Source organism: Protopterus annectens, chromosome 7.part1 (genome assembly GCF_019279795.1).
Source record: "Protopterus annectens isolate FY-2018-M chromosome 7.part1, PAN1.0, whole genome shotgun sequence".
Taxonomy (NCBI): domain Eukaryota; kingdom Metazoa; phylum Chordata; order Ceratodontiformes; family Protopteridae; genus Protopterus; species Protopterus annectens.
The window spans coordinates 319,617,902-319,762,080 of record NC_056740.1 but is presented as its reverse complement, the minus strand read 5'-3'; positions in this window follow the sequence as shown (position 1 = coordinate 319,762,080).

Genomic DNA, 144,179 nt, shown 5'->3' with positions numbered 1-144,179 from the left:
CATAAAGCTGCAAATAAACAGGCCTTTCTCATTCTCTGGCTATAAACCAGATTATCCACTTTTGCATTGCACATTGAGTTGGTAGGCTAGCTTATTGTGTCAAAGTGATCAGCTGAGGTTTCTATAACAGTGCCAAGGTATTTGTATTTGCTTTTGCAAGAGATTAATTGCTGATTGTATAAAGGTGGTGGCTTGGAGAGGAAATTTTATCTGAAGAAGTTGTGGGACGAAAATGTAAATTTGAGCCTGTCAGCGTTTATCTTGGGTGTTTGTTTGTGTATTTATTAAAGTCTGTTGAGTGCTACTACCGGATTGGAACCTCTGCGCTTGTTTCCTGTTGTTGGTTTACTGCAAGCACTTTCCACTTTTTGACTTTGGTTTTTATAAAGCAGATTAAGATGAATGTTCTAATTGTATTCCTGTTACCTAGAGTTATCTTTGTTTTTGGAAAGATCTGGACAAACAATACTGAAAAAATAAATTATGAAGTAGGTTCCAATTAAAATTAATGAGCTGGGCTTTAATGTTCTGATATCCTGAGTTACAGATTATTATTTTTCTGCTATTCATTGTGAACCTATTTCCTCCCCTTGCCAGATAATTTAACAGCTCTTCCATCCAACTCTTTTGTTTTATCTTACTTCAGAGGTCTCCTGATTACTAGCTCTTCATCCATTTTTCATTCTCTGTTGTAACTGCTAAGCTAAGATGTTATTCTAGGGTGTAACTTGCACTTGGTCTCCTTTCTCTGTAGCTGTATAATGCTTGATCCTGGCTTTATAGTCTTACCTCTCACTGGGATGGGCACAGCCATCACTGTGTTTCTCCATAGGATTTCAATACATTTATTTCCTATCTGTTTAATTACCAGTCTTAATTGTAAGCAAATGTGTTGCTTGAGTTCTTTCAGCAAGCAATTTGCCATTTGACTGATATGCAACAGAGAACCTGAGTTTTGCTCCTAAATCTAATAAAAATAAAATAAAATAAATAAAAATAAATAAAATCTGCTGCCAAAGTTTAATGCATGGAACATTATTCCTTTTAACTTCCCTTTACAATAACTTTTAATGACTTGCACAGTCAGTCTTATCATCTTCCTCTCATTACTGATTAGTTTCCATTTCATTTTCATTTCTCATTCCCTAATTCCTCTCAAGTATCTGGCAAAGCTTTCTTCTACTTTGACAGACAATCGATGATAGTACTTACCCCTTTCTGAATTAATGCCTTATCCTGTAGTTTCCCTTTCTGGATTAATGCCTTATCCTGTAGTTTTCCTTTCTGAATTAATGCTTATCCTATAGTTTCCCTTTCTGGATGAATGTCTTATTCTGTAGTTTCCCTTTCTGAATTAATGCTTATCCTATAGTTTCCTTTTCTGGATGAATGCCTTATCCTATTATTTCCCTTTCTGAATTAATGCTTATCCTGTAGTTTCCCTTTCTGGATGAATGCCTTATCCTGTAGTTTCCCTTTTTGGATTAATGCCTTATCCTATAGTTTCCTTTTCTGGATGAATGCCTTATCCTATTATTTCCATTTCTGAATTAATGCTTATCCTGTAGTTTCCCTTTTTGGATGAATGTCTTATCCTGTAGTTTTCCTTTCTGAATTAATGCCTTATCCTGTAGTTTCCCTTTCTGGATGAATGCCTTATCCTGTAGTTTTCCTTTCTGGATGAATGCCTTATCCTATTATTTCCCTTTCTGGACGAATGCCTTATCCTGTAGTTTCCCATTCTGGATTAATGCCTTATCCTGTAGTTTCTTGATACTTTTTCGATACCTGCTTCTAGTTCATGATATTTGATTAGTGTATTCCTGGATTCTTGATGTTTTATTCTACATGAATATATAGGGGTGTCCAGAATGTTTCGACAGTGGATTATTTTTTTGCACTGAAAAAACACTTTATTCTTTGTAAAGCACTTTACCATGGTGATCAGGTTCCCACAAGGAGTCACAGACTACTTTGTTTTCTGATCCAATATAATTATGATAAAGCATGTGAGAACCACTTCAGGCAGAATCAGAACTGAGGCATGTGCAGTTTGTACAACTACTAGATGGAGAGGCATCTGCTAACATCCTCAGGGATAAGAATTGGTGTATATGTCCTATACAACTATATACAAAATGTGTGTGTGTTTTGTTTGTGTGTGTGTGTGTGTGTGTGTGTGTGTGTGTGTGTGTGTGTGTGTGTGTGTGTGTGTGTGTGTGTGTGTGTGTGTGAGTATGTGTGTCTGGTGTGTGTGTGTGTGTGTGTGTGTGTGTGTGTGTGTGTGTGTGTGTGTGTGTGTGTGTGTGTGTGTGTGTGTGTGTGTGTGTGTGTGTGTGTGTGTGTGTGTGTGTGTGTGTGTGTGTGTGTGTGCACCCCTGCACATATGCATGGCTATCCTGCTGGTCAATGAAGTTTGATTTCTAGACTTTCACTGGCCTGAGGACTGGCGTGTCTCCAGAGCAAATGTTGTCAGCAAGATGTACTGGCAGTGTTGCCTTCTTATTATAAATTCCCCTTATTTAGTGTGCACTTGGAATTAGTACATATAAGTTTGGGGGGATATATTTGGCACCCCCACATCAGGGGATGCAGAGATGCTCACCTCCTGAAAAAGAAGCACTTAAATCGTGTTTTTCAGAGATTTTTCTCAAGGATCACAGTTCAGTGATTCAGATCGTTGGCGGCACGATTGCATTCAAATCCCATTTGCACTCACAGCTCTTACAATTGAATCATGACCAGCTGTATATTTACTACACCTCTCTGGAAAATAAAGGGATCAGAATTAATTCATACATTTATAGCAGTATACCAGGCCAACAACTACTACGGTCCTTATAAGCCTAGCCATGCAACCCAAATGTGACTCACAAATCTGATTTATACAGGGGGTGATTTACTGACTGCCTCTGTGCATCAGAGACATAGGGACTAGACCAGGGGTGAATTTCCAATTACACATCCATTGGTCCAATTTTCACTTAAACAGAGATAGGGAAGAACTCTGCTCCACATGGATGGGGAGTCTGTTCCCTAGAATGGGAATGCTCTGAGAAACACATCTGTCTCTCCAACATGTCATATTTATGTGCAAGCAAAATTTAGGTCTTTTAATCTTGTAGTTCTAATGATGTTTATATTGGGGATCTGCAAAAGGTTCATCAAAACAAGGTCGTCCAGGGATGCCTTGTATGCAGGCAAACATCACCTCTTAGAAACCTATATGATACCGAGTAAAGAGATAAGGCTTTGAGACGATCAGCATAGGACAATGTGTTTACTGCCTGCATGTTTCTAGTCACGTACATGTTAAAGGGGGGCATCACACTTTATGATGGATCTGATGAGGGCTAAGTACAGTCATATAATGACCTCTCCAAACCTAGATGCCATGCTCTTGCTTATAAGTTGAGCAACATAGAAGGATTTTCTTGCTACCTTGGATACATTTTGGCTAAAGGCTAGGTTACTATCTACAAGAGTCCCTAGATCCCTGACTAGTGAATCAATGGTTTGGGCTGTTTTATTTATGACATAGTTATTTGGGGTGGGTGAATTTCCAAAAGGCAGTATAATTCATTTCTTGGCATTAGGTTTAAGCTATGGCTTTGGTACCAAGTATTTGTCTGTGTTCCTGAAGGGTGTTTTCATCAATGACTATTCTTAGTTTGCAATCATCTGCAAACTTGGTTAGCCAGACATCATTGACACTGGCTTTGACATTTGAGCACTAAACCAGGCCATCTTTTGTTGGAGAGGGTTCCCCTGCACCCTAGTGGCAGGAGTGTACAGTTAGATCTCAACTGATTTAATGTTGCTAGAACAGGGCTCAGTTCTGAGCTTTTTTATTGGTTAATTTATTTAAATCAGTTTGCTCTCATTTGCTACATAATCACTGCATTTGCATGGGTCTGAGCTTGTTTGCACACTGCTCATTCTTGAGCAGCGGTAGGCACCATTGGCAGTTACAGATGCAAACACTTCTGCCTTCAAATTTTCCCTTAGTACTCTGCTGGTGCTCCATCAGTGAGATCTCATACTTGTCCCTCACTGACAAGTGATACATTCAATGAAGCTCCTGAGGTATGAACACAGATCCTACTCACTAGCTCTTCACACTTTTTGTCCACTTCTCCTGTCCTCTTCCTGTTTTCTGATGACATCAACTTACCTAGCATTATGTATGGACAATTTCCCACAGTTTCTCTAGCCAGCCTGGTCGACATGGGCAACCTGAGGCAATGTAGTAATTGCCTCATGTACTCTGACAACCCACTTCTTCTAGTCCACACAAATTCATTATGTGAGAGATGCATCGATATCAAGAACCTAGAATCCAGCCTTTCTCACTCACCAGTCAGTTCATGTGATACTAAACAGGTTGCCAGCATGCACACCTCACCTCCTGCACCTACCAGACCAACAACACATAAACTTACATATGCAGTGGTCCTTACCAGAAGTTTACCTAAACATCAGAGACCTCCCAAACACAAGCACAATTCACATAATATATCTACAAACATAGTACACGCAGTATATCACACACCAGTGTCTCACCAGTCAAGCCCCTAACGCATAACACACAAACAAACATCTTAGTCATAAGCAACTCAGTTGTGAGACACACTGATGTCCCTCTCACCAGGTTGAATAAGAAAAAAGTCATAGCCAGTTGTCTGGCAGGTGCAGGATCAGCCACATCACACACACACTCACTCAGGTCTTTCATCAACAGGCACAGTTATGACTCCATCATAGTCCATGTTGGTGTGAATGACTGGAGACATACCTCACTGGACTATATGAAGAGAGACATGACTTATTATGTACGTCAGGCAGGTCTGTCCCTAGCCTTAATCAGAATTTTACCTTTGCCTAGGATAATACCTCAGTACAAACAAAAAATAATTCACTTCAACAATTTGCTTAGTTTCTGGTGTCATTCAAAGTATCTGTCAGCCTGGGATGACATGGTTGATTGACCTTGATGCTTTGCCAGAGATGATCTTCATCTGTCACCCCTGGGATTTCAGTTACTGGCTAAGGCTCTTGCCACCCTCATAGTGCATTTTTTAGCCAATGTCACAAGAACAAAATTCCCAATGTAAAAATACCCTCTAAAAACAGTCTCAAGATTATGCTGCGAAATGCTAGGAGCCTAAGCCTGAAACTGCACTCACTGGAAGCAGTCCTCACCTTGGAAGATTCTGACATTTGTGCAGTCACTGAGACCTGGTTTAAGGCTGTAGAAAGCTCCTCTGCTATACTAGGTTACTTTTCCTCTCACACATTCATAACACAAACTGAAGAAGTGAGAACTAAAGGAGGTGGTGTATCAATACTCACTAAAGATAAATTCACCTCTAGATTGGTTAAACAGCACGATTGCTTGAATTACTTCAGGTGCAATTGACTGTAGGCAAGAACCCGATTCAGGTCATTGCCAGCTACAGGACCCCCTCCATGAATCAGGACATCCAGTCAGCCTACTTGGATCTACTTGAGTCAATTGAGATACAACCAAGCACCCTGGTTTTGGGTGACTTTAATTACCCAGCCATTGACTGGGTAAATATACATGTTCTAACTCACTTCCCCAAAGGTTCCTGGACTTCATTAGCTCCAATGCTCTGGCCCAGCTGGTTGACACACGTATAAGGAGCTCAAACATCCTGGATCTGGTGCTTACCTACATGGAGGACTGCTGCACCACCCCTAGTGTGAGGCCATCCCTGGTGAGATTTGACCACAAATCAGTCTCACGAGAAGTAACTATAACACAAGACCCCTGTTTAGTAACATCTAGACAAAAAACTTCTCCAAGGCCAATTACAACCTCTTACACGACAACATAAATAGCTTAATAGCCCCTCCCCCCACTGATGGAACAGACACCTATGCTGCGTTATACACAAATATTTTTTACGAACACCTGTACAATTGTATTGACTCCACCATACCTGATAGGACCAAAGCAAGATCTTCACGAAAAAACACACCTGCCTGGTGGACAACTGCCATTAATAAGCTATACAACAGGAGAAAGAAACAGCTGTTTAAGAGCAGGAAGGAACAGTCTCAAAACTGGAACACTCCTGCCTCAACTTAAACAAGTAAATAAGACTCATAGTGAAGTCCTCCAAAGCTAACTATGAATCCAAATTAGCTTCCCTAACTAAGGATAACTGCAAAGCATTCTTTAGTTACATATGTAATGGGCTGTGTTCTACACTGGTTAAAACAGGAATTAGCATCACCTTTGGGCACTCTTTTCAATCACAGCAAAAGCACTGGCTTCATCCTAGCGGAATAGAAAACAGCTACCATCATCCCTTTGCACAAAGGGGGTGCATTCATGAACCCTGGGTACTACCGACCCATTAGCCTGACCAGCCTTATCTGCAAGGCCATGGAATAAATCATCATGGACCTTATTAACAAAGTTAAAGGAAATCTCCAAATGCTCAACCCTACCCAGTTTGGCTTTGTCAAAGGGAGATCATGCCTGTTAAACTTGTTGGACTACTTCGAGACAGTCACCAAAGCCCTAGATGATGGCAAATCTATGCATACGGCCTAACTAGACTTAGCCAAGGGCTTGGACACAATCCCCCACTCAGGTATCATTGATAAACTCACCCAGCTGGGTATCAACTGATATATTTTCAGGTGGGTTGCAAACTAGCTCACTGATAGAACTCATACTGTCAAAATAGGGGACTCCACCTCCTCCAGCAGAACTGTAACCAGTGGTGTTCCACAGTGATCTGTTCTGGGACCCCTACTGTTAGGAATCTACTTCTCTGAAGTACAGGTTAAAACTAAAGGGCCATGGCTGACAAAGTTTGCTGATGACTGCAAACTGGGAGCGATCATTGAAACCCCTAGCAATGTCAACATCCTGCAAGAAGGTCTTACGCAGACTAATGATTGGTGCCAAAGTCATGGTCTTAAACTTAAATAAAAAAATGCATGCATTGCCATCTCCTTCTGCAAGGGTGATGTTCCTGCAGACTACCACATCAATAGCAATACCTTAAGCACACCGTCAGTGGTGAGAGATCTGGGCACACAGGTTGACAGCAACCTCAACTTTGATCACCATGTATCTCAGTGGTAAGAAAGGAATTTTATATTGCTCATCCCATAAGTAAGGGCATTGTCTCCAGAAAAAAAGAGGTTATAACCCCACATGTACTCTTCCCTCATCAGGTCAATAATAAAGTACAATGCTCCCTTTGGTATGTCCCTTTCCAAAACCTGCAGCAATTGAAGAAACTACAAAGGTTTCTTACATAGAAAATTCTGGGTCTTCAAGATCTGTCTTATGTGGACAGACTAAAATCAGAAAGTGAAGAAAGTTTTTATTCATGTGCATCGGGTAGTGAAGATAATAACTATTTTTTACCTCCATGTAAAAATTCTATATAGCACGCTTTGAATCTCTACTGAATACAATGTTAGAAAAGGAAATAGAGGGCTTATTAGAAAAAAGCATGAAAATAAAAGATATATATTGGGGTGAAAAATATTTTATTTTTATTGGGGGTGTAGAGAGTCTCTCAACTAATATTTCCCATATTTTTGGGCTTGGAAGCTATAAAATTCTTTTGAATGATAGTCCTAAAACATATTATGTGAACTGAACTGGTGGAATTTGAAAAATAATTTTTTTTTTTGAATAAGCACTGTTTTTATACACACAACTCAGGTAACTGCTATGGGGGCAGCGTTTGCAGCCGATAAGCTGGAAAATGTGGGAGATGTTGCCATCCCCCCCATTTGTGTCCATCCCCCCCCTATAATTTTTTTTTGAAAAAAAAATTTTAATTTTAATATTATAATGGCTTTTTTAGGAGGCCTATAAAGTGGCTAGATAAAAATAAAATAGATGGTATAAGATGAGAAAATAGCTATAGATTATATTATAATGATGTGGACAGACTAAAATCATTGTCACTTTACTCTGTGTCATACAGACTGCCTCAAAGGTGACCTGTGCCTTGCATATAGAGCAATCTCTGACCCATCTTTTTTGGAAATGCTGCACATTCGCAAGTCAAATGGCAAATGAGGTCATGCACTCAAAGGACCTTAACCTGGTATGTGACATCAAAAGAACTTGCTGGAGAGACAGATGTGTCTCACAGAGGTTGCTCCACCTTTGGAACAAGTTTCCTATTCATGTTAAACAAAGCCCTTTGCTGACCTATTTAAATGTAATTTAGATGATTGGATGGGTAACCAGAAATTCACTCCAGGGGTTCCATCTGTGTCCCTCTTGGACAGGGGCAATAGGTGCTGATTTTAGTGTCTGCTTGAACCAGACACCCTTGGGAACATGGGTGGAACTTGGCTAGGCTTGTAAGTGCCCTGGGACTGTTATCCTAGTAACCACCTATGATCCTATGATCCTAATGCCAAAGATGAGTGGTCCTAGCACACAGCCCAGGGGCACACCACTAGTGATCAGCCTATTTTTGGAGGTGACCTAATTAATTCTAGCCTCCTAGGTCCAATTAGTGAGCCATCTAGCTATGCAGCATGTTGTAAATGGGTTTATACCTAGTTTTGTAAGTTTATTGACAATGCCCAAGTATGGTATTGTATCAAATGCTTTAGCCAGATGTAGATAGGCAGTATGCACCATTTTCATCTCATCCATTGTCTTAGTGACCTTTTCAAAGAAGTCCACCAGATTTAGTAAGCATGACATTCCATTGACAAAGCCAAGCTGGGATGTATCCGGAGTCTGGAGATTTCCTATGTCTTTTCTGACAATGTCCATGGTATTTCTTTTCCATGTCTTTGCAAATAGGACTAGTCAGACTAACGGGTCTGTGGTTTCCAGGATCTGTTGAAGCCCATACCTTATGAAGGGGGATGAGCTTGTAGTCCTCCATTCATGTGAGCATAAATCCTGTTTAAGACTATAGATAAATAATGACTCCAGGGGTCCTGATGAGTCAAATTTTAGACTATTCAGGAGGCATCCTGAGATGTATTTGGGGCCCACTGAGGCCATGTTCCTGGCTTTAATGAGCACAGCCAGTACATGCTCCCTATTTATAGTACAAGGGGTTATGTTTGAGGGTATATTTTGAAGGATGGTTGTGAATGAGAGAGCTGGAAATGAATTTGTCTGCTAATAGGTTCACTATATCACCAGGCTCAGTGAATGTGGTTCCATTAACCTCCAGTTCAACGCATTGCTGTCTGCTGCCATTGATTTTTCTGACATAGCTGAAGAAGGCCCTAAGGTTATGTTTCACTTGGCAAGCTATCTTAACCTCAAAATTGGCTTTGCTTGACTTAATTAGCCCTCTTAGTTGCCTATTTGGCTTTATGAGAGAGTTTCTACCTTTATGGGATTTACCCTTCCTGATTTTTGCTGTTGTTTTCCTTTTATTATATATCCTGTTTCATTTGGGATGCCATCAGGGTGGTTTATTTCTGGGCTAGTCCTGGGTTTATTTCCGTTAGGTACAGCAGCCTCTATGTAACCATTCATATGATTGCAGAGAGTTTCTGACAGCAATTCAGCAAGGGCTGCTGTGTTCTTGGTGTTTGAAGGGGCACTGAATTTCAACAAATCCTCACTTAATAAAAAATAATTTCTCTTGGAATAGTTCCTGTTACTGGTTTTAATGGGATTAGGGAGTTGATCTTAATTTTGAAGGATACACTTTTATGATTAGGCCTTACCAGGGAGGATGAGACATTGGGGTGGTGCCGTGTTCTCCAATATTTGAGAGCCCTGTACTTGTGCAGTGTTCTCCAATATTTGAGAGCCCATGGTCCAGTACTTGGTCAAGGATGTTTGTATTTATGAAGTCCTGGAATCTCTGTGCCTGTAGATATGAGGCCATGTAGGATTCCCAGTGTATAAATGGATAATTATACTCTCCCATGAGTAGGGTGTTAGATTGGATGGTAAGTGTCTCCAGTAGGTCCAAGTATGCACTGTGGGCTTCTTGGAACATGGAGGGTGACATATAGCTGGCTATGATATGGTGTGGGATTTTGTCTATGGTGATCTGTACATGGTAGAACTCCAGCATATCACCCTGTTTCACCACCCTAAAGGTATGCTTGTTATTGATGTATATTGAGACACTTCCACCTTTAGCTCTTGTCTGTGCAGCTGCTGTTCTAAAAGTGTTGAAGGCACTGAGACCTTGCACTGCTGGGGTACTCTCTGCCTCTTTAAACCACGTCTGTTACTACTCCGATGTCTATATTCTTATGTGTGAAGAGGGCTTGGATGGTGCGTTCTTTTTAAATTTATTTATTTACATTGCTGGCATTGAGCAGTTACACCTTGAGGTTCAGGTGAGCTGATTTTGTTATGCTGGCAGGTTTGTCAGTTTGGTATTGCCTAAAAAGGCACTGTGGAGTTGATAAAGTGTTAGCCTGTATTTGAAAACGAAGAGGGGGAAAGGTTCAGGCCATCTTGGTCTGTTAACCATGTCCTCCCAAGCTATTTGAACTGCTTCTTACTGAAATTTTTACACCTTGTTTGCTGTAGCATAGACCAGATCCAGGCCTGCTGAATCTAGCTTTGTTTGTATAACTTGAGCACTAATCCAGGCATTCTTTAAAGTATTCAATTGTATTTATTACTGCTTGGTAGTAACTTGATTAAAGTGTAGCTATCATTCTAAGTCTTTTGGATTAAGCACTTGGGCTTCATACCAGTTGTTTTACATTAGGAAGGTTTGTGGCCTGCACTGTGGTGGCAGGACAGGTGGCTTACATCCTTCTAAGTTGGGAACTGCTGATTGAGGGCTCAGTGTCTGTTATTCTAAAAGTGTATTAGTTCTGGTTTAAGCACTTGGGCTTCAGGCTAGTTATTTTACATTAAGAAGGTTCGTGGTCTGCACTCTTGTGGGAGGAGAGGCTGGACTCTGCCCTTCTGAGCTGGGAATTTCTGGTTAAAGGCTTATAGTGCCTGCATATTTGAACTGTTTCTTACTGAAATTGGTACACCTTGTTTGCTGTAGCATAGACTAGATTCAGGCCTGCTGAATCTAGCTTTGTTTGTATGCTTGTTTGCTTGTTATTTCCCTGAAATGCTAATTCCACCTAAAACGCGGCTTTTCAGTGCTTCTGTGGATCCCTAGTGATATCTGCATTGCTTACTGTACTTATTTCCTTGTTTCACTTGAAAAAAGTTACTGTTTGTCATTTTGCATTTAAGTTACCTGCAACACATTGCATTTAAGTTACCTGGCACTTGCTCACTAAAGCAATTATATAAGTCAGCACTAAAAAATTAAAAGCACTACACCTTCACAAACTCCCCTTGAGTACCTTGTTCCCCATTGGCCTTTTTTTCAATTATAAAGGAATTCTCAATACTATTCTAGCATGTCCAAAGGTCAGTTGTCAATCTCCTCTATGGTCCAGCTGGTGAATCTGGGAATCTTGAGGCAATGTTACAACTGCCTCATGTACATAGACAACCCTCTTCTCCTCCCAACAAATTCCAACACATGTGAGAGATGCAACCATACAGCCAAACTGGAGGCTAAGCTCTCAGAAATCAGTACTGGCGTAACCAGTCAGGAGGAGAAGGAAACCACACTCACTACAATTCCAGTCTCACATAGACCTACCACGACAGCAAACCAAACACATAAACACACATAAACATACTCAGAGGCTCTAAATAAAAATCTGCCAAAGCAGCAGAGACCTCCAAAGCAGATACCCAAGCAACCGCTACCCCAAAACAAAACACGTGCAACACATAGCTCACAAAGCCAGTGTGTCAAACAGTCACAGCCCTTAAGGCTAAACAACACACCTGATGCACTTGTAATAGGTGACTCTATCGTCAGTCACACTGACGTCCCACTCACAAGGCTGAACAAGGAGAAGGTCACGGAGAGCTGCCTGTCGGGCGCTAGGATCCGCCACATAACACAAGCACTCAGGTCACTCCAAGGCAAGCACAAATATGACTCAGTCATTGTCCATGCTGGTGTGAATGACTTGAGACATACCTCCCTGGACTACATGAAAAGAGACATAGAGGAGCTCTCTGAACATGTAGTCCAGGCCGGTATGACCCTGACCTTGAGTAGCATCTTACCCTCGCCAAGAATGATGCCACAATATGAAGACAAGATGATTAATTTCAACAATTGGCTTAAGTATTGGTGTCATACAAAGGGGATCCAATGCCTGTCAGCCTGGGATGACATGCTCGACAAGCCATGATGCTTCACTAGGGACGGCTTGCTCCTGTCACCCCTGGGCTTTCGGATATTGGCAAAGGCTCTTGCTACCCCCATAGTGCCTTTTTTAGGCAAGGCTCAAAAGACAAACTCACCTCCATACGTATCACAAGGTATAAGAAACTAAGAGTAATGCTACTCAACACCAGAAGTCTAAACCTCAAGATGCATGCACTCGAAACTCTCCTTAGCATGGAGAACATCGATATCTGTGCAGTAACAGAAACTTGGTTCAAGGGTCCCGAGAGCACCCCAGCACTACCAGGTTATACCTCATACCATGCTTTTTGGCCCCAAAACTTGGACCGAACCAGAAAAGGAGGGGGAGTATCAATATTCGTCAAAGATACCCACACCTCCAGGTTGGTGGCACAGCATGAAGCATCAGAGACTATCCATGTACAACTAACAGTGGGTAAAACTGCCTTCCAGTTTATAGCCTGCTACAGACCACCCTACCAAACACAGGAACCCCACTCGGTCTTTCTGAGAACACTGGAAAATATGAAGGTCTCTCCAAACACCATTATAATGGGCAACTTCAACTACTCAAACATAGACTGGGAGCATTACTCTAGCTCCAACACCCTAGCTCAAAGGTTCCTAGAATTTATAAACTCAAATGCTATGGAACAACTTGTTACCACTCCCACAAGAGGGGAACACATACTGGACCTGATCATCACCAACATGGGGACTCTATGCTCCAGCCCAGAAGTGTATCCCTCACTGGTAACATCAGACCATAAACTAATCTCACTGGATATTCACATCCCGACCCCACACCCTGCCCAGAAATCCACAGTGAAAAACTTATCTAAAGCAAATTTCACACTCCTTAAAACCAAGGTGGAATCCTTCAAAGCCCCCGGGCCTGTGGAAAATATGGCCCAGACCGCAGAATCCTTTATAAATGCATTCTATGAACACCTTCAGGAATGCATGGATCATGCAATCCCAAATAAAACCACGACCCAATCCTCCAAAGGCAGACGTCCTGTCTGGTGGACCCCAGCCATAAACAAACTATACAATAGAAGGAGGAAGCTACTACATGATAGAGCAAAATCCCGAAAAGGGAAGGCATCTCTGATCAGTGTTAGCAAAAAACTACGGGCACTCATAAAATTGTCTAAGGCCAGCTTCGAGAGAAAAATTGCACAGGACACTAAGGATAATCACAAGGCTTTCTTTAGTTATGTTAGGAACCTGGGTGGGAATTCCCAGATATGCTCAGAATTAATCCAAAATGACAAAAAATACACCGAACCCACAGACATTGCCAAAATCCTAGCTGACAGGTTCAGCGCAAACTTCTCCCCCCCCCTCCCCACCAAAAGGGCAACTATCTATCCCAGCAGAGTGCTGCCCCCCTGACATCTCAGATGCTCAGGTAAGAGCCACCCTCTCCAAAGCAAAAAACACAGCATCAATTGGACTAGACGGTGTCCCAGGCTGTGTCCTACATGAACTCCAAGAAGAGCTAAACCCAAACATAAAACTACTGTTCAATCTCAGCCTTACCACAGGATATGTACCCAAAGAGTGGCGTACAGCAACAGTGGTCCCTCTCCACAAAGGTGGTGCCTCAACGGATCCTGGAAACTATCGCTTCATAAGCCTGACTAGCTTGGTCTGCAAAGCTATGGAAAGGATCATCATGGACCTCATAAATAAAGATATTGGGGACCTACAGATACTGGATCCTATCCAGTTCGGCTTTGTTAAGGGCAGATCCTGCCTCTTAAACCTGGTCGATTTCTTTGAAACAGTCACTAAGGCCATTGACAAGGGGGGAAGGTGTTCCACACAGCCTACCTGGACCTCGCAAAAGCCTTCGATACAATACCCCACTTGGGCATTATAGATAAGCTCACCAGCTTAAATATAAACCCCTATGTCACTAGATGGGTTGCAAACTGGCTCAAGGACAGAACCCACATGGTTAGAATTGCTTGAGGCATGTCAGACTCCAAACCATTTACAAGTGGCATCCCATAAGGCTCAGTCCTGGGACCTCTCTTGTTTGGTATATATTTCTCGGAGGTACAGGCCAACATGGAAGGACTGTGGCTGACCAAGTTTGCAGATGACTGAAACTGGGTGCCATAATCGACTCTCCAGTCAACACAAGCATCCTCCAAAAGGGCCTCATAGAAACAGACAACTGGTGCCAGAGCCATGGCCTCAAGCTAAACGCCAAAAAGTGTATAGTCATCCCCTTTGGCAAAACAAAGTGCTCACAAATTACCACATAGGTGATAATCCATTAAGTACGGAAGAAGTAATTAGGGACCTGGGGACCCAGGTTGATAGCAATCTCTCATTTGACAACCACGTGGCCAAAGTGGTTAGAAAAACATTTTATATAGCCCACCTAATCATGAAGGGATTCACATCTAGATCAGGGGAGGTCATCATGCCTCTTTACTCATCCCTCATCAGGCCCATAATTGAGTACAATGCCCCTTTTGGGATGTACCTTACCAGACACCTGCAGCAAATGGAAAGACCCCAAAAGTACCTCACCAAGAGGATCAAAGGGCTCAAACAGATGCCATATGCTGCCCAGTTAAAGAAACTCCAGCTCTACTCAGTGTAATACCACCTGCTCAGAGGCAATCTGTGCTTGACGTATAAAGCCATGTCCAACCCGGAATTAATGGACATGCTGCACCTCAGAAAATCCAAATCCCATCGAGCTACGTGCTCGAGAGACTTGAACCTCAGCACTGAAATAAATAGGACATGCTGAAGAGACAGATTCATAACCCAGAGGCTCCCTTCACTCTGGAATAAAATCTCAGTCCAGGTTAGGCAGAGTCCCTCATTGACTCTCTTCAAGAGGAATCTTGATGAGTGGATGGGGGATCATAGGTTTACCCCAGGTATCACTTCTGTGTCACTGTTAGACAGAGGCACAGTATACTAACCTCGAAAAAGGGCATAGCAAAATTTATTTAAAATGGGTGGCGAAAGCCAAACACACTCTGGCTAGGCTTATAAATGCCCTAGGGCAGATAGCCTAGTATGAACCTATGAACCTATGAACCTATGATAAAATATTGGATCCCTTTATAATGACATCAGAAAGACAACCAGTTGCTTATACTGTGGCATCATCCTCTGTGATGGGAATATACTGCTCAGTGTGCTTGGGTCATACTAGCTTGCTTCAAGATTGCGATAGGTAACCAACTAGTTTATCACATGCTTATCATTATTGATGGCAATCTGACTCCTTTCTTCTATACACTAAGACAATCTGGGTATATGTACGTAGTCTAACTGCAAATATAAACTGAATATTATGTTTAATATTAATCTAAGAGAGCAGTGCTTCATGTCAGCATTAAAACTGTCTCAGTTCCTAATGCCATGACCTCTCACACTGTGTTCTCATTATACACTGCTGAAGAGCACGATGTCTGAAAATTTCGAATACTGAATCCCCCTACCACTGTGAACCCAGGAATGAGTGCTAGCACAGATCCTGCTGGGGGGTCAAGTCCAGGAGTTTGATATTGTCATCTTCTGCACTTTAGTCTTTTGATATTCTGATCTAGAAACTATCAGTTTAAGGACAGTGAGTTTCAAAACTGAAGCCAAGATTTTTTTTTTTTTTGGCTTCGAGACTGTGGTAGTTACCAAGTTAGCTTATATCAATGTGCTTATCAGCGTTGTTGCCTGTTACTTAGTGCTTGTTTCTCTTGACCATTTTGAACCATTATTATGCCTGGCCTTACCTGACCTTTATTCAGGGCCAAAGTTCCTTTGCTTTTCTTCCTTTTGCAAATCTTGCCAAGACTAACAAGTAATGGTGAGTAATATGCCAATATCAGTCTGTTAAGTGCTTATGTTTCCTTTTATTGCTCTCAGAATACTGACTGCTTGAGGGGGATTGCGCTGTATTACTGGCATGTGTCCACAGACAATTTGGTCTCAGACTAGCATTACTCTGTTAATGGCATTCTGAGTGTCACTGGTAATGCAACCTATTCAGGTAATTTACACTTTCAGCACTCAGTAGCACTTTGTTCTCATTAATACAGATGGGAGAAACCTCACATGCTTATAGCAGGGATATTACGTATTTTACTTATTTTTTAGATTTTCTCCCTTGTCTTGACTGAAATATATTGAGCCCAGAGAGACCTTCCTCTTTAAAATATGTAGCACATAAATGAAATAAATGCATACATTTTATTCTGAGCAGCAACATTAAACTATGTATTCTTTGTGCCTATACATGCCAGAAAGACAGAAAGTCTACATTTCTGTAACTGGTGTGGCGTGTTTTGCCATAGGTTAATTTCTGGATATGGCACTTTGCTAAATTAAGCCCATGACTTTTTCTTCTGTTACAGTGAAACCTGGCTGTCTGCCTGTGTTGGTGTTTATAAATAGCTGTCGAGAGAGAACAAGCTGGTTTACCCAAATGTCTTTTAAAGTACATGTAGTAAACACACTTAATAAGATTCCAAGGGAGTTGCTGTCTATTTTTAATAATGCAGTCCTTTCTGTTTCTAAAGCGGACCAGCATTTATTTCTGTGTTAAAAAAAGCAATTAGTGATATCAGAAATCTGAAAACAAAAAGAACCAAGTAGCACAAAAGCTAACACATTGAGTAGCACATATTTTTATGTATGACTTCAGCTCTGTTTTTGGAGCATATCATTTAAAAAAATGTATGGCATTGTACCCAGTCTGACTGCTTCTTTTGCATTCATTCCCCATTATAACAACTTGAGTAAATATCTAAAAACTATATACCTCTCATCGACCTCATTAATTATTTTCAGGGGGACAGCTCCACTCCTTCGAGTTCTTTGGCATCTGTTTATCTCATACTGAAACTACTTCACCATATCTTTAGCCCAGTCACTGGTACCCAAGTAGGAATGAAAGACTGTTGTCCCCCCAGCACACACAAGCATGCACATACACACATGCTCGCGCGCGCACACACACACACACACACACACACACACACACACACACACACACACACACACACACACACACACACACACACACACACACACACACACACACACACACACACACACACACACACACACAAAATACAGTTGGCTCATTGTCTGCAGCCTCCGGAAAAAGTTCTCCAAGAGTAATGTGAGAAGCCAGGGTCTAAGGTGAAGCAAATGATAAAGCGTACTATGTGGGAGCTAATACCATTGACAGAGAGGTGATGTGCCATCGGACAGGCTACTGCCAAGGCTGCAGCTAGAGTACTATGTGTACAAGGTTGGAGGCTACAGAAACACACATTAAGCAGCTGGATTGGGTGCAGCTGATAGCAGCTTACTAGGATATGCTATGAGAATTATGCATTCTTCATATGAGTTTTGTAATTCAAATCTGCTTTTAAGATGTTTTTTTATCGGTTTCATTCAAAATGTATGATTTGCTTTCTCTCCTTTCCGTAGCTGTGTTTTATGTTCTAAAATTTGCTTTCTCTCCATTCCATAGCCATGTTTTATGTGCATTTTAGTTGAATGGTAGTTTTAGTCTATTTGGGGATTAATTTTGTGTAGGATGGTCTTATACTCCAGTTACTTAAATTAGTACTTTATTCTTGACAGTTTGGTTGAATATGTCATGGTTATGTTTTTTCTAACCTTTTGTGGGGATAGTAGGATATTTTTTCATGAAATTTCACCTTTGCACATTTTAAATATTCCTTTAAATTGTGATAGTTCATTGTTTTTTTTCTGCTTTAACCAACAGCAAGCTGACTAATTGTGCAAGACTGATGTGCTGTTTGTGTCAGTATTTCTCTTTTCCTTCACAGTTGTCCAACCATGACATTACACCATTTAAGTAATGGAGGTTAATGGGAGATCGCTCCCATGCAAATCACTCTTATTAACGTTCTGTGATTGTCTTAGAGACAAAGTTTTTTAAATGTGTGGTTGCAATAAAGCTTACCTTGTAGATTAGTGATTCAATTAAATATGGGGAAGCATTTGAGGTTAGGAGGTTTGAGAAGAGATTGAAAACTGTCATTATTATTATTGGTAGCTAGAGAAGGAAGATAAATATAATATAAAACAGTCAGAATGGGGTTGTGTGGGAATTCATTTGCAAAGAAAAGATGCTGAGAAGGAGAGGGTATAGTCTTTGAAGTGAAATATTAATTGTTAGCTAGTTATTTGGAAATGCAAAGGGTAGCAAGTAAAGGGATGGAGCTCTTAACTGGATGCTAGAACATAAAACCATTCTGCCATTTATTTAAGCATACGGTAGGTGGTTTGTGGGTGTGAGGGTGAAGAGGGCTTGTGTGGAGAAATTTTACAAAGCTTGACTATGCCCTGGCAGACCCTGTATACTGAAGGAGCTTTCCAGAGAAGGATAAGACCGAGGAGCTGATGCCTCTGGAGAGTGAGTTGGTCTTGCCCTGCTATAGGACCACCCACTTAAGGAAGTACCAGATGCATAAGCCCATTCTGAACTGTTTGCACTCTAAATATTGCAGATATGCAAAAGAATATACCAGTCATGAGCTCTGCATAGACTACATTGTATTATAATTGCAAGAAAGCAGTGAAGGGATTGTTGTAACAGTGCAACAAATCTCATAGTCTACAACAAAAAAACAGGCTTAAATAGTGGGAAGTATACTTGCTATGTTGAGTTCAAGTCAGTCACGTAAAGTAACCAATGTTCCACACAGAGAAACGGAGCTGTAACCTATAAACTGCTTTACTTTGCGAATTCTTAATCCAATATAAAAAAGAGTCAAAATCACCATAGAGTGTTCATTCGAACCTACTCATCCACTGGGCAATAGCTTGTAGAAAAAACACGCAACCAGCATGTAAAGATAAATCCAAGCGTCCAGTAGAAACCACGTTTATTAAAATAATTAAAACACAGGGCTAGCGCTTTCAACGAATCTTCACCAGGCCACTAACAAACTAACATACTAGCATCCCTTTTATAGCAAAATGCTAAAGTCAACTTCTGATGTCACATCCTGTTTGGACATACTGAGGTCAACTCTGATGTCACATCCTGTTATACATAAAATATTCAAACTGACATCACTTTTGTAGTAAAACGCTACAAACAACTCTGATGCCACATCCTACTAAATATAAAATATTTTAAAATGTTTTAAAATATTTAAAATATTTAAAATATGTATGCAGACATTTTGTAAACAATGTACAGTAGAAATGTTCTGAAATAACATTTTACCCTACTTTAACTGCTGCTGCATATAACATTCAAAATGTTTTAAACTATTTTAAATATCTATGTAAACATCCATAGACAGTATGCAGCAAATAAAGTGTTTCAAAATAACATACTATCTTCCTATAAATACTGCTACTTATATGCATACTAGCAACAAAAATGGCACGCATATTTAGTATTCAATAATGTGCGATATAATCCCATTTGAAACACTTGTATGTATGAATACATACTTAAAATAGGGATCAGATTAATAAAAATATTTATATCTACACATGAGCTATTTAGCATAATTATAAATGCACAAAAATAATCATTCAAAAAACTGCATCTAAGACTTGTACAGCGTGTGCTTCTAAATATCATGATATCTGTAACTGCATAAATCATTCAGATCAGATATGTGCACACGCAAAGATGTTAATAACAGCTGGTATTATAAACATAAAAATATATGAGACTAAATGTACAAAATCAGGTGAAATATATGTGCTGAAAGGGAAAGAAACACATGGTATATCAACATCTGTCATAACAAATGGCCCCTAATAAGCCTACAGAGCAAAATGACAAAAACAACAATGGATACAGAGATGGAAATATATGATGTAATAAAAGGTTATAAATATGGAAGTAAAACCAGCCAGAAGTTAATAATCAAGGGTGGCAAAGGGGTGAAAAGATCAATGGAATTTCCTAGCTTTAAGTATAGGTTTGATGGAGACTCTGTCATTAAGACCTGGGTACAAATCAGCCCTAAGCCTGATGATCCATTTGGCCTCTATCTGTTCCGTGGTGTTAAAAATGTCTCCTCTTCTGCGAGATGGAACATTGTTTTGAATTACTTGAAACAAAAAGCTATGTTGGGTAGATGTACTAAGTAGATGCTTAGACAGAGCATTGGAAGAACATGTGACTTTGATTTTATATAGGTGTTTCCTAATTCTGTCTTTTAACTTTCTGTCCATCTTCCCTACATAAAACGCAGGGCAGTGTACACAGGTTGCCAGGTACACCACATGGCAGGTCTCACACGTGGCAGAAACTGTGAAATGTAATTTTTGTCCTGTAGTAGGATGATTAAATTTATCAGTTTCTTTTATGAATTTGCAATAATTACATTTTTGACACTTTCTAGTCATTTTATGATTACTAGTTGTATTTATGTCAAACCTATTCGGACCACATAACATTCTGTGTAAATTCAACTTATTTTTATATGTGAATTTTGGTTCTTCGTCCAATATCTCAGAAATAACTGGATCTGTTAACAAGATGTCCCAATATTTTCGATATATGCTTTCAATACTATTTACATCTTGTGCAAAATGTATCGGTATTCTGATAACTCCACTGCTAGTTTTGGTGATGCTACTATCATCTCGTTTACTAGAGAAGTAGGGAAAAGCCCTACCTTCTCTCAATTCACCTATGATGCCTAAGGTAGCATCAACTTCTGTTACCGTGTATGACCTGTCTATAAATTTATTCCTCAAGTCTTCTATGCCTGTTTTAAAGCATGAGTCTTCAGAAAACAGCCTAGATACCCTCATGGCTTGACTTTTGACGATGTTACCAAAGACGTGCTTAGGATGCATACTACTTCGATGGAGAAAGTTATTTCTATAGCAATCCTTTCGAAAAACTCCAGTGTTAAGTATACCATTTGGTAGTTGTTCAACATATACGTCTAAATAAGGTATGACATCTTTGGAACTAACCATAGAAAATCTTAAAAAAACTAGTGTCTTGATTTATTTTATCATAGAAAGACCTCAATTGTTCTTCATCACCTTTCCAAATAAGGAAGAGGTCATCTATAAACCTAGTGTAGAATAAAACATTCTGACAAAATTCCTCCATCTGAAATAGAGAAGAAATTTCCCAGTAAGCCATGACCAGGTTGGCGTAGCTATTGGCACAAGAAGTGCCCATAGCTACGCCATCCCTCTGAAGATATACTTGACCATTAAACAAGAAAATATTATTTGTTAATACAATTTCCATCAATTCCGTGATGACTTCTATCCTTCCTTCGGAGAATGTGCCATCTCTAGTAAGAATCCTACTTATGCTATTAAGTCCCTCATGATTAGGAATAGCAGTAAAAAGAGAGTTGACATCAAGTGTCACAAACAATTTATGCTGGAAACCATCACTCACCGAGGTGTTCTCATAAAGTTTAATTAGGAACTGTTTGTATCTTTCAGTATGTGTATGTACTTGTCCACTATAGGTCTTAATAAGGACTCTAAGTAGATGGAAATCGGCTCGGTGATCCAGCCCTTCCCTGCAACAATTGGCCTCATAGGTGGATCCAAACCATTTTTGTGAATTTTGGGTATTCCCTGTATAATGGGTATCGTTGGATGTTCCACTACAAGGTATGTGAATAATTCTTGATTAATCTTACCCTCATTCAACATAACATTTAACCTACTAAAAACATCTAATATAATCCTATTCACTCTACTATCAATGATCTTCAAATAAAAAACAGACTCATCCAGCATATTGCACATTTTATCAATATAGAACTCCATATCCATGATAACTACAGGACCACCTTTATCGGCTGGTCTTATCATAATGGTCCTATCATCTTTCAAGCCATTAAGTGCTTTCCTTTGTACTGGTGTCAAGTTGCCAAACCATCTTTTCTTTCTATTATTTGCATCATTTTCATATAATCCTTGCTCAACCAGTTTGGAATAAGCCTCGATAAGTGGGTGGTTACATGGAATGTAAGTGCTTGGTTTTCTAAACGGATGGGGTAAACTAGTGCTATTGCGAAAATCAACCTTCATTTGGAGGTTTTGTATGAACATTTTCAAATCAATAATGCTATTTGTGATATCACTTCTACTAGAGGGAATAAACGTTAGACCCTTCTCCAAGACATACTTTTCTTCTTCCGTTAAAAGCTTATTTGATATGTTCCACACTATTGATTCTTGGTCCCTTGCCAAATCTTTTTTAGTGTAGGACCAGCCTGTACTGGTCCTGCTGGTCTCTTTTTCTGCCTTCCCCTGCTCATAGACCGTTCCCTTGCCCCCCCCACCCCCTCTCCATTGATTGGCGATGGGGAAAGGGACTGATTCAGTACTCATACTATTGAATCTAGTCTTGGCGTCCATGCCTAGGCTAATCTTATCTACTGTCTTCAGACTTTTATTCATATTCTTATTAACATTATCGTCCTCATTTTCTATATGCTCACATATATCTATCCTTGTATTAGCATCTTCAAATACGGATATATTGTGAACATTACCAGCGGGGGAAGAACATGTATCATTAGTACCATCCTGGTGTATTATTGCTGTGGTAACAATGGTATTTTTCTTACCCCCTGTCTGTTTATCTATGACAATAACATTAGAACCATCAGCATTGTTATCTGGCCCATCTCTGGCCAGACCAATATTGGTATTGTCTTTCATTTCATTGGGAAGGCGTGAGTTCTTCCATCCCTTGGCTCCATTTTCCACTCTGGGCCAAGTAAAGACATGGCCTTTTTTAAAAATAATTCACAATATATCCGTATTTGAAGATGCTAATACAAGGATAGATATATGTGAGCATATAGAAAATGAGGATGATAATGTTAATAAGAATATGAATAAAAGTCTGAAGACAGTAGATAAGATTAGCCTAGGCATGGACGCCAAGACTAGATTCAATGGTATGAGTACTGAATCAGTCCCTTTCCCCATCGCCAATCAGTGGAGAGGGGGTGGGGGGGCAAGGGAACGGTCTATGAGCAGGGGAAGGCAGAAAAAGAGACCAGCAGGACCAGCACAGGCTGGTCCTACACTAAAAAAGATTTGGCAAGGGACCAAGAATCAATAGTGTGGAACATATCAAATAAGCTTTTAACGGAAGAAGAAAAGTATGTCTTGGAGAAGGGTCTAACGTTTATTCCCTCTAGTAGAAGTGATATCACAAATAACATTATTGATTTGAAAATGTTCATACGAAACCTCCAAATGAAGGTTGATTTTCGCAATAGCACTAGTTTACCCCATCCGTTTAGAAAACCAAGCACTTACATTCCATGTAACCACCCACTTATCGAGGCTTATTCCAAACTGGTTGAGCAAGGATTATATGAAAATGATGCAAATAATAGAAAGAAAAGATGGTTTGGCAACTTGACACCAGTACAAAGGAAAGCACTTAATGGCTTGAAAGGTGATAGGACCATTATGATAAGACCAGCCGATAAAGGTGGTCCTGTAGTTATCATGGATATGGAGTTCTATATTGATAAAATGTGCAATATGCTGGATGAGTCTGTTTTTTATTTGAAGATCAATGATAGTAGAGTGAATAGGATTATATTAAATGTTTTTAGTAGGTTAAATGTTATGTTGAATGAGGGTAAGATTAATCAAGAATTATTCACATACCTTGTAGTGGAACATCCAACGATACCCATTATACAGGAATACCCAAAATTCACAAAAATGGTTTGGATCCACCTATGAGGCCAATTGTTGCAGGGAAGGGCTGGATCACCGAGCCGATTTCCATCTACTTAGAGTCCTTATTAAGACCTATAGTGGACAAGTACATACACATACTGAAAGATACTAAACAGTTCCTAATTAAACTTTATGAGAACACCTCGGTGAGTGATGGTTTCCAGCATAAATTGTTTGTGACACTTGATGTCAACTCTTTACTGTTATTCTAATCATGAGGGACTTAATAGCATAAGTAGGATTCTTACTAGAGATGGCACATTCTCGAAGGAAGGATAGAAGTCATCACGAATTGATGGAAATTGTATTAACAAATAATATTTTCTTGTTTAATGGTCAAGTATATCTTCAGAGGATGCGTGAGCTATGGGCACTTCTTGTGCCAATAGCTACGCCAACCTGGTCATGGCTTACTGGGAAATTTCTTCTCTATTTCAGATGGAGGAATTTCGTCAGAATGTTTCATTCTACACTAGGTTTGTAGATGACCTCTTCCTTATTTGGAAAGGTGATGAAGAACAATTGAGGTCTTTCTATGATAAAATAAATCAAGACACTAGTTTTTTAAGATTTTCTATGGTTAGTTCCAAAGATGTCATACCTTATTTAGACGTATATGTTGAACAACTACCAAATGGTATACTCCGTGAGAGTTAAGGATTTCCCAATATTATTCTAGCATGTCCAAAGGTCAGTTGTCAATCTCCTCTCCGGTCCAGCTGGTGAATCTGGGAATCTTGAGGCAATGTTATAACTGCCTCATGTACACAGACAACCCTCTCCTCCTCCCACATAACACAAATACTTGCGAGAGATGCAGCTATTTAGCCAAACTGGAGGCTGAGCTCTCTCAACTCAGGACTGGCAAGACCAGACAGGAGGAGAAGGCAACTACACACACCACAAAACCAGCCTCACATAATGCTACCACTCCACTGAATCAAACACATAAACACACAAAGACATACTCGGAGGCTCTGAGTAAAATTTACCTAAACAGCAGAGGCCTCCAAAGCAGACACCCAAACAACTGCTACCTCAAGACACCCCAAAAGCAACACATAAACCACAAAAGCAGTGTGCAAAGCAGTCACAGCCCTTAAGGCCAAATACAACACCAAACATACTTGTCATAGGTGACTCCATAGTCAGACACACTGGCGTCCCACTCACCAGGCTGAACAAGGAGAGGGTGACAGTAAGCTGCCTATCGGGCGCTAGAATCCGCCACATAACACAAGCACTAGTGTCACTCCACAGCAAGTACAAATATGACACAGTCATTGTCCATGCTGGTGTGAACGACCTGAGACGTACCTCCCTGGACTGCATGAAAAGAGACATAGAGGAGCTCTCTGATTATGTAGCCCAGGCAGGTATGACCCTAACCCTGAGCAGTATCCTTCCTTCACCAAGAATGATGCCACAATATAGAGATAAGATGATCAGCTTTAACAATTGGCTTAATGTCTGGTGTCATTCAAAGGGGATCCAGTGTCTGTCTGCCTGGGATGACATGCTTGACAAGCCACGCTGCTTCGCAAGGGACGGCTTGCACCTGTCACCCCTGGGATTCCGGATATTGGCTAAGGCTCTTGCCACCCCCATAGTGCCTTTTTTAGGCAAGGCTCAAATTCTAAACCTACCACCCTAGAAAACAAAATGGGAAGAAATTGAGGGTAATGCTGCTCAATGCCAGAAGTCTAAATCTCAAAATGCACACACTGGAGGCCCTTCTCAGTATGCAGAACATCGATGTCTGTGCTGTAACTGAAACCTGGTTCAAGGCTCCTGAGAGCACCCCGGCACTATTAGGTTTTACCTCATATCATGCGTCCGGCCCCAAAACCCGGACCACTCCACAAAAGGAGGGTGTATCCATATTCATAAAGGATACTCACACCTCCAGGTTGGTGGCAACGCATGAAGCTTGAGAAACCATCCAGGTGCAACTAACAATAGGCAAAACTGCTCTACAAATTGTAGCATGCTACAGGCCACCCTCTCAAACTCAGGAACCCCACACAGCCTTCCTGAAGACACTGGAGGGTATAAATGTATCTCCAAACACCATCATATTGGGTGACTTCAACTACCGAATATAGACTGGGAACATTACTCAAGCCCTAACTTTCTAGCCCAACGGTTCCTGGAGTTCATAAATTCAAATGCCATGGAACAGCTAGTCACTGTTCCCACGAGAGGAGAAAATATACTAGATCTCATTGTCACAAACATGGGGACAAAATGCTCCACACGGAAGTATATCCCTCATTGGTGAGATCTGATCATAAACTAATCTCACTGGAAATCCACATCCGCCCCCACCCCAAACAAAAAGACCATAGTGAAGAACTTCTCTAAAGCAAACTTCACACTACTCAAGACTGGTGTGGTATCCTTCAAGGCCCCTGAGTCAGAGGAAACCACAACCCAAGCTGGGAAGCCCTTACAAATGCCTTCTATGAACACCTCCAGGACTGCATGGATCAGGCAATCCCAAATAAAACCAAGACTCTTTCCACAAAGGGCAAACGTCCAGTCTGGTGGACCCCAGCCATTAACAAACTTTACAATAAGAGGAGAAAGCTATTACATGATAGAACAAAATCCATAAAAGGGAAGTCACCCTGATCATTATTAGTAAAAATTACGAGCACTCATAAAATCAACTAAGGCCAATTTTGAGAGAAAAATTGCCATGGATTCAAAGGACAATCATAAGGCCTTTTTCAGCTATGTTAGGAACCTGGGTGGAAACTCACAGATATGCTCAGAATTAGTCCAAAATGATACAAAAATCACTGAACCCACAGACATTGCCAACATACTGGCAGACAGGTTCAGTGCAAACTTCACCCCTCTCCCCTAAAGGAGAGATAACTATCCCAGCCGAGTGTAGCCTCCCGGACATCTCAAATGCGGGTGAAAGCTGCTCTCTCTAAAGCTAAAAACACAGCATCAATGGGACCGGATGGTGTCCCCGGCTGTGTGCTACACGAGCTAAATGAGGAATTAAACCCGCACATAAGGCAGCTGTTTAATCTCAGCCTTACCACAGGATACGTGCCCAAGGAGTGGCGTACGGCAACTGTGGTCCCACTCCACAAAGGTGGCGCCTCAACGGACCCTGGTAATTACCGCCCCATAAGCTTAACAAGTCTAGTCTGCAAAGCTATGGAGAGGATCATAATGGAGCTCATAAACAAAGATATAGGGACTTGCAGACATTGGACCCGACCCAGTTTGGCTTTGTCAAGGGAAGATCATGCCTTTTGAACTTGGTCGACTTCTTGAAATAGTCACCAAGGCCATTGATGAGGAAAGGCAGTCCATACAGCCTACCTTGACCTTGCAAAGGCTTTCGACACAATACCCCACTGGTATTGTAGAAAAACTTACCAGCTTAAATGTAAACCCATATGTCACAAGATGGGTTGCAAACTGGCTTAAGGACAGAACCCACAGGGTTAGAGTTGCTGGCTGTGTCAGACTCCAAGCCGGTCACAAGTGGTGTCCCACAGGCCTCGGTCCTTGGCCCCTATTGTTTGGCATCTACTTCTCAAGTACAGGCCAACATGGGAGGACTTTGGCTGACAAAGTTTGCAGATGACTGCAAACTGGGCGCCATAGTCGAAAGTGCATCGGACACTGATATCCTTCAGAAGGGACTCACGGAAACAGATAGCTGGTGCCAGAGCCATGGCCTGAAGTTAAGCCAAAAATGTATAGTCATACCCGGGAAAACAAGGTAACCCCAAGCTACCATATAGGTGGCAATCCACTAAGCACAGAAGAGGTTATCAGGGACCTGGGGACCCAGGTTGACAGTGGCCTTTCTTTTGACACTCACATTGCTAAAGTGGTTAGAAAGACCTTCTACATTGCCCACCTGATCATGAAGGGATTCACATCCAGATCTAGTGAGGTCATTGTTCCCCTGTACTCTTCACTTATCAGACCAATGATCGAGTACAATGCCCCATTCGGGATGTATCTCACCCGACATCTGCAGCATTGGAGAGACCCCAAAAGTTCCTCACCAAAGGATAAAGGGACTCCAAAATCTGTCATATGCTGCCAGATTGAAGAAACTCCAGCTCTATTCAGTCGCATACCGTCTGCTCAGAGGTGACATGTGCCTGACATACAAGGCCATGTCCAACCCGGAATTAATGGACATGCTCCACCTCAAAAATCCAAATCCACCAAAACCACTAGAGCAAGCGACTTAAACCTTAGCACGGATATAAATAGGACGTGCTGGAGGGATAGATTTATCACTCAGAGACTCCCTATGCTGTGGAATAAAATCCCGGTCCATGTGAGGCAGAGCACCTCGCTGACTCTGTTCAAGAGAAATCTAGACCTGTGGATGGGAGATCGTAGGTTTACCCCGGGAATCATCTCTGGGTCACTGCTGGACAGAGGCACAACAAACTAATGGGCACAGTATTTTTTCATATAAGGGGTGGCGTAAGCCACAATAATTTGGCTAGGCTTATAAATGCCTTAGGGCAGATAGCCTAGTATAAACCTATGAACCTATGAACCTATGAACACTGGAGTTTTTCGAAAGGATTGCTATAGAAATAACTTTCTCCATCGAAGTAGTATGCATCCTAAGCACGTCTTTGGTAACATCGTCAAAAGTCAAGCCATGAGGGTATCTAGGCTGTTTTCTGAAGACTCATGCTTTAAAACAGGCATAGAAGACTTGAGGAATAAATTTATAGACAGGTCAGGTCATACGGTAACAGAAGTTGATGCTACCTTAGGCATCATAGGTGAATTGAGAGAAGGTGGGCTTTTCCTACTTCTCTAGTAAAGCAGATGATAGTAGCATCACCAAAACTAGCAGTGGAGTTATCAGAATACCACATTTATTTTACACAAGATGTAAATAGTATTGAAAGCATATATCGAAAATATTGGGACATCTTGTTAACAGATCCAGTTATTTCTGAGATTGGACGAAGAACCAAAATTCACATATAAAAATAAGTTGAATTTACACAGAATGTTATGTGGTCGTGGTCCTAATAGGTTTGACATAAATACAACTAGTAATCATAAAATGACTAGAAAATGTCAAAAATGTAATTATTGCAAATTCATAAAAGAAACTGATAAATTTAATCATCCTACTACAGGACAAGAATTTCATTTCACAGTTTCTGCCACGTGTGAGACCTGCCATGTGGTGTACCTGGCAACCTGTGTACACTGCCCTGCGTTTTATGTAGGGAAGACGGACAGAAAGTTAAAAGACAGAATTAGGGAACACCTATATAAAATCAAAGTCACATGTTCTTCCAATGCTCTGTCTAAGCATGTACTTAGTACATCTACCCAACATAGCTTTTTGTTTCAAGTAATTCAAAACAATGTTCCATCTCGCAGAAGAGGAGACATTTTTAACACCACGGAACAGATAGAGGCCAAATGGATCATCAGGCTTAGGGCTGATTTGTACCCAGGTCTTAATGACAGAGTCTCCATCAAACCTATACTTAAAGCTAGGAAATTCCATTGATCTTTTCACCCCTTTGCCACCCTTGATTATTGATTATTAACTTCTGGCTGGTTTTACTTCCATATTTATAACATTTTATTACATCATATATTTCCATCTCTGTATCCATTGTTGTTTTTGTCATTTTGCTCTGTAGGCTTATTAGGGGCCATTTGTTATGACAGATGTTGATATACCATGTGTTTCTTTCCCTTTCAGCACATATATTTCACCTGATTTTGTACATTTAGTCTCATATATTTTTATGTTTATAATACCAGCTGTTATTAACATCTTTGCGTGTGCACATATCTGATCTGAATGATTTATGCAGTTACAGATATCATGATATTTAGAAGCACACGCTGTACAAGTCTTAGATGCAGTTTTTTGAATGATTATTTTTGTGCATTTATAATTATGCTAAATAGCTCATGTGTAGATATAAATATTTTTATTAATCTGATCCCTATTTTAAGTATGTATTCATACATACAAGTGTTTCAAATGGGATTATATCGCTCATTATTGAATACTAAATATGCGTGCCATTTTTGTTGCTAGTATGCATATAAGTAGCAGTATTTATAGGAAGATAGTATGTTATTTTGAAACACTTTATTTGCTGCATACTGTCTATGGATGTTTACATAGATATTTAAAATATTTTAAAACATTTTGAATGTTATATGCAGCAGCAGTTAAAGTAGGGTAAAATGTTATTTCAGAACATTTCTACTGTACATTGTTTACAAAATGTCTGCATACATATTTTAAATATTTTAAATATTTTAAAACATTTTAAAATATTTTATATTTAGTAGGATGTGGCATCAGAGTTGTTTGTAGCGTTTTACTACAAAAGTGATGCCAGTTTGAATATTTTATGTATAACAGGATGTGACATCAGAGTTGACCTCAGTATGTCCAAACAGGATGTGACATCAGAAGTTGACTTTAGCATTTTGCTATAAAAGGGATGCTAGTATGTTTGTTTGTTAGTGGCCTGGTGAAGATTCGTTGAAAGCGCTAGCCCTGTGTTTTAATTATTTTAATAAACGTGGTTTCTACTGGACGCTTGGATTTATCTTTACATGCTGGTTGCGTGTTATTTCTACAAGCTATTGCCCAGTGGATGAGTAGGTTCGAATGAACACTCTATGGTGATTTTGACTCTTTTTTATATTGGATTAAGAATTCGCAAAGTAAAGCGGTTTATAGGTTACAGCTCCGTTTCTCTGTGTGGAACATTGGTTACTTTACGTGACTGACTTGAACTCAACATAGCAAGTATACTTCCCACTATTTAAGCCTGGTTTTTTGTTGTACTTTATAAGTTTTGTTTATTATCAGGCGAACAGAGTGTTGTGAGCATTATTCTTTGTTTTTAAATCTCATAGTCTGTCTGCAGGATACACACTGATTGCCATTAACCCTTGCTCTGATCTCATGTGTTAGTGTACTCTGATGCTTGGGGAAAGGGAGAAATAAATGGGCCTATCGGGATGAGGCTTGATGGTTGCAGTGGATGGGTGACGTACCTCTCAACCTGGAAACATCACAAATCTGGACAGAGGCCCATGAAAAGTAAGTACAATTAGCCAAAAATCAGGACACTGATTAACATAGAATTTGCATACATAACCAGAAGGGCATCCGGCGTAAAATTTTGACAAATCATACATGCAGACAAAAGTACACATATACATACCGGATCGGTCAAGGGCCGGGTTAACAATGACCGCCACCAGTACTGCTGGCCAATGGGGTGCTGGCGGAAATTGGGCTACTGTTGGCCGAAGGAGGAGAAGAGGCGGAAGGCATGGCCAAAGGCATGTAAAGGCTAGGACTGTGATAGTGAGAGTCGGAACTTTGAATGTTGGCAGTATGAATGGTATAGGGAGAGAGCTAGCTGATATGATGGACCGAAGGAAGGTTGGTATATTGTGTGTGCAAGAGACCAGATGGAAGGGGAGCAAGGCTAGGTGTATCGGGGGCGTGTTCAAATTGTTTTATCATAGTGTGGATGGGAGGAGAAATGGCGTAGGCATTATCCTGAAGGAACAGTATGCTAAGAGTGTTTTGGAGGTGAAAAGAGTGCCAGATAGAGTGATGTTTATGAAGCTGGAAATTGATGGTGTAATGATGGATGTTGTTAGTGCATATGCTCCACAAGTTGGGTGTGCGACAGGGGCGGCTCGTGGCATCGGTCTGCCGGACTGCAGCCCCCTCAGCTAGACAACAGCTGTGTTTTGTGTTTTTTCTGTGTGCTAAATTCTTGCTGGGTTGCTGCAATGTTTTACATTTGCAGCCGGCTTAAGGAGGCATCATGATGCCCAGAGAACTTCTCAAAATCTATGGTTTTTACTCACAAACGCGCCTTAGATATGAAGAGCTCGGACTCTGCGGCGTCCGCGGAGCCGCGTCTGCGATGCCCAAAATGTTACAAATGCTACTGGTGGTTGTCCGGGCTTTATGGGAAAGGATGGAAAAAATCAGAATCAATCAGTCGATTTCGGCAGCATTGGGTTTTTTGTATCTTTTATTAAGGTCTGGTCACTGGTCTGGTGGTGGATTTATTGCTGCAGCAGCTGCTTGAAGATTGAATCAGATTGGAATCAAGCGACAACAGGTGAGTTAGCGATTAAATGTATATAAAACTATCTTCTGTTGAGAGTTCCATATTTCACAATAGGAAAGCTTGCAAAATGTATTAGCATTGCAGTTAAGCTGGTAGGTCCGTAGACAGTCAGTGTAGTAAGAAGGCACAAGGGCTTATTTTTGCTTTATGTGTGTAGCAAAAAAGAACAGAAGGGGAAAAGAAGATTGTCTAAAAAAAAGGTAGGTATGTCTATTTAATCTTATCTGTAAAGTCTTGGCCTCAAGCCATTTCTAACAAGTAAAGCGTATAAAGCAAAGTTTGAAACACATTTTACCACTTCAAAGTGAAACCATAGTTACAGTACAGTCCAGAAAAGGTAGTTACAGTATATTCTTGGATTGTCTAAAAATATTAATGATGATTTATGATACTGAAATCCATTTACAATCTATTAATGTATGCATCTGTGATTGTGGGTATGTGATTTAATGTGGAAGGTCTTTATGACATCTTCAGAGTTTCTGCAGCTATATTCTTCAAAGTGTCTTTGTATATAAGGCTATATATTAAATGTTACTAGGGTCATGTTGGTAAGATAGTAGTCTCAACTGTCCCCAAATTTTGGCTCAAAATGTTGCTCTTCCCCTAATAATCCTCCATAAAATAGCAATTTTGGAAGAAAACATGGAGGTTTACATTTTAGAAATAACTGTAATAATCAGAGATTTCAAATTGTGACATGCTTGTTGCACCCCACCCCATGTAGTGACTCTGGATGTGTCCAAGCAAGGCTTTGCAGAATGGTCTGGTTTCTGTCATATTTTTGTACTGTTGATTTATGCTTATTACTCAGATTTATGCTTATTACTCAAAGTGCCTGTTGCTCTGTGTTTAATTGCCAACATTGAAAGCCTTTCTGTTGTTGCCATGCAGAGAATACTTGACTAGATAATGTATAAGCCTTGGGTATTAAAGGACAGGATTCCATTATTTTAACTAAACAGAATGCCAATCATGTGTGGTCCATAACCTGTACAGTAATCCTTTAAGCAATGTATCTTGAGCTTGTTTCTTGTTTGCTTTTCATTTTTACTTTTATCATGTTTTCCCCATGAAACAAGTTGTCAGGCAGCAGGTCTTTTTGGATAAGAAACATTTTTACAAGTGGGGCATCACATAGATTTCTACTTTCAGCATGTTGCTTGGTACTTTAATAAAGCTGAATATATTATAATTAGAACTGCAGTGCAAGGAGAAGTGGTTTGAGTTGAGTGCTTCTGGTTTTCTTATACTTGATTTTGACTGGCATTCCAGTAATGTATTTAAAAAGTAATTTATTTTTCATGCCTCACAACCTTTTGTTTCCATCTAGATATTAAGTAAGCTGTCATGCAGCCAATGCATTGAAATATTTTTATTCTTCTACACTTATTTTTGTCTTGATTGGACTTTCATAATGATGGTTTGCCACCCAGGATTTAATTAAAGTTAGTTTTTTGTGGTTTTGTGCATAGCTCCTCCCCTTTATGGTTGACCACACCCCTTCCCTTTGACCCCACCCATTCAGCGTCTCCTGCAGCCCCCCTGTGATTTGAAGTCACCAGCCGCCACTGGTGTGCGATGGATGAGAAAGAAAAATTTTGGAGTGAGTTGGATGAAGTGGTGATGACTGTACCCAAGGGTGAGAGGCTGGTGATTAGAGCAGATTTCAATGGGCATGTTGGTGAAGGGAACAGAGGGGATGAGGAAGTGATGGGTAGGTATGGTGTTGAGCAAAGGAATGCAGAAGGTCATATGGTAGTTGATTTTGCAAAAAGGATGGACATGGCTGTGTTGAATATGTATTTTAACAAGAGGGAAGAGCACAGGGTGACATACAAGAGTGGAGGAAGATGCACACTGGTGGATTATATCTTATGTAGAAGGGCCAGTCTGAAGGAGATTGGAGACTGTAAAGTGGTGGCAGGGGAAAGTGTAGTTATGCAGCATAGGATGGTGGTTTGTAGGATGACATTGGTGATCAAGAAGAGGAGGATGAGTGTGAGTGGAGTACCAAGGATCAAATGGTGGAAATTGAAAAATGGTAATTGTGAGGTGATGTTCAGGGAAGAGTTAAGACAGGCACTGGGTGGCAGTCAAGCGTTACCAAATAGCTGGCTAACTACAGCAGAGCTAGTAAGAGAGAAGGCTAGAAAGGTGCTTGGTGTGACATCTGGAAAGAGGAAGGAGGACAAGGAGACCTGGTGGTGGAATGAAGAAGTACAGGAGAGTATACAGAGAAAGAGGTTGGCGAGGAAGAAGTGGGATTGTCAGAGAGATGAAGAAAGTAGACAAGAGTATAAGGAGTTGAGGTGCATGGCAAAGAGAGAGGTGGTGAAGGCTAAGGATAAGGCATATGAAGAGTTGTATAAAAGGTTGGACACTAAGGAGGGAGGAAAGGACCTGTACCGATTGGCTAGACAGAGGGACCGAGCTAGTAAAGATGTGCAGCAGGTAAGGGTGATAAAGGATAACGAGGGAAATGTACTCACAAGCAAGGAGAGTGTGTTGAGCAGATGGAAAGAGTACTTTGAGGGGCTGATGAATGAAGAGAATGAGAGGGAGAGAAGGTTGGATGATGTGCGGATAGTGAATCATGAAGTGCAGTGGATTAGCAAGGAGGAAGTAAGAATAGCTATGAAGAGGATGAAGAATGGAAAGGCTGTTGGTCCAGATGACATACCTGTGGAAGCATGGATGTGTTTAGGTGAAATGGCAGTGGAGTTTTTAACTAGATTGTTTAATGAAATCTTGGAAAGTGAGAGGATGCCTGAGGAATGGAGAAAAAGTGTTTTGGTACCGATTTTTTAAGAATAAGGGTGATGTGCAGAGCTGTAGTAACTACAGAGGGATTAAATTGATCAGTCACAACATGAAGTTATGGGAAAGAGCAGTGGAAGCTAGGTTAAGATGGGAGGTGAGGATTACTGATCAGCAGTATGGTTTCATGCCAGGAAAGAGCACTACAGTTGCGATAGTTGCTTTGAGAGTGTTGATGGAGAAGTACAGAGAATGTCAGAAGGAGTTGCATTGTGTCTTTGTGGATTTAGAGAAATCATATGACAGGGTGCCTAGAGAGGAGTTGTGGTATTGTATGAGGAAGTCGGGATTGTCAGAGAAGTATGTAAGAGTGGTACAGGATATGTACAAGGGTAGTGTGACAGCGGTGAGGTCTGCGGTAGGAGTGATGGATGCATTTAAGGTGGAGGTGGGATTACATCAAGGTTCAGCTCTGAGCCTTTTCTTATTTGTAATGGTGATGGACAGGTTGACAGACGAGATCAGACAGGAGTCCCCATGGACTATGATGTTTGCAGATGACACTGTGATCTGTAGTGAGAGTAGGGAACAGGTGGAGGAGACCCAGGAGAGGTGGAGATATGCTCTAGAGAGAAGAGGAATGAAGGTCAGCAGGACTAAGACAGAATATATGTGTGTGAATGAGAGGGAGGACAGATGAATGGTGAGGATGCAGGGAGTAGAGGTGGCAAAGGTGGATGAGTTTAAATACTTGGGATCAACAGTTCAGAGTAATGGTGAGTGTGGAAGAGAGGTGAAGAAGAGAGTACAGGCAGGATGGAGTGGGTGGAGAAGAGTTTCAGGAGTGATTTGTGACAGACGAGTACCAGTAAGAGTGAAAGGGAAGGTCTACAAGAGGGTAGTTAGACCAGCTATGTTATATGGGTTGGAGACAGTGGCATTGACAAAAAGGCAGGAATCAGAGCTTGATGTGGCAGAGTTAAAGATGTTAAGATTTGCACTGGGTGTGACAAGGATGGACAGGATTAGGAATAAGTATATTAGAGGGTCAGCCCACATTGGAAGGTTTGGAGACAAAGCCAGAGAGGCAAGATTGCATTGGTTTGGACATGTGCTGAGGAGGGATGCAGAGTATATTGGGAAAAAGATGCTAAGGATGAAGCTGCCAGGTAACAGGAAAAGAGGAAGGCCTAAGATAAGGTTTATGGATGTGGTGAGAGAGGACATGCCGATGGTTGGTGTGACAGAGCAAGATGCTGAGGACAGGAAGAAATGGAAACATTTGATCTGCTGTGGTGACCCAGAAGAAGAACCATGTAACCCTGCCTGTTCCAATGGAATTGTGAGATACCAGCATGAATAATGAAGATACTAATTAATAATAATGGCAGACATTTGAATTTCAGACATCATATCCCTCAGAAAATATATAATAATGCAAAACCTGTTATTCTAGCAACTATCTGTATTTGCAGAAGCAATAATTAAAATCTGTTCCTATTTTTGGGCCTTTGCCCCACCAGCAAAGCTCATGACTCAGGAAACTTTGTCTCTTCTCTTTTGTTAGATCTATCCAAAACATTTGATACTGTCTCCCACCCAAAACTCTTATCCCAACTATCTCTTCTGGGCTTAACTAAAACATCCTTACAATGGTTCACTAGCTATCACTCTAAAATATATCAGTCTGTCAAATAGAACTCTAACTTCTCTCCTTACTTACCAGTCAGCATTGGGGTACCCCAAGGCTCAATACCAGGTCCACTCCTCTTCAGCATTTTTATTAACCATCTTAATACTGCCCCCAACAAACCATCCTAATTCAAAATGCAGATGACTCTACATTAATCTTCTCCACCAGGAATCTTTCTCATCCATACCTCTCAACCTGGTAGAGCAAGAAATCTGGACAAAGGCACAAATAATAGGGGGACAAAGGCCTAAAAATAGGGAAACTTTTTTAAATATTGCTATTACAAACTTAGAAAGTTGATAGAATAACAGGTTATGCATTGGCATGCATTTTCTGAAGGATATGCAGTCTGACACTCAAATGTGTGTCATTATTTTCTGACTTCAGTGCTCAATGATTTGCCAGAAAACCACAATTTTATGAGAAATAGACCAAAAATATGAGGCACAAATCTGAACATTCTGCAAAAATCTGTACACTTGAGAGGTATGTAGATCTCACCTACAGAGGTTAACTCTCAAGAAGCATTCAATTCTATTGAGTCTTGGCTCACCAACAACCATCTACTACTTACCCCCCAAAAACTAAACTTTTACTATTTTTGACAAAACAATTTTTGCCAGGTACTTCTAACTTTGCTATTACTTCTCTGAACAATACTTCAATGGATGTGTTTTTCACACAAAACTGTTAGATGTAGCTTTCAACAACAGTCTTAACTTTGACCTGAATAAAAGCAACAACATAAAAAAATAATCAAAAATTGGGCATGATGTATAAGGCTATGAAATTCATCTCCAACTCCAGAAGAGTAACTCATGCCACCACCTATCTCTAACCCTTCCTTCTATATGCTTCACCTATTTTAACCAATCTTCACTCTTTCCTCAAAGCAAAACTTAGTTAATGTTATAATTAAATAGCTAAATTTGCCACAATCCAAGCCTGCTACTCTCACCATTGCTCTGCTGTCAAGTCCCTAAATTGGCTCAGCATACCCCACCTTATCACCTTTAATCAACTAACACTAACACAAAAATACTGTGCAACTCCTCATTTCCAAAAAGTACATCACTACTATTTCAACACTATATTCCAACTCTTAACCTACACTCTTCTCACAAGTATCTACTATCTATTGACAAACCTCAAAGATCTAACGATGCTGCCAAATCATGGAATAGCGTTCTAAAATCAATCAGACTGCTATCCCACTACTATTCCTTCAAGTCTAGGCTGAAAGAATATCTAAGCAATAATTGCATCTGCCCATGCTCAATGCCATCTTAACACTCTTTTCCATTCCCTGCTCCCCAGTCTCAATAGACGTTTTCTTGATCTATCCTACTTCCCTTCCTGCATTACCTACTTTCTAGCCTAACCTTTCTATAATTCCTTAACTTTCTAATGTTCCTTCTCTGTTTTTACACTAACCTTCATCTATCCCAGAAATCATGACTGAAATGTACTATCTAAGTCTCTTGCCAGAAAGTGTTTATAGTTTTTATGACTTATTCCTTATTTTGTTATATCTTTTTAATGCACTATTAAATAACATACATATTAAGAAATATCTTCTATTTTCTATATAATGTATGTTTAACTTTATTGCTTGTTTTATATTTGCTTATTTTCTTCTTTTATCGTATCCACAAATTGTATTCCTGTGTGATTGTCTTAGTCTTTGTAACTAATCTCAATTTGTAATTCTGTTTAAATTGTACTGTGGAGCTTTTCTCCCTGGGCCTCCGCTGAAAATGGGCTTATACCCAAGTTGGACTTTCTTGTAAACAAATGTCAAAAAAAATAAAATAAAATTTTGGCTTTGCCCAGATTTCTTGATCTGAGAGATTGAAAGGTATGCGCCCATTATTTTTTGCTTTGTCTCGAGTTTGAGAGGTATGAATGCCCCACTTAGACATTTGAAAAGAAAAGTTGACAACCATAGTACCAATTATGTACATAACAACAGATTATCATTTCACATAGCCTGCCATTGACATAAGATGCCCATAATCATCGCATCACCCATACAATGTTTTATAAACTGTGTTTCTTAGCTATTGACCTCTGATCTTTAGAAATGGGGACAAAACCAAAACAACTAGGTACAAAGGCTGGAAATCAGGGATACTTTTAAACACTGGTACTCTATGTCACTTATAAGAGTAAGAATTGCATTAATACTTTTTTATCAGTACTACTAATATTGTGACAAAGACTCTTGTGAGTTTGCCATCCTTACCTTTCTTTCAGCTTTGCAATTTTGTGAAAGAAAGAGCAAAACCTTGAAGCAAAGGAGAAAATACAATTGATAAGCATTGTTACCTGATACATGTGATAGAAAGCATAGAAAGCAGGTGACCTTCCATTACAAACAAAGCTTACAAGCATTTGCAGCACACCAAACCTCTAGCTCTACTCATCTCTTCATTTTACATCATGCCCAGAGAGTTAAGACTGTACATGCAGCAGTTCCTCAAACCAAATACTAAACAACAGGTAGGAGGAGGACATCTCAACTTCTAGCCATTGTGCTGCCATACATAAGTTTGCACACTTTCTTAATTTTTTTGTAAAGGCACCAATATCTTGTTTTTACCACATAAATAACAACTAGTGACTCAAGCAGATGGCAACTTTTACTTTCAATATCTGTTGCCAATAAGCAGATTTCGCAGGGACAGGAAAGATCACGTGTGTGTGTGTGTGTGTGTGTGTGTGTGTGTGTGTGTGTGTGTGTGTGTGTGTGTGTGTGTGTGTGTGTGTGTATTATATATGTATATCATATATGTGTATATATATATATATATATATATATATATATATATATATGGATCACCTTTAAATCCTCGAAATCGCGTTTCGCCGACACACTAATAACCGACACCAAAAGACCGACAACAAAAAACGCCGACAACGCGAAACACCGAAAACCATTACAGCAACACACTACACGTAAACAACACAGTACACTACATAACATATGCACTATCCCTAACCCAAACCCTAACCCTAAGGTCCGACACTACTGCGCACTTAACCCTACCTGCACCCTAACCCTAACTCACTTACCCACCCGTAACCCCAAGATCCGACACTACCGCACACTCACCCTACCTGCACCCTAACCCTAACTCACTTAACCCACCCCTAAACCCACAGTCCCTCACTATCGCACACACACCCTACCTGCACCCTAACCCTAACTCACTTAACCCACCCCTAAACCTACAGTCCCTCACTATCGCACACACACACCCTACCTGCACCCTAACCCTAACTCACTTAACCCACCCCTAAACCCACAGTCCCTCACTATCGCACACTTACCTGTCCGCTCCCTAACACTAAACCCCTCACTCGATCGCACACTTACCGAGTCCGTCGGGTTCTCACCTTGTCGGTCATCTGCGTTGTCGGTGTTTTCGTCCCGTCGGATTCCGTGTCGGCAACGTTGTCGGGCATCTAAAGGTGACCCATAGATATATATATATATATATATATATATATATATATATATATATATATATATATATATATATATATATATATATATATATAAAGAAAAAAACAACTCAACACTTTGTATGTACTGTGCCACTTATCACCTTTTACCCCTTCAAAAACTGTCACTCTCTCAATTTGTCACTGAAGATTAACTTAGTGGGTATGGGACCCACTCCATTCCACCCCATTCACATCAAGTTATTTACTATTTCTGGGATGCTGCATCTCCCCCCACCCCCCAAGTTAGAGGTTCACCATTTTCCCAGCATTGGTTTTGTTGCTACCGAGCTGAATAAAAACTATCAAAAGCAGTTGTAATTCTTTCTTCAAAATGCACCTAGCACCATTCTGTTTGGTTCACTTGAAGCCTTTGTGGTTCTCAAACATCTACGTCACTTCAATGTCCCGCCCCCACCTGACCTCTAAATTTCAGCTTCTGTTATAAAGCAATATTGTAATGGCTTAGCAGTGCTCCTGCCTTTTGGTAGCAGTGACACTTTCTGTATTTTTTTTTCAATGTCCCCCTGCTTTACAAAAACATTCTGGCATCCATGACAACTTATGTACTCCTCACAAATCCCATCCATATTACTGAACTCATGATATATCAGCAAATGAAACACAGCCCCCAATTACTTCACAAGTAAGAGAAATGCATGGGAAATGGGTAATCAGATGCTTTGAGAATTACAAAACAAAATGGAAACCATTTTATTATACAGACTGAAGCACAGTGAATAAATGCCAAAGATCAGGAAAAGATTCAGACACACATATCTCTCAACTTCTAGGGTGAGAAATCTGGACAAAGTCATAAATATTGGGGAGACAAAGGCCAAAATTCAGGGACATATTTTAAATAGGCATTCTTATAAACTCAGAAAGCTGCTAGGAACGATTTTTTTTCATTATGATGCATTTTCTGACTGGATATGAAGTCTGAAACTTAAATATCTGTCCTTATTTAGTGACTTCAATTATTTGCCAGAAAATCATAAATTTTATGAGGAAAAGACCAAAAATATTAGGCAAATGTTTGGACATTCTGTGAAATTATGGACAGTTAAAAGGTATGGTGAGTTATCAGATTCCAGGATGCCATAGTTTAGATTTGCACATATTGTCGAAATGACTCCTCTAGCTGCAACCCAGTCTGTCTCTACCCACCCTAATTTTCAGGTAACTTCCTCACTCTAGCAACACACCATGTGCTTCCATCTCAGCAACAAACAGGTTCTAGCATCTCTTTCTCCTATGGTACAGCAAACTCAATGGCTAACCAAGTTAACATACCCATCTTCTTTCTCTTCAAAATATCCCCTTTGCTCCAGACTCCTGCAGCCGTGACAGTGTCTGTCTGAATAAAGTAAACATTGCAAGTCCGAACAACTTGACTAACCTTCTACTGTTCTCCATCTCCCAGTCCCACCCCAGTCTCTAAGTCCGAAAGTCAGTCACGCACTGCCTCACGAAGCTAATGTCATCACACACATCCCTGCACATTGATGATGCTGTGGGATATAGTGGTGATGCATGATGATGTCAGCCATAACTTAAAATTGTAAATAAAAATAAAAAAAAAATAAATAAAATCGGGAATTGAAGGGGACACTCAGAAATTCATGGCACCCCATTATTTTGCCCTCAGTACTGGTTAATACCAAGGAATTCAGTATGGTTGAGAGGTATAATGGGTGATAAAAAAAATAGGCAACCTGAACAAATATATATGTCTGTTGTCACCGCGTAGGTACAACCACAGATCTCCCATAAGCTGTTGGTTCTATTACTCTGTAGACCCTCAGATAAAAGTTGTGCTTAGAAGAATTAAGCTTCCTCTAAACAATTCATCCCAACTGCTGACTGACTCATCTAGTACTATTAGCATCTGCAAGCTTTACTCCCTGGCCAGTAAGGGCAAATTCAAAGAGAGGTTACAATGCCAGTTTTCCCCTATGACCAAAAAATCATCCTGACTCTGGCTTCAGTCCAAGCCTTGTCTTTTTCATCTTGTCTCGTTTAATAGTTAACACTTGAAGCCTTATATATTACCTAATACATGCTTCTATGGTCATTATCTCACAAGTGTGCAGAACTTTAGATACTTGCTTCTAAGAGGAGCCTTCATTTTCAGTGCCTGCCTCATCCACATATCATCTTTAAGCATTAACATTTGACTGGTAAACGCTTACTTAAAATTTTTTATTCCTTTCTCTCTCTCAAAGCACTTAAACTCATTTCTTATTGTATGTTCTTATATGATCATTTTTTTATAATCTGCAACATGTCTTCACCCAGCTAATCTGCTTTACAGGGTGATGCAGTATATATATATATATAGTGACAAATTAAGCATAAGAATTGCATGAAAGGAATATTTTTTAAAATACAAAGCACACAATCATAGGTTCATAGGTAGGTACTAGGCTATTGGCCCTAGGGGCTATATAAGCCTAGCCAAAAAGGTACCCTGGCTTTCGCCACCCAAGAAAATTCCATTGGATCCAGTATAAATAATACCGTCCCACAGTATTAAATGCATTTATCTATTTTTAGGGACATTTTGAATGTACCTGGTGTAGTTGCAGTTCCAGTAAGGTAGAGCATGTCATGTGTGCTTTTATTATGAGTCTACAACTTGCTTCTAGTCATAAGTCTTGTCTAATCTGATGCTGCATACAGTCTTTCTGCATGTAATGATGTATTGCAAAACAACACATAACATACTTCTGAGTGTCATTCACACAAATATTAAAATAGTGACTCATATGTCACTACATTGTATATTACAAACTTCTGGGATTCAGAAACAAACCTTTGAAAATGTAGCAGCTTATTTAATGTACTACAGGTATACATTTCAGAGTTCTTCTATTTGAGACACTATTAGTTCTGTTGCTGTGTAGGATACAGGGCATCTAATTAATCTATAATGAAGATTTTAGTAATGCAGCTGCAGATTCTGCTATGCAGCATTCGTTTAATTTGTGAATATTTGCAAGTAAAAAGGACTCAGAATAGTTGAGCTAACATGTTACTCAACATCACAATTGCATAAAGAAACCAGTGACTTTAGATATAAACTGTGGCACTTCCTAAATGGAATTAAACAAGCTGCAGGTAATAACACTAATGAGTAAGAATCTGTGTTCACGGGTTCATAGGTGTGTACTAGGTTAATGGCCCTGGAGCCTTTACAAGCCTAGCTCATAGAAGTGCCTTGGCATCGTGCTGCCTGATGTTACTTCTCAGTGCCTCTATCAAGTAGAGCCACTGGAGTGATCCCCAGGATGAACTTTCTCTTTCCCATCCAGTCATCAAGATATCTCTTGAAGAGGATCAGCGAGGTGCTCTGCTTGACATGTATGGGAAGTCTATTCCAGAGCATGGACAGTCTCTGGGTGAGGAACCTGTCCCTCCAGCATGTTCTGTTGATTGTGGTAATGAGGTTGAGGTCCCTGGAGTGTGTGGTGCAGAGGGATTGGGATTTCTTTAGCTGTAGCATTTCTAATAGAGCTGGGTTAGACATGGCTTTGTAAGTCAAGCAGAGATCATCTCTAAGTAGGTGATTTGAGACAAAAAATAGCTGAAGTCTTTTGAGTCTGTGTAGGACATGTGTTTAATGCCTAGGATCCTCTTCATGAGGTACTTCTGTGGCCTCTCCAGCTGTTGCATGTGTCTAGTGAGGTACATGCCAAATGGGGCATTATACTCGATGATGGCCTAATGAGGGAAGAGTAGAGAGAGAGAGATGATGACCTCTTTCTTCCTGGATGCAAAACCCTTGTTAATGAGATGTGCCACATAAAAGGACTTTATGACCACAGTGGCAATGTGGTGGTCGAAGGAGAGGTTGCTGTTAACCTGCGTTCCCAGATCTCTTATAACACCTTCAGTGTTTAGTGGGCTCCCATCAATGTGCTAATTAGTGGGAACTGAGTTTTTACCAAAGGGGATGATGACACATTTTTTGGCATTAAGCTTAAAGCCGTGTTTTTGACAACAGTCATTGGTCTCAGTGACAGTGAGGCTTTTCTGTAGGATGTCTGCATCACTTGGGGAGTTATTAATGGTACCCAGCTTGCAGTTGTTAGTGAACTTGGTCAGCCAGAGTCTCTTTGTGTTAGCCTGGACTTCTGAGAAGTAGATGCTGAACAGGACGGACCCAGGATTGATCCCTGTGGGACTCCACTCATGACTTTTTGGCAGTCTGACTTAGAACACACAGTGTGAAAGTAGCGGATTCCATCTGTGAGCCAATTTGCAACCCATCTAGTGATATAGGGATTAATGCCTAGTTTGGTGAGTTTATCAATAGTTCCTGAGTGAGGAATTGTATCAAAGGCCTTGGCCAGATCAAGGTAGGCTGTATACACTGTGTACTTTCATCTACTGTCTTGGTGTCAAAGAAGTCAACCAGGCTGAGCAGGCACGGTCTCCCTTTCACAAAGCCAAATTGCGTGGGGTCTAAAGTTTGGAGATTTCTTATATCTTTGTTACTCAGGTCCATGATAATGCAGTCCTTAGCTTTACATATCAGATTCATCAAGCTAATGGGGTGATAATTCCCATGGTCTGTAGTTGCTCCCCCTTTATGGAGAGGAGTGACTGTAGCAGTGTGCCATTCGGTAGGGACAAAGCCTGAGGTGAGGCTGTGGCTGAACAGGGCACACAGATGTGGTGCCAGTTTGCTTTGTAGTTCATGTAGAACACAGCCAAGGATATTATCAGGTCGCATGGAAGCTGTATTCATGGCCTTGGACAATGTAGCTTTAACCTGTGCTGCAGTAATGCTGGGTGTTGACCAGTATGTTGACAATATCTGTTGGCTGAGTATAGGAGGTACCATTGTGCAGTATCTCAGAGCAAATCTGGGTATTGCTGTGGAGGTTCTTGATATAGCTATTGAAGGCTTTGTGATTGCTTTTAGTGTCTGCCGTAATTCTGCCTTCATAGCTGGCTTTAAAGGATTTGATTAGGGATCTCAACTTTTTGTTATAGGTTCATAGGTTCATAGGTAGGTACTGCGCTATCTGCCTGAAGGCATATATTAGCCCAGCCATGTTGTGTGGTATTCACCGCCCCTTTGGTTAGTTCCCTAGGCCCTTGATCTAGAAGCTAGTACCCTTGGCCCCTATCTAGTAGAGCTGTTGGTATGATCCCTGGGGTGAACTTTTCTGTTACCCATCCACTCGTCAAGGTTCCTCTTGAAGTGTGATAGTGATGGGCTCTGTCTTATGTAGATCAGGACCTTGTTCCATAGCAAGGGAAGTCTTTGTGAAGGGAATCTATCCCTCCAGCATGTTATATTCATTGTTGTGCTTAGGTTTATATCCCTAGAGCGTGTAGCTTGAGTAGATCTGGTTTTGCTAAGATGGAGCATGTTCAACTGTTCTGGGTTGGACATGGCTCTGTATGTTAGACAGAGATCACCTCTGAGAAGGTGGTATGCAACAGAGAAAAATCTTAGTTTTTTTCAGTCATGCTGCATAGGGCAACTGTTTGAAGCCAGCAATCCTCTTAGTGAGGTACCTCTGTGGTCTCTCCAGCTGCTGGAGATGCCTAGCCAGATACATTCCAATTGGTGCATTGTACTCAATGATGGGTCTGATGAGGGAAGAGTAGAGGGGCACCACTATATCCTTAGATCTAGAAGGATTTTCTAACAACCTTGGCAACATGGTTATCAAAGGAAAGCTGACTATCTACTTGGGTCCCTAGATCCCGTATTACTTCTTCAGATTTCAGGGGGTTACCTCCTATGTGTTAGTTCGCAGGTGCTCTGTTTTTTCCAAAAGGGATCACTATGCATTTTTTAGCATTTAGCTTGAGACCATGGCTTTGACACAATGCATCAGTCTCATTAAGGCTAATAAGGGAGTTTTTCCAGTCTTGGATCTTCACCTTTTTCTGCAACAGTTTCTTCCTTCTATTGTAGAGTTTATTAATGGCAGGGGATGACCAGATTGGTTTCTTTTTTTAGAGGAGAGTGTCTTGGTTCTGTTGAGTATGGCTAGTTCCATGTATATGTGTACATGTTCGTACAGTGCATTGGTGTATGATTCAGCAGTCATGCAGATATTTTCCATTCGCATGGGTGCCATGAAGTTAGCCACCTCTGCTTTTAGGAGTCCATAGTCAGCTTTGGAGAAGCTTTTCAAGGTGGTTACCTTTGCAGGCGGTTTGGGTGAGATGTGGGTTTCCTTAGTGATTAGTCTATGGTCAGATCTGACCAGGGAGGGATTGACTATTGCTGTAGACAATGGTCACCCCTGTTAGTAATAACCAGGTCAAGGATGTTGCATTCTCTAGTGGGGGCCAGAATGATCTGGTCCAGGGAATTGGAATTGATGAATTCCAGGAAGCATTGGGCCAGTGTATTGGTGCTTGAGTAGTTTTACCATTTAATCTAGGGGTAGTTGAAGTCTCCTAGTAAGAGACTGTTGGGTTTGACCTTGATAGATTACAGGGTGCTTAGGAACATGGACTGAGAGTCTAGGGACATGGTTGGGGACCTATAGCAGGCTATGACCTGGATTGTCGTCTTACTCAATGTTAGTTGTACCTGAAGTATCTCAGATGCATTATGCTGGGCTACTGGTCTGAAGGTGTGCATATCCTTTATGAATATGGAGACAACACCACCTTTGGAGAGTTGGTCCATGTTTTGGGGCTGAAAGGTGTGGAATGATTTATACCCTGGTAGCGCAGGGGTGCTTTCTGCTGCTTTAAACCAGGTCTCTATTACAACACAAATGTCAGTGTTATCCATTTTGAGGAATGCTTCAAGTGAGTGCATTTTGAGATTTATACTTTTGGCACTGAGCAGCATGACCCTCAGATTGCATTTATTTATACCTGTTACGGTGGTAACTTGGTAAAATATTAGTAGTTAAACTAATTTGTAAAATGGGGGGGAAAATAAAAATGGATATGTATTGACATGGCCAAAGCTTTTGGCACAATTTCCCAATCAGATATAGTAAAAGAGTTATATAAACTGGGAATAAACACCAATGTTAATCATTGCATTACTAATTGCCTCACAGATAGGATGCAGATAATCAAAACAGGGGAAGTTACCAACACAAAGACCACTTACCCGTGGAGTTCTGCAGGGTTCTGTACTTGGACCTCTCCTGTTTGGCATCTGCTTTTCTGAAGTAAAAGCCAATACCAAAGGGCTAGGTTTGCAGATGTCTGCAACCTAGGAGCAGGCATTGAATCCCCAAATAACTTAGCTATCCTGCAGGAAGGTTTTTCTCAAATAAATAACAGGTGCCAAAATCATGGACTAAAATTAAATGCCAAAAAAATGCATTATTGTGTCTTTTAAGAAGTCATCTACCCCAAGGAATTACCACATTGACAATATGCCTCTAAAAGTTGACAGTTATTTGGGATCTGGGAACTTATGTGGACAGTGACCTAACATTTGATCAACATGTGTCTATTGTTATAAGACATTCCTTCTATATTGTACAGCTTATAAATAAAGGGATTGTATCTAGATCTAGGGATGTCATTGTCCCTCATTACTCAGCCCTCATTATAACAATAATTGAATATAATGCCCCCTTTGGTATGTATCTGTCCAGACACATGTAACAACTGGAATGCCTATAGTGATACCTTACTAAAAGGATGCAAGGCCTTAACAACATGTCCTCCATAGACCAAATGAAAGTCCTGTCACTATACTCGTTATCCTACAGAGTGCCAAGTGGTGACTTGTGTCTTTCATACAAGCCATTCTCTGATCCATTACTGATGGATTTACTGTACATCAACAAGTCAAAGGGATATAAACCTCTTCTGCATCATCAACAGAATGGTTTGGACAGCTAGCTATGTGAAGATATGTGAAGGCTGCCAGCCTAGCCAGATAGAATTTTGTAGATAATTCTGTCATTTGTAAATATTAATATAAGCCGCAGGATTGTTTTCTTAAATAGAGAAAATGGTGTTAAATGTTGAACGTCAAAAATGTAACAACAGTGCACTCTGTTGGAAGAAAGCTGATAAGTCAAGCCTTGTATGACTTTGATCTCCAACTCGGAGTCGTGATGTCTAAACCAGCAGATTGTTTGTATTGTTTTAAGACCCCAGAGTTAATTGCTAGAATTTGCATGTGTAATGTCTTTTATTGCTGTAGCTTCCTGACCAGCTATAATATCAAAAGGGCTGTTACACTTTGGGTTTTTGTTAGCCTGGGAACCAGAGGAAAAAATTATGTAATCTGAAATGAGTCAGTAGTACTCTGTTATCAATTTAAGGACAGAGAGAATCAGGGTATTTTGCATTTGTCTTCAGAACATCCAACATCACCAGCACTCCTTTGCTCTATATGTAAGTTTATTTCAGAACTGTGTTTGCTCTTAGATATAGCTAGGAAATAGGAAGATTAGACTATTTATTTTCTGTATTGATGCCAGAACTATTCTACTGTATTATTTTAAGCATTTCCCTGTGATATCTGAACTTATGACCAGCACTGGGTAGTAAGAAGTATTTTCTTGTGTTATTATTTATTATTAAATATTTTTAAACCTTTCAACTGTGGCTGTTTTATGTAGAGATAATTTAAGCTCTAGAGTACATTGCATGTATATAGTGATACTGTCCAAGCCATCCCAAATAAGCTTTGCTGTTCAGTCACACTTACCAGTTGGATAATAATATTGCACAGTAATAACTGGACACCCTTTGATAAGGACCTTATTAGTAGCTGATGTTAGTGTTTGGTGGTAGTGATTACTACCTCATAGCCTGGACAGAAGGGGCATAGCTGGAGAACCTGTGCCAGCCTTCCCCAGGAGTGTCTGTGTGTTTGTATATAACTCATATCCCAAAATGTGTGTATGTCAGCTACTTGGGCAGGGGCATGAAGCACTGGTTGGACAGAGAGGGTGCTGGAGGTTTTAGCTTGACCTCTAGGCTGAGATCTGCACCCTATAGCCGTGCTAGTGGGGAGTCTTATTGGGGATCTGGAGAAAGGGAGAAACCAGCCCCAGACTGACTGTGATCTTTGTGTGTTCTTAAGGGAAATTATACTTTACTGTGTGTGCATTTGTTATCCTTCCCAGTGTGGATGCCTCTCACTGGTATTAGTGGTGAGGATTGAGGCTCCATGATTGCTGGGCCAGTGCACAGGCATCACAATCTATATCATGCAGAGTGTACCATTGCTGTGGAACAGACTCCCCATCCACATAAAACAAAGTTCATCCCTCACCATTTTCAAGCATAACTAAGATCTATGGATGCGAAGCATAAAGTTTACCCCGGGACTGCCCCCTGTACCACATATGGACAGAAGCAGCTTGTAAATGCTTTATCCCATGCATGGGTCCTCTCAAATTATCTGTGGTATGATCCCAGTTACTCTCATTAGAAGTAATACATAATTATTGATCATGTGATGGGTAAGGCCAATCTATAGCCAAATGGGCAAGGTTATTTCAGGCACAAAAAGGGAAACTGACTAGGCTTAAAATGGCCCACAAGGGCCACTAGCTTAGTACGTATCTATGAACCTATGAACCTACATCACCGTAACAAGATATAGGTTTATAATTTGCTTATTTTCAGTAAAGGAATGTTTATTTTTTAAAGAAAAAAAAACATGCTCTCCACCTCCAAAGGATCACAACCTTGGAGTTAGTGTTATACCTCTCCACATCTAACAGCAAGAAAGCTGGACAGTGCCATAAATAATAGGGGAACAAAGGCCTAAAAATAGGGACAAATGCTTAAAATTTGCTCTGACAAACTTAGAAAGTTAATAGAATGACAGATTTTGCATTAGCATTGTTTTTTGAAGGTTGTGACGTCTGAAACTCAAATGTCTGTCATTATTTTCTGACCTGAATGTACAATGATTTGTCAGTGATTTGATAGAAAACCACAATTTTATGGAAAACATACCAAAAAATTAGGCAAAAATCTGTACAATCTGCAAAAATCTGCACAATTGAGAGGTAAGGTTAGTATATATGTATTTAGTATATCTAATTAGCCACAGTCTGGTGGCACAGTCCCCACATTGTATTAAAGTGGTACAAATTAATAAAGATATAACACTGAGATTCAATGAACTCCATGTAGGCTACAAGCAAAGCCTACATGGAATGTATGTTCTTGCGCAGTGAGCAGCAGTACTAACTACATAGTCATGCCTCGCACCATGATTAAATGCAAACAAGCACAGTTTCATGGCTGGCAACAGTGTTGCCAGACAGGAAACCATATAAATCAATACAGATAGCAGCAGACATGTAGACCTGTTTACCTATGGGCAAACCAGGTCTGTGGGATTGTGCGGAATGCCACAATGATTACCAGGGTTAATAATGTAACAATGTATATGGTCCAGACATATTACAGAACAGTCTATACAGGTTTTTTCACTTACCTGGTGATGCAGGGGGGCAAGCCCCACTGGGGCTCTTGCTTTTGGCTCCAAGCTCCTGGGCATCTCGGCCTGACCCGCTCCAGGTACAGTGTCAGGTGGGGAGTGCAGTACACCTGTCAATGAGTTACACAGGGGTCCTTAGGTGAGCTCAGGAAGGACAGAAACCTCCCGTGGAGCAAAAGGGCAAAAGTTGCTTGATTTTTAGTATGAATACAGGCCATGAATACAGGGCCTCACGATCCTTCTGGCTTTTTGTGTTTTAAGTAGGAGGTGTCAGAAAAGTTACCACAGGGATAACTGGCTTGTGGCAGCAAAGCATTCATAGAGACATCACTTTCTGAGGCTTCGATTTTGGCTCTTCCTATCATTGTGAAGCAGAATTCACCAAGCGTTGGATTGTTCACCCACTAATGGGGAACATGACCTGGGATTAGACCATCATGAGACAGGTTAGTTTTACCCTACTGACGATGTGTTGTTGCAACAGCAATCCTGCTCAGTACAAGAGGAACCGCAGGTTCAGACATTTGATGTATGTGCTTGGCCGAGGAGCCGATGGTACAAAGCTACCAACTGTGAGATTATGACTGAACACCTCTAAGTCAGAATCCCACCTAAATGTAATGATGCTACATTGATGCAGATCTCCAGTTGGTCAGGGATAGCCAGCCAAAAGGTTGGCGAGGAATACCGCTCGTCATTGGGTGGGAGCATGGATGGAAGGGGGCTGCCTCTCTCCAGTAATGCACTGCATGTTCATGGGGCATTGGGTGCATAATCATACATAGACAAAGTACAAAAAAAAAATTAGTAATGGAGAAGTTAAAGAAAAAGAAACTGAGGTTATGAAGTACCTGCAAAGTGAAGGATTCAGTGTAGAAAGTCTAATTCAGAAAGCACCACAGCACGATAGAGCAATGGATATCCAAATTAAGGGGAAACCAGTAGAATAGGAAGCAATTGGTCAGGTTCCGTATGAAGATATTTTGGAGCCTTCCACAGGAATCCAGTATAAATGTTCATTTGAAGCTAGACAGCAAGGAAAGGAACAGGAAACTGTGGAAACTCTGATGCAGTCAATGTTGAGGAGTGATAGGTCAGTGAGTTCCCATATGACAAAGCAACAGATGACACAGGATGAAATTGAAGAGAAGGTGCCACAGGAACATGATATAGAACTTTCTATAGAATGCTCGCAGGAAATGGAAAACAAGGGATGTGCCCTCAGTTTGGAAGAAAATGAGCTAAGAGAAGAGTTGCTTGATTTAATAGACATAGATAGATATATTAAGATCCTTGAAAGTAATAGACTGCAGAAGGTCAATAAAACCCCAAAAGTCAGAAGTTTGAAAAAACAAATGAACACAGTAATTAGGATGGTCCATGGAGATCCATGTGATATAACAGACATAAACAGGATATATTACTGTGCAGCTAAATTAATAACTGATGAAGTTCTACCACAAGAACACAGGGTAGTGAGGGAAAGGAAGGGCAGAAATTGAATACCATCATGGAAGTATTGAATAGAGAAAACTATAAAGCAATTAAGGCAAGAAGTGTCACTGTTAGAAGAATATAGAAGAGGGAATAGATCAACAAAAATACCAAGAAAAATAGATGTGATAAAAGCAATGTGAAGAATTAGAACAGACCAGGATCTATCATGCAGTATCACAATAACAAACTAAAAATTTCAGCTCAGATGGAAAAACTTAGAATATATAAAGATGAATATAAAGTAAAAGTACAAAATAAGCAATTTATTGATGACCCAAAAAAGTTTTATGGAGTACTGGGAAACAAGGTAAAAGGAATTGAAAGACTGCCAAAAAAAGAAGAAAAAGATACATTTTGAAGAAGTATCTCTGAAGATCCTGTGGAACATAACAAAGACGCTAAATGGATAGAAGAAGTAGAAGAAAGAATAAGAAGTTTAAAGATGCAGGATAGCAAATGGGATGAAGTTTAAAGCCTCTAACTGGAAAACTCATGGCCCAGATGCAGTACGTAATTTCTGGTTAAAAGTAGTAACATCTTTGCACAAAGATTTAGCCATGAGTAAGAACTATTTATATGTGCACCCCAAACAGATACCAACCTGGCTAACAACAGGAAAAACAATGCTCCTACTTAAGAATGAACCTGCAAGCTACCCTAAAAATTATAGACCAATTACTTGCCTTTCGATGACATATAAACTATACAAGGGAATTGATGCTGACAGAGTTTATAGTCATTTAGAAGAAAACTCAATTATGGCATTAGAACAAAAAGGCAATAAAAGAAGGTCATATGGAACAAAAGATCATTCATTGTTAAATAAAGTCATACTGGAGAACTGTAGAAAGAGAAAGAATCTAATTAAGGCATGGATTGACTACAAAGAAGCATTTGATAGTATCCCACATTCATGGATAAAAGAGCGCTTAAAATGTATAAGATACATCCTACACTGATCGACTACATTACAGTAACCATGAAACAGTGGCAGACCACTTTGCAAATAAGCCACGATAAAGGACAAATTATTATCTCAGGGATAAAAATTCAAATGGAGATATTCCATGGTGACTCTTTGTCACCTTTGCTATTGTGTCTTGTCCTTAACCCATTAAGCTGTTTACTAAACAGATTAGGTCATGGCTATAATCTGAGTATAAGGACTTCTCATCTTCTCTTTGTCAATGATTTAAAATTGTATATCTCATCAGATGAGGAACTGTAAGCACTTGTTAACACTTTTTCAGATGATATAAGAATGTCATCTCATCTTATAAATGTGCAAAAGCAACCTTTACAGCAGGAAAACTGCAGCACCAAGAATATATCAGTTTGAGACAAGAATGTGATATAAAGAACTTGAGCAAGAGAGAGTATATAAATATTTAGGAATTGATGAAGGATCAACATCAAAACATAAAAAATGCAAATAAAACTTATAAGGAATACTTTAGAAGACTTAAAGTAATCATGAAAACAACATTGACATCTAGGAATAGAATCCAAGCTATAAACCAATTTGCTCTTCCTGTCCTAAGTTACAGTTTTGGAGTGACTGACTGGCCCCAAAACATGTTGTACAGATTAAATAGGAAAACAAGAAGGATGCTTCATGCTCACCAAATGATTTATAAAAATCAGTGAATACCAAGATTATATATTCCCTGTTCCGAAGGAGAGATGGGGCTCCTTGAAACTGATTACATGTATAGGTCTGCAATCGTGGGAATCCACACATATCTGCTGACCTCACAAGACCCAAACATATTTAAAGTAAGATTTCTTCTCGGCTTAATCTAGCAGAAGCATATCGTCATTAAGCAGGAATGGAAATCAAACCAGAAGTAGATAAAAATCAGGCAGCAAGTGAATGTGCCAAAAAACAAAAGAAAGAATATAAGGTGAAGGACCATATGAGAAGGCAAGAAATGTGGAAAATGAATAAATATAGTAGCAAGTATAGAAAACTTCTGGAAGAACCTCATGTTGATCAGGAATAGTTAAGGAGAGGCAAATTCAAACCAAGAGATGAAAGATTAATATTGGCGGCTCATGATAGTTGGCTATGTACACTCTGCTTTACAAAGTCCATTGAGCATGTGGGAAAAACAGACAAATGTAGGTTTTGTAAAACCAAATTGGAAACAGTTGCACACCTTGTTGCTGTTTGTGATATATACTAATGGCAGAAGGAATGTATACTGAAAGGCATATTAATGTTGCAAGAGTGTTGCACTGGGGATTGTGCAAACATTATGGTACTTGAAGTGGCTGAAAAACACTGGAAACATGACCCACAAAGCATCATAGAAAATGATGAAGTTTATATCACATGGGATCACCCATTACCAACAGTTCAGAAGATAGATGCTAGAAAAACAGATATAGTGGTCCAAGAAAAGAAGACAAAAGTAGCATTGATCATTGAAATCGCCACACTCAGTGACTACAGTGTTTTGTGTGCAAACAGACACAAAGTCATAAAATATTAGGATCTGGAGGCAGAAATGAGAGCAATGCAGAAGAAAGATACCCAGACAGTTCCAATACTAGTAGGAGCAACGTGTCTTATAAAAAACATCTGCGATTGCATTTAGAAATGTTACCAGTCCATGTCACCCCATACGACTTGCAGAAGGAGTCATTACTGGGGACATTGTGTGTGCTGCGAACAGCACTTTTGGCTGACATCAAAGATTGAAACAATACTAATTTCATGAACTTTAATCGTTCTTTGACTTAGGAATGGGGTCCATTCCTGTCATGGTATTAGAAACCCAAAAGATTTGGAGAAATTAAAAAGGAAAAGTATTGTGGAATACCATTTCAGGCATTCAGAACAAAAGTTGTATAAATGATATGTTAACAGTACATGGACTGCCATTTAAAATAAACAATCAGGGAAGTGTGTGTATTGAATAGGGACACACAGATGAATTGTAGGAATACACACAGGGAAGGAGGACAGGTGAAACATCGTAATGTACAGCAGATGAGGACATGTAAATGGAAGACAGTTGTAGCAGGAATACTAATCACATATCGACATGGTACAGTACGGACTGCACAGTGAAAATTTATATTATGTGACTGTCACACAACGTAACATAACCACGGAGAAAATGTCTTTGTGATATAAGCATCCTGACATGAAGAACGGAAAGGACATCTATCAGGGATGTTATATTCAATTGGGGTTGTGTGCATATTGTGAAGCTGTGCAAGCCAATTTGTCTGAATATGACTGCAATGTCAGGAGAGATCTCCAGCAAGTGGAAACAGTTATAAGCTCATGGACAACAGCAAAAATGAAGCACACAGCTGGGATATTACCAGTGTCCATTTAGAAAAGGTCCATAATTAAATGCTAGTCTACCTCACAGTTGAAGAGAGTCAGGATGTGTCTATACATGCATGCATCAGGTGCTGTTCCCCCACACACACTAAGATGGATGCATGCTGATGTACATCCTTCTGTGGGAACATATTCCATCTGGGGTTGTGTTGAAGTGTGTATCCAACCATGTCAGGTAGGTGTAGGTTCTGAGTCACATTATAAGTGATGTGTGATGTTGTCACAGCCCATTGATTCTGTGTGATAAGCCTAAGTAAAGGTAAGACAGTGCATGTTGCCTATCTTGATCTGGCCTAGGGTTTGGACATAATCTCCAACTTAGGTATCATTGAAAAACTCTCCCAGGTGGGGTCCAAATGGAGATATGATAAAATCAGCAAGCAAAACAGAGTAGTATTGCTGAAACTAAATTCATCCTCAGGTCTTGGTAAGTACCATAATGAGGTGGACCCTGTTTTTTTACAAAATCTCACCAAGACGACACTGATATATATGCTTTAGTTTTGTAGAATATATCATGGACAGAAGTAGGTTAAAAAAATAAAAATGATAGCTGAGTGCACAAGACCCATGATAAAAAAAGTGTCCAATCCTGGTAGGTGCACAGGTGCAAGGATTGGAAAAAATGACAGTGTAGAATCCTCAGGACACGGAAACATTCCTACAATGGGGCTAGTCCAGGCCCAGGGGGGAGGATGCCCTCCTGTTGTAAAAGGAAGCAGCAGTCCACAAAAAAAAGCAAAAACTGATAGGCCAGAAAAAGAGCCATAAAGACAATAAAGTGGACTATCAAGGATAAGAAAGAAATTATGCATTGTTGCTATTATGCAAGAAGCGCAGATTTTCCAGAAATAAAATATACCAAAAGATTAAAAGAGAAATTTGATTAAAAGGGAAATTTGAAGAAAGAACAATACTTCCACAAGAAAAACTGCCAGAAGCCTTAAATAAAAATTTGTGTTCATTAACACAACATATTTATAAAAAGCATTATGTAGACCAAGAAACCTTGGCCCATTTGTAAAAAGAAGCAACTGAGGAGGTGCAAAAATATATAAAGAATAACATCTAGAGACGTTTGAAAGGTATAAAAAAGAAATATGGGCATGGGAAAGAAAGAGAGATTAGATATGGTGCAGTATCTATGCAAAACAGAAAGCCAAATTAATCAACACAAAAAAGGGAGCCCCAAAGATATTCAAAGAGAAATACAGGCAAACACATCCAGATATGGAAAATTTCACAATAAAAAAAAATAAGATCACAAAGCGGGAACGTAGAAAAGAAGATCAGTAAAGTAGAAGTTAAAAAAATAGAAGATGAAGTTATGGAACACTTGCAAAGTGAGGGATTTAGTGAAGAACTTCTAACACAGGTTATGTGACATTATGATGGGACAAGTCACCAAAATAAGGAGAAACAGGAGGATCACGAGACATCTGAAGAAGAAATATGGAGATGGGAAAGAAAAAGACAGTTAATATGCTGTAATATTTATGCAAAGGAGAAAGCAAAACGAATCATTCCTTAAGGAGCAGCAGCAAAGATATTTGAAGAGAAATATGAGCAGAGGAATCCTGACTTGGAAATGTTACAATACAAAAAATGAGAAACCAGAGAAGAAAAGTAGAAAAGATGATTAATAATGCAGAAGTTAATGAAAAAGAAACTGAGGTTATGGATTACTTGCGAAGTGAAGGATTTAGTGTAGAAAATTCAGAAAACTGCACAGCATGATAGAGCAATGGATCCCCAAATTAAGGCAAAACCAATGGAGTGGGAAACATCTGATCAGTTGTCAGATGAAGAAACTTTAGGGCCTTCCATAGGAAGCCAATACAAACTTTCAGTTGGAGTTACACAGCAAGGAGAGGAACAGGAAACTTTTGCAACAATGAAGCAGCCAGTGTTGTGGGATGATAGACCAGTGAGTTCCCATATGAAATTGCAATGGACGACACTGGATGAAACCGAAGAGAATGTGCTACAGAAAGATGCTTTGGAACTATCTATAGAATGCTCACAGGAAATAGGGAACAAAGAATATGCCCTCAGTGTAGAAGAACATTTTCTAAGAGAAGAGTTGCTTGATTTAGTTGAGATGGACAGATGTATTAAGATCAATGACAAAAATACACTACAGAAAGTCAATCCCCCGGATTTACTAATCTTCCGTGTAAGACTAGATTAGTCTTGCACAGAAGCACCAGTGTAAGATTATAATGGCAGCGCCATGCATATTAATGAGGGTGTGCTGCCTCAACTCTAAAGCTTACACGAATCGTGGATGAGTTTAGGGGGCATGTCGGACTGCCGAGCAGTCCAAATATCCACGCCCCTGCAATGAAGAAATGCCGCAACTTCACATTTAAATGAGTGAGTCCGCTCATATGTGTACAATGTAACACTACACTCCCCCATATGTTCAACAACTTGTTTGTGTCTTGTTTGTGTCTTTCGGCTTTTTCCCGGTTAGGGGTCGGCACAGTGGAACACCGGTCCGCTAATGATTGGCAGTTGATTTTTACGTACCAGCTTGCCAGGCCTGATGCACAACCTTCAACGAAGGTACGCCCATTCACGCATGTCTCCAAGCAGAAGATGCTCTAGCTGAGAATCGAACCAGACAGCATCTTACTGTGAGGCGACAACACTACCGCAGCACCACCACCTATGTTCAACAACTAACAGAATAAAAAAAATAAAAAGATTTTTTTTTATCTTCCAATATAGCTGCTCAAAGTTGCGCGAGTTTGCCCAGGTTTGCCCATTGCTTAGCTACAGTTACAGCAGTTTAGACACCAGAAGAGGATAACAAGAAACATATATGTAAATTAAGCAACATAGCGATAGCGTAGTGGTTAGAGCTTTCGCACAAAGAGGAAGCATTCCCTGTTTGAGTCCCACTACTGCACGTTCCATTTTCTGTGGGAAATCTGTATACAAAAACATTTCCTGACATTTTTTATGTATAAGTTTTGTAAAAAGCATTGAAATGTAAAATTTAGTAGTGCATGAATTATATATATGAAGGTGAAATGTTTATGCATTCTGAGGCATGAGTACCTTATTTTAAACAATATAAAGCACATGTTACCAGTACTGAGCATATTTAAATACATTTGTGCATAGCTATGCAATGCTAAGGAGGAGTAACACAGGTTCACTGCACGTTACTGCTGATCACCTTTGCGCAACTCCGCGCTAACCAGTGCAACATCGGGCAACATCAGGCAAAGTTGTGCAAAGTCGGGTAAACATGCTCACACCTGCTTTACTGTTCTTTAACCAGTCAGTTCTGCCCAGCAGGAAAAAAAAAGCAGTGACAGGGCTTGAACTCAGGATTCTGTGCACTATAGTCACAGTACTTAACCACTAAGCCATGATAGCATTTCACAAACATGCACTTTCAACAGAGACATATCTATCAAAGGGATTTTAAACATTGCCAACATCAGCTAAGCAGGCGTGCCCACAGCTGAGCTTTTTCAAAACTGGCTAATCACAAATAAGTGAGGGAAATGAGGCATACTTAATCTCCACCAGTGGGAATACTTGCTATAACTGGTTGTAGCTTCCTTTTGCAGTCAGCATGGCTGGTGTAGGTGAGGGCACTCGGTTTAGAGCACAACGCTGGGGCATCCAGGAGTTCAAGATTATGGTTTGGCTCCTCGTCCACAAACATGAGCAGACTCCTGCAGGGCCAGTACCAGGGTACCCAACATAAAACGGAGGCCTGGAACAGTCTTGCCTGTGATCTCGCCAGTGCCACTGGTGTTCCTCGGACTGGTGAGCAGGTCAGGCACCATTATTCTGACCTGAAGCGGTGTAGGGGGGATGAACAGGACCGGTGGATTCAGGAATCCCGTAGGATGCCTAATGCTCCAGTACTGAGTAAGTAGCCATTGTATTAAGTAGTTAAAAATTGCCATGCTTGTCTATACTATGGATAGGTATGTCTCAACATCACTACATTTACTTCACAGCTGCAGGTGACCGGGCTATGAATCTGCAAGCCCATGAAGATAGGATGCAAAGGTTGCATCATGAGGCAGGTTAGTAATTATTCTGCATGTACTGTTATATAAAATAAATGAGAGAGCCTTCAAAAAGTGTTTTAACCCAATAAATAAAGGTGTAATAATCCTTTAATAAATGTATAATTCCTGGAGTGTGTCTGTGTCATTTTCTTTGATATGTTGTTGTACTGTTGCATTCTACAAATAGTAGTGTTGTATTAAGCAGTGTCAACCCACACTTGGGTAGGCCCATATAACGTGGATGAAGGGAGTGCCAGTAGCTTTTATGCATATTTACAGCCCTCAACTGTTGCTTCATGCCCAGCATGTACAGGTTAATCTGGCACATGATTAGCTTGATATTGTGCTCCCCAGAAATGTCAGTGTGCTGCCAGACATGTAGGGAGCTGTTAACATATAGCTGATACTTTCACCTGAACATATCTAGATAATTATATAAAAGTAGAGCTGTCAGTGTACCATCTTAGCAGTAGTGTGTGTGAGCAATTCTCAAAATATGTTGCTGTAACATCTGCATCTTGGACAGTTTGTATGTAAGATACAGCTCATGTATCTAATGATCTAGCAAAATCCAATTGCACAATATAAGGACATTGGGTAGTGTAATAATACATGTAAGGGACATATAACTGCAGTTAATAGGAATTTAGTGAAAACTAGAAGGATATATAAGTTCTTAATTGAGCTATCTTTTTCACCCTACCGTATGTGCATAAAAATGCAATTCCACACTTCAATCGGTATGTCTAATCTCAAAACATTTGTTGGGACATATGTCCTATTGGTTTATAAATATTTGCATTTATTTCTATGCATGTGCCCTGTTAAAATACCAGAATATTGGTGGCCTGTTGCCATCAATTAAACCTGCATGCTGTTGTAATGTCTACTATTGTTCTATATATGCATGTGTTATGCTTGCTTTTCAACTGTTGAAAATCTGGTGTGTTGGGTTAATGGGAATACTTCTGCATGCTGTTATAACTAATTTGGAATGCTGTAGACTGTTACTAACCCATATCTTTATTAAACTCTCCAAAACATAGTTTGTATGGGAAGGGCGGTCCCAGCGGACCCACCTGTCCCACCTCAGCTGGCCATGGAACCTGGCACCAGCAGATCCGGTGCCCAGCCTGTAACCTCCTCCTCCATTGGCCCTCTACACCTTTAGGTGGAAGCGCTTCAGGGGATGGGGCTCGGCCCCCCCGTGCAAGCGTGGGCAGAGAGGCACCTATCACCTTTTGTACTGTCCGGGCTGTGGTGCATAGAGAGATTGAATGTTCTGTTGCAGAACCTCTACGCCAGCTTGAGGCCTGAGTGGCACAACTCATGGGTCAGCCTGCCCCTCCTACACAGCCTCCAGCACAGCCACCTTCTGGGCCATGAAGGTGCAGTGGTAACTGCCCATGGGTGGGGACCTCAGTCCCACTGTTTCCATCTGGGGGCTCATGGGCTTGCGATTTCCAAGCATCCCTCCCCGTCAAAGGTGTTCACCCACCACATGTGTCATATACTGCTCCTGCATGTGTCTTGTTTGTCTTGTCTGTTTACCTCCCCAACCTACCTCCCCAAATATACCTACTTCCCCTACCCCCCATTCCACTCTCACCTGAAAAAAAGGGCAATCTGTTCGCAAAAAAAAATTACGCCCCATACATAGCTGCCCATTTTGCACACATGTCCACTGAACACATGAAATGTTATTTAATTGGCATTACAACATACTTTGTTGTTTTTACCCCTCTCTCAGGGGTTGAAGGTTTCATATCTACCTCCAAATTTATTGCATATGCACAGCTATTACTGTTGAAAAAATGGGCAGCTATGGACCTTCCATACACCCTTCCTGTACATCCCAAGCTATTTTCCATACTGTCTTTCCATCTTTGTGCCCCTTTTCACCACTTTCCTATCTCCCCATTTTTCTTTTCTTTCAAAGAAATTAGCGCGGGGGTGAGCGGGAGTAAGCACTATTAAGCAGTAGTGAGCGGGTTTGCACGGGTTTGCACTTGTTTGCGCTTGGCTAAGCAATGAGAAGCATTGCACAAACCCATGCAAACCCACTCACAACTGCTTAAAAGTGCCTTAGTCACTCTGTATGTGAGGGCCCTTGTTCTGCTCAGGAACAAAATAAAACACCTCTGTAAGTCTCAAACCCCAGACCTTGCACACACTACACAACATGAAGTACCACTAAGCAACAGCAGATATACATTAAGTTGGTGCTTAAAAAATTACATCATGCATCAAAATGAGTGAATGTAAAGGAAAATTAGGAATGCCATACCACACAACTTGTTCTGTGGATATTGACCAACAGTTGTTGTGGTATTACATTACATGACTGTGATAAGAGAAGCAACCATTCTAGCAGGAAAAAGAAGTTATGTCCTACCATAACGTTCCATCTGTATTGCTGATCCTCGTTCAATCATTACGCATGGGTATCGGTTCCGACCTTTTGTTACCGAGCCGGCCATATTCCAAGCTTGTGTCAGCTTCAAACTCTCAAGCTAAACTCTTACCCACAATCCCCCTCTCCCTGTTACCTCAGATTGAGTTTGCAACTCAAAGAAGGTAGAGGCTACCTCTGGCCAAATAATCTAAGAGAGCCAGATGGTGAGATCCACTAGAAACCACAGGAGGGGGAAGGAGGGAGGGCCGTAATGACTGAACGAGTATCAACAATACAGATGCAATGTTATGGTAAGACATAACTTCTTTATCTGATATTGTTAATCCTTGTTCATTCCTTATGCATGGGACAGAGTCCCCCAGCTACCTCTATTCCTGGGAGGCTGTCATGGAAGGACATTCCTGAGCACCATAGAACCAAAAGATGCTCTTCCCCTGGAGGCCAAATCCAATTTGTAATGATTGGTGAAGGTATGAGGTGTAGCCCAAGTTGCAGCTGCACAGATGTCATGTAAAGAAGCTCTGGCATGGAAGCCAGCAGAAGTTGCCACCAACCTTGTTGAATGAGCTTTCATGGTAGTAGGCAACGAGATATTACATTGTGTATAAATGAAGGTCACACATTCCTTCAACCATCTAGCTAATGTGACCTTAGCAACAGCAGATCCTAATCTAGGTCCAGAAAAGGCCAAAAATAACTGGTCAGATTTTCGAAAGGACCTAGTCCTGTTTAAGTAAAAATGGATTTGCCTGTGGATATCTAGGGTATGTAGGCAATACTCTCCTCTGTTTGAATGATTGGGAAAGAAAACTGGCAAATCAATGGTTTGATTAATGGACATTTCAGAGATCACTTTTGGCAGAAATGATGGATTAGTTCTCAGAGACACTCTATCTCTATGAAAAATCAAATATGGACTCTTGATACATAAAGCTTGAAGCTCAGAAATATGTCTGGCAGACGTAATGGTGACCAAAAACAAGGTTTTCCATGACAAATGCTTGAGGTCGCAAGAAGAGGCTGGTTTGAAAGGTGGCTTTGTCAGAGCTTGTAGAACTAATGATTTATTTATTTTATTTTATTTTATTTTATTATTTATTTTATATTTGTTAACCGGGCTAGTCTAGCTGGATACATATCCTTTTTCAGTAGAGGCCCGAGGAGAAAAGCTCCAACATACATGGTAAATCACAAGTTGAAAAAAAACAAGTTATAAAAAATACAGGTTATAAAAAATACAAGATTATAAAAAAGTGTAATCAAGTTGACGTGTTACATTTACAAGATAAGTATAAAAGTATGATTTTATATAGAAGAATTATGGGACAAAGATAGATCGGTTGGTATACATAGCTGAGATATGTTAAATACTAATAGTATATATACAATTCAGGAGTCACCCGCTAATAATTTTGGGTAAAGAGGATTCCAAGATCAGTATTTGGGAGAAAGAAAGAAGGGATAGTGATCTGGATAGATTTGATAAGAAAGTTAGATGTGTTAGTTTAGTCAGGTTCAGGACATGGGCATAGCCATTGTGTCTTGAGATACTCTTTCAGGTTGCTTTTGAGCTGGTTATGAGAGGTCGTATTTCTAAGGTTGTTTGGGAGGGAGTTCCATGGTTTGCCAATGGAGTTGGCAAAGAGGGCATCACCTCCAGAATTATTTGCTTTAATGGTTCGGATCTGGGTGCTGTTGGATGATCTGAGACTATTTAGGTTAGTGTATGGGATCAATATGCTAGACAGAGATGGGGTTCTGTCTGGTTGATTAATTATTTTACATGCTTCAGTGAGTTGGTTGAGTTTGAGAAGGTTTGGCAGTTCCAACCAGCTGAGTTGCCTCAGGTTATGACAGTGATGGGTGCGATATGGAGAACCTGTTATGAATCTGGCAATGTGGTTATAGGCCAGAGAGAGCATGTTTAGTTCACGCTTATTGAGGAAAGAAAGGACTGGGGAGGCATATAGGAGGGTAGAGAGGAGGTGCGTGTGGGCAATGGTTAGTTTGGCAGTAGGAGTTAGAAAGTTTTTTATTCTGTACATGGATCCTAGTTTTTTGTTCACAGATTTTACGGTTTGAGTAATGTGGATGTCAAATTTGAGCTTATGATCAATAGTTACTCCTAGTAATTTGGTACTGGTGACAGGGGTTATGATAGTCCCATTATTAGATTTGACATGGAAGGTAGTATTATCAGTATTTGTGAGTTCTTTTCCTGGGGTAGAGAAGACGTTGGGGAAAAATAGTAGTAATTTGGTTTTGGTTGGGTTGAGTAGGAGTTTTCAGTCGGTGAACCACTTTTCTACTAGAGAAAAACAGAGTTGAGTGGAGGTTTGGAGGTTGAGGAGGGAGAGATCTGAGCAGATTAAGGTGGAGTCATCGGCGTATTGGATGCAGGTGGATTGAGGGATAACTGAGTGGAGGTCGTTAATGAAGATGGAAAATAGAAGTGGTCCCAATATTGAGCCCTGAGGGACACCAATGGTATTAGGAAGCAGGCCTGATAGTCTATTTTGCCACAGGACAGCCTGTTGCCTACCAGTTAGGTAAGCTTTGAACCAGGTTAGTGATGGGGTGTCCAGATGTAGGGTTTCAAGGGTAGACAGAAGGAGCTGGTGATTGACCATATCGAAAGCTTTTGACAGGTCAAGAAAGAGGGCGGAGGATATAAGTTTGCTATTGCAATTTTTATTAATGGAGTCGACAAAGGAAAGGAGGGCAGTGGTTGTGCTATGGTGGGGGCGGAAGCCGTGCTGGGTGTTGGATAGTAGATGATTGCAAGTTAGGTAGTGAAGAAGTTGTTTGTGGATACATCTTTCCATAATTTTCGCTATTGGGGACAGTATTGCTATTGGTCTATAGTTTGATATTTCCGTGGAGGTGCCTCCTTTGTGAAGCGGTATGATGTAGGAAGTCTTCCAAATAGTGGGGATATTAGCTTCAGTAATGGTTCTATTGATAAGGATGGATATAGGGTATGCAATAACATCAGACGCGATTTGTAAGAATTCTGCTGGGAGGTGATCAGCTGCTAGGGTGGTTGGTTTTAGCTTTTTTAGGAGAGTACTTATGTATGATGTGGAGACCGGCTTAAAAGTGAAGGGGGTAGGGGCCTCAACAAGGGGTTGTGTATCAGGTGGGGGTGAGGAGGTTAGTTGACTGGCGAGGGTTTGGATAGTCTCGGTGAAGAAAGAGTTAAAGGCATTGGCTATTTCTTCCTGTCCTTTCTCAATGAGTTTCTCAGGGTTGGGGTAGTAGTTTTACCTGGGTGCTGGAGGTTGTTAAAACATGCCCAAAATTTCTTTGGGTTGTTCTGATGTTTCTGCTGGAGGTGGCAGAAGTATTGCTTTTTGTCTAGGGTAACGGCTGTTTTAGTAGTATTTCTTAGATGTTGAAACTTAGTTCTATCTTGGGGGGGTTTTGTTGCTCTCCATTTGTCCCAGGCTTGGTCACGGAGTTTAATTTTAGTTTTTGTTTCTTTAGTAAGCCAGGGAGCTATACGACTTTTAGGTCTAATTTGTCTCTGTGGGGCATGGGAGTCAAGTATCTTAAGGAATGTGTTGTTGAAGTAGGTCACACTCTCCTGGAGGGGTAGAGTTCTTACTAAGGTCCAGTTACAACATTTTAGTTCAGCAAGAAATTGTTGTGGGATAAATTTCTTTTTGTTTCTAATTAGTCTATATACCGGGGGGATGGAAGTAGGGCATTTGTGTTTAATAATATAAGTTATAAGGTGGTCACTGAGGTCATTGGGAAGGGTGCCTGTAGTATAGTTGCTTGAATCTCTATTGGTAAGGATCCAGTCAATGGTACTTTCTTTTTGGAGAGAATTGCCTAATCTGGTAGGGGATAGAATATGTTGGGAAAATCCATATAAGTTAATGGGTTGTGGGGTTGTGTGGGTGGAGCAGAGAGACCAGTCAATATTAACGTCCCCAAGTACTATGGTTTCTTGTGGGTAGTTGGTGGTTAACCAGCACAAGGTTTGCTCTAAGGTTTCAGTGTTCTTCCCAGGTGGGATATAGGTAACTATGAGGTTGAGGCATTTTTGAGTGTTAAGGCAGATTTTTAGGGCAATTAGTTCTAAGTTAGAGATTGTAGGTGGTTGTACTGGATTCCTATGGATATTTAGGGTATTTTTAAACATGACAGCTATTCCTCCCCCTTTTTTCTTTGCACGATCAGCCCTGAAGATATTATATCCGGGTGGAAGGATCTCTTGATCTTTAGTGGAGGGTTTTAGCCAGGTTTCAGTTAGACACATAATGTCAGGGGAGTGAGTAGCTATCATTGCATGTAGGGTGTGAATTTTGTTATTAATGCTTCTAAGCTTAAGATGTAGTATTAGAAGGGAGTCGGTAGATTTACGAGTTAAGTTAGGGGGGTTAGAGTTTGGCACTGTAGGGGGGCCTGGGTTCGGATGGACGTCACCATAGATGATTATAGTAGTTTTCAGGTAAACAAAAAATCTTTGAAGTCTAGATATTAATTTGAGGTTGGTTTTGTTGGTTGGTGTTTTGGGGTGGTGGAGTGTGAGATGGACTCTTTTGATGAATAATGTTTTGCCTTGGTGGAGTGGAGGTGCAATAGGAATAACATAGTGATAGGATTGGGAGTTAGTGAGGCCATTGTGGAAGGGGATTCCTGCCAAAGATTGATTTTCATACTTAGTTAAGGAGTAGATGGTGATAAGTAGTATTGTAGTGAGAGGGGTGATGAAATGGATGAATTTGGCCATGATGGGGATAGGTAGAAGATATAGGAAGGGGAGGAGGTTTGGTGTTAGATTTGTTAAGGTGGGTGGGCCTTGGGGTGGGAGGAGTAATAGGGTGAGACACGGGAGGTTTGGATTTGCTAGAGAAAAAGTGGGAGGGTCTGGCTATACCTATAAATGTAAGGATAGTGGGGGCGGGTGGGATATGGGGGCAGGGAGCGGGGCATCCACCGCCAGGAGTAACTTAGGCAGCAGTTTGTGACTTAATCAACAGTTTGTGGCTATGCAGCTGAGAAGCAGACCTCAGGTATTTGTAGCTAGGGTAATACTTATATTTTATTGGCACTGCCAGGTACCAAGGACTAGCACTAAACTGATAGCTGAGAAGAATGCACAATTTTTTTACCCAGCTGAGAAGAATGCACAATTTGTTTACCCTGTAACAAAGAAGAGGTTGGGCTGGCTGTCTATTGTAGTCCTTATGCAGGTCCGGGTGTTCGCTGAGGTGAGCGGATTGGGTCTTGGGAGGCCGCGAGTGGTTAGGGCGAGGGACAACCTGTGAAAGTAATGGAAGGAGAGAAGGAAGTTAGAATAACTAGGCTGGTTAGTTAGTTAGGAAACACAAATTAATACAGTGAGGTGGTGGGATTTAGTTGTAGTCTGGTCAAAAGTAAATAAGAACAGTTTGAGGTACAAAATGTGTGTCATGAACAGTAACATATAGGTTAGCGTGCATACATACAGTTTGATTCCTAAACACTATTATCCAATTCGCTAATGCAACATATGCAGGATGCCCCAAGTTATAATCCAGATACTTGCTCTACAACAGTATAGTGTGCACAAATGGCGACGGTCCTAGCCGCTATACAGTTTTGAAAAAAAAAGACGCTAGAAGTGCGTCAGCAACACGTGTGGACCATAACAGTTATACACTTAGCAATAATAAATAGAACAATGCAAGGCAGAAAACAAACACAATATAATATTGAGCAACTAGCGATAGACCCAGTCACTAAACAGTTAGGTAATAAAGACACTTGTAGTGCGTCAGCAGCACGTGCAGACCTTAACTGCTAGACATGTAGCAATAGTAGATAGGACTAAGGAAGGCAGTAAGCAGACCTCTAGTTAAATTATGAACAAAAGCACCAACACACGGCAGTAAACAGACCTCTAGTTGAAATTGCTAACAAAAAAGCACCAACACATAATAAGCAGAAACGCTATCAGTGCAACAACAACACATAAAATCTGATTGTTAGCCTCGCAGCTGTTTGTCAGAACCATGCAATGAGTATAACGCTCAAAAGTGATTTTAAGTACAAAATTCACAAAATAACATGGCCGTAGGCACACAGTGTAGTGTACCAAGCTATCAGTGCATTACCTTAAGGCCGGCGATACGACCAAACAGGTGGACAGGCAGATAACAAATGCAAAAGAGTAGGGTTAAACAGTGAACTTTGAGGCTAATTTCTTAACTTTCTGACGTCAGTGTTCCCGCCAGGAGTCCTCTGGGTCTTAGTGTGCCTCCACCGCACCGCATCCACCGCCAGGAGTAACTTAGGCAGCAGTTTGTGACTTAATCAACAGTTTGTGGCTATGCAGCCGAGAAGCAGACCTCAGGTATTTGTAGCTAGGGTAATACTTATATTTTATCGGCACTGCCAGGTACCAAGGATTAGCACTAAACTGATAGCTGAGAAGAATACACAATTTTTTTACCCAGCTGAGAAGAATGCACAATTTTTTTACCCAGTAACAAAGAAGAGGTTGGGCTGGCTGTCTATTGTAGTCCTTATGCAGGTCCGGGTGTTCGCTGAGGTGAGCGGATTGGGTCTTGGGAGGCCGCGAATGGTTAGGGCGAGGGACAACCTGTGAAAGTAATGGAAGGAGAGAAGGAAGTTAGAATAACTAGGCTGGTTAGTTAGTTAGGAAACACAAATTAATACAGTGAGGTGGTGGGATTTAGTTGTAGTCTGGTCAAAAGTAAATAAGAACAGTTTGAGGTACAAAATGTGTGTCATGAACAGTAACATATAGGTTAGCGTGCATACATACAGTTTGATTCCTAAACACTATTATCCAATTCGCTAATGCAACATATGCAGGATGCCCCAAGTTATAATCCAGATACTTGCTCTACAACAGTATAGTGTGCACAAATGGCGACGGTCCTAGCCGCTATACAGTTTTGAAAAAAAAAGACGCTAGAAGTGCGTCAGCAACACGTGTGGACCATAACAGTTATACACTTAGCAATAATAAATAGAACAATGCAAGGCAGAAAACAAACACAATATAATATTGAGCAACTAGCGATAGACCCAGTCACTAAACAGTTAGGTAATAAAGACACTTGTAGTGCGTCAGCAGCACGTGCAGACCTTAACTGCTAGACATGTAGCAATAGTAGATAGGACTAAGGAAGGCAGTAAGCAGACCTCTAGTTAAATTATGAACAAAAGCACCAACACACGGCAGTAAACAGACCTCTAGTTGAAATTGCTAACAAAAAAGCACCAACACATAATAAGCAGAAACGCTATCAGTGCAACAACAACACATAAAATCTGATTGTTAGCCTCGCAGCTGTTTGTCAGAACCATGCAATGAGTATAACGCTCAAAAGCGATTTTAAGTACAAAATTCACAAAATAACATGGCCGTAGGCACACAGTGTAGTGTACCAAGCTATCAGTGCGTTACCTTAAGGCCGGCGATACGACCAAACAGGTGGACAGGCAGATAACAAATGCAAAAGAGTAGGGTTAAACAGTGAACTTTGAGGCTAATTTCTTAACTTTCTGACGTCAGTGTTCCCGCCAGGAGTCCTCTGGGTCTTAGTGTGCCTCCACCGCACCGCATCCACCGCCAGGAGTAACTTAGGCAGCAGTTTGTGACTTAATCAACAGTTTGTGGCTATGCAGCCGAGAAGCAGACCTCAGGTATTTGTAGCTAGGGTAATACTTATATTTTATCGGCACTGCCAGGTACCAAGGACTAGCACTAAACTGATAGCTGAGAAGAATGCACAATTTTTTTACCCAGCTGAGAAGAATGCACAATTTTTTTACCCAGTAACAAAGAAGAGGTTGGGCTGGCTGTCTATTGCAGTCCTTATGCAGGTCCGGGTGTTCGCTGAGGTGAGCGGATTGGGTCTTGGGAGGCCGCGAATGGTTAGGGCGAGGGACAACCTGTGAAAGTAATGGAAGGAGAGAAGGAAGTTAGAATAACTAGGCTGGTTAGTTAGTTAGGAAACACAAATTAATACAGTGAGGTGGTGGGATTTAGTTGTAGTCTGGTCAAAAGTAAATAAGAACAGTTTGAGGTACAAAATGTGTGTCATGAACAGTAACATATAGGTTAGCATGCATACATACAGTTTGATTCCTAAACACTATTATCCAATTCGCTAATGCAACATATGCAGGATGCCCCAAGTTATAATCCAGATACTTGCTCTACAACAGTATAGTGTGCACAAATGGCAACGGTCCTAGCCGCTATACAGTTTTGAAAAAAAAAGACGCTAGAAGTGCGTCAGCAACACGTGTGGACCATAACAGTTATACACTTAGCAATAATAAATAGAACAATGCAAGGCAGAAAACAAACACAATATAATATTGAGCAACTAGCGATTGACCCAGTCACTAAGCAGTTAGGTAATAAAGACACTTGTAGTGCGTCAGCAGCACGTGCAGACCTTAACTGCTAGACATGTAGCAATAGTAGATAGGACTAAGGAAGGCAGTAAGCAGACCTCTAGTTAAATTATGAACAAAAGCACCAACACACGGCAGTAAACAGACCTCTAGTTGAAATTGCTAACAAAAAAGCACCAACACATAATAAGCAGAAACGCTATCAGTGCAACAACAACACATAAAATCTGATTGTTAGCCTCGCAGCTGTTTGTCAGAACCATGCAATGAGTATAACGCTCAAAAGCGATTTTAAGTACAAAATTCACAAAATAACATGGCCGTAGGCACACAGTGTAGTGTACCAAGCTATCAGTGCGTTACCTTAAGGCCGGCGATATGACCAAACAGGTGGACAGGCAGATAACAAATGCAAAAGAGTAGGGTTAAACAGTGAACTTTGAGGCTAATTTCTTAACTTTTTGACGTCAGTGTTCCCGCCAGGAGTCCTCTGGGTCTTAGTGTGCCTCCACCGCACCGCATCCACCGCCAGGAGTAACTTAGGCAGCAGTTTGTGACTTAATCAACAGTTTGTGGCTATGCAGCCGAGAAGCAGACCTCAGGTATTTGTAGCTAGGGTAGGACTTATATTTTATCGGCACTGCCAGGTACCAAGGACTAGCACTAAACTGATAGCTGAGAAGAATGCACAATTTTTTTACCCAGCTGAGAAGAATGCACAATTTTTTTACCCAGTAACAAAGAAGAGGTTGGGCTGGCTGTCTATTGTAGTCCTTATGCAGGTCCGGGTGTTCGCTGAGGTGAGCGGATTGGGTCTTGGGAGGCCGCGAATGGTTAGGGCGAGGGACAACCCAGTAACAAAGAAGAGGTTGGGCTGGCTGTCTATTGTAGTCCTTATGCAGGTCCGGGTGTTCGCTGAGGTGAGCGGATTGGGTCTTGGGAGGCCGCGAATGGTTAGGGCGAGGGACAACCTTAAGGCCAGCGATACAACCAAACAGGTGGACAGGCAGATAACAAATGCAGATATGCAGAAATGATAAATCCCATGGTTGAATAGGTTCCCTAAAAGGTGGCTTCAGATGATTCACACCTTTTATGAAGGTCTTGCACACTTTGTGGGACATAAGAGAGGAATCTTGGACACCCTCATGAAAATTAGAGATTGCAGCCAAATTAACTCTAATGGTAGAGGCCGATAGACCCGATTGAAAAAGTTTGGCCGGATAATCAACACTGGTGCTGAGAAGGGATCTACTTGTTTATCTTTCAGCCAACAGGTAAATCTTTTCCACTTACTCAGATAAGTAATTCAAGTGGAAGACTTATGAGATGCAATGAAAATGTCACGTACTGGTAAAGAAAGATCATTCTGCCTGACAATCAAGGGAATTGGAGTAGCCAAGCCATGAGCTTCAGGCTGTTCAAGTTGGGATGGATCAGGTTCTGTGGATGTGACATCAACCCCAGGGTTGGATGGAGAATCCATGGTCGATCTAGTAGGTGAGGCCAAAGAAAGGGGAAGCAAATCTGTTGAGGCCAATATGGTGCTATGTGGATCACCTTGCTTTTTAACTGATGGGCTTTCTTCAGAAACTGGGAAATGAGTGGAAAGGGTGGGAATGCATAAAGAAGACCAGAGGGCCAATCGTGGACTAGAGCATCCCTGGGTGACTGTCCCAGAGGGGGAATCAGGGTGAAGTAGTTGCTGCATTTGTAGTTGGTAGGGGATGCAAAGAGGTCGCAGCAAGGATGGCCGCAGCAGTGGTTGACTAAGTTTGCTGGGAACTGTAAAGTGTGTGCCATAACAGATTCCCCGGATGACACAAATATTCTCCAGAAGGGACTCTATGAGACAGATGTGTGGTGTCAGAATCATGGCCTCAAGCTCAATGCGAAAGAATGCATAGTAATCCCCTTTGGGAAAAACAAAGTACCCACAAACTACCACATAGGTGTTACCCCCTAAAAACTGATGAGGTAATAAGGGATCTGGGGACAAAAGTAGATAGTCATCTTTCCTTTAACAACCATGTTGCCAAAGTGGTTTGGAAATCCTATGTGGCTCACATAATCAACAAAGGGTTTGCATCAAGATCAAAAGTGGTAGTGGTGGTCCTCTACTCTTAAGTCATCAGACCCGTCATTGAGTACAATGGACCATTTTTGATGTACTCGACTAGGCATATCCAGCAGCTGAAGAGACCACAGAGGTACCTCACCAAGAGGATTACTGGCCTCAAACAGTTGTGTTATGCAACACAACTGGAAAAACTGAATCTGTTCTCTGTTGTCGTACCGCCTACTCAGAGGCAAACTCTGCCTAACATACAGTGCCATGTCCAACACATAACTGTTGAACATGCTCCATCTAAGGAAAACAAAATTGAGTTGCACTACACACTCCAGGGATATGAACCTCATCGCAACAATGAATACAACATGCTGGTGGGATAGAGTACCATCCCAGAGACTTGCCTTACTGTGGAACAGAGTCCCAATGTACATAAGACAGACACCTCGCTGACACTTTTCAATAGGAACCTTGATGAGTGGATGGGAAACAGACAATTCATGCCGGGGATCACATTAGCAGCCCCACTAGATAGGGCCTTAGGGTACTAACTATTAGAACTAGGGCTTAGGAAACTAACCAATGGGGTGGTAAAAGTTGCACAACTTGCCTAGGCTAATATATGCCTTTGTGAAGATAGTCTACTACATAGCTATGAACCTATGTGCCAGGTACATGTCTACAGATAGTAGATGTGTACTTCATTGTACAGTCATGTTGTACAGCAGGCACGTGCACCACATACTCTGTAATGCTTACAGATACTTGTGGCTATTATGTACAGTGGGTGAGATGTGCACCTCATGTCTTTTGTGCCATTGGGATGTGTGCTGGGTGGGACAGTCCTGGATGGCTCCTTGTCATGGTCACACTCTTTCACACATCTCTGCCCATCCATCTTTGGCTTATTATACTGTGTTCCTCCTACATATATAAGTACATAGGCAGGTAATAGGCTATCTGCCTGAAGGCATATATTAGTATGGCCAGAGTGTGCAGCTATCACCACACCTAGGGTTAGTTCCCTATGCCTCTGTGTAGTAGAGCTGATGAAGTGATCCATGGTGTGAAAGTTCAGTTTCACATACACTCATCAAGGCTCCTCTGGAAGAGTGTCAGTGAGGGACTCAGCTTAATGTAGATTGGGAGCCTGTTCCAAAGCAAGGGAAGTCTGTGAGTTAGTAATGTATCCCTCCAACATGTTCTATTTATTGTTGTGATATCCCTAGAGCATGTGGCACAGTGAGCTTGGGTTTACTTCAGATAGAGCATGTACATCAGTTCTGAATTGGACATGGACCTGTATGTTGGGCAGAGATCGCCAGATTAGACGGTATGCAACAGAGTGCAGACTGAGTTACTTCAGTCTTGTTGCATGGGGCAACTGTTTGAGGCCAGTAATCTTCTTGTTGAGGTACTTCAGTGGTCTTTCCAGCTGCTGAAGGTGCCTAGTCAGATACAGCGTAAGTGTGTCGTGGTACTCTCTGATGGATCTGATGGCTGATGAGTAGAGGGAACCTCCTTTGACCTACATGCAAAGACTTTGACAATTAGTGGGGACACATAGCATGATTTTCTAACCACTTTTTGAATGTTTTTGTGAAAGCAGAGATGACTATCCACATGTGTCCATAGATCCCTTAGTATTACCTCCATATTTAGGGTGTTGGCACCTATGTGGTATTTGTATGACTGTAGTTCGAGGCCATAATTTTGACACCACATCTGTCTGACTGAGACCCTTTTTAAGGATGTCTCTGTTGTCCCAAGCATCGACTACGACAACCTTTTTGCAGTCATCCACAAACTTTGCTAACCATAGCCCTCGTGTGTTTGACTGTACTTCTGAAAAGTATACACTAGACAGGAGGGGTCCCAGGACTGAGCCATGGGGGACAGCAGTTGTTACCAGCTTACAGTCCAACAGGGAGACCACAATTCTTACCTTGTGGCATCTATCTGTGCCCCAGTTGGCAATCCATCAGATGACATACGTGTTTATGCACAGGTTGTTGATTTTGTCGATACAACATGTGTGTGGGATGTTGGAAAAGGGCTTTTCAAGGTCTATGTAAGCCGTGTGGAGCTCATTTCATTGATGTATGTCCTGGGTAACTGCCTTGAAAACAGTCTAGCAGGTTTAGGGACCATGATCTGCCCCTGACCAAACCAAAATGGGTAGGGTTCAGTGTTAGTAGGCTCCCAATAGTTCTGTTTATGAGTTCCATAATGATGGACTCCATGGCCTTGCAGATCAGGCTTATTAGGCTTATAAGACAATAGTTCCCATGGTCTGTTGTGCACCAACACTTGTGGAGTGTGCCAAACATTGCTGTAACCCATTTAACAGTTTCATATCCTGTACAGAGGGTGAGTCTCAACAGATTGTTCAGGTGCAGGTTCTGTTTGTTTTGGAGTTCACATATGACACAGTCAGGGACATCATGTCATCCCATAGACACTGTGTTTTTAGGTTTGGATAGAGCTGTTTAACCATTGTATATGTGATTTCTGGGTTTTCACAATCTCCAGATATGGTAATGGGCCCTTTTGTCAGTGGGGGGGGGGGGTTAAATATGTATGAACCTGTATGACAAGATGTTGGCAATATCAGTCATGTACATGTATTCATTTACACTTTGCACTAACTCAGAACATATATGAGTTTACATTGATATTTATGACATAGCTAAAGAAAGCTTCATGGTTCTCTATGGAATCTTTGACAATATTTTTGGCAGAACTTGGCTTGGATAATGTTAGGAGTGCTCATTGTTTCTTGATGATACTGATCGGAGATTTATTGATCTTCTTTGGATTTTAACTTTCTTTGAACAACTTAAGTACTTGTATTACATAGTTTGATTATGACAAGGGTCCAATATATTATATGGGTCTGTTTTCATATCACTGTGTGTGCAAAGCAAGACTGGTGAATAGTGACATGTGTCTGGAGTAAGAACTGCAAATGCCAGATATGTGTGGCCCACTGCTGTACTCAGACATGGCCTAAGTGTGTGAGCATGCCCAGTATGACCTTTCAGTATGTTGTTGACTGACATTTGCTTCGTTTAAAGTGTGTGAGCATGCCCAGTATGATCTTCCAGTATGTTGTTGACTGAAATTTGCTAAATGTGTTTGTGTGTGAGCATGCCCACTATGGGCATATATACTATATGTGTGTGAAAAATCAAGTTGATTCTTACTTCAGGACTTACCTTTGTGTTGTACATCGACAGGAAGCACGCTGTCCCTGCAGGGCTTCCATGAGTCAATTTGCATAAACTTATCAACATTTCTACATACAGGGGGGACAGCTATTATCTGTACATTTCTACCCGGGGGCACACCTGATAGTTACTGTGGGTGTACATAGGATGAGGGGTACACCTGACACATATACACATTTTCTAGGCCTGCACTGCTATGTCAGGTACTCCATTTCAGTCTGTACTGTTGCCTATCATACTGGCTTGAGGCATAGCACTGTACTACAGACCATAGCTTCCAATTACACGCATATTAGTTTGTGACTTCATAGCCTACTCAACCCACATCATACTGCCTGGCCTGCTGTTATCTGTCTGCATAGGCCTGGGGGAGGTTACCCATAGGCCTCTTCAGAGGGCATGATACAGCATTTGTTTGTGTTTGTGTTTATCTACAACTGTCCTGCTGGCTGTGACTGTTAGTTATGTGACCCCCCCCCAACTGGTATATGCGAGTGACTTAAGTTGTGTCTGTGCCAGTATTGAGGGTGGTGCTGCAGGGCTGCCTATGTCGGTTGTGCATAGTACACTCCCTATACATGTTTGAAAACAGGTAGTGTCAAGTTAGGCATCCCTTTTACTGTATGTGCAAGTTAGAGAGAGGTGTAATTTCCAGGGTTCCTACTGAGTCAGTGAATGTACTATGCGTTGCCTCTTTGCCAAAGCCAGGGTATACTGGGCACGCCTCCTTCTGCCTACCGGGGCAGGCTCAGGTTGTTCCTCCTTTGAGTCACGCTGTGCCTGAACAGGCCTTGGCAATGGTGGGGGGCTGTTTGGCCCTGCCCCATGGTGTTCCTGCTGCAGCTGTTTTCGCAGGATCATATTGTGTAGCATGGCACAAACCATAACAATTTGGGTACATGTAGTTGGTGAGTACTGCAAGGCTCCACCAGATATGTCCAGGCACCGAAACCATGACTCGAGCATCCCAAACACATGCTCTATTATGATTCTTGTTTGTGCGTGTGCCTCATTATGAAGTTCTTGTTCAGGTGTGTGTGCATTTCTGATGGGTGTCATCAGCCATGGCTCCAGTGCATATCCAGCATCCCCTACTAGGTGACCGTAGGGAATGTCCCCATTGGCAAATGACTGGTACAGCTGGGTCAGATGCCAAATGTGGGAATCGTGATAGCTTCCAGGGCATCCAGCACACACATTCATTATTATGCCCTGGGTATCGCGCATGAACTGGCAGTTGATGGAGGGAAAGCCCTTGCGGTTGATGTAAAGCCTACCCTGCTCATCAGGTGGTGCTTTGATGCATATGTGCGTGCAGTCTATTGCACCCACTACCTCAGGGTATTCTGCTATTTGGTGGAAAAGATGCATATTGCTGGCCAATCCCTCACAGGAAGTGGGGAAATATATGTGGTCACCGACATGTGCTGACATGGCATCCAGGAACTGGTGGAGTACCCTGGATGCTGATGCCTGTGAAATCCCCATCAAATCACCAGTTGGTCTTTGGAAGGTACCTGTAGCTAGTATTCTTAGGCCAACACATACCTTGGTATCCACTGTGATGGGTTTCCCTCTGTTGGTTCTGTGTGTGAGGCTTGGCTGGCACAGCTCAACAGTTTGCTGTAGGAGGTCCCTGTCCACCCTATAGTGCTCCACTATCTCCAGCTCATGTAGCTCCTGGTAGGTTACCCTGGGTCTGTACACTCTTTTCCGTCTCCTCACTGTGGGTTGCTCAGCAGCATTCACAACATCACCAGCCTCAGCACCTTGCACATGTTGGTTTATGATAGCAAGTGCAGCCCCTAACATTTTGTCTGACTTAAGCTTTTTAAGTTTTCCCTCTTTGTATACTGAAGTGTTGCAGAGTTCTTGAGAAAAAACAGGGGGAAATGGTGTTTGCAGAGTTTAAAGTGCTGGGCTGGGCTGGGCTGGGCTAGTCTGCTGCCTGTGTAATTGGCTGATTCTGATTGATTTCACTTGGCAGCTCTGCTAGTTCTCCTTGGTTAACTTCCTACTACTTCTTTTCCTTCCTTTTGCCTTTCTGTTTTGGCCCGGGGGAAGCACCACACAAATGAGCGCAAACGTGGCCAATGCACACACGCGCGCACACACTGTGTGCATGTTTGCAAGGAGTTTCCTATCTTATAACAGTGTGCACCTTGGGGTTGAGGTTTTCAAATAGGACGTCTCTTTGCAATCCTGAGCAACTCAGGGCAAGAAAATAAAGGGCCTACAAACCATGCCATAATGTATGTGGATAGACTGTCACTGTAATCTTTATCTTACAGGATGAGGTGACTTGTGCCTGACCTACAAGCCACTCTCTGACTCTTCCCTGATGGAAATACTGCACATGCACAAATCAGCTAAAGCTGATGACATCAGCAGTGTCTGGTGAGGAGAAGATGGTAATAGCAGGTGCCCTACATGCCGGTGTAAAAAACTCTAATGTCAAGCAAGTGCACAAAGACAGTATGTTACAGGCAATGCACAAGTGAAATTTAACAGACAAAATAACCATATGGTTAACTTTGAACAGTTTGTTACTAGTGAATTTGTATTTAATCAAGAAAGTGTTAAAGATGTTAAACAAGGACAAGTCTCTCATACATATGAGTCATTAAAAGATAGTATTTTATTATTCAGCAAACAGTTATTTAGGATTACATTTTTTGCAGTTAGACAATGCATATTTAAACAGATGTTTGGAACTAAAAATTGTTCCAAAGGGGTTACGTTTTTTTTTTAATTCCCATTGGGAATAGAAATGAATGACAATGTAATAAATGCATTTTCTGTTTTTTTTTTTTTTTTTTTTTTTTTTTTTTGATAACTTTGGTTTAGAAAACAATTTGATTTTGTTAATAATAATAACAATAATAATAATAATAATAATGTCACAAGATACAGATTAAGAAAAGTAATAACATTTTGAGAAATGTTAATCAGTATCAAAATAAGCAAATGTATCCTTGGGATAAGTATTGTGAAAATTCTGGGGGAGAATTATGGAATAATAATAAACTTCTGGAAAAAGAAGGGGGGCACAGTCAGTTTAATGTCTCACATCAGTATTCAAATTTTCATTATCAAAACAGGAAAAGGTTCAGTCAGGGGTACAGGTACACCAAGGACTCAGGACAAGAGTCTTACCACCACCAGTGCAAGAGTCATCAGTGGAATACAAGGGGGCCGTGGTGAAAAGTACTGTTTCTATAGTAGTAGACAATTTTGTGTATACTTATTAAGGGTTTAATATTTATAATTATGCTAATGTTAATATAACTAAGGAACATTTTTTACTATCTATGAAGGGTATGAAATATATACCTACTCAGACCTTTGATTTACTTGATACATTAATGGAAACCAAGTTATATTTTAGGAAATTAAATCTTGCTATTTATTTCAATAACAAGGAAGGGTATAATTATTCTGTTGATACGATTCATCAGATTAGAAGGCCAAGTACTTCCAACGCCCCATTACATCTGACACTGGCTATTGTGTAGGAAGCTGTCATTGATGATTTATTTGAATTACAGGCTACACTTAGTAACAATAGACACATTAGTCACAATTTGACTAAGGATGAGTATGTATTATTCCAACATTTGATCAATGATAGATCATTGAGAATTATGCAACCAGATAAAGGGGGGGATAGTACTGTATGATTCCCTTGACTATTATAACAAAATGATGAGCATTTTGTCTGATACAAATACATATACTTCTTTATCTGTTAATAAAATTAACATTGCTTATCAAAGAATAGATTCTTATATAGAAGAATATTTGTTAGAAGAACATATTAATTGATCAGTATATGATTTTTTTGAGAGTAAAAAGCCTATTATGGCAACAATATTTGGTATACCAAAAGTCCACAAGATTATAGAAAATCCACCATTCAGTCCAATAGTGTCTAGTAGTTTATCCAAATTATATCCATTTGGAGTAGTTATTGATAATTGGCTTAAATCTATCTACAGCAGAGTAGACCACTTACTTGTAGACTCCTGGGATTTTTTAAGTAGATTAAAGGCAGACATTTGGAGAAGAGACTTGAAATTTTTAACAATTGATGTAGTGGACTTGTGTATATGCATCCCTAGGACTTGAGACTAGAAATGTTTTTTGATAGTGTTAATAGACTTTTTGGGCTAGATAATGACAAAGCCAATTTGGTGTTGGAAATGATGATTTTAGTGTTAGAAAACAATTTCATATTTTTTGAAGGGGAGTACTATAAACAGGTACGAGTTGTAGCTATGGCAGCCTTATGTGCTTCCAGATTTGCTAATTTAGTTCTATTAGAGTGGAAAAACAAATATGTTGTGAACAGTATGTTTAAAGATTATATACAGATTTATCTAAGATTGTTGCATGACATATTTGTTTTGTGGAAGGGACACCGGGAAGAAATTAAACATTTTATAGACAATTTGAATGGAAGTACTTCCTTTTTGAAATATACTTAAATTAGTTCTGAGAGCATTAGTTATTTAGATACAATTATAACTCATAATGATGTTGGGTTTAAATCCAGTATTTTTAGGAAACCCTCCTTCTACAATTCTTATTTGGAGTATTCTAGCTGCCATTCCCCAAAACAGAAGAAGAATATTATTAAGGGACAGATGAGGGCAACCAGGATGACATCAGTATTTGAGGATGTTGTAAAAGAAATGGACAAGATTGGGGATATGTTTTCTGACAGAGGGTACCCCGAATTTTTTATTCAGGATACAAAAGCTTATATTATGTCTAGATGGGGCAACAATATAAACCATTATTTGGTAATGAAATAGTTAAACAGAACAATGGACGGGACAGAGGAGATTTTGAGAGAGCCTTAATTTTAAAATATGGTGAACATATTAATATTTTTAAGGACATATTTTATACAAACTGAAACATTTTAGAGCTAATTCTTACTTACATAATCTCTTGGGCCCCAAACCAAAGTTTTTACAAAAGGTTGGGTTTAATTTTAATAATAGATTTGAAGGACAAGGTGGGTATCAATTATATAACAGAGATGAGAAAAGTATGACAAGACAATGTGGGTCATATAATCAATGTTTGTTTATATTCGGGGTGGATCATTTAATACCGAGAATGTTATAAAGAGTAAGGTGTATTTTAGAAAAGTGAATTGTTTGACTAAGAGAGTTGTTTACTTGGCTAGATGACGTGAATGTCCAACATTTTATATTGGTATGACTGATAGGTCCTTAAAGTGTCACATTTATGAACATTTATATAATATTTCAAAAAAAAATGTGTCAAAAATCCTTTAAGTAAACATTTGTTACAAAGCCCCAAATATACTGGTTTCCTCATTGCTATAACTGGTCAAGTAAATATTCATCTTAAGGGAGAGGATGAGATATTATTATTAGAAGAAAAGGAAATGAAATGGCAGCTAAAATTAAATGCCACTAGAGTGCCTGGATTAAATGATTATATTTCTATACTGCTTATGCTTAAGGTTAAAGCTAAATACTATCATTGAAATGTTAATTGTTTTATATATATTGGTTTGTTTTGTTAAAATATTGAATATTGAATAATCTTTTAAAATAGTTTTTAGAGTAGTACAAAGCTATGTCAAACCCAGAGCTGTTGGACATGCTCCACTTAAAGAAATCCCAATCCCTCTGAACTACACGCTCTAGGTACCTAAACCTTGTCACCACAATAAACAGAACATGCTGGAGGGATAGATTCTTGTCCCAGAGACTCTGGAACAAACTACCAATCTATATCAAACAAAGCTCCTCATTAGCAGTCTTCAAGAAAAATCTTGATGATTGGATGGGAAATAGGAAATTCACCCTGGGGATCACCTCGGTGGCTCTGCTCGACAGGGGCACAAGAAAATAATTTTCTTGGGTGGCAAAATCCAGGGTACCTTTTTGGCTAGGCTTATATAGGCCCTAGGGCCAATAGCCTAGTATCTACCTATGAACCTTTGAACCTAATAGGCCCTAGAGCCAATAGCCTAGTATCTACCTATGAACCTTTGAACCTAAGGCATTTATTAAAAGTTCTTATGACGGTTTTTAGATACATTTTTTTTAATTGCATTGCATTTCATTTACATATTTAATTAATTAATTGATTGATTGATGGAATATGTCACATGAGCAGTATAAAGATGGTGTTGTTGAATTGTTTCTTGTTCTGATGAAGTCTACTTTGAGTAGATGAAAGCGATTAACCATTAAAATATTTTACACAGCAGTCCCGTATATTGTGGCTATTGGTGTATACTATCTGGTGTTTTAATACTGATTCTTCATTTCTGGTTGGAGCTGTTCTTCCTAAAATGCAGCATTTTTAGGAAGAAGTGATGTTATATTAGCAAACGTATGTGTACACATTTTATGTATTTTACATTTGTATATTTTATATCTTTTGCATATTATGTATGGTTTTATGTTCATTGCCTATATGTTATTACATTGCCACAACATGGATTTGTGTGAAGGCACCTTAAATTTAGTTAGGATTTAATTTGAGAGGGAGGAATAATTAAGGGAAGTGATGTAATGTTGTCTATATAAATGGATTCTTGCCTTGCACCGTTTAACATCTGAAGAAGCAGTTAGATTAACTGTGAAAGTGCTTACATTGTTTGTTTAATAAAAATAGTTTATATTTTATTGACTCTGGATCATCAGTTTGTTTGACGTTTTTGCTGCTTGTTGGGTTTCTGTTTTTACTAAGTGGAGCATTTATCCGGAGCCTGTGGATACTTTTTCATGGTATAATGTAAGTCCCTGCCTCCTGCCTAGCAGTTCTACCATATAGTTAACATCACTGACCTTCCTTATCACTTTGACGATCCATCCCAAGCTGCCTGCAGCTTGTTGTGCCTGACAGGAATGAGAGCCATAATCTGCTGCTCTGCAGCATACTGTCTAGCTCAGGCCTTCCTGCCATATCATACCTTTTTCTACTATTGGGCTTCTGCCAGGTTCTCCTGGGCCAAGCCCATGAGTTCCCTGAGTCTTGTCCTGAGGTTCTGGACATATGCTACAACAGACTTCTTGGAGGATTCAGACTCACCATCCCACTCATCACGGATCAAATCTAGAGGTCCCCTCACCCTATGTCCATACAGCAACTCAAAGTGTGAAAAACCTGTGGATTCCTGGGAAACCTCCCTGTAAGCAAACAGATGGGACAAACATTTTTCCCATTCCCTCTTAAACTGGTCTGCAAATGCCCATAGCATGGTATTGAGTGCTGAGTTTAACCTCTCAACAAGACCATTAGTCTGGGGATGGTAGGGGGTGGTCTTTGGCTGCTTCACCCCACAGTGCTTCCACTGACTAACCAGCAGGTTTGACATGAAATTGGCATCTCTGTCAATCAGTATTTCTTTTAGGAAACCAACCTTGGTGAAAATGTCTAACAAAGCATTTGCCACCTTTTCTGCTTCAATGGAGGATAGGGCTACTGCTTCAGGGTATCTGGTAGCATAATCTACTGCCACTAGGATATATTTTTCCCAGTGGAACTTGTGGTACACAGATGCCCCACAATATCCATAGCTACCCTCTGAAATGGCTCCTCAATCACAGGAAAAGGCATCAAAGGAGCTTTCACCTTGTCTCCTGCCTTACCTACTTTTTTGGCACTGCTCACATGTCTTTCAGTACCCTGCTACATCTCTGGAAACCCAGGCCAATAAATGTTCTGCATAATATGTCTCTTTGTACACTTTATGCCCATATGACTTGCAAAGGGAATATCATGGGCTATAGCTAGATGTGCCAGACAGTGTGCTCTGGGCCCTACCAACTGCTGTATTCTCTCACCCTCTAGCCCTCCCTCAGAGGTCCACTCTCTATACAGTAACCCTTTGTCCCAGTATACAGAGTCCCCCTTCCCTTGCAAATCAGGTACCTCACTAGCTACCTCCCTCAGGCCTTGTAATGTAGGGCCTGTGAGCTGAGCCTGTCTCAACTCTCTCTTCATAACCCTTCCCAGCTCCCCCTCCACAGGAAGTCTGGTATCCTCTGACAGCGGTGCCTCATTGTCAGCCTGGGTACTACTACTCACCTCTGCCCTTGCAGTCACTCTCTCCAAGGGAACATGAATACTCACAAGCAGCTGTGGCTCACCTTCAGTCACACTGCTACTAGGTAGCTCCCACTCTGAAGTAACCACCACAACAGTCCAGGCTTCAAGTCTGTGGTCTGTCAGGGTACCCCTCAGGCTACCAGACCCACATGCTTGTCTCCAAGCCTGACTGTGTGTTACTGCATGCCCACAAGGTACTGCATTTTCAAAATCATTCCCTATCAGGACATCTGCAGGGATATCCATTTCCACCCTCCCAGTCAAGGTGAACCCTAGTCAAAAGTATTTGGAGTGGGGTCTTTCCTAAAGCTCTGAATAGAGCAGACTGCCAAAGCAAATAGAGATCCTCTTTAACCATTGCAGGCTTCACAATGGTTAGGTCAGAGACTGTGTCTTTCTTAGCAGTGGCCTCTTTCCCATCTACTAAGATAGGATATAACTTCTTGTGGCAGTTTGGTACCCTTGTTGTCTACAGACAATTTACAGCTGGCATTCTGTCATTCCCACTTACTGGCTCTCCCACCTTTTGTTTCCCTCCTTGCCACCATGAACGTCTACATGCTACATGGCTCCGCTGGTTGCATTCAAAACATTAAGACTTGGTCCTGACTTGTACCTGAAATACTAGCTTCCCCTGCTACTGGCAGACTTTGTTGCAGTGGTCTAGGCTGCCCACCATGGATTCTCTTAGACCCTTCTTATGCAGTGATGCCCTGCTTACTAGGTATAGGTCTCCCTTTTTCCCCAGCTCATCTGCTGTGTTACATTCTCTATCCACTAACCAGATTCTCATGTCCTCAGGCAAAGTGCAAAGGGCTTGTTCCCTCACCAAAAGGTCTGCCAGACCTTCAAAAGTAGTGACCTGACACCCACTCACCCATCTATAAAAATAAGTGCTTATTCAAACACACTTTCATCTGCTTTGCATCTATGCTCATGAAACATTTTCCTGTTAGCTTCAGGTGTTAACTTAAAACACTCTAACAGACAATTTTTAGCAGTATTATAATTTAAGCAGTTAGTATCAGACCATTTAGAAATATCAGTTACAACTTTACCATGGAGTAAGGGGGTCATGAACTGTACCCAGAGCCCTTGGTCAACATTATACTGTTTACATACCCTTTCGAACATATGAATAAAACTGTCAAAATTATCCCCCTCTGTAAATTGTGGAAGAAATTTACTGACCTTTGTTGCTTCTGGGGTTCGGCTGCTCCCTTTCCCATTACCTCCATGACCCTGGCAAAGAGTCAGCATCTCCTTTTCATGTTGTTACTGCCTCTCATTCTCTTCAGATTCTAAATGTTGCAGTTTCTAATTTTCCTCAGCCTCCAGACATCTCAGCTTCTCATTCTTTTCAGCCTCAAGGTATCTCAGTCACTCTGCTGATTCTTTTTCCAAACGTTTGGCCTCCATTTCAAGTCTCTATAACTCAAGATGGATTTTTAAGTCCTCTGTGGAAAGGTTGAACTGTCCATTTCCTGAGAGTTATACATCACCAAGGCCAGTCTGATTGTCCTCCTGGTTACTGGTCTGAGATGCAGCTATGACTATGGCTGCAATCATCTCTGCTTTAGTCAGGTTGGCATGCACCAGACCTTTGTCTTGGCATATCTCAGCCAACTAGCTATTTGTCAGATTGCCATACTCCTCTGCTGACATCCTTGCCTGCTCTCCCTGACTAAGCTAACAAAAAAATAAATAAAAAATAAAACTATTGTGATATGAAACTCTGAATGTTCACAGTGTGGCTGTTTGAGAGTACAAACACCTTCCTTAATGACCACTGTTTACAAACTACAGGAATTCATATCCACACAACTGAATCCTAATATGTGGACACCCCACCACTGCCAAACAATATATGTGATGTGGATATCCCACCAATGCCCACCAATATATGTGGCACCCCAGCACTGGCCCAGTAATCAAGGAGCCTCAGTCCTCATGGTTTGTACCAGTGGGGGACGAACATTGGGAGGATGACAAGTATACACACAGTAAAGTGAAATTTCCCTGAGTGGCCAAGCCAAGACCTCCAGCACCCTCTCTGTCCAACCAGTGCTTTGTGTCCCTGCCCATGTAGCTGACACACACACACACACACACACACACACACACACACACACACACACACACACACACACACACACACACACACTTTGAGGTTTGATTTATACACAAACGCACACATCTGGGAAAGGCTGGCACAGGTTTACTAGCTATGCCCCCTTTTGCCCAGGCTATAAGGTAGTTATTATTACCACCACCCAACTCTTTATCATCTACTTTAAGGCCCGTAACAAAGGGTGTCCAATCTTACTGTGTAATGTTACTATTAATCCAAATGGTAGTTAGACCAAGAGCAAGGCTATTAGGAGTGGCAAACAGTGTTACCAAATAAATATGCAAGTACTCTCAGAACTTAAATATGCCTCACAAATAGCCACAATGAAAGGTTTAACTATATTTAATAACAAATAATAAAAGAACAAGAAAATACTCAGTAAATAATGACAGTTACATCAGAGTTTGAAATCACAGGAAATATTTAAAACAACATTGCAGGACAGTCTCAAATAAATAAAGAAAACATCTAAGCTATACTTCACTATATTCTTGACTGTTTCCAAGAGAAATTACTGTACCCCAGTTAACTTACTTAGAGATGTGGTGAGTGTATATTCTTGTCAGGTCAAAGACAAAATATAGAATGCTCAATCTCTCTCTCAGAGAGTTCTTAAATTAATATTTCAGATATTACTGCTGGGGTAGCTTGCAGCATGACATCACTTCTTGTCATCTGACTATCGCAGGTTAAAACCCCCACTGATGCAGCTGTTAGCATTTAGCATCTACCTGTGAAAATACCTTAACAAGGACTTCTCTTAGATCTAAGGCAGATCCTGGAATCATAAAACAATAAACACTTCCCAGACAATGCAAAAAATTCTAGTTCTAGACATTGTATCTGTTACTGCACTGAAACTGAGAGATAACATCTCTTTTGTTTATGGCCCAGCCATAAAGTAACTTAATTTCAACTATTCTTCTGAAGTTTTGCAAGTTAATCCCCTGTGTTTCAGTCTCCCATGTTAAAATACATACATCTACACAGTTACAATACTGCATAAACATTTCTACTCAGTAAATTACAAAATATCTCTTCAGCACATGCCTGTACAATATAACATACAGTTCTAATAAATCCATAACACAAGCATATGAATCATGTTGTCAATCATAAACGACACAATTCATTTACAAAATTGCAGATAGCTGGGCTGGCAATATATTCTTCTGTCACACTTCTATATAAATCATATTAATATTTACAAATGACATATAATTATTTACAAAATTCCAGCTGGTTGGGCTAGCAGTATTCCCTTTGTCACAGTGATATAAACATTTTTACTGCTTTCCCTCTTTGTGTGTAGTTAAGCAGTATGCAAATGTGAGCCTCATTGGTAAAATTATGAGAGTTTTCAGAACTGAATGTATGAAACACATCTGCTGCTTAGCTGACTCAGTGGCAGCAGGTGTAAATGAACTGACACATTTCATTTGGAGCCCAGATGATATGTGGTTCAAATCCAGGTGTATGTAATACTTTTAAATAAGTAGTGATAATGCAATAAAATTATTCTTTGTACTGCATTCACTGTGTGTTACTGTGTGTTGATGTAGGGCAGGATGTTTAAGTGGCATTGCAAGGAGGCAACCACACCACTGAAGGCCGTTCACCATTGCATGGCCTTCTTGTGCAATGCCAAACTCCATGCAAACATAGAGCCCGACACATCAAGGGCTCCATTGTTTTTTTTTTTTTTTGTTACTTTTGTGTGTTGTGAGTGATTCTATTTTTTGACCAGATTATAGGTGTTGAAATGGGCTAGAAAGGAAAGTGGTGAAATGGGAGGGCAAGTAGGTGGGAAGAACAAATGGAAAGCTGTATAGGAATTTGCATGAGAGAGGCTGGAAAGAACCATAGCTATCCATTTCTTCAACAGTGTAAAATGAAAATATGTACAGAACGTTAGATGAATTTGGACTGTAAACTCCACAAAGAGGGGAGATAACAACACAATCCATTTGGACCAAATCAAGTGTGTCAAGAAGACACGTGCAAAATGGAGAATCATGTATAGGATGATATTTTTGTGGGACAGGTGCCCTTTTTTTGTTTGTTTTTGTTTGGTTTTTTTTTTTTACTTCAGAAAGAGAGGAATACTGGGCAAGGGAAGTTGGTAATTCTTGGTCAATTAAGTTGGGTAGGTGAGGAAGTAAATGCAAACAGGACAAACAAAACAAGACACAGGGATGGTGAGGGATACAAAAGGTTGGGGGACACCATGACTGGAGTGAGGAAGGGGACAACCAAAGCCCATGTCCATCAAATATCGGGACAGTGATAATTTAGTCCTCATGCACAGGACTGTCATCACCATTTCCTTACTCCACTGGCTGCTGGAGTGCTTGACATCTCCTCCTTCTATGGACCATGAGGGAGTGCAGCCTCTCCATCAGTGTAGGTGTACTCTGGATGACCCTTTGCACCAACCTTGGCACCTCCTGTCAGGTGATGAAATCCCCAACTCCACCAGTACTCTGGGAGGGTACCACAGCACCACCTGCCAGGGTAGTATTACCTGATGGTGTAGGTAGTGCAGGGGAAGAAAAGGCATTACTGAAAAGTTTGGTCCCAGATGTTTGGCCATTTATGCCGGAGCCGGTGGAGCAGGGGCAGGCTGAGCCACTGAGGTTGGCCTATTTTTCTGCACTGTGAAGCATTTAGTGATGTTTTACAGATGAATAATATGGATACATTTTGATGAGACATAATAGAAAATTTAAAAAGAAAGAGATAAGGGTTGGGGTGAGAAAAAAAAGACATAAAATTAATTCCATCAAAAGTGACATACAATGCATTATCACAATAATACAACACAAACCATGAAACACATACTTCACAAAACCAGTGTGCCATGCAATCACAGCCCTTAAGGCAAAATAACATACCCAACATACTAGTAATAGGTGACTCTGTAGTCAGGCACACTGACGTCCCACTCCCTAGGCTGAATAAGGAGAAGGTTACTGTTAGCTGCCTATCAGGGTGCCAGGATCTGCCACATAACACAAGCACTCAGGTCACTCCAGAACAAGTACAAATATGACTCTGTCATTGTCCATGTTGGTGTGAATGACCTGAGCCGTACGTCCCTGGACTACAGGAAAAGAGAAATGGAAGAGCTCTCTGATCATGTAGCCTAGGCCGGTATGACCCTGAGTAGCATCCTGCCCTCACCAAGAATGATAACATGGTATAAAGAAAATATTTTCTATTTCAACAATTGGCTAAGTTTCTGGTGTCATTTAAAGGGGATCCAGTGTCTGTCTGCCTGGGATGACATGCTCGACATGCTGCTTCGCTAGAGATGGCTTGCACCTGTCACCCTTGGGTTTTCAAATACTGGCCAAGGCTCTTGCCACCACCATAGTGCCTTTTTTAGGCAAGGCTCAAAAGACAAACCCACCGCCATAAATAGCACAAGTAACAAAAAAATCTGAGGGTAATGCTACTCAATGCCAGAACTCTAAACCTCAAAATGCATGCACTCGAGGCACTCCTCAGTATGGAGAAAATCGATATATGTGCAGTAACAGAAATCTTAAGGCTCCAGAGAGCACTCCAGCACTACCAGGCTACAACTCATACCATACATTTCGGCCACAGAACCCAAACCGAAATACAAAAGGTGGGGGCGTATCCACATTCATCAAGGATACCCACACCTCCAAGTTAGTGTAACAGCACGATGCTTCAGAGATCATCCATGTGCAACTAACAATGAGCAAAACTGCAATTCAAATTGTAGCTTGCTACAGATCACCCGCCATGTCCCAGGACCCCCATTTTGCATTTCTGAAAACACTGGGAAACATAAAGGTCCTACCGAACACCCTAATATTGGGTGATTTCAATTACCCAAACATTAACTGGGTGAACTACTCAAGTACTAACTTCCTTGCCCAACATTTCCTAGAATTTATAAACTCAAATGCCCTGGTTCAGCTGGTCAACACTCCCACCAGAGGTGACAACATATTGGACCTGGTCATCACCAACAAGGGCAACCAGTGTTCCACACCGGAGGTCAACCCTTCACTGGTTAGATCTGACAATAAACAAATCACATTGGCTATCCACATTCTGCCCCCACCCCCGGACAAGGAAACCACAGTGAAAAACCTTTCAAAAGCAAACTTCATGTTACTTAAGACCGAGGTGGAAAGTTTCAAAGTCCCCATGCTGAAGGATAACGCTGTCCAGATTGCAGAATCCTTTACTAATGCATTCTACAGGCACCTACAAGAGTGGTAATTTTCTATCTTTGCCACAGAAGAAGTGCTTCTCAGACAGATTCATGAATTATTTATAAATACAGATAACAGATTGAGGTGTTAACCATGTATGCATCTGACCTGACAAGGTCCCTGTGCATACATTTATTTGCGTGAGTGTGTGTGTGTGTGTGTGTGTGTGTGTGTGTGTGTGTGTGTGTGTGTGTGTGTGTGTGTGTGTGTGTGCGTGTGTGTGTGTGTCTCATTTAAGTGTGAAGGTCATCCAAGTCCAGATAGCAGAATTATACTTACAGAAACAAAGAAGACAATATACCCTCAGTCATACATCTGAACCATCAAAATACAGTAAGGGTGTATTATCCCTCATACATATAATTCATATCACCTCCACTATTTATAAGTATGTATAAATTGTTATAAGTAATATTTAATATAATGTGAAATGGAGCAACAGCAAAAATGTCTGAAATGTCCTGTATTAGAACCCAGGATAATGTGCTCAGCCCTATACTTACACCTGTTGCCACAGGAATATTGAAATAATACTTGGATATTTTCATGTTCATTACTATAAACATAACTGTCACAACAGTAAATATGTTGCTCTTCCTGTATTAGAACCGAGGACCATCTGTATTACAGCACTACACTTACAGGAATAGTTAAATAACAGTTGGATATTTCCATATTCATTATTAATGTCTATGTGTTAACCCCAGTGCAACGCTGCTTACCATGTTTGCTCAGTACCCAGCACAAAGTTGATACAATGTAATCAAATTTTGAAATTGTCTTTCTCCTTCCTCTCTGCGGGTGTTCAATGGCTGCAGGTGTTAGGGAAGCTTGCTAACCACCATGCAAGGTTGCTTAGTGGTGTTGTGCGATGGAAAGTAAAAGATGCAACAATTTATCCTTTTTGACATTTAGAATGTTTACATCTTGTCTACAGGTGTTCTGTCTGCTTCCTGTGTGGGACAGTAGTTCAGGTTTGCGCAATAATAAGGATCGTGCAAATGAGATAAGCAAGGCTAAACTTGCTTTAGCTTTGTGAGCAGTGTTTACATGGCATTTATTGCATTTCTCCATTTCCCTTGTTTGCACTAACTGTGCACTATGTGTTAAAAAAAGGAAAATTAGGAGAAAGGAAGAAAAAAATCTATTAAATAAACAACACTAAAATTTATATTTGTACAAATGAAATAATTTTACACAGGTCTGGATTTGAACTCTCACTTCAATAAACCTTCAAAACACATTAAAGGTGTCTTATCCCTCTTTGCCACAAAAATGGCTTTGCAGTAGGGAATGAAAATCATTGTGCATACAAGCAATTGCAACATCATCCACAGTATTAACAAAACACAACAGTTCTACACTTCTGAGTTGGTTGTACATGGATTAATTTCAGATGTAGTACAGTGATCACACAACCATTTATGACTATTGCTTGCAGAAATGCATGTTCTTTCTTATCGCTTTGTGTTTGTTGCTCATTCTTCTTTTCTTATCTGACCATTAATCTGAGAAATGCTGTCTGTAAGACATTTTGCATTGTGTTTAAAAAGTGTGAAGTTATTAAATGACAATAATGTACAGTTGTAAACAAAAGCAATGGACAGTGCAGTGGTGCAGCGGTAGCATTGTCGCCTCACAGCAAGAGGTTCTCCAGTTCGATTCTTGGCTGGGGTGCCTTCTGTGTGAAGTCTGACTGTCCTCCCTGCATTCGTGTGGATTACTTCTGGGTGCTCCAGTTTCCTCCCACATTAAAAGACTTGCATCTGGAGTGTTTCTCACCAGGCCTCTGCTGAAAATTGGCTTTGTTCCAAGCCGGACTTTCCCTGTTAACAAATGATAAATAAATAAAAAGGTTGGATATTAATGAATAGAAACTGGGAAATATGTGCTGTTCACTTACATTTCAAACCTTGATACAATTCCTTCTGCACTTTGTAAGTCTACCCTGGCTGACACACCCACTGGAGGTAAGGGAGTCTGAATTGCTGTTGTGTTTCCATTCTCCTGACCAGTAATCATTCACAGTTGTAATGCATTAGCAACAAACACTGAGGGGCTGCCTGTACTATGTTTACATATGCTTCATGGAGACAGGAAATTGGAATTCAGCAATTCTAATGAGTTCACACCTGATTTGCATCTTCACTGTGCTTACAGCCCTGAAACTACATTATAAAAAGGGAACCATGTAGCTAGGGAACCTAAAGGTGAGTAGACTTGCTTATATGGATAACGCAGAGGCCTATTGCTTGATAGAGGGCACATGTATTCACATACATCTCTGCTGTCACACGCTGAAGTCATTGCTATACAAATCACCCACCTTTTACTTACTTACATTAACAAGTAACATGCAGTGATATGCTATTAATTTGTATTATTACCCAATTTTGTTTTAATACTTCAGGTTCAACATTTACCTTGTAAATCCAGCAGTTGCTGCAGTTTTAGTTCAGGGATGAGTCTGTCCAGTCTAGGAGTACACAGTCATTACACGGGTAGGTAAAGGTTGTGAGTGTTACCTGGCATTAATGTTACTATATGTATGTGTGTCGGATGAAGGTTTTAGCACTTTAGATTATGAGTGAGTGTGCTATGCATTGCCTCTTAGCCAAAGCTAGGGCAAATTGAGCATGCCTATGTCTGCTTACACCTACAGCAGCTGCTGTCTCCACCTCTGACTCTACACCTGCATTTGGCTGTGGTGACCTTGCCATTGGTGGTGGGGGAATGTGTGCCCCTTCCCCTTGTTGATCCTGCTGAAGCTGTTTTCTCAGGATTATGTTGTGAAGCATGGCCAAGGTGGTGAAGATTTTAGTACATGTACATGTATTGTACTGCAGGGCCCTCCCAGATGTATCTAGGCACCGGAACTATGACATCAGTATCCCAAACACATGCTCTATGATATTTCTGGTTTGAACATTTACCTCATTATGGCATTCTTCAGCAGGTGTGTATACATTTCTGATGGTTGTCATCAGCAATGGTTCCAGTACATAACCTGCATCCACCAGTAAATGACCCTGTGGGAGATCACCTCTAGTGAACATCTGATACAGTTAAGAAGTGTGCCAGATATGCGAGTCATGGTAACTGCCTGGCTTGCCAGCAAACACATTCAAGATGATTCCCTTAGGGTTAATGCAATGGAAGCCCTTTCTATGTATATAGACCTTCCCCTGTTCCCCATGTGGTGTCTTGATTTCTATATTTGTACAATCTATGGCACCCAGTACTTCAGGGTAGTGTGCAACAGGGTAGAACTCTTGCATATTTGTGGCCCTGTCTTCATGAGTACAGGAAAAATATATGAGGTCACTGGTATGTTGGAGCATGGCATTCAGGAATTGATGGAGGATCCTGAATTATGATGCCTGTGACAACCCCAGCATGTCTTTTTTTGGTCTCTGAAAGGTTCTCTTAGCTAAAATTCTAAGTGCTGCACATACCTTTGTCTCCAATGGTATTGGTTCCCCTCAGTTTGCCCTGGGTCTGAGCTGAGGATGACAGAGGTTGAAGAGTTCCTGTACTGTGCCTCTATTCACCCTGTAGTGTTCTACAATTTCTATCTCATGGAGATTGTGATGAGTTTTCAGACCCCCATTTAACTTTTCTCCTTCTTGGCCATGGTCTGTTAGCAGCAGCAGCAGCATAGTCTTCAGCCTGTTGCACATACACTTGAATTAAAGCAACGGCAGCCCTAACATTCTTTGTGTGTAGACTCCTTGTTGTGGCTGTATTCCAATAGGTTCTGGAATTTGCAAGGAAAACCAGCACTGAGTCTATACAGTTGTTTTAGAATAGTTCCTCCATCTTGGATTAGTTTATTACTATACAGTTCATATACTTATGCTGCGATTAGCATGCCACAGTATGTACTGTGGTTGTCCGGCTCTACACACTGTGTAGAGACACTTGCTGAATACAAAACAGTGCACTGAAATGCACACATGGTCTTAGAGGACTGTGTATTGTTTATTGAATCTGCCCTGTAAGTCTTAAAATCTAATAGTAAAAAAGTTGTGTTGTACATGCCTTTTTGTTAAATATATAATATTTAAAATAGTTTACGAAATTATATAAAATGTATATTCAATATTGTGAAACTATACTGCACTTTGAAAGTGAAACAAGCTCTGCTGTGCACAAATGTTCAGTGTTTGAAGCTAATCCATGTCAAAGGTACTGGTTTATTTCAGACTTCTAGAAGTATGTAACTCTGAAAACAAGAAGGCAATATCCAAACTTAAAACTGAAGCAAACAAGGAATTTCTGTCTGAGTCTCACATAAATGTAGAAAGAGAGAGACAGCGATATTGTTTAGAGTTCTTCAGGATTTTCCTGCTGGAACATGCACAGCGACAGAGTTCTTCAGGATTTCCAAGCTGGAACATGCACAGCGACAGAGTTCTTCAGGATTTCCCTGCTGGAACATGCACAGCGACAGAGTTCTTCTGGATTTCCCTGCTGGAACATGCACAGCGACAGAGTACTTCAGGATTTCCCTGCTGGAACATGCACAGCGACAGAGCTGTGTATAAGAACTCTACAGATCCTATTCTGATCATGAAAGCTTGTGAGGGAAAGAGCACAATATATCCTTGGCTAAAATGAGTTAAGGTGTCGACTAGCTGACAGAGTTTTCTGCATTTCATTTATGCCTTTAGAATTTCAATTTTACATTATTCATGTTTACATAATTCCTTTTCAAGTGGAATATATTGCTTTACTTTCTTCAGGTAAAGGACTTATTTAGTTTTCAATGCTTGCGACTGGTAATTAGTTATTTCCCACTTAGGTGTGTGCATAATGAATCTGGTTTACTAGCCACTCTTTGGTATTAGCTTCTTGGTGTGTTCTTGGAGACAGGTGCTGTCCTTCAAATATGTAAAAGCTGGTTGGTTAAGTAATTAATTAATTAATTAATTAATTAATTTTATTTAGTGCATCTTGTAAACCATTTAATTTATCTGGTCCACAAGACACATCCCAGTTTTGGCCCAGGACAAGAAGACAGTGACAATAAAACTTTTATAACCAAGATATGAAAAACACAAACAATCATAACAAAAATACAAGGTGAACTTGCAATAAAACATGAGCATTTAGCTAATATACATGTACATACATTTTTGTTTTATAAATACTTTGAAATAATACAGTTAAAGAAGTGTACCGCAGACTTTATTTACTAAATTTGCATACAAAGTACATTTCTGCCAAAAAGTTCTGAATGAATACAAACAATGTCAGCTGCAGTGTGAAACAAAGGATAGCCTAAGTAGGATTAGTTATCATTATTATTTGTCATTCATGGTTGATGGTGTGCACAGACCTGAAGCACAAGAGCATGTGACAGAATCTACTCAGTCAAATAAGGGGAAGCCACCTCTAGTAGTAGACCCTGTAACAAGCAGTGTACCTCAAGGATTGGTCTTGGGGCCTCTACTGTTTGGGATATACTTTTCTGAGGTGCAAGCCAAAACCAGTGGTCTGTGGCTGACCAAGTTTGTAGATGACTGCAAGTTGGGCACTGTCTTAAGTTCCTCTAGTGATGTGAACATCCTCCAAGAGGGCCTTACCCAGACTAATGGCTGGTACCTGAAGCATGGCCTGAAACTAAATGCCAAGAAATGCATCATTATCCCCTGTGGGGAAAATGTCATCCCACTAATTATCACATTAATAACAATGTACTAAGCATGCGATCAGTCGTGAGGGACTTAGGCACCCAGGTTGATAGCAACCTGACTTTTGACCACCACATTGGCTCCATTGTATGCAAGGCTTTCTACATGGCCCACCTCATAAATAAGGGCATTGCATCCAGGAACAAGGATGTCATAACATACCTGTACTCCTCCCTTACCAGACCCATTATCGAGTACAATGTCCCCTTCGGCATGTACCTTGCCAAGCACATGTAGCAGGTGGAGAGACCACAGAGGTTCCTGATCAGGAAAACCCAAATCTCAAAACACCTATCCTAAACAGATAGGCTAAAAGCCCTGTCCCTCCACTCAGTCTCATACAGACTGCTCAGAGATGATATGTGCCTGGCATACAAGGCAATTTCAGACTCAGCCTTAATGGAGTTGTTGCATATCTGTAAGACAAACTACACCCGCGGCACCCACATACAAGGCCTTAACCTTGGTCTGTGACATTAATAGAACTTGTTGGTGGGATAGATTTATGTCCTAAAGACTCCCCCATCTGTAGAATAAACTCCCTCTCCATGTCAAGCAGAGTACTTCTCTAGCCCTCTTTAATAGGAACCTGGATGACTATATGGGAAATAGAAAATATTCCCTTGGGATCTCACCTGTGTCCTTGCTGGACAGGGGAAACAGGTGCTGACTTTGAGGGAACATGGGTGAAATTCTTGGCTAGGCTTATAATGGCCTTCAGGCTAATAGCTTAGTATCATCCTATGAACCTATGTGTTTCTTAGCCAAGATCTATAAAACAAGTATTTATATTTTCTTTGATCATATTATTTTTAATTTCTGCCTGAAATGAATTATGTTGTCAAGTTTTCTGATACTTTCTTGGACATTATTTCAGCATACTGCTGCAAGTTTGTTAAAACCTCTTTTAGCAAACAAAAGTTCGAAATGAGCTTAATTAATTAAATTTCTTTAGAGCCTTGAAAAGTGATGACTTCTTCCAAGAGAAGCACCTTACATTGTAGAGGTGGTAGTGTCAGTCATGCAGTGATTTAAATGTGTGTTTAGGAATACTGATGCTCTGACTGCGGTGAGAAGTCACATGAGATACAGTGATATTTAGTTATACTGCTAAGGTGAATGAATTTCAGCATTTTTTTTCTGTTCTTGATATTACACAAGTATTCTGAACAGACAGAGAAGTGCGGTGAAGGAGAGGCCATATTCAAGCCTGGGTATTAATATATTAAGAAAACTTGCTGTTCTGACTAGCGTAAAAGATTAGAAATTCTGTACGCACTATTAAGTTGTGTCAGTAATTTGCTAATGGCTAGTTCTGTGAGTATGCCAAATGAAAAGGAATGGTCAAAACTGACTCCTTGACATGTATGGCTAGATGTAGCTGTCAGTGATATATTTATGGGGTCAGTGATAAAGACATCAGAGGTAGTATTAATATGTTCTGAGGCTTATTCAAAGGATAAACAGTAACTTGTATTCTTTTGCCAAGGAAGTCTGTCTGTTGGCAGAATTACCATGAGATGAGGAAGAGAGCTTTGGTTATTATTTATTTTTTTATTTTTGGAAAACTGTGTGTGTGTGTGTGTGTGTGTGTGTGTGTGTGTGTGTGTGTGTGTGTGTGTGTGTGTGTGTGTGTGTGTGTGTGTGTGTGTGTGTGTGTGTGTGTGTGTGTGTGTGTGTGTGTGTGTGTGTGTGTGTGTGTGTGTGTGTGTGTGTGTGTGTGTGTGTGGTTAGACTACACAGACAATGGGCTCTATCTAAGGTGGATAAAACTTTATAGATCAAGGGATTATAACTCTGATCTGCAGACGTGCAGTGTAAAGCATTTATGGATGTTGCAGATGCTGTCCATTACCTAAATAATCAGAGTACATATACCAGATGCCATTAACACCAGTGCCCAGTGTTTTCTACTGTCCAGGACAGTAGGGTGCATTTATTATATGTCAGTAAGACCAATCATCCCTCACATTTTATTTGGCTTGCAGTGATTTGGACTGGAAAATATATCCCTGCTGTCACATAATATTTGGTGCCTGAGATGTTGATTTAAAACTTATATCACCACTATACACTCTAAAAGTAAAATATACTGAAGTATTCAGTGACTGTTTTACATTGTTTTCAGTTTATGTCACAGTTCTATTTAACATAGTTTTCACATGCATATAATCTAGCTTATTCCATACATAGCATTGAAAGCTAATGGTAAACCAAATTGTAAGCAGCATTTGCACAGTTTCAATTTGTTGAGGACTACAGAGTGCAATTCCATGGGTTTTACTTTACTTTAATCTATCTCTAATGTGGTCAGAACCTTCATAAAATTAACATTATGATTCAAATTCCCTGACTTGAACTGCAGACATTTGACTAGATATACTAGCTAGAATTTCTCTCTCTGCATACATATATCTGTGCACACACACACACACACACACACACACACACACACACACACACACACACACACACGCACACACACGCACACACACGCACACACACACACACACACACACACACACACACACACACACACACACACACACACACACACAATTTATGGGTGCCATGCTTTTTGTCTAACAGCTTGTTTGTCAGCATCTGTGTAATCAACCACATTTGGTTGATATATGCAGATGGTTGACAGGTGTGTCAAATTGACAATACCCAGGTAGGACCTGTGTCTGGCATAGAAAGCATCCTCTCACCCATTACTGATGGATTTACAAGTCAAATAGCATCAGAAATACTTGGTTTAGGGATCTAAACCTCTTCTGTAACATCAACAGAACAGTTTGGAGGAACAGGTATATCTCTCAGAGGATACTACTGTTGTGGAACACACTCACCATCCACATAAAACAAAGTTCATCCCTGTCCATACACAAGCACAACTTATATATATGGATGGGAAATAGAAAATATACCCCAGAACTGCTCCCTGTACTAGTAATGGACAGAGGCACCTCCTAAATGATTTATCCCATGCATGGGACCCCTCAAATTATTTATTATATGATCCCACTTATTCTCATTAGGGGTAATATATAATTACTGACAATGAGATGGATAAGGCTAATTTATAACCAAACTGGATAGATTATTTCAAGCACAAAAAAGGAAAGTGTATACCACACTAAATTACTAGGGGTTATCATCAATGAAAACCTGACATTTGGCCTCCATATCCATAATAATATAAGAAAACCCTATAAGCTAGGCTCCCTCTACTGACACAAATACTACCTCAACTGCTCTACCAAAAGCACTCTTGCCTTAACTTTTCTCTTGCCCTCACTACTTTACAGTGTGCCTCTCCTAACCAACGTCAACTGCACCCTAAAAAACAAGCTTGAGACCTGTTACAACAAGGTTGCCAAATTTGCAACCAATGTAAAATACTCTTCCCATCATTGCATTTCCTTAAAATCACTTAACTGGCACAAAGTTCCCCACCATCTTACCTACTTACAGCTAATCACAGCTCATAAAATTATATACAAACTGTCAGGCTGCCCAGTCTCATCCATCCTCACCCACTCCCACCCCAACAGGCCACTTATATCTGAAAACCAACTACTATTACAAGTATACAAACCCAAACTCCCTGTTGGCAACATGCTTTATTCCTTCTCATCAGAATGCCTAGTTCAATCACATCCTTCAAAAAGGGATTGCGATCACACCTCTCCTCCCTCTGTCTATGCACTTGCCTCTTTTCTTATTCTTCCATAACCTGAAAGCACACACTCTACATTTATTCACACACAATCCTACACCCCTCCCCTCTGCAGACCCAGTCACACTCACTATCAAAACAAACCTTGCTAAACGTTTACTCTACTGCATCACCTGTCACTGCCCCCTTCCCATTCTTTTACTAACCACTTCTCTCAAATACCATGTATATACCACTTAATCATGTTAAGAACTCAATTACTCTTAGTTATGTAACTTATACCACTTTTATTCATATGCACATATGATTTGTGTGACACCCTTACAAGTATGATATATTAGTATGTATGCTTTAGGCCTACTTGCTTGTATCTGGAATCTGTTTTATATTGTTTTGCTGTTTGCATGTTTTTGCACTCTTATACTGTGACGCTTTTCTCCCTGGGCCACCACTGAAAATATGTCTTTTGGCCCAGTGGACTTTCCCGGTAAACAAATACCAATAAATAAATAATAAATGGTCCACAATGGCAGCTGGGCTAGTACTTAGTGATGAACCTATACGTAGACCAAATGGAGCAACACTGAGCCAGTCGAAACCACAACCCAAGCTGCAGAAGCCCTTACAAATGCCTACTATGAACACCTCCAGGACTGCATGGATCAGGCAATCCCAAATAAAACCAAGACTCTTTTCACAAAGGGCAAACGTCCAGTCTGGTGGACCCCAGCCATTAACAAACTTTACAATAAGAGGAGAAAGCTATTACATGATAGAACAAAATCCATAAAAGGGAAGTCACCCCTGATCATTATTAGTAAAAAAATACGAGCACTCATAAAATCAACTAAGGCCAATTTTGAGAGAAAAATTGCCATGGATTCAAAGGACAATCATAAGGCCTTTTTCAGCTATGTTAGGAACCTAGGTGGAAACTCCCAGATATGCCCAGAATTAGTCCAAATGATACAAAAATCACTGAACCCACAGACATTGCTAACATACTGGCAGACAGGTTCAGTGCAAACTTCACCACCTCTCCCCCCCTAAAGGAGAGATAACTATCCCAGCGGAGTGTAGCCTCCCAGACATCTCAAATGCGCAGGTGAAAGCTGCTCTCTCTAAAGCTAAAAACACAGCATCAATGGGACCGGATGGTGTCCCCGGCTGTGTGCTACACGAGCTAAATGAGGAATTCAACCCGCACATAAGGCAGCTGTTTAATCTCAGCCTTACCACAGGATACGTGCCCAAGGAGTGGCGTATGGCAACTGTGGTCCCACTCCACAAAGGCGGTGCCTCTACGGACCCTGGTAATTACCGCCCCATAAGCTTAACAAGTCTAGTCTGCAAAGCTATGGAGAGGATCATAATGGAGCTCATAAACAAAGATATAGGGGACTTGCAGACATTGGACCTGACCCAGTTTGGCTTCGTCAAGGGCAGATCATGCCTTTTGAACTTGGTTGACTTCTTCGAAACAGTCACCAAGGCCATTGATGAGGGAAAGGCAGTCCATACAGCCTACCATGACCTTGCAAAGGCTTTCGACACAATACCCCCACTCGGGTATTGTAGAAAAACTTACCAGCTTAAATGTAAACCCATATGTCACTAGATGGGTTGCAAACTGGCTTAAGGACAGAACCCACAGGGTTAGAGTTGCTGGCGCTATGTCGGACTCCAAGCCGGTCACAAGTGGTGTCCCACAGGGCTCGGTCCTTGGCCCCCTATTGTTCGGCATCTACTTCTCAGAAGTACAGGCCAACAAGGGAGGACTTTGGCTGACAAAGTTTGTAGACGACTGCAAACTGGGCGCCATAGTGGAAAGTGCATCGGACATGGATATCCTTCAGAAGGGACTCATGGAAACAGATAGCTGGTGCCAGAGCCTTGGCCTGAAGTTAAACGCCAAAAAATGTATAGTCATACCCTTCGGGAAAAACAAGGTAACCCCAAGCTACCATATAGGTGGCAATCCACTAAGCACAGAAGAGGTTATCAGGGAGCTGGGGACCCAGGTTGACAGTGGCCTTTCTTTTGACACTCACATTGCTAAAGTGGTTAGAAAGACCTTCTACATTGCCCACCTGATCATGAAGGGATTCACATCCAGATCTAGTGAGGTCATTGTTCCCCTGTACTCTTCACTTATCAGACCAATGATCGAGTACAATGCCCCATTTGGGATGTATCTCACCCGACATCTGCAGCAATTGGAGAGACCCCAAAGTTCCTCACCAAAAGGATAAAGGGACTCCAAAATCTGTCATATGCTGCCAGATTGAAGAAACTCCAGCTCTATTCAGTCGCATACCGTCTGCTCAGAGGTGACATGTGCCTGACATACAAGGCCATGTCCAACCCGGAATTAATGGACATGCTCCACCTCAAAAAATCCAAATCCACCAAAACCACTAGAGCAAGTGACTTAAACCTTAGCATGGATATAAATAGGACGTGCTGGAGGGATAGATTTATCACTCAGAGACTCCCTATGCTGTGGAATAAAATCCCGGTCCATGTGAGGCAGAGCACCTCGCTGGCTCTGTTCAAGAGAAATCTTGACCTGTGGATGGGAGATCGTAGGTTTACCCCGGGAATCATCTCTGTGTCACTGCTGGACAGAGGCACAACAAACTAATGGGTACAGTATTTTTTAATATAAGGGGTGGCGTAAGCCACAAAACTTTGGGCTAGGCTTATAAATGCCTTAGGGCAGATCGCCTAGTATAAACCTATGAACCTATGAACCTATGAACTCTTTAGTAACTCAAAGCTTTAAACTTCTCTGCTGTCAACCAACATCCTGTTTCAGAAATGTGTCCTTAATACTCAGAAGCAGCAATATCTTATTGTTCATTTTGCAAGTGATTGTGCATATCATAATATATTTTAACTAGTGTTCAGTGCTTTATCTTTTAGTGTCTTATTCTATCATCTGTAAAACTTTTATCTCGTATGTATTTTGTTTATCTTAATCACCATCTGCATATGTTTTTATATTTCTATGTGTCTCTCCTAGATTAGAGATGAAAAACATAAATGAGACAGTTCACCATCCTAATCATTAAATATTAAATAAATGAGGAAATGAATAAATGAATGAATTAGTCAATAAATAACAGTACCTTATGTAGTGTACATGACATAAAAATGCAAGCATTGATATGAGCCTCATGCTTATGTGTGTTATTAACCTAAAATACCTCTCAATATCTGATGAGGCAAGCATACAATATACTGCAGAAGCAATCAAAAGGTAGGCAATTCAGATCCTTGTTCCAGATGAAGGATGACTCTTGATAAACTGTTGCATCTGATGTTTTAGCACTTGATAAAGAGTTATTTACAAAAAAAAAACCAATCAACTGATTGTTATAACATCCACTAAAAACAAATCCAATAAAAAATAAAACATGTTCCTGCTCAGGTAGTTCAGGTTGTTGAACAAGACAAACTTTTAATGCACAACAACGTTCAAAACGTTAAGTGCTTTTGTTTCCTTTAACTGTTAGAACTTCATCAGAACTACAAAACCATTTTGCAAAATCTTTTTAAATACTCAAAAAGAACAATAATGTAATACACAATTCACAAATAAGAATCCTTAAAATTTTTGTCATACGTTAATCTCTCTAATATCAAACTATTTAAAAACTCAATCCTATATACTTATACAATTCCTGTAATATGCATAATGTATTGAAACATGTTAAAAACTTTCCACTCACAGTTTAGCCTCTTTTTAAGCAAGCAATACTGCCTGACAGGGTGTGTGTTACTGTGTAATTAACACCCACCCAGGGGTGTTATACCCATGGAAGACCGTTTGTAATTTTATAATTATATATTATATTTTACAGTCTTTGTTCCCCCTTTATTTTAGGGTCTATATTATATCAGCAAACGCTTAAAAAAGCAAATGCTGATTGATCGACCTTATGTAAGCAAAAGCTTACAATCTCGAACTGTCAGATCAGCGATTTTTTTCCCTAGGATCCAAAACACATACACACAACACAAGCACACCAAACAAACAGAAATCCACACACATACACCTAAAATCTGACAACTAACCCTACACTAAACTATGCACACACCACTAACTATCCACTTACCTTAACCCAAACCCTAACCTTAAGGTCCGTCACTATCGTACACTCACCTCACCCGCTCCCTAACCCTAACTCACCTAAATCCACCCTAACCCTCATGTCCACACAATCGCACACATACCTTACCTGAGCCCTAACCCTAACTCACCTAAACCACCCTAACATTCACATCCACAGAATCGCACACTTACCTGAATCCGACCCGTAACTTTCCACCACAGCACTGAAAATACCAAAGCAACAGAAAAGGAAAACCAAATTCTTTCCCTAGGAAAAAATTTGGGTTTCTGCTGCTTCGATATTTTTCACTTTCACTAAAATAAGGTAATAATGACTGCAAACTGGGAGCCATTATTGAATCCCCAAATGATGTGGATACTCTACAAAAGGGCCTTACAGAAACAGATGCTTGGTGCCAGAGCCATGGGCTCAAGCTCAATGCCAAGAAATGTATAGTTATCCCCTTTGGGAAAAAACATGTATCCATGAATTACCATATAGGTGGCAGTACACTAAACACAGAAAGTGTGATAAGAGACTTAGGGACACAGGTGGACAGTGGTCTCACCTTCGATAACCACATTGCCACAACAGTCAGGAAATCCTTCTATGTGGCACACCTCATCCAGAAGGGCTTTTCATCCAGAAAAAGGAGGTCATTGTCCCACTGTACTCATCCCTCATTAGACCCATTATAGAATACAACGCCCCATTTGGTATCTACCTCTCAAGACATCTGCAACAACTGAAAAGGCCTCAGAAATACCTCACTAAAAGAATCACAGGCCTAAAACAGATGCCCTATGCTGACCGCCTTAAAAAACTCCAGCTATACTCTGTCGCATATCGTCTACTCAGCGGCGATCTCTGCTTAACATACAAGGCCATGTCAAACCCAGAGCTGTTGGACATGCTACACTTAAAGAAATCCCAATCCCTCAGAGCTACATGCTCCAGGATCTAAACCTTGTCATCACAATAAACAAAACATGCTGGAGGGATAGGTTCCTGACCCAGAGACTCCCCAGACTCTGGAACAGATTGCCCATACATGTCAAGCAGAGTGCCTCTTTGGACCTCTTCAAGAGGAACCTTGACAATTGGATGGGAGAAAGGAAATTCACCCCAGGGATCACGTCAGTCGCCCTGCTAGACAGGGGTCCAGGAAAGTAAATAATGTGGGAAGAAATAGCCAGGGAATTGTTATGGCTAGGCTTGTACAGGCCCTAGGGCTGATAGCCTAGTACCAACCTATGAACCTATGAATCAATCAGCGTTTGCTTGTTAAAGCGTTTGCTGATCTAATATAGACCCTTATTGTAGGCTTTGTCCAGATGTCTTCAGCTGAAAGATGCAGGGGTTTGTAAACCTCTTTACTGCTGCTGCCAGTAGTCATCTCATGCACTCTCACACACACATATCTCTGCTTCAGAAAAAAATGCATGCTAACAAAAAAAACTGTTACTCTGGCAACTTTCTAAATTTATAAGAGCAATATTTAAAATCCGTCCATATTTTCAGCCTTTGTTTCCCCATTATTTGTTCACAACTGTCCTGATTTTTGCAGAATGTCCAGATTTTCGGCTCATATTTTTGATCTGTTCCTCATAAAAGTTGTATTTTTCTGGCAATTTACTGGGATGATCTGAGGATTGATGTCACTAAAAATAGCATACATTTGAGTTTCAGACTTCAAATCCTTCAGAAAATGTATGTTAAAACAATCCCTGTTACTCTAGCAATTTTCTAAGTTTATAAGAGCAATATTTAATATCTGTCTCTATTTTTAGCCCCCCCCCCCTCATTTTGTTGGGCTTTGTCCAGATTTCTTGCACTAAGTGGTTGAGAGGTATGCTGAGAGGTATGGTCAATCACCCTCACTATTCACTTTCTCTCTATCTCTCCCCTGTCTCACACACACACACACACACACACACACACACACACACACACACACACACACACACACACACACACACACACACACACACTCTCTTCTAGCTCTCATACACACATTCACTCACACAAGCAGACATTAACATGAACACACACACACACACACACACACACACACACACACACACACTCTCTCTTCTGCTCTCGTACACGCATTCACTCACACAAGCAGACATTAACATGAACACACATACACACAATTTTCTCTCTCTCTCTTACATTCATACAGGCATACTCTCTCTCTCTCTCTCTCTCTTTTTCTCTTTCTCTCTCTCACACACACACACACACACACACACACACACACACATACACACACACACACACACACACACACACACACACACACACACACTTTTACGCACCTGCCTTTACACACACTCACACACGCACACACACACACACACACACACACACACACACACACACACACACACACACACACACACACACACACACACTCTCTTCTGCTCTCATACACACATTCACTCACACAAGCAGACATTAACATGAACACACATACACACAATTGTCTCTCTCTTACTTTCATACAGGCATACTCTCTCTCTCTTTTTCTCTTTCTCTCTCTCTCTCTCACACACACACACACACACACACACACACACACACACACACACACACACACACACCTGCACACACGCACACACACACACACACACACACACACACACACACACACACACACACACACACATGCGTGCACTTTTTATTTTACACTCACACACATGCGTGCATGCATGCACTTTTTATTTTACACTCACTGAACAGTAGACACATTGCTTAGCCAGTGTAAAATAGAAACTTAAGCAATTTGCCTCTCACACTCATACAGGCATACACTTTCACACACTAACACATACACACAATTTTTTATTTTACTTTTATTTTATTTTACTCTCGCTAAACAGCAAAAGTGCCAGTAGATGAGAAACAACTTTTATTAGAACTGTCAAAAGACGAGGACATTCCCATAATGAAACCTGACAATGAGAGTGGTATGGTAGTTCTGCAAACTTTGGATTATTCAAGCAGAATGATACAGTTGCTTGTTAATGATACAGTTGCTTGTTAATGATACAAATGCTTGTTAATGATACAATTGCTTGCTGATACAGTTGCTTCCTAATGATACAATTGCTTGTTAATGATACAGTTGCTTGTTAATCATACTATTGCTTGTTAATGATACAGTTGCTTGTTAATGATACAGTTGATTGTTAATGATACAATTGCTTGTTAATGATACAGTTGCTTGTTAATGATACAGTTGCTTGTTAATGATACAAATGCTTGTTAATGATACAATTGCTTGCTGATACAGTTGCTTCCTAATGATACAATTGCTTGTTAATGATACAGTTGCTTGTTAATCATACTATTGCTTGTTAATTAAACTGGATAGATTATTTCAAGCACAAAAAAGGAAAGTGTATACCACACTAAATTACTAGGGGTTATCATCAATGAAAACCTGACATTTGGCCTCCATATCCATAATAATATAGAAAACCCTATAAGCTAGGCTCCCTCTACTGACACAAATACTACCTCAACTGCTCTACCAAAAGCACTCTTGCCTTAACTTTTCTCTTGCCCTCACTACTTTACAGTGTGCCTCTCCTAACCAACGTCAACTGCACCCTAAAAAACAAGCTTGAGACCTGTTACAACAAGGTTGCCAAATTTGCAACCAATGTAAAATACTCTTCCCATCATTGCATTTCCTTAAAATCACTTAACTGGCACAAAGTTCCCCACCATCTTACCTACTTACAGCTAATCACAGCTCATAAAATTATATACAAACTCTCAGGCTGCCCAGTCTCATCCATCCTCACCCACTCCCACCCCAACAGGCCACTTAGATCTGAAAACCAACTACTATTACAAGTATACAAACCCAAACTCCCTGTTGGCAACATGCTTTATTCCTTCTCATCAGAATGCCTAGTTCAATCACATCCTTCAAAAAGGGATTGCGATCACACCTCTCCTCCCTCTGGCTATGCACTTGCCTCTTTTCTCATTCTTCCATAACCTGAAAGCACACACTCTACATTTATTCACACACAATCCTACACCCCTCCCCTCTGCAGACCCAGTCACACTCACTATCAAAACAAGCCTTGCTAAACGTTTACTCTACTGCATCACCTGTCACTGCCCCCCTCCCATTCTTTTACTAACCACTTCTCTCAAATACCATGTATATACCACTTAATCATGTTAAGAACTCAATTACTCTTAGTTATGTAACTTATACCAGTTTTATTCATATGCACATACGATTTGTGTGACACCCTTACAAGTATGATATATTAGTATGTATGCTTTAGGCCTACTTGCTTGTATCTGGAATCTGTTTTATATTGTTTTGCTGTTTGCATGTTTTTGCACTCTTATACTGTGGAGCTTTTCTCCCCGGGCCTCCACTGAAAATGTGTCTTTTGGCCCAGTGGACTTTCCCGGTAAACAAATGCCAATAAATAAATAATAAATGGCCCACAATGGCAGCTGGGCTAGTACTTAGCGATGAACCTATACGTAGACCAAATGGAGCAACTCTTTAGTAACTCAAAGCTTTAAACTTCTTTTCTGTCAACCAACATCCTGTTTCAGAAATGTGTCCTTAATACTCAGAAGCAGCAATATCTGATTGCTCATTTTGCAAGTGATTGTGCATATCATATAATATTTTAACTAGTGTTTAGTGCTTTATCTTTTAGTGTCTTATTCTATCATCTGTAAAACTTTTATCTCGTATGTATTTTGTTTATGTTAATCACCATCTGCATATGTTTTTATATTTCTGTGTGTCTGTCCTAGATTAGAGATGAAAAACATAAATGAGACAGTTCACCATCCTAATCATTAAATATTAAATAAATGAGGAAATGAATTAATGAATGAATCAGTCAATAAATAACAGTACCTTATGTAGTGTACATGACATAAAAATGCAAGCATTGATATGAGCCTCATGCTTATGTGTGTTATTAACCTAAAATACCTCTCAATATCTGATGAGGCAAGCATACAATATACTGCAGAAGCAATCAAATGGTAGGCAATTCAGATCCTTGTTCCAGATGAAGGATGAATCTTGATAAACTGTTGCATCTGATGTTTTAGCACTTGATAAAGAGTTATTTACAAAAAAAACAATCAACTGATTGTTATAACATCCACTAAAAACAAATACAATAAAAAATAAAACATGTTCCTGCTCAGGTAGTTCAGGTTGTTCAACAAGACAAACTTTTAATGCACAAAAACGTTCAAAACGTTAAGTGCTTTTGTTTCCTTTAACTGTTAGAACTTCATTAGAACTACAAAAACATTTTGCAAAATCTTTTTAAATACTCAAAAAGAACAATAATGTAATACACAATTCACAAATAAGAATCCTTAAAATTTTTGTCATACGTTAATCTCTCTAATGTAAAACTATTTAAAAACTCAATCCTATATACTTATACAATTCCTGTAATATGCATAATGTATTGAAACATGTTAAAAACTTTACACTCACAGTTTAGCCTCTTTTTAAGCAAGCAATACTGCCTGACAGGGTGTGTGTTAATGTGTAATTAACACCCACCCAAGAGTGTTATACCCATGGAAGACCGTTTGTAATTTTATAATTATATATTATATTTTACAGTCTTTGTTCCCCCTTTATTTTAGGGTCTATATTATATCAGCAAATGCTTAAAAAAGTGAACGCTGATTGATCGACCTTATGTAAGCGAAAGCTTACAATCTTGAGCTGTCAGATCTGCGATTTTTTTTCCCTAGGATCCAAAACACATACACACAACACAAGCACACCAAACAAACAGAAATCCACACACATACACCTAAAATCTGACAACTAACCCTACACTAAACTATGCACACACCACTAACTATCCACTTACCTTAACCCAAACCCTAACCCTAAGGTCCGTCACTATCGCACACTCACCTCACCCGCTCCCAAACCCTAACTCACCTAAATCCGCCCTAACCCTCATGTCCACACAATGCTTTTATACCTTACCTGAGCCCTAACCCTAACTCACCTAAACCACCCTAACATTCACATCCACAGAATCACACACTTACCTGAATCCGACCCGTAACTTTCCACCACAGCACTGAAAATACCGAAGCAACAGAAACGGACAACCGAATTCTTTCCCTAGGAAAAAATTTGGGTTTCTGCTGCTTCGATATTTTTCACTTTCATTAAAATAAGGTTGATCAATCAGCGTTCGCTGATCTAATATAGACCCTTATTGTAGGCTTTGTCCAGATGTCTTCAGCTGAAAGATGCAGGGGTTTGTAAACCTCTTTACTGCTGCTGCCAGTAGTCATCTCATGTACTCTCACACACACACATATCTCTGCTTCAGAAAAAAATGCATGCTAACAAAAAAAAAACTGTTATTCTGGCAACTTTCTAAATTTATAAGAGCAATATTTAAAATCCGTCCATATTTTCAGCCTTTGTTTCCCCATTATTTGCTCACAACTGTCCTGATTTTTGCAGAATGTCCAGATTTTCGGCTCATATTTTTGATCTGTTCCTCATAAAAGTTGTGTTTTTCTGGCAATTTACTGGGATGATCTGAGGACTGATGTCACTAAAAATAGCATACATTTGAGTTTCAGACTTCAAATCCTTCAGAAAATGTATGTTAAAACAATCCCTGTTACTCTAGCAATTTTCTAAGTTTATAAGAGCAATATTTAATATTTGTCTCTATTTTTAGCCCCCCCCCCCATTTTGTTGGGCTTTGTCCAGATTTCTTGCACTAAGTGGTTGAGAGGTATGCTGAGAGGTATGGTCAATCACCCTCACTATTCACTTTCTCTCTATCTCTCCCCTGTCTCACACACACACACACACACACACACACACACACACACACACACACACACACATGCGTGCACTTTTTATTTTACACTCACACACGTGTGCATGCATGCACTTTTTATTTTACACTCACACACATGTGTGCATGCATGCACTTTTTATTTTACACTCACTGAACAACAGATGCACTGCTTAGCCAGTGTAAAATAGCAACTTAACCAATTTGCCTCTCACACTCATACAGGCATACACTTTCACACACTAACACATACACACAATTTTTTATTTTACTTTTATTTTATTTTACTCTCGCTAAACAGCAAAAGTGCCAGTAGATGAGAAACAACTTTTATTAGAACTGTCAAAAGACAAGGACATTCCCATAATGAAATCTGACAATGAGAGTGGTATGGTAGTTCTGCAAACTTTGGATTATTCAAGCAGAATGATACAGTTGCTTGTTAATGATACAGTTGCCTGTTAATGATACAATTGCTTGTTAATTATACAATTGCTTGTTGATACAGTTGCTTCCTAATGATACAATTGCTTATTAATGATACAGTTGCTTGTTAATCATACAATTGCTTGTTAATGATACAGTTGCTTGTTAATGATACAGTTGATTGTTAATGATACAATTGCTTGTTAATGATACAGTTGCTTGTTAATGATACAGTTGCTTGTTAATGATACAAATGCTTGTTAATGATACAATTGCTTGCTGATACAGTTGCTTCCTAATGATACAATTGCTTGTTAATGATACAGTTGCTTGTTAATCATACTATTGCTTGTTAATGATACAGTTGCTTGTTAATGATACAGTTGATTGTTAATGATACAATTGCTTGTTAATGATACAGTTGCTTGTTAATGATACAGTTGCTTGTTAATGATACAATTGCTTGTTAATGATACAGCTGCTTGTTAATGATACAATTGCTTGTTGATACAGTTGCTTCTTAATGATACAATTGCTTGTTAATGATACAGTTGCTTGTTAATCATTTGTTAATGATACAGTTGCTTGTTAATACAGTTGCTTGTTAATGATACAGCTGCTTGTTAATGTTACAGTTGCTTGTTAATGATACAATTGCTTGTTAATGATACAGTTGCTTGTTAATGATACAGTTGCTTGTTAATGATACAATTGCTTGTTAATGATACAGCTGCTTGTTAATGATACAATTGCTTGTTGATACAGTTGCTTCTTAATGATACAATTGCTTGTTAATGATACAGTTGCTTGTTAATCATACAATTGCTTGTTAATGCTACAGTTGCTTGTTAATGATACAGTTGCTTGTTAATGAAACAATTGCTTGCTAATGTTACAGTTGCTTGTTAATGATACAGCTGCTTGTTAATGTTACAGTTGCTTGTTAATGATACAATTGCTTGTTAATGATACAGTTGCTTGTTAATGATACAGTTGCTTGTTAATGATACAATTGCTTGTTAATGATACAGTTTACAAACTAGCATCCAGAAACAATGTGAATATTTGTTGTAGAAAAATTGACTGTTTTGTATATGATCATAGGACAATAGGATCATAGAAAGATACTAGGTAATTAGCCTTGGGGCTCTGACAAACCTAGCCAACAATTTAGCCCATGTTCCAACAAATCAGCACCTGATGCCACTGTCAGGCAGGGACACAGGTGGAATCCCAGGGGTGTATTTTCTGTTCCCCATCCACTTATCCAGGTTACTCTCAAAAAGGGTTAATGAGGTACTCTGCTTATCATGGAGAGGGAGTCTATTCCACAAAAGGGGTCTCTGGGACACAAACTTGTCCCACCAACAAGTCCTGTTGATGTCACAGACTAGGTTGAGGTCACGAGGTTACTCATGTGAAGCCTGACTTGTGGATATGCAGCAGTCCCATTAAGGTGGGATCTGAGATTGCTTTGTGTGCCAGACAGAGGTCACCTCTGCAGTGTCTGTAGGAGATTGAGTAGAGGGACAGGGCCTTTACCTATCTGTGTAGGGTAGATGTTTGAGGCCCTGCATGCTCCTGGTGAGGAACATCGGTGGACTCTCCACCTGCTGCATGTGCGGTTATGACCATCTTGTCCCCGGATGAGATACCCTTACTAATGAGGTGGGCCATGTAGAAAGCTACTGCAGAATCATTCCATTACTAAAGATGTTTATGACTTTCTAGAGTTTGAGTTTGTAGAGTTGAAAGCACCTAGTATCCCAACAATATTCAGGATACCTAAAATACACAAAAACATTTCAGATCCCCTCACCTTTGTCTTATAGTTTTGCTGTCTGGATGCAAGACCAAATATGTAGGTATTACATTGAAAAAACTTGTTTTGAACAACGACCACACCTTTAAAGACTCCTGGCACTTTTTATTGCTCTTAAGTGAGGCTGCATAGAATGACAATTTTATATTTTTGACTATTGATGTGATGGATTTGTTCGCCTCAATTCCACATAATGTTGTTTCGGAGTGATTTGAATTTGGTTTATTACCTTGCGAGGACATAACCAAACAGGACATCAGACTACTGACAGATTTCATGGAATCAGTTTTAAATCAAATTATTTATATTTTGTTGGGCAATCATACATTTCAACCACTTAGAGCAAGAAATCTGGACAAAGCCATAAATAAAAGTGCGACAAAGGCCCAAAATAGGGACAATTTTTAAATATTGCTCTTACAAACTTAGAAAGTTGAAGGATTAACAGGTTTTGCAGTAACATGAATTTTATGAAGGGTAAGAAGTCTGAAACTCAAATTGCTGTCATTATTTTCTAACTTCAGTCTTTAAAGATTTGAATTTGCCACTGATTTGCCAGAAAACTACAATTTTATGAAAAATGGACCAAAAATATGAGGCAAAATTCTGGAAATTCTGTGAAAATCTGTACAGTTGAGAGGTATGGAGCTGTCCCATGTGGCCATGGGGGCAGTATCATCCCCCATTTATGAAAGTGTGGTCATGCATGTATGGCAAGGATTGTATGATCATGATTCAATGTTACAGAAATATCTTGTGATGTATGGATACTTTCTGGATCACATCTTCATTGTGTGGTCTGGCTCACAGTACAAAATTACCAGGCTCTGTGGAACCTAGTCAGACATTCCTGGTCAACAAATGTTAAATAAATAAAAAAAAAATAAAAATAAAAATAAAAAAATGCTGAACTTCATTTAATAGTTGATCTCAACCACTGAATTTTTAAAATTCAGATTTGAATTTAGCAAAATACAAATACAATCCTTGGATGTTTTAGTGTATGAAATACATTCTGATAAATGTTATGCTTCTATAGTTTTCAGAAAGTCTACATTTTTTAATTCCCATTTGCATTTTGATAGCTGGCACCCATTTAAACAAAAACATAGTGTGGTGAAAGGCCAATTTGTTTCAAATTATATTGTGTTTCTGAATGAATTTAGGATTTGATTAGAAATGTTCCTTGAGAGGAGATACTCCCCCTGACCTTTTAACATTTTTTCCCTTCTTAGGGGGTGTTAATGGTCATTTGATGGACAGTTGTTCATGCAAGGAGAATACATTTACATCTATAGTTATTCCTTATTCGACAGACAGTAACTGTTTAAGAACAATTATTAATAACAATTTGGGACTTTCTTTTAATGCCAGTTAAAAAAAACTTTTAGGTAACTATGGTGTTTAGTAGGAATCCTAATATTAAATCTACCATTGAATCCAGAGAATAGTTTTGCACAGTAAACCCAGCCTCACACATGGGGGAATGTTGTAGTTGTATGTGGTGTTCATACATTAATGATGGGCCTTATGTCATGGTTCCAACTTGGGACAGGACAATTCCTTGTTTAGGTCATTATGATTACAAGACAAGTGGGATAATTTATTTGGCAAACTGCCTTCCATATGAGGCATTTTAAATTTGCATGGATCATGTCCTGTCTGGTGGACCTCAGCCATAAACCCCATGAAGGGAAGACATTCTGATCAACATTAGCAAAAAACTACATTGCCTCATAAAAAAATCCAGGGCAAACTTTGAACCCACAGATATTGCTAACATTCTTGCTGACAGATTCAGTGCAAATTTTTTATCTCTTCTTCCCCCAGAAGAAAAAAATACTTATCCCAGCTGATGTAATCTCCCTGTCATCTCAGATGTCCAAGTTACAACCACCCTAAACAAAGCAAAAACACAGCATCAATGGGAAAAATGCTATTTAACCTTAGCCTTACTTTGGGATATGTACCTGAACACTGGCGTACAGCAACAGTGGTCCCCACTCCTGAGGGGGGGTGCCTCAAGACCCTGGAAACTACTGGTCTGCAAAGCTATGGAAAGAATCATTATGGAACTCATAACTGGCTAAAGGACAGAACCCATAAAGTTAAAATGGAGCAATGTCAGACTCAAAGCAGCCAGTCACAAGTGGTGTCCCCACAGGGATCTGTGGGACCCCTCTCTTGTTTCAGATTTTATTCTCAGATGTTAAAGCAAAGGAAGGAGGGCTGTGGCTGAAGTTCTCAGATGACTAAACTAAATGCCAAAAATGTATAGTCATCCTTTTGGAAAAAAACAAAAGTACCACAAATTATCACATAGAGCAACACCACTGACTATGGAAAAAGTAATCAGAGACCTAGGGACCCAAGTAGACAGCGAACTTCTCATTTTTGACACCCACATTGCCAAAGTGAAAAACATTCTACCTTACTCATCATCCCTCTCATCACATTTTTCACATCAGATGTCAAGGATCTGTTGTTCCTCCTATATTCCTCCCTCACACCCATGATGCCCCATTTATGTCTTATTCTGCCAGACTAAAGAAACTTCAGCTCTATTCAGTAGCATACCGCCTGCTCAGAGGTGATCTCTGCCCTGATAACAAGGCCATGTCCAATCAGGATCTGATGGACATGCTACACCTCAAAATCCATCCATCAGGACCACGAGAGAGCTAAAGACTAAAACTGGGCACAAGTATGAATAGGACATGCTGGAGTTCATATTAGGCAGAGCCCCTCACCCAGGGCAGATAACCTAGTACTATACTATGAAACTATGAAACTATGAAACATATGATATTAAAAACAATGACAGGAATAATTCCTTTCATATGCATTCAGGGATATACAACAATTTTAATATTTTTTTGTTTTTTATGTTGGAGAAAGTTCAGAATAATAATAGAGCTGGTCTATGGGAATACAGACTTGAGTACAGTGAATTAGTCTGGCAGTTGTAGTTGAATGTAGGGGTGCTGCTGTGACAGCATTCTTAGATTAAGAGCAGCAAAAATTGTAAGTGTACATTTGATATTGCCCTAAATTAGTAAAATCTGTACTTTAGGATTATTATGTTTTCTCTTTTAAAAGTTATTATTTAAAGTCAGTCTTTATAAGTTATTACTAAAAGTCTTTTTCAAAAGTATTTTCTTTAAAGTTCTTCGTTCTTATGTATTTATCTTTCCTAATTTTTGACAATTACCATGTATGTAAGTACAGTAGAATATTTACTTAAGTATCACATTTGGAATACATAGGTATATAGATTTTACACTTTTTCTATTTGCTATTTGTTGTCAAGTCATGTGATTTAATGAATATTTTCTAAGTGACGTGATCAACCTGTGAATGAGTTTCTAATGAAATCCCAGTCATGAAGGGGACAAAAGTGCTTCTGCTTTAATAATTACATAATTTTATTGCTTTAGTTTGTGTATTCCTCTCTGACATTGTTGAATGTGTGTTCTACTGGTTATTTGTTTTTCTAAACACTTTCGTAATGCTGGTTTGGTTATTGGAAATGTATATCCTTAGTCAATGTAGAGTGGCAGCAAATGAGTTATAATTGCAAAGATCTACTAGCTTTTTGTGAAAAATTGAAATTTGTCTTACTAGCATTGTGGTCTGATACATTCATATTAACAAAGCAATTGGTATTGTTTATGCTCCATTTTCCAGATGTGTACCCAAGTCTCAGATCCTACTTCTCTGGAGCTTCTTGACACTTGCCAGGAAAATGACTGCAAATAACTAGAAAAATGAGTTTACACCTTTATTTACAGAGTTTATAAATATGGTCACTGTTGTGTGTTATTAAAAATGCCTACTATTAAGATGAAGACAAGTAAAATGACCACAGAATATAATTACTGGATAGAATTAAGGTCATTACTAAAGGAATATTAATTGGCATTCTATGATCAGTTCATGACTGTTTAATGAATTTTAGTAATCTATATCGCAAGATATGATAGAGATACTTATGTAAAGAATTGTTTGATTATGTTAATGGATTTGTTCTTGTATATAAATTTTAAATAAAACTATTAAAAAGAGATATCTCCTATGTATATTTCTGTTTCCAATATTTTCTCTCTTGAAGGGATGAATCACAGCAACCACTCATTCTCCCTACTTCCAATTAACCCGTTTCCCCTATAGAACTCTGTTTGCTGATATTTAAGAATGTTTTAAATTACTCTTATCTATAGCAATCATTACAAATTCATCAGTATTTATCTAGATTCTGATATGCATTACCAAAGTTGCACATCCTTGAGCATTGGAAGTGCCAAAAAATAATGATTGAAACATAGAAGGGCATACAATTTAACTTTAAGTGCTTTTTATTGGGTGACAAGAAACTCCCAATGTGGGAACAAGTCTCACCAAAGTTGTATATAACAACTCCACTGCTAGATCAATTTGAAGAGGAACAAAATCTCTCAAAAGAAGAGAATTGCTGCTGGCATTTATCGAGAAATCGCCTGAGCAATGATTTCCTATGGAAAACAGAGATCAGTGTATTATGTTCAAACAAGAGAAAGATTCCAGAACTACAGCAGTAAGATTAATATATTTATTAAATGCTAAACAAGCTTTCACACAGACAGTGTTTCACCAACGATGAAAACAGAGCAATATCAAAACAAACTTTAAAAGTTTCCTGAGACCAGTCTGTGTACTCCAGCAAACATCTGGTCATTCATGCATAAGGACAGTCATAATCGTATTACCCAAAGTGATGTCCTGAGCATATTGTTGGTATTGAAGTGTGCACCCGTGGAACTAGACCAATAGTAAAGACTATACAAGTAATTTTGTACATACCAAAAATCACTGGAACAGCACCAAGGAAAGACGAGAACCCAAAATATTTTTTTAGCGTAGTGACAGTTTACGTTTAATGAAAGTTTAATATTCAACTATTAAACTTTCATTATGCTAAAAACATTTTTAGGTTTTTGTCTTTCCTTGATGCCATTCCAGTGCTTTATTTTTGGTTTTGGATTTTTTCCCTGGTGGTCTGAAACAGCTCATTTTCTTTTTTGTAAATTTTGTACATACCTTTGGTCCTGATGTTACTCACAAAACCTTCTACTTTTGCATCATTGGCAAACTTACTCAGACATACTTTAAACCGTTAAACCTTTTTAACTTTTAAAGCAGGAAAGCTACAACACCAAGAAAACATCAGCCTAGGACAGGAATGTGATATAAAAGAACTTGAGCGAGAGCGAGTGTATACATATTTGGGAATTGATGAAAGACAAACAAAACATGAACAAATGTGAAAAAACTTAGTAAGGAATATTTTAGGAGAGTAAAATTAATACTGAAAACAGTGTTGACATCTAGGGACAAATTTCAAGCTATAAACCAATTTACTCTTCCTGTCCTAACTTTCAGTTTTGGAGTGACTGAATGGCCGCAAAAGGTATTGAATTGGTTGGACAGAAAAACAAGAAGGATGTTTCATGTTTATCAAATGATTTATAAAAATTATTGCATGCCAAGAATATATACTCTCCATTCTGAAGGAGGTATGGGCCTCATCAAAACTGATTACATGTATAGATCTTCATCAGAATAACTATACAGGTTCAATCAATTACCTAATTAATTGATAATTAAGTGTACTATTTAAACAATTTATCCATAAATGCTGTTTAAAATCAGGTAAACATAATAAATTCATATTTTATATATATATTCATTGGTTGTATGTTATATATCCACAGGATAAACATAAGTGTCATTTAAAAACCACATATAATTGTCCATACAATGAAATATGAAAAAATATATGAAAAAATATATATGTACAGATGTATAGATCTGCCGTTGTAGGAATGAATACATTATCTGTTGACTTCACCAGATCCAAACATAGTAAAAGTTTTGAAACATGAAGAGAAAAAGTCTAAGATGATTTCATTGCTTAGTTTAGCAGAAGTATATCAGTGTTAAGTGAGAATGGAAATGAAACCAGAAGTAGATAAAAATCAGGCAGCAACTGAATGTGCCAAAAAACAAAAGAAAGAATATAAGGTGAAGGATCAGTGAGAAGGCAAGAAATGTGGAAAATGCATAAATATAGTTGCATGTATAGATAACTCTTGGAACAGCCTCATATTGATCAGGATTGAATGCAGGAATGGTTAATGAGAGGTGAATTTAAATCAAAAGACAAAAGGTTAATATTGGTGGCCGAAGACAGAGGAATACATAAACCTTGGTTTACAAAATCCATTGAACATGTGGGAGAAAAAGACAAATGTAGGTTTTGTAAAACAGAATTGGAAACAGTCACACATCTTGTTGCCAGTTGTGATATACTAATGGCAGGACTGCAAGTTGAAAGGCATAATAATGTGGCAAGACTGTTACATTGGGAATTGTGCAAACTTTATAATATTGAAGTAGCCGTAAAACATTGGAAACATGAGCCAGAGCATTATACAAAATGCTAAAAGTTTATATCATATGGGATCACCCATTACCAAAAGTAAAAAAAAAACAGATACGAGAAAACCAGATATAGTAGTCCATGAAAAAGAAAAAAAAGTAGCATTATTATTGAAATTGCTACACCCAATGACTACAGTGTCTTATGTACAGAGACACAAAGTCATAAAATACTAGGATTTGCAGGCAGAAACAAGGGCAATGTGGAAGAAGGATACCCAGACAGTTCCAATAGTAGTAGGAGCAACGACTCTTATAAAAAAAGGATTTACAATCATACTTAGATATGTTACAGATACATGTGGCTACATATGAATTGCAGAAGGAGTCGGTACTGTGCACATTGCAGGTGCTGTAAAGAGCTCTTCTGGCTAACATCAAAGATTAAAACACTACTAATTTCATGAACTTTAATCATACTTTGATTTAGGAATGGGGTCAATTACCATCATAGTATTAGAAACCTGAAAGACTTGGAGGAATTATCAAAGTAGGGAAAATCATACCATAAAGATTCCAAACAGAATAGGCCTTAGTGCTCACCTTAGGGAACTACATTAAAGATAAACCATGATTAGGAGGAGCAATTGTCAGTTGTCACAATGAATTTTCTCCCTGTCAGCCAGCCTGTCACCCAATGAATAATATATTGATTAATATTCACATCAGACATACAATTCAAAATCACGACAAGGTGAATGGTGTCAAATGCTCTGGCAAAATCTAAGTATAATGCATCACCCAGAAGGCCATTATCTACAGAGCTAAAGATCTCCTGGTGAAAACTTAAGTGGAATAAACAGGAATAAAAAGAAACAAATCCTTGCTAGAAAATTTCATTTATGAGATGACTTATGAATTTTTTTGTGCAACAATTCTTTCAAAGTACTTAGAATGCATGTTAAGCTAATTGATCTGTAGCATTCAACCTCAGAACCAGTGGTTTACTTTGGAATAAGTACAATAGCCTCTCTCCATATTTCAGAAACATACCCATATTTCATCAAGTCTTGAAACAGTTCATATAAGCATTCTACCAGATTTGCCACATTTTTTTAATAAGAAACCATTGAAGTAAGCTGGTCCATTGTAGTACTCTGTGTTATTGCCTTTAGGGAATTCTAACAATCATCTTTATCAATAACAGACCATTTCCTATTATCATATTCATGGATGGACTCCCAATATCACCAACTAAATTTTCTAAAAAGACTGTTGTTAATTCCAAAGGATCAATCATCAGATTATCAAAAGATTGAGCCACTTTATCTTTTCCATAATTTCTAACATGTTTAGATAATGCATTGTTGATCCCAACTGAACTGCTAGACACACACTTAACTGATGTGATCTTCTACTTTTTCTAACCAGTCTCCTAAGTAATGTCATTGTCTTCTGATAAAATACCCTGTTTTTAATACTCAGGCCAATTTTGTCCTTACCCTGAAGTTTTCCATAGACCTTTTAGCTTTTGAAAATCTTAATGACAACTCCTCATTTAGGTGATTCCTGCTGCGCAACTGTTTATCAAGTGAACAATCCACTCGATTTACTTATTAATGATGCTAAAAAATTGGCAATTTATCTTCAGTACTTTTCCCTTCCATGGTGCTTTTTCATTGTCACATATGAATTTACTTTTTAATTGCCAAGTAAATGGCCCTGCAGAATCTTTAAGTAGCCATAACACCCAAACTAAGAAAATATCAATAAATTCAAAAGCACATTCTACACTCAGATAGTCAGAGGTGCCAAGTTCCTGGACTAATTACAACTAGTAATTAACAGTTTTTTTTTACTTATCCAGATGACATCCAAGAGGCTTCCCCTCTTGAAAGTATCTTTAAGAATGGTTTCTCCTACAATATGATTAGTCATAGTACAATTGTTGTTTGTCTTTTTCCGATTGATACCTATAGCATCAATGTCCCCAGCAATAATGTCATAGTTGTTACTAAAATAAGTCTGGAATTATTTGTCAAAAGCCAAGCCTGACAATATATTTTAGTTGGTGTATAATAAAACAGAGACATGTCCCAGTGTGATCTTCCTAGGATTATTCTCACCACTAGTAATTCACTATTTTCATCCAACAAAAGGGTGCCAGAGGCATAAAGGGATGCAACATATATTCACACCTCACCTCAATTTTTCCCTGTTCTAAAATTATGATGGACCATCATATCTTTAAGTTTAAGATGAACCATTCAAATCTTTAAGTTTGTTTGTGATAGTACTTCACCCTGAGCACTCTCTTACTGTGCTTTTACATTATGTGGATTACGATTAGTCATCTAGTAGCTGTAGATGTTTACCTGGTCCTTCTGAGCTGGGAACCCCATAAAAGGGCTCCAAGTATTTTTTCATTGCACGTCTCTTCTGTATTGTAACTGTACTTCAGCTGCTGCTTTGCATTACATTTTACTATAGCGTTTGTTGCACTTTGGCTGTATTTCACACCAACTGCTGATTTTACTTAATTTAAGAAAAGATCTGTTTCTGCTGTTTTTTTCTGTTGCTATTATTATTTAATATCAAGAAAAACTGTGCTGCTTTTTACACTGTTGCTTATTTAATTAAAAAAATCCTGCTTTTTTTCTGTTGTTCCCCTGCACTTCTGTTGACTGTAGTATGGACTGGATTCAGACTGGTTGAATTAAGTTCTATTTGTAGACTGAGCTCTAAAAATTGGGGCATCTTCTTTTGGAAAAGACCCCCTGTACCTGGGTGGAAGAAGCATACAGTAGGACTGTCTAATATAAGGTTATTGGTGCAGGGCTCAGTTTGAGCTTTTTCATTGGTGCAGGGCTCATTTTGAGTTTTTTTCATTGGTTTCTTTGCATTAGCTCCTTTGCTTTTGCTTGCACGTAGTGCACCATCATGCACCGCCATGCAGAGGGTGTATGTCTTGGTGGGTATAGATGTAAAAGTGCCAGTAGAAGTATTTTCCCTTACAGTTGGCTGCTATCTAGCAGATCAGCTGTTGAATAGCTCTCAGCTGTTCAGTGAACCACTCAGCAGAGATTTTACCTCTTACCTATCAACATCAGACCATATAGATTCCCCTCCTACTGTATACCCCTTAGGTTAGTCACCCTAAAACAGCTCCCTGCCTGATACCCCCATCATCTTCTCCTTATCTGTTGAGATACCCAGTTCAAACCTTGCATTATGGACTGTCATTGTACTCTGTTTCTCCTGCCAGCCTTGTGGACATAGGGTTTTTGAGGCAGTGTAGCAACTGCCTCATGTACACTGACAACCCCTTACTCCTAAATTACTCAGGTACAATTTGCAAGAGATGCTCCTACACTAAGAATCTGGAATCACTGTGGTTTCATGCCCAGAACAGCAACACCAGGTTGTCAGCACACACACACACCATAACTCCTATTTGTAATAAGCACCCAGCCTTCATATGCAGAGGTACTCTCCAGAAACCTACCTAAATATCAGAGATCTCCACAACACAAACATGCCATATATAACACAACACACAATACACATAAAAATACTAGTACCTTTCTCTCACCAAATAAGCCCTTAAGGCAATACGCAACAATTCCAATGTTTTAGTTATAGGTTACTCTACAGAGAGGCATACAGACACCCCACTCACCAGGATGAACAAGGAGAAGGTTATGGTCAGCTGCCTGTTTGGTGCAAGGATTCACCAGACCACACATGCACTCAAGTCTCTCAACAACAAGTACCGTATGACTCTGTCATAATTCATGTTGCTGTGAATGACTTGAGATGTATCTCTGTGGACTATATGAAGATAACTTAAAAAGTAGACTTGTAAGCTAAAATAAAGCGGTAACCTTGAGTCCCAGTCTTTATAAAACATCCAATTTATTTAATGATACAAAATACTTCAACCAACAAGAAGTCCATAAATGTAAGATACTAAGCGCTTTCACCCATCAAGCTGGGCATCATCAGAGTACACTAAACATGTTGCAGATCATCCCTTTTATACTTTAAAAATGCCTTTAATCAAGTAATTGAATAATTAACTAATCAATAAATTAAAACAGAGTGTTTCTTAAAGGTATAACAACCTTTTTCAACCATTGTTCTTAAAATACAATTGTTGTTAAACCACATTTGTGTTTGTACAAGAGGTTCTCCAAAACAAAAAACAACAATCAAATAGTTATAAAATTCTAAAATTCTAAAATATTATGTTAACTGGAATACTAAAAATGTAAAAATAATGTGATGAAACTAAATAACTAACAATAATAACTCATGATATAGTAGTAGTTGCTTTTAAAAGCTAAAGCTACTGTGCAAGTCAATCTTTTCACATTAATAAAAACTATCTTATAGTTAATTGACAAAATAGTAATAGTGTTACTACGATATCAATATTTATATAAAAATATATATTGTATTGCTTTTGAGAAATAAATATATAAAAATATAAATATTACTATAGATATTACACAATGAATATAAATATCTTTCAATCAATTAACAGAGTATACACAAAGGGAATTATGTGTACATAATTTGAAATTTTAAAATGTTCTTTTTTTTAAAAAAATAACTGTTACTAATTTATTAATAAACACCACAATAAACTTGTTAATAAATTCATATAAAATGAGATCTAAGTTTTAATATACTAGAAATGGAAATTTGTTCATTTAAACCTGGCCATTTACTGGCATTCAATCTAAGCTGCCATAAACATTCTTTTGCTTCCAGTAAATTTTTTACATCTCCACCCATGTGTATGTTGACAGGAATTTTGTCAATGACAAAAAATAAAAACCGTTTAAAATTTGAACAATTGATACTGTGGTTAAAAAGCATGTTCGTATTCTTGTGTCTTTTTATATCACTCAAATGTTCAATGACACGTATTTTAAGTCTTCTTATAGTTTTCCCTATATAAAATGCATTACATACTGAACATGTTGCTAAGTAAACCACCATGGTGGAGTTACAATTACAATGACCTGGACATTTAATGGTTTTTCCATAATTGTCAACAGTAGTGTATGGTCCTTCATTAATGTATCTACAAATTTTACATGAACCACACTTAGTCATCTTAGAATGTTTCAACAAGTCTTTGTGAGTGTTGTTTTCAAATAGTTTCTTAAGATTTTTCCCTCTGCTAAATACTATGTTAGGTTTACTTCCTAAAATTTCTAGAATCTCTGAATCTATCTCTATTACACTTTTCCAAACTTCTTGAATGCAAGTCACAATCTCATTTGTTCTGTTGTTGTAAGGAATAATTAATGCATCATTCCTATTAATGTTAACCTTGGGGTTACCTCCGTCACACATAATAATAGGTTTGTATGTCGTTACCCTCTTTGTTTCAACCTCGTGTCTGATCTTAAATAATAGATCGTAAGGGTAGCCTCTTTCTTGAAACATAGCCATTAATTTATCAAGTTCATGTTCAAACAAAAGGTTGTCACTTATGATTCTGGACAATCTAACCATTTGTCCTTTGACCAAGTTCTTCTTTTGAAAGAAAGGGTGACAACTATCAAAATGTAGAAATGAATTTGAATGTGTTTTTTTCCTAAATAGAGTTGATGTAATAGTGTGGTTAATAACAGAAAGCTTAATGTCTAAAAATTCAACGTTATTTTCATAAATGTGACTTGTAAACTTTAAAATTCGGTCGTCTGTTCTAAATATTCAATGAATTCAGTAAATTCTTCTTTAGATCCTCCCCAAAAAATTAAAATATCGTCCAAGTACCTTAAGTAAAGTAAAATCTTGTCCCAATAAAAACTAGTGTATACAAATTCAAATTCCCATTGTGCTAGAACTAAGTTGGCGTAAATGAGGGCACATCTAGCCCCCATGGCAACACCCTTTTTCTGTAAATAATAGTTGTTGTTGAAAAAAATAAAATTGTTTTCTAAAACAAGTTCTAGCATAGATGTAACTAACCGATTTTCGGAACTGTTAGAACCTTTTTGTCTGTTAAGACAAAATTCGAACATTTCTGTCCCCTTTTCGTGAGGGATGACTGAAAATAAATTTACTACATCAATAGTAGCCATAAAAAATTTTGTTTGAAAATCAAAATTTTTACTAAATTCTCTTACACATTCTAAACAATGCCACGAGTCTTTAAGAATATGTGGTAGGTTTTCCAGAATTCCTTTGCATTTAAAATCAACCAATGCTGCTAAAGCTTCTGTTTTGAACCCTTGGCTGAGACAATGGGTCTTAATGGAGGGTTTTGTATGTGAATTTTGGGATACCAAAATTGATGATAGGAAATTCAACAGATATGTATTTGTATGTGTTTTGGTCAATGCTTGCATCCATCAAATAATCATACGTTAGCCAGTCTATTTTTGTGTAGGCTTTGTTCACATCATACCTAGTCACTCTCTCATACGTGTCCTCAGATAGTAGTTCTGTCATTTTTGCATAGTAGTCACTGTTCAACATTATAACTACCCCTCCTTAGTATCTTACATTTATGGACTTCTTGTTGGTTGAAGTATTTTGTGTCATTAAATAAATTGGATGTTTTATAAAGACTGGGACTCAAGGTTACCGCTTTATTTTAGACTATATGAAGATAGACATGATTGAGCTCTCTAAATATGCATTTTAGCCTTGCCTAGGATGATACCACAATATAAACAGAGAATGATTGACTTCAATAATTGGCTTAGTTTCTGGGGTCATTCTAAAGGGATCCAGTTCCTGTCAGCCTGGGATGACATGGTAGGTAGACCAAACTGCTTTGCCAGAGATGGGTCTTTACCTGGCACCTCTAGGCTTTCAGGTGCTGGCTAAGGCCTTGCCTCACCCATAATGCCTTTTTTAGACAAAGTCACAATAACAAAATTCCTGACATGAAAATATCAAACACAAAGAAACTAAGTCATGCTGCTAAACACTAGGAGTTTAAATAGAAACTGCACTCTTTGAAAACACCCCTCTCCCTAGAAGATGCTGATGTCTGTGCAGCAACAGAAACCTGGCTCAAGACTGCAGAAAGTACCCCGGCCTTGCAAGGCTCCAATGTCTTCCACACTTTCAGACTGCAAATTGAAGATGTGAGAAACCAAGGAGGTGATGGATCTATCTTCATTAAAGATAATTACACCTCTAGAGTGATTAGGCAAGAAAACTCTATGGAGCTTCTCCAAGTCCAAATTATCATGGGTAACGACCCCCTCTTCAGGTCATCATCAGTACAGTTCCCTTCCATGAACCAAGATGCCCACACAGCTTATTTAGACCTACATGGGACACTTAAGGTACAATTTAACATCTTATTCATGAGTGACTTTAACTATCCTTCCGTTAATTGGGAAACTTATATGAGCCCACGCTCAGTCACACAAAAGTTCCTGGACTTGGTTAACTCAAAGGCCCTGGAGCAAATAGTGCACCACCCCATAAGGGGATCCAATATTCTAGACCTGGTCCTCACCAGTATGAGTGACCAATGCAATGCCTCAAGTATAGGACCTGCACTGGTTAAATCTGACCATAGATCAGTCATTTTTGAAGTAACAATAACACCAGAGTTCCCCAAAGGAGAAGTCAGGCTAAAAAACTTCTCCAAAGCTAAGTATATTATCCTATGGAATGATATAATTTACTTCCAAGCTCCGGTTTCCACAGATGGCATTGACAGCTTTGCTAAGGTATGCACTGATGCCCTGTATAAACTTCTACACAAATGCATAGACACAGCCAGATAAAATTAAAGCAAGATCCTGAAGAAAAACAAGCCATCATGGTGGGCATCTAGCATTAATAAATTATACAATAAGTGAAAGAAGCTGCTGTCTAAAAATACAAAAGTGAGATCCCAGAACTGGAAGAGAAATGTCAGCATATTTCAAAAGGGGCTTACACAGACCATTGATTGGTGCCAAAGCCATTGTCTTAAACTAAATGCTAAAAATGCATCCTCATTCCTTTTGGCAAAAACAATGTCCCTGCTGATTATAAAATAAACAATAATACCCTAAGTAACAATTCAGTAGTGAGAGACCTGGGAACACAAGTTGACTGTGACCTCAGCTTTGACCACCATGTGTCTACTGTGGTGAGGAAGGCATTCTACATCACTCACCTGATTAGCAAAGGCATCACCTCAAAAGCAAAAGAGGTTATAACTCCCCTGTACCCATCTTTCATCAGGCCTATTATTGAATATAATACTCCCTTTGTTATATACCATACCAGATACCTGCTTTCTAAATAAGAAAATTCAGGGTCTCCAGCACATATCTTATAGGGGCAGACTGAAGTCACTGTTATGTATAGACTACTTACAAGTGACGTATGTCTGGTTTACAGGGATATCTCTTACCCAAATCTAATAGAAATGTTGCACATCCGTAAGTCACATTTGGACTAGTGTCACCCATTCCATGGACCTCAATCGAGCCTGCAACATTAACAGGACCTGCTGAAGAGACAGATCCATCTCTCAGAGGTTGACACTCCTGTGGAATAGGCTTGCAACTATATCAAACAGAACACTTCCATGACCCTGTTTAAGCACAACCTGGATGACTGGATGGGAAACTGTAAATTTCTTCCAGAGATTTCCCCAGCTTCTCTCCTGGATATGGGCAGTCCTTGCTAGAACAACTTTGGGCATAGACGATATCTCTCATCTAGTAATATATTGGGATATAATGGTTAGGCTTGTAAAGACCCGTAACATCTTATGAATCTATGAACTATGACCTTATAACCAGAAATAAAAAGAGGATGATTTTTTATTGTTGAATCTTGTCTCAGTAATCATTACAACAGCATACTTTTCAGAACAAATTCTGCCCACTAGATCCCCTATTTTATTATTATAGCTTTTTCCGTTAGCTCAGAATAATGTAATCTGTTTGCCAGCTGCCACTGACTGACTTGCTTTTTTCAGGCAACTGATCCTTTAGGAATTCATCTGACTACTCGTACAGGAGCCATTTATCTGCAGTGTTGTAGTCAGAACTGTAACCATATTATAACAGTGTTTTGCTAGACATTCATACCATTCTCTGCAAAAGCTGCCATTCCTGTTTTGACTTCATCTCTACATTCACCTGCATGTAGTAGTTCTCTAGCAATGTTTGATATTATTACATTCAAAACAACTATGCCTAAAACTGATCCTGTGGTAACATGGATAATTTGTATTCATTTTCAACTCTGTAACTGCCTTCATTCAGCAAAGAAATACTTATCTTAAAATACAATCCCCTTAGCTTCCAGATGATGGTATTAAAAGAGTGTTCACAGAGGGCCAGATTCCAAAAGAGCTGCTCGCAGTGTAAGTCTGCCCTGATTCTGCTGTCAGTTTAAGGGACTTACTTCAGTATAAGGCTTATCTATAAATAGGCTTACACCGGTGCCAGATTCTAAAAGATCTGCTTGTGTCCTGCTCTCAGTGTAAGTGGTCACTTACATCGAGAGAAACTCTTTTGGAAATGGGTCCTAAATAATGTTTCTGTGATTATGTTTATGCAAAAATCAGTCTTTGCATTGATTGCTGGGATATGCCATCACTGGCATGATGCAGTGACCTCACATTTAGTACTAACATGAGTGGAAAGGTGCTTGTCCCAGTGAAAAATGCTGTGGTTTTGTTCTGAGTATGTGATTTACAATTTCTTAGGTTCATGCAAAGAGCATTTCATAAATACTGTTTCACATTTGTAGCATGCATACCTATCAACTGTCCAGATATTTGCCTCATATGTCTGTTCTTCAAAATATTTGTGGTTTTCTGGCAAATCAATGGGGATTAAAGTTACTAAATAATCACAGGTATTTGTGTTTCAAACTTAATACCCTTCAGAAAATGCATGTTAACACAAAACCTTTTATTCTAACTTTATAAGACAAATATTTAAAATATGTCTCTATTGTTGGGCCTCTGTCCCACATTGCTTTTGGTTTTCTCCATATTTCATGTGTTAAGAGGTATAGTAGCAGGTAACATTACTTTTAGCCTCTACATCAGTAGCACATGCCTTAATATTATCTTACCGATAAGACGGAATTATATCATAGCTCATCTACTGTTAACATACTAACAGCACTATTAAAACAAATATGAAATTATAATGTTTGTCTTTTCAGCTTTTCCCAGTTAGGGGTCACCACAGCAGAACTCTGGTCTGCTAATGGTTGGCAGTCGATTTTTATGGTGCCGAGTTGCCAGCCCGACGCCAAACCTTCAGCGAAGGCACACCCATGCACGCATGTCTTTCAAGGGCACTTGACTGCGGGGAGGACATGCAGATTCCACACAGAAGGCACTCCAGCCGAGAATCGAACAGGAGAACCTCTTGCTGTGAGGTAACAATGCTAGCGCTGTACCACCGCGGATTCGTAAATTATAATATAAATATAAAAAATATTTATTAGAAGCAAACTATCTTTTTGAAGTTATGCCTTGGTGGTTCATTATTATTTTCAGGTTGTATTGTTCTATGCACTTTTTCTATCCATGTTTGCATGAGTCTGACTATGAGTGAAGCTAAACTTACAGGTGTAATATTTTAGATTTTTCCTCAATCAAAGCTTATGTAAAGACACTGCAACAGAAATCAGCTCTTCTGCCATGCTTCTTTAATTCAGACATTTTTTGCAGTATAAATGATATTATATATAGCCTGTCTAACATTTTCTTACTTTGTTCTGTATTTACAAGGCAAAAGAGAAATCTGGAATGCAGTTATGTAACTGTAAGGGAAATCCCAAAGATCACAAAGGAAGGTCTTTCCAGTAAAAAGTTCCCAAATGTGCTTACACTCCTGACAATGAGCAAGGTCATTTGGATGGATGGGATATAACAAAAGATATGCTGGGAAGTTATAATACAAATTTCAATACTCTTGGTACGAGTTCAGCACTGAAGACAGGCCAGCACAGTTGCAAAATGTTGAGACATAATGGACAAGGCTGCATTTAGAACAGAACTTACGAAAGAGTACAACTTGTTCAACTTACCTCTGTTGTGGATAAAGTGAAGCAAGATACTAATTAAACAAAACGTCTTGAATTATCTGGGCATCAGTAAGTATAGGAGAGTAAACATCTTAGTGTTATAGGACAAAATCATTCACAGGCTATAAAGCTGTCTCGTTTGCTTGCTAAACTAAGTAGATGCATACTTTTAATAATGCTAACATAAAAAAATCTTCAACATGCTGCATTTCACTAATTCAGTTAATCAAGCAATCAAAATATTTATTTTACTTAATGCCTAAGAATATCACAGTAACACAAATCAGTTAAACAACAAATGTGACAGCAATGATAAAAAATAAAAACATTAAAAAATAATGTAACTAAAAACATTAGACTGCAATCTACAAAAATCTCCTTAGTAATAAACAGAGTAAACAAAACTATCTGTAGGGACCACATGAAAGAAAACATTGCACAAAACTTGCCCAGGTAAAAGCACCAAATCTTTAGCTTGATAACAAAAGAAAATAATTACAGTGGATATCTCAATAGGAAATCCAGCCAAGACAAGTGATACTCAATGAAATTGAAGTTAAGTCTTTTATCACAGACATAGAAAAATGCAGCCTTAGAAATTAAGTGTGGAACAAAAAAATCCCCATGAGTGGAACAGAGTAGTTGATGTTAGAAACAACAGTAGTGCAAACAGTAAGCAGTCCAACAATCAGCTTTAGAAAATAATGCTTCAGCCATCATCCCAGTTTGATATTGAAAACATCACAGGAATATTTCTGTAAGACCACTGGGATAAGTGGAAACGCAACTAAGGGGCAGAGCAGACAGCACACAACAGTTAATTCTAAATGCTAACAGAAGTAATGGCAACTTTTTTTTTTAATTTTTATTTTACCACCAAGCCTTTGACCATTAATGGCCCATTCATGGCCACAACCCCCAGCACCCTTGGACATTAGGTGAGAATGGAGAAAGCTGGGGATCAAGGCTGCCATCTAACATGAATCAGGAGAAGTGTTTTTGAATAGTGCTGGCAGTTCCTCTCTTGATCAGAAAGTGCAATACCCCTGTGGTGAGTCTTTATAAGTACATTTGTGAACACACCCCTCCTCCTAGCTGTAGTGTGGGTCTCCCCACTATGCTTTCAGATGGAAATGTGATTCTATGTCTTCCATCAAGAAGAGTGATTTAGTATTAACCACGCACTCTAATCCATCTTTGGTTGGTATCCTAATGCCCATCACAATGTTTATACCCCAGTTATCTGGAGTTTAATCAATATCAAAACCATAGCTCTCAACCTTCAATCGCCAAAATGTGGAACAAATGGGCAAAATGTGGAACGCATACTAATGGCGTACTAACAACTTCAACTAGGAAGGTCATAGGATGGTTAAAATATGCTGGTTTTACTTATAAAGAAGATCCTTTAATGAATTAATATGAATAATTTCAATTTACCATGGATTTCACTTAAAAAAATTCCTAACACTGAATGTGTGACAGACTCTTTCATTGTGGAACGAACATGAACTTTTAAGACCCCCTTGAGAGGTATGATCAAAACGTCTATGCCACAGAGTTAGTGAGATTGCTAACATATGCAACCTGTCAGTAGTCTGCATGCACTAAAGAAGACATTTGAAGACAGGACATTGAAAGGAAAACATGTTTAGTGCAGCTGTATGTTTCTCTATATCATTGAAACTTCCATTGTCTTTGCCTTTGGGGCCCAGGTCATGGCTGAAAGGAGTCCACAGACTAGATCCCTTAGCTGGTTACAAATTTGAAATAAATAAATCATGAAATGTAATATGTCAGTAGTTCTACACCTGAGGAATATAGGTACATACATCTATGATGTAGTGTCTGTAAGCTAGGATTTATAAGATTAAAAATAAGTCAATGAGGAATTCATGTGAATGTGACTTGTGCTCAGTACATGGAGAAAATAAGATATGACAGAAGTTGTTAAAAATAGAGGATGCATGACCATAGAGGATTATGACTAGGTCTTTATTCATAACCAACTTGTTATGTATCCAAGACATGGATGTCAAGAAATTCACCTTAAGAGCAAGGTGCAGCAAAGCTTGAGAAATGAATCTTGGCAATCATGTTGAGAACACTCATCTAGTTAGTTATGATTGGCTAAACCTGATCATTTTTTTGTAGTACATGGGCATTCATCTGTTTTGATGGACTACTAATTGCAGAAAATAAAAATAGCTTAGAAAATCATCAGACACTTTGTTCCCAAGCAGATAGCACCCACAAGCTAAGTGTATCCATGACATACTAATAGCATTAAAAACCATTAAACACGTAAGTCTTCCTTTTTCATTAGGCAGCAAGAAGTGTATTACAGCTTTTAAAATATATTAACATTTCTAGGCCCTGTTCCATGGTGGATGCTGTAGATGCTGTGTAGCCTGAGGCTGGAGCATAATAGCTCTGAAATGTGCATAAAAAATGTATAGTACATACAACACCGTGATTATGCCCAAAAACTGGGAAAAACACAGACTTGTTAAGCACATCCCTAATGAGACCTGATCTTAACAGCACTTAGAAGTACTTAAAAAGCTTGCCAAGCACATTGTTAAGACTGGCTCTCACATAGGAGACTAATAACACACTGTACTGGCTAGCAAAAAACCGTGTCAGAAGGTAAAACAGCTTTTAAAAGTTAGAATTTCACTCTACCACAATTATGAACAGAAAATGTGGCAGAACAAAGTGTCTAAAAGCTTTTATTTTATTTACTTATTTACATTTTGGTTACCAAGGAAGAATACTGACCAAGGGGGTGGCCACTTGCAGGCTGTTACATTAAAAACAGGAGCAACAAAAATGCAACAAATACAACCAACAGTGGGACACAGAGTTAATACAAACTGATCACAAAAAAGAGCATGTACAAATGTTACATCATGTTAAGATGTACATTTTACAAATGGAAAAATGGAGTAGGAGGAGTAGCAAAACAGGAGTAAGAAACAGAATTAGCCATGGAAATTGTAGGGGGTAACACAGGTATTTAGAGGACAAAGCAAGAAACAAGTAATGATAATACACAGGTCAAGAAGACATAGTGATTGAGAAACTTAAATATTCTAAGATGAAAGTGAGTAAGGAAATAGAGAAGATATGTGTATATTTATAGAAAACATGCAATGGTAATTGATAGAGTAGAGGTATAAATGGAGTGACATGCAAATAAATTAGCCTAATGCAGGTCAATATTTATTAAGTGATATGTCCTGCATACTGCCATTTGTGTTTGTATTGTTGAAGCAGATATTGTTTGATTTGGGGCCTGCACATAGCATAGTGAGTATGCTCAATGAGGTAATGAGGAAGGGATTGCCACTATTTTGGAGCAAATACCTGGAAACTAGAGTCAGAGCTATGCAATTTAGTAGACTGGAATTGGAGAGTAGGGTGTACTGTACTGTACCCTGACTTCTGATATTGTACTTCATGGTGTTAGTAATAAGTTTCATTCAAAGTGTATATTGGATATCTTGATGGAGTAATTTGAAGAGCTGGGAGCATATGGGTAGGTTGGATCTGGCTTGAACTGGGAGCAAGTCTGCCTTGGCTAAAGTAAGGCAATGGTGGGTGTTCAAGGTGAGGGTAAATTATTAATTAAAAAAAAGCACCATATTTCAGTAGATGAGATCTGTAGTGCTGATGTAGTTTTGTTAGAGGAGACAGCACACAAGGGTAAGCCATACTCAAGTTGTGCGAGCAGGACACCTTCCCCAAGGGTTTCCCTAGATGGTGATAGAAGGAAATGAGAGATTTTCTGAGCCAAGAAAAGGAGGCAGTTGATTTTAGAGCTAGGTTTTTGAGTATGCTCCTGAAAGTTATGAGATTGGAGAGATTTTAAAGCCATTAGCTCTACAGAGTTGTGTCTGCTGTCTGTTTGACAGTGTTAGGTTTGAAAGACTGTAAAACATTTCATGCTCCTGTACCTTTTTTCAGAAGCTTGTAGTACATGTAGCAAATAAACTTCCACGCAATAAAAAGATTTATGATCAGTGATCTGGTAACTACTCATAACCCTTAATTATGTTTTCACTTTCAAGATGAATGTCTTGACATCCTTGTCTTGAACACACAGTCAGCTAGTTATGATTGGAGACCTGATCATAATTCTGGATGTTACTCACCACTTTGAAATCAGAGGGGGGCATAATAAGGTTTTCTTTATTCCAGATTTCAGAATACCATTAGCACACCCCATGAACTACAAAATAGTTAGTTCCCTGAGTGCAGAGAAATGTAGGGGTCTGCAGGTAAGATTATTGCACAAATCACTGCATATGAAATAAATATTCCTTATAAGGGTATGTCATCATCCTTTGATAAAAAAGCTTAATGTGCTAAAGTGGATAGCAATTAAGTGCTTCTGAAAGAAAAACATAACTATTAAGAGACAGTGAGGCTACGTGAGGTGAGGTGACTCTTTGGGGATATTGTGGGGTGGAAGTCAAACATATGCGTAGTGTTCATTCAGACAAGTTTCCAGCCAAAAAATAAGTATAAATGTTACCTGTTATGGGGCACAGATACTCTAGAACTGACAAAGATATGCTTTTAATACAGCTGTAACCCCTTCTCCATTCCTGAACTATTACCATCTTTGTTCTCTTGATCATAGAGCTTTTAATAAAAACTGGCAAATAGTTATCTTACTTATTGGAACATCCACATTTTCTCTTCATCTTTACGTAAGTTATCAATCTCCTCTCTTCTCCTTCTTTCCCTTCAGTTTAACTGCAAACAGCTTCAGTTCTGCTTCCTTTAAATCCTACCAATACGCTCCTATATACTCAGTCTCTGCCTTTAGCCTTTAAACACCATCCTTTTTCATCCTTTTCTGAAGATTCTCTTCTTTCAGATATTTCCCTTTCCCAATCACTCTTACATTTCCAACTGCACCTGCTATAGAGTTCTCTTTTCAGTTCACAGACTAGTACCTACTCTCTTTCTGCAAAGACCATTTCTCATTTTTCACTTCTCTTTCACCATTTGCATAAGCCACTGCACCTTCTATGGCTCCTTTTAGTAAACCTTTTACTTCATCATCTTTAGCTAATGATCCACATTGCACCTTCCTGTTCTACTGCTTCTTTCTTTTAATATGGAAACTAAACTCATGATATCTTGTTTTATTCTGCTGTCTCACATTTTTCCAATATAACTTTTCCAATGTCATTTTCTTAGTTGCTTACTGGCTCCAACACTAATCTGAAACTATATCATTTTCTTGAGTTTCCATTTTCCAGAAGCATTATTTTGGTCTACATCTATATCTATATCTATGTCTCTATCTATATATATAGTTATCTCTCTCTCTCTCTCTCTCTATATATATATATATATATATATATATATATATATATCTGTATTTATCTATATAATAGTCTGTGCAAGCACAAACTTTACCTTGTAGAACTGCTACAAGGTGATATAAGTACATGACATTGACCTGCTAGAGTAGATACATTTGGGTAACCACTAGTTTCCATATATTAAATTATTGCATTGATGTTCATTTACTGTGCCATCTCTTCTGACTGGTTCCCTGTTATTTTACCAGCTTTACCACACTGGGACCCTGTCCCATATCAGACTTTCTAACATTGACTAACATGATCACACAAACTAACATTTTTCACGGCCACTTACTTCTGTTGAATAGGATCCACTGAACATTGTTTCTTAAAATTGAAGACATAAACAGACAAGTGACTGGTGGTTGGATTTAGAGGGGCATGTAAATTGTAAGGCACAGCTGAAGACATAAACAAACAAGTGACTGGTGGTTGGATTTAGAGGGACATGTAAATTGTAAGGCACAGGAAATCTTCCAAGGATGAGAAGTGTTTGCATTTATGTTCAGATATACTGTAGAGCAGCCCAATGTGTAAAGAAAGGGAGGTACATTATGAAATTAACTTTAGAGATCAAATACAGAGCAGCCACACACGTGTGATAATGTATGAGGGAAAACTTCGGGAAAATGGATTGTAACATTTGAGTGGGCATGTTGACCTTTTTTATTATCATTTTTTTTTTTTGCAGTACTTTTTCCTATTCATCTTGTATCATGATGAAAACCATGTTATGAGTTGCATCACTCAGTACCTTGGTAATGATGTTTCATGTTTGTATGTTATGATTAAGCAGGAAAACATGTACAGAGCAAGGTAGAATAAAGGTTTTGTCTTCCTCTTTACAAGAGTTTGTTAGGAAAATGACTTCAGTAATATTACATAAGTGTTTCATAAAATTATTCAGCAACATTTAGAGAAAAAAATACAATTTTACCTTTCTTCATGCAGGAGTTTTAAGATGCAGAAAACAGCTAGTACTGAAGTGTGTATAACAACAGACATCCCAGACACATATAAAGCTGAACCAATTAACATTAACTTTTAAGAAACTGCACACACCTCGTATTTTCCTGGTGCTGAAATGGCATTTGTTGCCTAAAAGAAGTAGAAAATTAAATCAAGGCTGCAGACCATCCTTAACTGCTGTTAGCCAAGAAGATAATGCAAGGAAACATGTCTTACCTGTGTATTATGCTGGTAAACAGATGCAAGACTATTTGGAAACTAACACTAGCAGAACTATTGATAAGGGTTATGAACAAACAACAGGCTACTTGCATTGTATTTCTGTCAAACTATCAATAATGAACATTGAAGCATATTTTTTAACAATATAAACTATACCTGGTAAAAGCTGTGACTGATGATGGTTGTCACACCAGATTTAAACAGCTCCAACAAGAGGTGTAGTAAGCAAAACATGCAGTAAACTTAACTGCTTTATTTTATTTTATTTATTCCTATTGTTTGTTTTTTGTTTGTCTGTTTGTTTATATTTGACCAAGGTAGTTCCACTACGCCTGTGGGCAACTTTCAAGGAGATTCGAGGTGGCATTTATAATGACTGAGGAAATTAGAATACAATCCTGAGGAACTTGCCCTGCCAGCAGATGGCACTGTAATAGTGTTTCATGTTATGAGTAATATAGGAGTACCAAGCAGCTGTAACTGAGACCTCTATGAAATGTAATTATTGGGATTTTGCATCTGGTGTAATTGCCTGTAATATTATTAAAAACAAATAATAACATTCAGTGAAGGTAGGTTATCTGATGAGGTACAGGTGAAGATGATAGATGAAGCTATTGTTATTGGTGCACATTCGCAGAACTGGAGTGATATTTTAAAAGACATTAGAGAAAAATTCATACTTCTGCTCACACTACATTTTTATCTTTTATGAAGTTAAACAGCAGTCCCAGAAACCTTGCAACAATGATGACATGTAGTTGCGGGAACTAATTTACAAAGCAGTTTTAGTTAAATCTCCCCATCCTATGCCATTGCAGAGGACAGAAGTGCACAAATTGCTCAAATACTGGGTAAAAGTGCTTTTGACTTATTATAAGGGATACCAAGTTTATTGACAGACGTTTGGTGTGTCCCACAGTTGTAAATTGATCAGATAGTTCTTATGCAAATATTGTCAATTATCCATTTAAGTATTTCATCTTTTATTCATATTTATTTTATGTTTCTTCATTATGTTGCTATTTCATTTGTGTCTGCATTTTCTGCTATATACACTTTACAACCCCATCTTCTTTAAACAGCTACTAACAACAAGAGTCGAACAAACTTTAATTAAATCAAAAATGCTTGCAGGGAATAGTGCACACAGTTTTAATACATAAACTATAACAAACGCCAAAATGTTTGCACTTTCATTCCAGTTAACAACTGAGGACTTCATCAGAACCAACTTTAGTAGAGAAATGTCACTTGCTTATAACACCTCCAACCAAATAATATGATTTCATGTAGTTTAAAAATAAAGGAACAGCATCTAACAAATAAACCAGTACAAAACTAAACCATTAGTTATAAGTAAATAAGTACCTAGGGTTCACTTCATACATTATTACATCTGGCTTTACTCACCTAGTTTCTCCACTCTAGTCCCAAGTAGATAACAAATTCCCATTTCAGCTTTTGGAGTTTTGTTCACCAGACAATAGACAGTTGCCATTCTACCAAAAGTATCTCATGCAGTCTGTCGGCTGTTAACATATATTATTTCCTGCAAATTTAACAATACCTGTGGAGATAGTTTTTTTTTTCTCAGTTTTGTCTCTGAGATTCATGTCTGCTTGTAGGCTGGTGCATACTGCTCCATTCGCCCTCCACTTTGCTCCAGGCTCACTCCGCTCCCCTACCCTACCACAATTCTCACCCACCCCCTCTTTCCCCAGATTTATACCTAAAAAAAACTCTTCTACTTCCAGCCAGTGCAACACCTGCCTCAATCCCCTCCCCTCCCCCCCTCACCTCCACATCACACCTTTTCAACCATCCACTATGTCCCACCTTAACGCCTTGCTAGCCAATACTCTTCTACTCCACCTACTATACCTCCTGCTTAGCTCCACCTCCCTCCAGTCATGCACCATCATTCACCTACAATCATCTACTATCCCTCTATTCTCCTCCAACAGTTATACCCTCACATATGCAGCCATTAGCTCACAGCTCTACAACACAATTACCTTTCTCCTTCTACCTTTCAAACATTTACCCACACATAGGACTTACCCTTCAACTCACAGATATGTAAAACTTACCAATAAATTCAGACAACTCACTATATATAATATAACACAAATTAAACTCCAGGATGACTTCCACCCCAACCCAGGCCCTCTCACCCACACCTCTCATTACCCAACCATTTCCCCACCCAGTCTTCTACCAATCTCTCCTCAACATGCTACTAACCACCCCTTCCCCCACTCTAAAGACCAACAACTCAGACCTAGACACCATAACCTCTTTAGTATCGTAAATAAAATTACTGAATTCCATGCAACCTTTAACTCCTACTTACCTGACATTGCAGCAATAACCAAAACCTGGCTAAAGCCCCACATCAAAGACAAGGAAATTATTTCAAATGGATATAACATAATTAGATTATACAGACCAAACAAAAGGGGTGGTGGTGTCGCCATTATGTATAAAGATACACTCAAACTGGAACTATGCCCCTCCTAACCTACCTAACTCCAAAATCCTAACAACACACCTAGCAATAAACCCTAACAAATCTATTATTATCATAACCACCTACCTCCCCCTGGCAACAAGCTACCTATAATTGAGAATCTTCCCCCCGGGCATCAATTTGTTTCAGCCAGAAAACTATTATCCTGGGTGATTTTAACCTGGATTGGCATTCCTGCAACACCGACAGTCCCTCCAATTTCCTAAATCTCTTCAATTTCACCCAAACCATATCCTGTCTGACCCAGCTAGATAAACACTCTAAAAAGCAGTCCACACTACACTGGCTAACTAACAAACTCAATCTAGGTTATTTAGCAGGCTGTCTTCCAGACTCCCTCAATGACAACTCACCTACCTTCCTATACAGAAAACAAGCTCAGACACAAACCAACACAATATATAAATTTATCAGGAAGAAAAAAATACTTTTCCCCCTCCATTTTCAACCATCTTCTTCAGCAAATGAACTGGTCACCTCTTAGAAACCACCCGTTTGATCAGGCAGTCCTTTACTTCAACAATACCTTTCTTAAAATACTCAACAATCTATCACCCACAAGAAAAATAAGAGCAAAAACAAGGCACATACCTTGGCTATCTAAATATACCCTAGCACTGCTGAAGCAAAAAGACAGGGCATGGTCCACTTACCACACTACCAAAAATAACATAGACTACACAACATATCAGCAGCTACATAACCAGACTAAGAGATAGATAAAAATAGACAAACAAAACGATTTCCTTTCAGATCAGCAAACCCATCAATTTAACCCCACAAAAAGTTTGGCAAAACATTAACAATCTTCTCAACCCAGGCTATTCCCCTATCCCCCACCCACCCACCAACTCCAAGGTTACAGGCCCAATAGCTACACAATTTAATACTCACTTCATTAACTCAATCACATCTCTTCTTGGTAATCTGCCTAATCAACCTCTCACTGTAGCCCTTCCCTCTTCTGACTCCCCCATCCCTTTCTCTTTCACCCCAATCCATACTACCTCTCCCCTTTTCAAACTCAAACCCTGCTGCCTAGCAGCTGAAAAAGTACATAATGAATTCCTTAAAATTGCTGCCCCCTCAATCGCCTATCCCATATCAGTCCTAATCAACCATTTTATCTCTGAACAATATGTAACCCATCTATGGAAAATATCCCACACCATTCCCATACACAAAGGTGGCCCCTCTAAGGATCTAACTAACTACTGTCCCATAGCCATACTCTCCCCTCTAGCCAAAATCTTAGAAAAATGCATTCACTCCCAACTCCTTGCCCACCTCCTTAATCACAAACTCCTCTCCCTCACACAAAATGGTTTTAGGTCAAAACATAGTACCAGTACTGCCCTGCTATCTTTCACAGACTCCATTCACAATCTTATAAACAGTGGCCAAATCATCTCCTCCATATTCCTTGACATGTCAAAAGCCTTTGACACTATCTCCCACCAAATACTACTAAATAAACTATCATCCATGGCCTCAACACAACAGCCCTGTCCTTGTTCCATAGTTATCTCTCTAACCGTCAGCAAGCCACCAAATGGGAGAACACCCTGTTCCCCCTTCTACCATCACTGTTGGTGTACCCCAGTGATCCATACTTGGTCCCCTTCTCTTTACAATTTTTACTAACAATCTCAACTCTTCAACCCAGCTAGCCTCCATAGTCCAATATGCCGTCAACTCTACATTAATCTGCACAGCCCCCATCCAGGACCTACAAACAAAAATGCAAAAATCTTTCCACAACATAGAAAACTACCTCACTAGCCATCAACTGATATTTAACCCCAACAAAACCAAGTTAATTGTGTTCAATTTCAAACAGAACCAAAATAGATCCCACCAGCTAAGCCAAACTTCTAGGTTCATGATCAATGATAACCTAAGGTTTGACACGCACACATCTCCCTCACCACCAGGAAAGTCCACTCTAACCTTGGCACCCTTTACAGAATTAAACCTTACCTTAAAGACAACACCAGACTAGCCACTGCCCACACACATCTACTCGCCACCCTCCTCTATGGTTCCCTAGTATTTACAAACATTCATAAATTTGACCTAAATAATCTGTAATCATGCTACAACAAAATCACCAAGTTTACCACAGGCTACCCTTATAGAGCCCACCACTGCTCTGTACTCTCCCAACTTAAATGGTTAGAACTACCAAACCTTCTAACATTTAACCAGCTGTCCATAGCCCACAATATAATTCACAAACCTAACAACTGCCTGGTGCTCACCAATCCAGTCCAACCCAACAGCAATCCTAGAGCTCTAAGATCCTCAAATAAACTATTGTTAAAGATTACCCAAGCCCACAACACATAGGGCACCGCCCTTTTTTCCCATAAAATTGCCAAACTACGGAACACTCTTCCTCAACCTATGGCTAAAAACCCCAGCATTCATGAGTTTAAAAACCTTCTTCAGGAACATCTAGCAAAAGACAGGCTTTGCTTATGCCATAATCCTGGTTAAGCTACCTTCTAGTCCCTTACATTACCCTAAACCAGCTCATTCTCACAAGTACAACTATTAGCTGCTGAAGGCTATCTTGATTTTACACTCAGTTTCAGTTAACAATGTATACACATATACTGCTTTGTCTTTAACTGTTGTGTAGACTGCATTTCTCTATCTTGCAATGTTTCAGCATTAGTCCTAAGTTACCAGAATAATTTTTGGGCATAAATCAATTAAAGTATAACCCCCCCTGGATGATTTTTGACATCCCTTTATTATCCAAAAATAAAAAAAATATGCTTAAGGAATCTCTTAACACATTTGTAAATAACATTGTGCTTATGTTTCTAATTTATATTGTACATGTGTTCATAAACTGTGCCCCTAAAATGCCTCTCAGACTTCCCAATTGAGACTGTGTGACATGTTTGATGCAAAGCTACAGATACAATCCCTTTTGAATCACAAACTAGTTGTTCCTGTGTGCTATGTCATATGTGCTTTGACTCCTGTGCTTTATGAAATTCATAAGTGTTTGGACACTATAGGCATATGAACTGGAGACTGGGAAGCTTGGGCAAACTTAGAAATGTTGAACCATTGAGTCATTCATCCGGAGAGTGTAGCTTAAGTTTTTGGCTGTTGTGGAATTTTACACTAATCCTTCCATCTTATGATTGTTTCTTCTGTGGGGACAGTGGGCATCTTACCCCTGTGTGTCATAGAAAAGAAGCAAGCAATGTCATGAGAAAGGACATAATAGATTTAAGAGTAAATCCTGCTGTAAGGCCTGTAGTACTATGGATCATTTTTGATTTAACCTGCTTTACAAATACACTGCATCAGTAATTCCAGCTTCTCCCTGGATGCTGTTACCTTACTGAACCTTCTCTTGTTGATAACAAAGCTTTTGTCTGTTTCAGATGATGTCATTTCAAAGCTGCCTACATCTGCAGATTCTGTGTGGAGTTATGATGGTGGTGGTGGTGGTGGGGGGGTACTCTGTACTTTTACTTTTGCTAAATATAGTAGAGTAGAATTATTTGCTAATGTTAAAAGGAATTAAGCAATTGCTTTAACTATTAAGAAGACATATAAAAAACAACACAAAGATAAGCTCATACAATTAAAGCAAGTCAAACAACTAGACAACCGTTAATTTAGCAGTATGCTTCTTTACTGTTAACAGTATTAGGAACATTTGGAGACATTTTCTACTAGCTCACTGGGTTTTGGCCTATACTATGATATTGTTGACTTGCAAGAAAATGTTATTGCTTCAAGGACAAGTTTTACAGACTTGTTTACTTTATGATTCCATGCCCCCTACCACTTGTACACTTATTTTCAAACAAGTGCAAACATTTTTATTGACTATAATGTAAATTGTTTAGTTGGGTTTCTGAATATTCTATGTTTAATCCATATTTCTGTAAACTAGATATACTATTTACCTGTTGAAAATGATCACTTTATTTTATATTTTTTCAGTCATACCTGGTCTGTTTCCTTTTCTGATCATGTGTAGGTTTTTTGTGAATTCGGTAACTATTTTTATAAGTTCTTCTCATAGACTAGTTTTACATTTAAATTGAAGTGGTATAGTTTTGGAAGACACACCTGGGTTTAAGGCAATTTTATGATGCCTGGAATCCATTAGTGAGAAAACTGAAAGCTTGAATACAGATATATGTATTTTTCACACCATGTATTCATTCAGTACGAAAATATACACATACTATTTGTGTATTTTTAAACTCCAGATTTGTGCTGATTTCTTTTCTAAGTATGATGCTGAAAAATAATTATGAATTCCTTATTTGGCAAACATGTTTGATATCCTTTGGAGGCAGACATTTCTTGTACATGGCCCAAAGGGTGAAATTATTCATTCTTTTTTAGTCACGCAAATTGGAGAGAACATGTGATATTCTTTTCTTTGTGGGATGCAAAGTGTGTTGATAAGACAGCCTTTTAAAACTGCTAACTGTAACACAGGGGTAATTATGTTCACCATTTGCTACAAATACAGGTATTTCAATCTTGTGGTTGTGAAATGTATATACCTTACCTTAGCAAGCTACTGATTAAACACTGTACTTTGCTGAATTGTATTAGGCTCTGAATATTATCACTATACCTTCTTTCTCAGGTTATGACGACCTGCGTTATGATTATTAAATGTCTTTGACTTTGCAAAAGCAATACTGCTTCACGTTTTTAATGAATGATATTCATTAGGATATTCATTGGGATGCTTTTTTGTGGATATTGTTAGAATTATAATTCATTTTGTCTGGGAAAAGAATAATAAAATAGGGACTTGTGAAATTGGAGGCCTATTGCAAAATATTCTAATGATTAAAAAAATGCCAGTAACTGTGTTGCAATACAGGCTTTCTTGAAAAATTCAATTTTGTTATCCTCACTTCACTCATTTTTGGAATTTGAGGTCATGATGATAGGGCTTTGGTAATACTTCTCTGGGAAGCAGCTGACCTCATAGCTTCCTGTCCTGCTCTGGGTTTATTATTTAGTCAACGCATTCATTAAAG